Below are 114,454 nucleotides of genomic sequence, written 5' to 3'. Positions count from 1 at the left end.
TCCAATGTCTATCAAACTGTTGTCATATGACCCATGTCTATTTTATCAATTTCTATGTGTTTCAACATTGCAATTGATTTTGTTAGAAGAGTTACTGCAGGCTTTAATGGTCAATGATACACCAATATCTGTCAGCTGTGTCACATGGAGTCCTGATGGAAGTTTTGTAGGTGTGTACCTTTTGATAGATTACTATCATTTTAGTGTGCATATGTTTGTGCTTATTGCCTTTCTTGCTGCAGGGGTTGCATTTTCCAAACACCTACTTCATTTGTATACTTATCCTGGATCAAATGATCTAGTCCAGCACTTGGAGGTTAAGTCATTTTTTATACTTCTCCAGCTAAAAGGATTCATAACTAGCGTCTGACCTTTTCTTATTAACAGATTGATGCCCATATTGGTGGTGTAAATGACTTAGCCTTTGCTCATCCAAACAAACAGCTGTGCATTGTTACATGTGGAGATGACAAGCTTATAAAGGTAGGAGGTATTAAGTTTTTTAGAGGTATTGATTATACTGGATGTTTCTTGTTATCTTAATGAAAGAAATGGAGCAGGTATGGGATTCGATGACTGGACAAAAACTGTTTAATTTTGAAGGTCATGATGCACCAGTTTATTCCATCTGCCCACATCATAAAGAGAACATTCAGGTAAAATAAAATGTCATAGTTGTTAATTACATATACTTTTCAGTCTGTCCGCCTGAAGTCACCGTCACAATTAACTTGTTCAAAGCATGAAATTTAATTTAGTAATCTGCTCTCTCCTTCTGCAATTTATGATTCCACATTCAGTTAATCCACCACAGGGCTGCCTGATTTAGCAAAACCATTTCCATTCTCCTAGTTAGAACTTTCCCCTCGGTGCTATACTGCTCCACTATATTTGATTCAATCTAATATTTTAGGCCAGTGTCTTATGGACATATAGTTTTTGTCGGTTCAGTTAAAATGCTTTTTTTGGCTTAGAATTGAATGTTTACTTTGCTGTATGGATGCCAATTTATACTCTCATGTGGTCATCATCTACGTTATTGCAGTTTATATTTTCAACTGCTGTGAATGGGAAAATTAAGGCCTGGCTGTATGATAATATGGGTTCAAGAGTTGACTATGATGCCCCAGGTCACTGGTGTACTACAATGCTTTACAGTGCTGATGGAAGTAGGTATGATCATGAATCTTAAGATATAATTTCTTACCGTTAAGAATTTTGAGTTTATTGCAAAAATGAAAAATGCTCTTAACACCTTTAATTGAGCTTTTGGTGTCAAATTTTATATGTAATTCATTTCATTCTAGTTTTGAACTTTTTCTGATTTTGTTTCAGATTGTTCTCTTGCGGAACTAGTAAAGATGGAGAATCTTTTCTGGTTGAGTGGAATGAAAGTGAAGGAGCAATAAAGAGGACTTATGTGGGGTTCAGAAAGAAATCAGCAGGCGTGGTTTCATTTGACACAACACAAAATCATTTTCTAGCTGCAGGAGAAGATAGCCAAATAAAGTTTTGGGACATGGATAATATTAATCTTCTCACTTCCACCGATTCTGAGGGTGGGCTCCCTGTAAGTTAAATGTTCAAATCTCATAGCTGTTTTGCGAAACATGTTACATATATGCTACTAGGTTGAGTGTCTAACATATCACATTTTTTTTGATAGAAGGTCTAACATATCACATTAATTGCTTCAGAGTCTTCCCCGTGTGAAATTCAACAAGGAAGGAAATCTCCTGGCTGTGACAACAGCTGACAATGGATTCAAAATACTTGCAAATGCTGTGGGTATCAGATCTTTAAGAGCAACTGAAACATCAACTTTCGATCCATTGAGAACACCCATTCTTTCTACTGGAATTAAGGTAATGATTGTTTAGATTTGCTTAATGTTTCCTTAAGAATATTGATGTCTCAATACCGGGATGTTTTTATGTTTTCTCTCTGTTGGTTAGGCTTCTGGCTCTTCAGCAGTTGGCAATGTCAGTCCTGTTAGTTGTAAAGCGGAAAGGAGTTCTCCTGTCAGGCCGTCTCCTATACTTGTATGTTAGCTGGATATACCTTGAGTTACCTTTTAAACTTTTTTTTTTCTGAATACAATAGTTAATCATATGGTTCATCCTTTGGAAAGGAACTTTTTGTTCTTGCTCTTGGTTACTGCAACAAGCACATTAGGAGTTAGATTTAAGGTCCAGCATCCTTTTTTAGCTTATGGGCGCTCCCCTTCAGTTCTCTTTTCATTCAATAAGGAACATTTTGTATTTCCACTGAGCTTTTTATAATACAAATAGACCTAGTTTTTTTTCAAGTGTTTTTCATGCTTTTGATGTTCTTCCAATTGCCTTTGTTGTTTTGGATTTGTGTTTCCCCCAAGAATGGCGTTGATCCATTGGGAAGAAGTGTCAAAAAGCCAAGAGTAATGGATGATGCAATAGACAAGGCTAAAGCCTGGCAGTTAGCTGAAATCATGGATTCTGCTCAATATCGGTTAGTTACCTTGCCTGAAAGCACGGAAGCCTCCAGCAAGGTCTGTTGAACTTCTTCTAACCTCAGTTTCGTATCATTGTTTTTCTACCATGGCACTGAACCGTTGCATCTCTTTAAAGGTTGTTCGGCTTCTATATACAAATGCTGCTGTTGGTATTTTGGCACTTGGGTCAAACGGTGTTCAGAAGCTATGGAAGTGGTCCCGCAGTGAACAGAATCTATCTGGGAAGGTACAATACTTTATCTCAAATAAGAATATTTTTCTCTCAACGTTTTCTTTCTAAATTCCTTCCTTTCTTTGACGAGAAACCTAAAGTCTTTTAAACTTTAAAGGCCACAACCAATGTAGCTCCACAGCGTTGGCTACCGAACAGTGGTCTTCTTATGACTAATGATATCACAGGTGTGAACCTGGAAGAAGCAGTACCATGCATAGCACTCTCGAAGAATGATTCATATGTGATGTCAGCCACTGGTGGAAAAGTTTCTTTGTTTAACATGATGACTTTCAAGGTATGCCTTCATTTGCTCATGTATTGAATGTATTCTATGTCTCGCGTGCTAATAAACACATGATTTGCAGGCAATGACGACATTTATGTCTTCTCCTCCAGCTTCAACCTTCCTGGCATTACATCCCAAGGATAATAATATCATAGCAATTGGAATGGAGGATTCAACTATCCATATTTACAATGTTCGAGTAGATGAGGTGAGTCCTCCTAACAGTTTTTGAAGCGTTTGTATTTATTCTTCCCCTTGTATTTAATTATCATGCTCTCTGAAGAGGTTATGATGCAATCTGTTTTTAACTTTTTTAGGTGAAAACAAAATTGAAAGGTCACCAAAAACGGATAACTGGTTTGGCTTTCTCAACCAACCTCGGTATCTTGGTTTCATCAGGTGCTGATGCTCATGTAAGTAGTATCCTGGCTTGTAATATTTATTTTGATTATATCTCCTCTTTGGGTTTTGAAAGCAATAAAACTTCTGGTACTCATAAAAAAATAGAAAATATACAATTTATTTTCAGTTAGTTTTTCGAGTTAATTTCCTTGGTATTTTTCAGGTTCCAGCATCTCATTAACTGTTTTCAGGTTTAGTTTTTTAGAGTTATACTATTACTTCTAACATCTTGCTTTTCTCTGCAGTTGTGTGTGTGGAGCATTGATACATGGGAGAAAAGGAAATCGGTTGAAATCCAAATCCCAGCTGGAAAGGCACCTACAGGAGACACAAGGGTTCAATTTCACTCGGATCAGATTCACATGCTGTTATTCCATGAAACACAGATAGCAATATATGATGCCTCCAAGATGGAGCGCATTCGACAGGTAGGAAACTCGAGAAGTAGCATGGAGTTTGATGATTTGTTATTGCTTTTACACAGAGGGAACACATTTTAATGCCATTTCATTTGCTGCAGTGGATTCCACAAGATGTACTACCTGCGCCCATATCTTGTGCAACATATTCCTGTAACAGCCAATCTGTTTATGCTACCTTTTGTGACGGCAATATCGGGGTGTTCGATGCTGATAGCCTGAAACTTAGATGCCGTATTGCCTCATCAGTTTACTTGTCACCGGCAATCTTAAAAGTGTAAGTTATCTGTGTGGTATTATTCCCTGTAAGACATTTCATCTGGACTATCTATAACCGGACTGTTGATCTGCCCCGTTCTTCAGAAACCAAACTGTATACCCACTTGTTGTGGCTGCACACCCTATGGAGCCAAACCAATTCGCAATCGGTTTGAGCGACGGAACCGTGAAAGTGATGGAACCATCTGAATCTGAAGGGAAATGGGGAGTGAGTCCGCCAGTGGATAACGGTGTGTCGAATGGCAGGACAACATCATCTACCACAAGCAATCAATCACCTGATCACCTACAAAGATGAGGTACCTTTTTTCTTACAGTATGAAAAGTGTCTTTATTGTATCAAATGTGGATTAATTAGGTTCTCTTCCATTTGTACCCCATTGTAACCCTAAATTATCATGAATGAATCCCCAATTCTTGTATAATCCTCCTCATCTCTTGGTTGATAGCTGTTCTAGTTTTATTTGTACATAACCCCTTGAGATTTTGGAAACTTTTATCATTTTACCTAATAAACTCAGTTTTAATTTTGTATTATATTCAAATCATTATACCGATATAAGAAATATGCTTATAAAATAAATAATAAATTAAGACCCAAAATAAAAGCAAACACACAAAGGCCCATGCAATCGGTAGTGTTGGTTGTCACAACAAAGAAAGGACACACGGTGTAATAATAAGTTGTTATACTGATAAGAATGCTCCGTGGTACGTTGGTTGAACCTAAAATAGTTTAGGGTAAACTATACGTTAGGACCTAAATTATCACTTTTGGTTTATTTTAGTACTTAAACTTTTAATTCTTTCAAAATCATGTCTAAAGTTTAGTTTTTATTTCATTTTAGTATACCGCTGTTAAAAACTTTAGTTTTTATTTTATTTTAGTATCCCGTTCAAAATTTAACATTAAGTTTTGAAAAGATTGAAAATTTAGGTACTAAAACGGACTAAAATTGATAGTTTAGTTACTATATGCGTTAAGTTTTTTAACGGTGGCTGTTAAAATGAAATGAAAACTAAACGTTAGGTATGATTTTGAAAAAATTAAAAGTTTAGATACTAAAACGGATTAAAATAATAGTTTAGGTACTAAATGTGTAGTTTACCCAATAATTTATTACCTTAATTGGCTAATTGGATAATGTGTAAACGTCTCTTAATCAATGAGCTTTGCAAGCAAGAGGGTTTACTCAACCTAGACGTGTGGACCACCCTATCCCATCCTAATAAGAGACAAAATTGGATGTCCCATGAGATATGTCTAATAATCATTTTTAATTTAAATTAAATTTCAGGGTAAACTATAATGATGGTCTGTTATGCTTTTAGTTTGTTCGATTTTGGTCACCTATTTAAAAAATATCAATTTTGGTCCCTTATGTTATTAATTTAATACATTGATCCCTTGATCATTAAGTCATGTTAACTCAATAATGAAAATCCGGCTTGATATTCAAAAAATAAAATAAAAACCACTTAAGTTCACCTTCTTTTAGAATAAATGACTTTTAAGTAGAGCTGGGTATACCCGCCCGTTTAGCCCGCGGATTTTGACGGTGCGGGCTTAAACGGTCGGGCTAAAAAGCCCACAATCATAAACGGTCTTTAATTTTAAGACCCGCAGCCGTCATTTAACCCGCGGGCTAAACGGGCTTACCCGCGGCCCGTTAAATAATAATAATTTTAAATGTTTTAAATGCAATAAAAAATAATATTCTAACTTACTACACCTTTAAAAATGATCCAGTAACTTGAAAAGGAAGGTAGCACCGTCAAAAAATAAATAATATTTAAATTTTATTTTAAATAGTCATAAATGATTATAAAATATTTTTTTTTTTTTTTTCATTAATATATATATATAACGATATAATTACTTAAACTCAAATTAAAAAAAAACAATATTCACTTATATAACCAAATTGAAAAACAAATAAAACAATAACCGCACTATATTTTCATAAAACATAATTATTCAATGCTATAATATGAAGACACAGAAGTGTCTGCAAACAGAAAAATTCAACAAAGTATGTTTTCAATTTTTTCTTTTACTTTTCTTTCTTATTTTTAATCCAAATATTACGTGTCATGTGATATATTATTAAAATATCACGTGACTTTTTATAATTAAAGAACGAAATGGATAACATACTTAATGAAAAATATAAAGGTCAAAATTAAATAAAAAAATCTTTAAATACCAAAGTGATAATGATGTAAATTTTATAAGACTAAAATACTATATAAATCTTTTAATTTTTATTTTTTAAAATGAAGAATAATTTGATATTGTAAATGAAAAAAATATTAAGCAGCAGTAGAATTATGACAAATGTCCTAATAAATTTAAGAACTACAATGGTTATAAGTAACATCATATTTATAGGTAATTTATTTTCTTTTTCTATAAAATTCTTTAAGTTTATTTTCCCTAAAATTTTATAAATTTTAAATTAAGCGGGCTTTTGCGGGCTTCGCGGGCTACCCGCGGTTATACCCATTAAACCCGCGGGTTTAATGGTCCGGGCTAAAAAGCCCGCAATTTAAACGGACTTCAATTTTTGGTGTCCAAAACCCGCACGGGTTATGGGTTAAACGGGTAGCCCGCGGGCCCTAACCCATACACCCACCTCTACTTTTAAGGATGTTGAGTGATCTTTTGTTTTATTTTTTAAATGTTAAGTTAGACTCTTGTTATCAGGTTAACGGGAGTTAATAGTCGAATGAACTTTTGTTTTATTTTGGTATTTCATTCAAGATCCAAATAATGTAAGGACGATCAATGGCAGATATACTTTCAGCCTAAGTTGAAGTTCAATTTTTTTAAATAGTTATCTATTTTATTAATTGTGCTCACCATAAAATTTTATTTGTACCCATCCCATAAAATATTGTATTATTAAGATATGTGTACCCACCCTAAAAATATTTTTAGATCTATCGCTAGAGACAATGTAATTAAATTACAAAGATTTTTAAAACAATTTTTTTTTAAAAAATTAACTAAACCTACAACTTATGTGTAGTACATGGATTAATAACAAAATTTGAACCTTGAAAAGCATATAAATGTTAAATTTAAAACCTACGTAAGTATAGGGACTAATAACAAAATTTAACCGAGAAAAAATCTTGTATCATTTTGTAAATAAAATTAAAAGCTTGGGCTGGAGACTACTAGTGCAGATTCCAAACGGGCTTCAGAATGAAAGCCCTATTTAAAAGGAAAAAAACCCTAAATCGCATCCTGTTTATCAAAGATCTCTGCTGTTGCTGCTCCACACTGCTCGCCGTCGACACTTTTCATGTGAGTCTATCGAATTTTTAATCTCATGTTTATTTTTTTTAGAATTTTCGTCTATACTGTTTTTACATATATTTCGTTCGAGTTTTTGTTTATTCATTTTATTATTGCAAATTTTCGATGAAAAGTAATAAAAGAAAGAAATCTGTGGCCGACTTAAGTAATTTAGGTTTCCTGATCTGCTTTAGTAGATTTAAGGCAAAAATTCATCAATATTGAATTACATTTTTATGAATCAGTATTTTTTTTGGTTTTTTTCCTTGCGAACTTATAGTCGGCTTTGATTTCGGTCTTTTCTTGAAGATATTCAGGGTTTTAGCTTTTCGATTAATTATATTTTTGATTGATGGAAAAGCCTGCGTTTGTTCCAGGCGATTGCAGGCAGTGTTAAGAGTTTTATAACAAAACATGGCGAATTTTGCCAAACCAGAGAATGCTTTGAAGCGTGCAGAAGGTTAGAAATAAAGAAATTTACTTTATTAAGCTTGGTTTTGTTTGTTGCTTTTTGTTAATTGCTTTTCTGCATTAAAATTATTGCCTTGAGCTTTGATTTTTTTTTAAAATAGATGTGTTTGCACCTACTTTGTGATTTGTTTGATGCAGAGTTGATTAATGTTGGGCAGAAGCAAGATGCTTTGCAGGCGCTTCACAATCTAATAACTTCGAAAAGATACAGAGCTTGGCAAAAGCCTCTCGAAAGGATAATGTTCAAATATGTAGAGTTGTGTGTTGACATGCGCAAAGGTCGGTTCGCCAAGGATGGCCTGATTCAATACCGTATTGTATGTCAGCAAGTTAATGTTAGTTCCTTGGAGGAGGTGATCAAGCACTTCATGCATCTTTCTACTGAGAAAGCTGAGAAGGCTCGTAGCGAGGCACAAGCCCTAGAAGAAGCTCTTGATGTCGATGACCTTGAAGCTGATAAAAGGCCAGAAGATTTAATGCTAAGTTATGTCAGTGGTGAGAAAGGAAAGGATAGGTCCGATCGTGAACTTGTTACTCCTTGGTTCAAGTTTCTTTGGGAAACCTACAGAACAGTGCTTGAAATATTGCGGAACAATTCCAAGTTAGAGGCACTCTATGCGGTATTTCCTGCCTTAATGACTTCTTATAAATATTGTGTATTTGTTACAACCATACGGATAATTTTCAAGTTCTGACTAAAATATGAAATTTGACAAAATTTGTATTTGGCATTAAGATAACTGGTTCACTAGTTTCATGCTTACTCTCTTTTTGTAATTCAGTACGAAGCCCTTTACTGCTTTGCATTAAGGACCATTAGTGGTTTATCTGAATTTTTCAAGAAGTCTTTCTCTGGCTGATGAGCTGAACTGTTAATTGATTAAGTATTTAGAACTGGTGGTTTGTTAGTTTTTCATTTGGATATATAAGCATGTAAGGTTAAGTTCTAAGGAATATAAGACTTAAGTTATCAGATGAATTGCAAAGATTCACTAGGTTGCTGGACAAAGAGAATATTACAAAAAAATATTTTGGTATTGGCCTGCTGCCCTCACAGTGGACATATAGGCTTTATGTGGTAGCACCATCTGGTGCTAGTCTGATGTGGTCGTATCCAAACTGGCATTGTTCAGGAAGAGGGGTCAGCACTGTTGAGGCCATTTAGGGCTGTGCTGGCCTTACTAACATTAGATGGTGTTGGGTGCATTAGGTGAATTGTGCTGCACGCTTCTCTCTTTTTCGAATGTTTCCCATGAAATCGTTTTTCCTCTTTTGCCATTTTTTATAGGGTAGAGACAAAAAGACCATTGTACTTGCCTACTCGTGCATCTTGTAAACTTTATGGATCATACTTCAATTACTATTGTTTTCTGAACGTTTTAATTGAGTTTTTGAAGGTATATATTCATACAACATGTTTAGTTAAAATTTCATTAAATAAATAAAAATTACAGACATATAACAAGTAGTATCTTGTTTGGTATTGATTGAAATGACGATATTTCCATTTTGAAAATCTTGTAGATGACAGCACATCGGGCCTTCCAATTTTGCAAGCAGTATAAACGAACAACAGAGTTCCGAAGGTTGTGCGAAATCATAAGAAACCATTTAGCTAATCTAAATAAATATAAAGACCAAAGGGACAGACCTGACTTGTCAGCACCAGAGAGCTTGCAACTTTATCTTGATACAAGATTTGAGCAGCTAAAAATTGCTACTGAACTTGGACTCTGGCAGGTCAGTTTATTTCGTTGATTTTCTACTCTGTTTAATGATGAGTTTTATATCTTGCATATTCATGCTTATGATCATTATTTAACATGTTTCCTTGCAGGAAGCCTTTCGTTCTGTTGAAGATATTTATGGATTGATGTCCATTGTCAAGAAAACCCCCAAGGCTTCCTTGATGGTGGTTTATTATGCCAAGTTAACAGAAATATTTTGGATTTCAGGAAGCCATCTTTATAATGCTTATGCATGGTTGAAGCTATTTACACTACAAAAAAGCTTCAATAAAAACCTGAGCCAGAAAGATTTGCAGTTGATAGCATCATCAGTTATTTTGGCTGCACTGTCAGTGCTCCCTTATGATCAGACACATGGTGCGTCACATTTGGAACTTGAAAATGAGAAAGAGCGCAACATTCGAATGGCAAATCTTATAGGATTTAATCTTGAAACTAAACTTGAGAACAGAGAAGTGGTATGATGTATTTAATTCAACTTTATTTTACTCTGTTTTCTTGTTGTTAATCAGTTCTGACATTCTGCCTTTTTGCAGTTTTCAAGATCATCACTTCTCACAGAATTGGTATGTGCAAATTTTACGAACACTTTTGTTTATTTTGTCATCTCATTGTTGCTTTGACTGATCTGATAGCTTTTTCTCATGATAATCTTAGTCACGGGAGCATTGGCTCTATATTTATTTAATGATAAACTTTTGATGGTGTTATCTTACTGACTGAACTTTATGTTCTTATTACTCTTCTGTTAGGTCTCCAAAGGTGTACTTAGCTGTGCGACTCAAGAAGTGAAAGACCTTTACCATCTTTTAGAACATGATTTTCTCCCTCTGGATGCTGCGTCGAAGATACAACTTCTGTTTCTGAAAATATCAAAACTCGGTGGGAAGTTAGGTTCAGCTTCATCTGTACCAGAAGTTCAACTCTCTAAATATGTTCCTGCTCTTGAAAAGCTTTCTACCTTAAGGTTGCTTAAGCAGGTTTGTTCTTGTGTTTATTTTTCTTTTCAGTTTCATCGTTCTTTCTATTTGCATTATGCCCTCTTGGGTTACTTATTCCCGATTTTCTCAATGTTCTCCACCCCGTGCTTCATCAGGTGTCCCATGTTTACCAGTCGATGAAAATTGAGAGTATGTCTCAGATAATTCCCTTTTTTGATTTTTCTATGGTGGAAAAGATTTCTGTTGATGCTGTGAAACACAAGTTCATAGTCATGAAAGTTGACCACATGAAGGGTGTTGTGGTGTTTGGTGATATGGTAAGTTAGTATTTTGGGTTGTGTATTCTTATTTCTTTCTGGATGTTTCTAGGAATTAATTTGCTTCATATTTCTTATAATGTGTCTGCATATTAGTTTCTTTTACTTATTTTTGCATTTTCAGGGTCTTGAATCTGACAAGCTTCGTGATCACCTGACTCTTCTTGCTGAATCTTTGAATAAAGCAAGAGCCATGATATATCCCTCTACCGATAAAGCATCAAAACTGAGTGAGGTTTTACCTGGTTTAGGAGAGATTGTAGATAAGGAGCACAAAAGGCTTCTTGCTCGGAAATCAATAATCGAGAAAAGAAAGGAAGAACAAGAACGTCAACTGTTGGAAATGGTATTTCTGTTTAAATGACTAGTGTTGTGGACCACATTAAGTTTCATCTTAGAAATAGCTGAATGGATTTGTGTACTCATGCCTCTGCATTTATTGTGTTTCGATCAATTAGGAACGTGAGGAGGAGTCAAAGAGGCTGATGCTGCAGAAGAAAACTGAAGAAGCTGAAAAAAAGAGGCTTGTTGCTGTCTTTGAGCATCAGCGTGCTGAAAGAATTCGTAAGGAAATAGAGGAGCGGGAACTTGAAGAGGCACAGGCTCTGCTACAGGAAACTGAAAAGCATTTGAAAAAAGGGAAAAAGAAACCAATTTTAGATGGGGTGGGTAGCCATTTTTTCCATTATATTCTAACTCAAATTTAAGCTAATTTATTTTTCCCTATCCCGTTTCTTCCAGGAGAAATTGACAAAGCAAACCTTGCTTGAGCGTGCAATGAATGAGCAGCTAAAGGAAAGACAGGAACAGGAGAAGAGACTACAAAAAGTGGCCAAAACAATGGACCACCTTGAAAGAGCAAAGAGAGAGGAAGCAACGCCCTTGATTGAAGCTGCTTTTCAACGACGGTTGGTAGAGGAGAAGGTGCTTCATGAACGTGAGCAACAGGTGAAACTTCAATTCCCTGTTTTGCAATTGAAATGATTTCATAACACGACCTTTTTATGCTCATAAGTGCATATACTATAATGTATTATTCCTAGTATCCCTCAACAGGTACTCTTTTCTTCTTTTGCACATCCCTATCTTGATTGGATGTATAGTCTTTACATTTTTCCTTAAGAGGTATTTTCCCCCTCATTTTCAACCTTCTGATAATATCTTCTTTAATTTTGTTTGCGTCTTGTAGTTGGAAGTTGAGTTGAGCAGACAGCGCCATGATGGGGACTTAAGAGAGAAGAATAGATTGATACGTATGCTAGAAAACAAGGTCAGTACCATGTCCATTGTTGGATGAGGCTTCGTGCTCATGAGAGATTTTCCCTTGCTAGTTTCTTTGCAGCTTCCTTCTTCCATAGCATTTGGCCATTTAACATAAATTTGATTTCTGCATTTTACAGATGATATTCCAGGAAAGAGTAATAAGTCGTCGGCAAGCTGAGTTTGACCAACGGAAAGTAGAGAGGGAAGAAAGAATCAAACAAATAATTCAAGCCCAGAAGCAAGAAAGAGATCTTAAGAGAAAGAAAATATTCTATGTGAGGTCCGAGGAGGAGAGAATAAGAAAGCAACTTGAAGAAGAAGAAACTCGCAAACATGAAGGTATGCGGTTTTGTACGTTCATTTGATTCTTCTTAATTTACTTGACCTTGAAGTCGGATAAAGCCCTTAGTCTTCTTTCTTTAGAAACATTACAGTTTACTCGACCTATTTTCGATACATTTCCTTTAAAAATGTTCAGAGGATATATTATCAAGTTTTTTTCAATAGTGATTATGATAGAAATTTATGCTTTCATCTACTTTATTTATCGGCACTTCGGATTTACAGAGGCTGAGAGACGAAGGAAAGAAGAAGCTGAATACAAAGCGAAAATGGATGAGATAGCTGAAAAGCAGAGGCAGAGAGAACGAGAATTGGAAGAGAAGGAGAAGCAGAGACGAGAAGCTCTCTTGGGAAGGCCCACAGAGGGTGTTGCTAGGCCTTCTGAGCTACTGTCTGGGTCCCGGATAACTGTGCCTGGAAATACTGTTCCAGCTGCTGCTGCTGCTCCAGCTTCTGGAAAATATGTTCCTAGGTTCCGTCGAGAAAGACCTGATAGCTCTGGTCCACCACCTCCTTCGGAACCTGATAGATGGGCTGCTGGGAGCAGGCTCCCTCCACCACAATCTGATCGCTGGACTAGTGGCGGTAGGGCTCCACTGCAGGATCCCGATCGATTAGGCGGTGGTGGTAGCAGGGCCCCACCTCCAAGTTCTGATCGTCCAGGTGTTGCTGGGGGCAGCAACAAGCCAGAACCCTGGCGACCTTCCAGAGCTCGAAACGCATAACGTGGTTAATCCGACTTTCTGATGGTGATTGGTATTCTCAATTTTTTGTACCAAACTACTTAAGGTCGTTTGTGACACAGGACAAGTTGGTCCCTTATTTGTTTCGGTTATTGCATTATGGGTTTCTATTTGAGATTGTCGATTACTGCCAGACTGAGGAAATATTAAATTAAACCTTTCATACTTATTAAGGGTGAATTTTGTTTATTTGCTAAGGGTTTGTTTTTACTTCCGTATTTACTTATTTTAGTATTGGTTTCTAATGAAGTTCCTAATGTTGCTGATATTGAACTATGAAACTTGAACACCAACAAAGAGTATTCTTTGTCAAATGCCCGAGAGTACTTGGTGATTATACTATTTTACCTTAGCTTAATCAAAAATAAAATCTAACGCAGAAAGGAATATGAGATACATATATTGCTTGCAATCGTCACTTTTAATTACAAATTCAAGCGGTTAGCAATTCAAACTATGATCAAGAAATCTATCAGACATCATCTTCTTCCCGAGTTGATCGGCGAAACGGCCTAGCACGGATGTAAACTCCTGAAAACAACAATGGCAAAACACCTAACTCTGAATCTGCAACACGCATCTCCAATGCATTCACCAGGTAATGGGAAACGAAGCATGTTCACTCTGCCAGGGCAAAAAAACATCTATATTTACTTGGTAACTGACTATGATGTTACATGATCACCGTGGGTGTGCTAGTCGTTTTTCCTTCCATGGCGTCTTTCTTTTTCCGACAGTTTGCGCAGAGAAAGGGTCCTTCCCAGGGCTTTGAAGCGGGTGAAAAAATGGTCCAGAGTTCAGGGTTAAACCCTCTGCTGGAGGTTGATCGACTTGACAGACCGCACATTTGAAGATCCCGGAATTTGTGTTCATGGGAAAATCCTTACCCAACCTGCACATTTTTATTATGAAAATCGGTGCGGATTAGAGACTGATATATTTCGTTTGCTGGTCAGATATAAAACCTGGAAAACCTTGCTTGCAGCATGGTAATAAAAATATTCAAACAACTCAAAGTGCCAACTTCCAAACAATCACTGGTTCTTTTGCCTGATAAACAACCAACTAGGCGCAAATTCGATATCAAAAACAATCGAGTGATTGGTTGCAAGAAGTGCGTCAAACATAGAATTTACTTGTGAGAATATACATGACCTGCATTGCATTAGTAACTTCAGCAAGCATTAGCAACTTCAGCCAATTTATTCAGAGGCACTAATATGCTACCACAAGATGCATATAATATGAAAAAGGCAAAATTAAAATATAAATTAGGACCGAGTAAAGTTGCAACATACGAACCTTTCAGCAAGCACTGCAGAGCCCTCCTCAAATAGTTCTTCAACAACTCCAACAGCAGAGAGTTTACTTGTAGATTTGTTTATAGAATTTAGAGACCTCTTCCCAAAAAGCAAAGAACTGAGCACATTCTGCTTTTTCAAAGGTGCTGAAGGTAGGACGGGCACGTCAGAAGGAATAATATCAACAACCAGGCACGTTGTATCATCTTTCGGGCCCCTTGACCTTAAAGCTTCCTAAAAAGGGTATTAAAAGCAAAAATTAATATGAAGGTTTATTGAGTGGATAGTAAAATGAAAAGGCACCGGTCTGGATTTCACCTTTACAACCAGTTTTGCAGCAAGCTCTGCCGTTAATCCCCGACAAGACTTGGCAGCCATGTCTGAAGACAAAGCATCCAACATTTGACAACTAATATAAAACCGAAAAGAAGATTCAGGGTTTCAATGCTCAGAAGAAATTAATAAATCAGCAACAATGACATGGAGATTTAACCTTCACTTGCTTAACATGCGGAATTGGGACAATGAACTCCACAACATCTGTGTCACCAATTGACCTAGAGAGGCATAATCACCAGGCCAGCAACAGAGGGGACCAACCTACAGAGATTCAATCCATAAATGTAACGACTATTAATAACTTTCACAAACAACCCCATTCCGCCACCTCTAATTCCTCCAAATGAAAAAAGAAGACAAAAGAATGAAAACTTCAAATATTGTAAGAGTGAAATACTTCATTTCACCGAAAACATTAAGTCACCCAACTACACCCCCACTGGCAGTGACACGCTCCCTTTCTTCTACATTCTCTTCTAGCCTGTGATCAACGGTCAGGAGAGAAACTACACCCCCTTGGGTGTCCAATATACATCGAGAATCACCAACAGATGCAACAGTGACAGTGCATCCATCAATCACAACAAATGTAACTGTTGTCCCAGAAGTTTCCCCTGCAATCAATATAAACGACTACAAAGTTAAGCACGCAACAGAATTTGACTGAGAGAAGAAGTGCGATGCAATAGAAATGAATACATGCCTTTCTGCTGAAACTCAATGTCTGTTTTCACAAAACCTGTAACCAGAGCCCGAGGAAGTGCTTGAAGCCAATCCTCCCTATTGGCACTTTGTGGAATTGCACTCAAGACATTATTCAATAAGTGCTCCTTCACGAAAATGGCAGCTGATATACCATTATGCCCATAAAAAATCTGTGAATAAAACCGATATTAGGAAATCTCCACAAGCATCAAAAGTAATGATACATTTATCGTGCTCAAGTTTATTAGTACGAGAGAAAAGCTGAACCATAAGACTATGGCACTGTTTGTTATGCATACAAATCAAACAAGAACATACATTCTCGTACTCAGCAAGTCCTCTTTTTCCCACATTATATGATTCAAATTATCTTTTTTTCATTCTTCATTACCTCAAAACCAAACAAGAGGAGTCGACCGTGTTCTATTTAAGCTGATAAGCCAACATCCTTCATGTTTGAGAGAGAGAAGGAAAGGGGTGGGCAGGAGGAGGAGAAAGAAAGTACCGCAAACACTGTAAAAGATGTAGCTGGATTCCCGGGAATCCCCTCACAATCAGGTTTAATCAGAAAGTAATCTTCTCCTTTTTTTGGCCAAAGCAGCCTTCCAAACTTCACAAAAGGCTTCTCGACTTTCTCATTCTTCAGTTCACGACCGATTAAGGTCGCGAGTGGAACAAGAGGCGGCTTCATCCTTGATACTTCAGCTTGGCTCATGCTAGTTAAGGCATCAACATTCCCAAAACTCCACTGCTTAAGTTTTAGAAAACCAAATGAAACAACTTAGCAGCCCCAGGTTCAAAGGCCACAAATTCCTGCAATGACACATACATAAATTCTTCAAAAAATTAGTTTAGTTTGACAAAGCATAGAACACAATTTTACCAAGAAATCCAAAAGGATCAAACCTAAATACCCACACATTATAATCTCAAGCTTTAAACTATACTTTCCATGTTCCAAAAGGATCAAATTCAATAACATCGGAAAAAATACCCAGAAACTGATCTGAACATACACATCCTCACAACCAATGAGGCTCATAGAGAAATAGTGAATCAAACAAATACAATGTACAAATTCAATAACCAAAGCTTAGGATTATTTATCAATTAAGAGGTTAACTTCAAAAACTGTCATTTTTAACGCATCAATCCACCAAATAAGAACAACCCATTTTCGACCGGTCGCTTGCAAGCTCAAGGTTCAGTTCAAGATCCAAAATTCAAGAAATCAAGCTGAAAACTGACGCTGGAAACTCCAAACAAGTGAGAATTGAGAAAATCCCAAATAGGAAACACTCACAGTTGAAGATCCAAAAAGGAGAATTACCCGCCTAGCGTTGGAGCAGGCTACTACCGTACCTTCCCTTACCCCCATTATATATAGGAATAGGGTCAGCTAATTTTTTCACAGTTGAAGATGAAGAGAGAAAGCAACCTCAGATCGAGCAGATGTAACCATACAATGGGTATCATTTAGTTTATCTAAATGTACAAAAAAAAATCTCCTTTTTTGAGTTTTTTTTTTCTGGGTTCCATTAATCAAAGCCCAAACGAGAGAGAGAGATTTGGTTGGGAGAGAAATCTAGAGCGAGAGGAACGCGGGTTTCAATTAGCTGCTGATTTGGGGGCAAAAATCTCCCTCGTAAATAACAGGGATAAAATAAATTTAAGTCCCTGCATTTGGTTACAATTTTCATATTAGTGCTTAAATTATTTTTCGTAAGCATTAATCACTGAAATTAGATTTTTGATTATTTTAATGATGTGCCACTTTAAGAATATGACACGTAACACAATCCTAAAGTATCATATCATCAAAATGACTAAAATAAAAAAAGTTATTGAATTAAGGAATAACATGGGAAAAAAATTAGTGACCAGGTTGAAAATTTTGTCAAATTTAGAGACTAAGAGTCTATTTATCCCTAAAACAATATTGAAATTAAAAATTATAAAACGAAATATATTCGAAATGGCAACACAGCACTTAAAGATTTTAGAGTAAAGTACACTAGAAGCCCCTAAAATATGCTCATATGATCGATTTGGTCATTGAACTTTTAAAATTTACATAATAATTTTTAAATTTATCAAACTATTATAAAATGTATTAAATTTTATCAAATTATTATAAAATGATTATTAAATTTATCAAAATTTTACCCTTATAAGAACATTGTAATGGTCATTTTATTTAATTTCTTAAATTTCTTCATTATTATATGGATATAGCCCCTGATTTTTTATTAATATGGGAAAAGTACTAGACAATATATATTTTAAAATAATACTCAACAATTTGACATTAAACGCCTACACCCCTGACATTCCTAATGCTCGAACTCAGGACCTCAAGGAATAACAATAATTTTTTTATCACCGAAATCGTTTAGTTCGTGGTCCAAATATGTTTTAAAAAATGAAATTAATTATTATTTTTCTCTAGAACAAAACTATGTTGTTATGCAAAGGACTGCCTTTTTTTCTTTTAAATAATTTATAAATTAGTCACAAAAACCAAAATACCCTTTCTTTAATTATTCCTACCCTTTTTGACAACTAATAATTATTATGTAAAATTATTATAAGAAAGAGTAATAGGTATAATAAAAGGAGAAAGTGGGGTTTGACCTTTTCTTCTTTATTTATTTATTATTATTTTTCATATATTAATATTAAGGTAAACTACGTATTTAGTATCTAAATTATCAATTTTGATCTGTTTAGCACCTAAACTTCCATTTTTTTCAAAATCATACCTAATATTTAATTTTTGTTTCATTTTAGTTGTTTCATTTTAGTACTACACCTTTAAAAACTAATGCATTTAGTACCTAAACTATCAATTTTGGTTTGTTTTAGTACCTAAACTTTCAATTTTTTTCAAAACTTAACGTTAAATTTTCAATATGGTACTAAAACGGATCAAAACTAATGATTTAGGTACTAAACGCACAATTTACCCTTAATATTATTACAAATAATAATCCATCTGGCTATACTATGAAAGAAATATCTGCAAAAAATTTCAAGGTTTAAAGGGAATTGAGTTGACTTCTGTGCTCATTCATCCACAAAGAATTTGTTTGTCATATGAGAAGAAAAAAATAGAAATTTGCTGTGTTTTGGTTGGCAGAAACATTGGTGGTGGGGGTAAAATTTCTGGTTTTAGAAGGAAAAAAATAAGGCATTTGCTGACGTGGCCATGTGTTTTTGGACCTACAATAAGGAATGTGTCATGCATCAACATTCAAGTACATGATTATTTTGCTTCAATTGTAGCTAAAATCACTCCAGCTGCCTCTTGGTGTATATGTAGGTCATCCATAGTTGTTGACAGCATCATTCTGAGTGTAGGATCCTTCGAGTTTAAATTGTTATATTAGTTCGAGTTTCTGTTATTTTGAATTTAAATAGTTACATTGACGAATGACCGAATCATGAAAGTACAGAAATATTAGTACTGAAAATAAAACTCACTTTTCATATGGCAAAAGTTAAGCCAAAGATGGCAAGGGAAATGATGTACATATGGTGAGCATCTCCTTTTCACTGCAACCAAGTGATACTCAAGAGGAGCAAGAAAAGGGATACAAATTTCACAAGGAAAAAGGGAAGAAGATGATGATGAAGAAGAAGAAAATGAGGAAAACCAGTTCTGTTAACACTGTTGTTTAATCACTTTGCATATCCGGTTTTCTGCTTTGACTTTTTCGCATTCTGGTTCGATGATGAAGGAATCGGTGATGGAACTGCACTCCTGGTTGCAAACAAAGAGAAATGAAGATCGAAAATCGAACATTGAAGTAAAAGAAAAATGCAGAATTGATGGCAATAAATGTGTAGCCTGGGAAGAGAATGTGCACATCTAAATATTGTTCAGTTGATAACAGAAGGCAGCTTACTTGGATTCTGTGTTCTTGGTTGTTGCTGGATTGGGTGGTCTGTGTTCTTGTTGTTTCTTCGGTTTAAGTGCCAATCCATTTGGACCATTGTTGATTTTAGGAATACTGGATTGCCAAACTGAGTCAGTCTTTGAACAATCACTGGTTGCAGTATCAATATCAGAACCATCGGTGGAGGCAACTTCAGACCAAACTCGTTGCTGATCATTCTCTTGGTTTCCCTTCTTGTTTGCAGTCAGTTTATTCAAGTTCTGTTCTGGATATACCTTGGTAGGATTCCATCGACCGTTGCCTACCGCTGCCTTTCGATCCTTCTGGCTTTGCTTGTTGAACTTGAGTTTAACATTTTGTTTTGCACTTCGAACTGGCCTGGAAGCTGTAAGAGGTGGCCAAAGAGATGGATCCGCTAACATCTCTTGGATTTCCGGACTTTTATTAGATGAGGTTGGAGACTCATTCCGAGATGGGGTTGAAGACTCAGTCAGAGATGGGGTTGAAGACTTGATCGGAGATGTGGTTGAAGTCTCGGTTGGAGATGCAGTTGAAGACTCGATCGGAGATGGGGTTGAAGTCTCAGCTGGAGATGGGGTTGAAGTCTCAGTCGGTGATGGGGTTGAAGACTCAGTCCAAGATGGGGTTGAAGACTCATTCCTAGATGCGGTTGAAGAGTCCTGAATCATCATCCAAAGTATACCATGTCATGCAAATTTCTTTTCACTGGTTAAAACAGTGGAGATGCACAAACAGAAGATTAACATTTTTCCATCTCCAAAAGATGATTTTTTTTCTATCTTACTCAATAAAATCAGTTTCAAGTCCTTGTTAGTTTAGAATCGTCGATGGTTGCATTTGCCATAATCTTTATAACACATCAATAACCAACATCCTATAAGTTATAGTAAATCAGTGTTGAAAAAATTCCTACCAAATTCGGCTGTTAAAGTATACCTCAGCGTTAGTGACACTTCTAGACTGATCACTGGGACTTTGGCATTGTGGAAGAGAAGGGGATGTTTCAAGACTCGGTGTTTTTGTTCCTGGGCTAGTTGGTACGGATTGACTCTCTTGCACTTGCTCGGGCTCTCCTTCCTTTTTCGCTGCAGCTGAGGCTGCTTTAAGACTAGCTATCTGGAAACGGTTGAAAAGAGATATACGAGCGAAAGTATGTTTGTACAAAATAAATGAGCAAATATAAGCAAGCTTTAAGTTAAAAATGTAGGACAATGAAGAAACCTGGTCTTTAGGTTCTTTCATTTCCACACTGCTGGATTGATCACTGGGACTTTGGCATTGTGGAAGAGAAGAGGATGTTTCAAATCTCGGTGTTTTCATTCCTGGGCAAGTTGGTATGGATTGACTCTCTTGCACTTGCTCGGGTTCTCCTTCCTTTTCCACTGTGGCAGAGGCTGCTTTAAGACTAGCTATCTGGAAACGGTTGAAAAGTGATATACAAGCGAAACGGTGTTTGTACAAAATAAATGATCAACTATAAGCAAGCTTTAAGTAAAAAATGTAGGACAATGAACCTGGTCTTTAGGCTCTTTAATTTCTACACTATCTTTGTTCACTTTAGCTGCACCAAGCTCAACTGTAGCTAACCTTTCTGCAAATTTAAGTGTACTAAGTGTTTCTCCATGAACTTCGTACTCGGGAGCAATATGAACAAACATGAGTGTTTTGGCTTGTCCTCCTGACAGAAGAGACCAATAAGATGATCAGCAGGCAATAATGCATTGGATGATGAAAAGAAACAGTACTTGTCGACGAGGATTTCAACATAACCTTACCAAGTGATTCTTGGAGCAACTGAGTAATTTTGCTGTTTCTATAGGGAACATGTGAACTTTTCGAAGCAAGAGAAGCAATCACATCGCCTAAAGCAGAAAGGGATTTTTCACTGTGTTGTGCCTCTTTTAACTGATCCTCCGTCACCTCAGATTTATCGACTCTTTCACTTCCTGCCAGGTCAACCAGATGCATACAGCCGCGAAGAATGTTTCCTGAAGTGAGGTCTTTTCCTAGAACGTGAACAGTCAAACAGCTGTTGAAGGACACCACATGAGAAACAAATCAATTCAGTCTCATGAAATTAAAACCAGATGTTGATATAAAGGACCTGTGAGATCGACAACTCCGGTCATTCATGGCCTTGGAGAGAACTATTCGATTTTTTTGTCCAAGGTTCATCAAGTTTATGACATCAGGTGTTGATGATACACATACAAGGTTTGCATCGGGCATGTTAATCCCATTTTGAGACTGTTATGAATGTCTAGTGTATGTAGGAGTTAGAGAACTCAAAAGGGTCCGTGAATCACAATAAAGAACATATAACATTCCAGATAAACATGTCAGATATAAAGGATATCTCTTAGTTTGGCAATCAGCTGCAAGGAGATCCCTGACTTGCTCATTATAAATTTCAAGCATTTGCACCGAAATTTCATAGGAAATGGTTTCTTTTCTCTGGTTTGAGAGTTCAAATAGATCTCCCAGAGCCCTGTAGTTTACACCTAAGCCTTCCTCTGTGAGCTCATTAGGCCCAGACTGGATTCACAAATGAGATGAATTCGAGTTACTTATTTGACTGACTATAGTGTTAGTGAAGAACAAGTTTTTGTTAATCAACTCAATAGCAAATATCACTGCAGTGACATAATGCTGCATTTCTTACCATGGTATAAGTTTTCCCTGATCCTGTTTGACCATATGCAAATATACAAACATTATAACCATCAAGAACAGATCGAATCAAAGGTTGGATACCAGAGAAAACCTCCGCTGCACGGAATGAGAATTCATGCTCAGAAGGCTGGCAAACCAAAAAGAAAACAACACGAAGTGAAACATAGATAGAACAAGTTGTTTTGGAATTGCTAACCTTGGGTTGCTGAAGGACTGAATATCTTGTTAAAAGTAAATGACTTTCGGCCCTCTTTCCCATTTTCTGTAGGGGCGAGGACTGTGATAGTTCTGTCATCTATGTGATCAACACAACTCAAACTGTTCGATTGCCCATTTAATTGTGGCCTTACTCTGCAGTATACTCTTATATTCCCTAAAACAAGTTATCAACATGTACAATTGAGATTTGATTTGCATGTAAATCAAACTTTTGAACTTCCAGAGAATGCTACCTTTCAGGTCCTGCACTTGATTGTATAACTTGCGGTTTTCTTCGAGAACTCTCTGATATTCCGAAGCTAGACTATGCAAGTGTTTACCTATTAAGAGAAGCTAGAATGAGAAATGTTGCATCTTCAATTTAAGAACAAGTTGAAAGGAATCATGGATTAACTCAAGTTAGTACCTAGATTGCTAAACTCTTCCTGGTACATCATCTGCAAACGGTCCATACCCTCTTTTGTTGCATGAAGACTATGCTTCAGTTCCTACAGGTGCAAAGACATGCACTACTTTTCTGCATCCCCATGGATGATAATACGGAATTTATAAATAGAACCAGTGATTACTGCAAATTACCAGAATATATTGTTGTTGTTGTTCAACTATTGTTTTCTGTTTTAAAAATTGTCTTGTTGATTCCTCATCGGTATTGCACTTCTCATTGGGAAGTTCCTTCTTTGACTCGGATGATGCTTCATCTACAACTGTTTCCTCTGCTTCTGGTGCCTCTACTTTTACCTCAACCTTCATCATTATATTATTTAAAGGATATTAAAGTATTCTATTGGTAATTGTATGAACGAAAAGCTACTCGGAAACATTTGTCCCACCTTTTGACAATCACATGAGGCTGTTCGAGAAAGAAAATTATCAGGGACAGATTCTTCCATATCCTTTGAACTAGTTTTACTCTGTCAGATAACCCGAAATAAGTTTTTCCTTTAAAAACAAAACCTACGAAGAGAATTTAGGACCCATCTATATATAAACATTTACTGAGCTCATAAGACAGATTATATCATCAAACATGTTGCATTACAGCCCTTAGCTCTAATAATACTTACAAAAGAGAAAGTCTGAGCAAATTTATCTAACCGGCAATCATTGAAATTTTGAGTATAAAGAAATGACAATTCTGAAGAACTAAAGATGCTCACCAATTCACTGTGGCTTGCCAAGACCCGCTCGTACTCCTCTGAAACTTTAGTTATCATAGATTCCACAATCTGTTGTAGAACCAGAAGAGTTGTTATTATGTTTTTCCCTCATTAAACTATTGAACTGATAGACTGAAGAAACTTAAATTGGAAAATCAATGTTTACTGCACCACACCTTTCCATATGAGATTTAACCATTTCTTGATTCAATAACTCATTCTAATACTAAATAGGAAGAGGATTTTCATATTTAACACCGAAAAAACTTCTTGCAATACTTGATCATTCTCCAGAGCTCATATTACATCCTAAATAAAGTAATTAATCGAGATGATATTCCTAGAGAACGAACTTACCGTTGGAATCTCTTCTTGCCTCTTATGTAAAACAGCTGCTCGAATCAGCGTCCGCAAAGAACGCAGGGAAGCCTGAAATGAGCTTAGAAGTTTTTCCTTTCAATCCCCAAAAGCAAGGACATGGAAGAGAAACAGCAAGAAAAGGCACACTAACCGCGCCGCTGAGGTCTGACTGCTCATTATTCAAGCTGTCTACGAATTTTTCACCCAATGACGATGTCCTCGAAAGGGAACGATTCATGAATGGTTCGCTATTTGTTCGTGGGAACATTTTCACCGATCTGAAACTTATGGGGGTGTTGACACTTTCTATATATTTCCATCTACCAATTGCACCACTCTTTTTCCATTCACCGTAAGACTTCAATGCAAGAACACACTGCACAATCCTTGAAGAATTCCCACCCTGGAAAAACAAATCGAAAATCTAGAAACATCCATTTCATGAAAAATTCTATAAATGGTTTCATTCTTACAAAATCTAAAACTTCAGAAACACTAACCTGTTCCAAATCTGTGGCTTCAAAAGGAGGAATCCCTAGTTCCTCTACAACTTTAAGGAAGTTTATCACATTCTCAAAGAACGGGTATTCTGATAAAGCATCCCCATCAGGAATTATAACTGAATCACTAGGTCCATCTACTATCTACAATTGACATAATATATATATTGAATCAGACATTTTATCAAACATGTAGAATACTATTAAAAAATAGTTGTTGAATCATATATACATTTGGCACAGATCCAGGTTGAATCTTATTAAGAGCAGTACATAATATCTTTCCACTTCTCAACCCGAGCCTGAATTCATCTTCAGAAGGCATAGCAGGCAAATCCTTACCCAAAACTACACCAACTGTTTTTCTCAACCACCCAGTAGCTTCATTTCTTTTCAAAGCTACAAGAATACAACAAATCTTCAGCATTTCCATAAAATCATAAAATTTAAAAGCTTAAACATGATTAATACTACTGATGATCATACAAGAAACCCCAGAATTGTATTCAAACAATGCTCGAGATTGATCGAAATTGAGATATATTACAAAGGAAAACAATGGTCATTCTATAGAATCCAACAGGTTAAAAGCACTGTAAGCACAGCAGAACAAGCAAAAGTTGGATCATTACAAGCTTCATCTGTATTTCCCGAACTAGTAATACCAATATCTTCAATTCGAGTTCCATGTTCCTGAAGAACTTCTTCCAAAACTGCTATTACAGGAACTTGTGGAATCACCGAATCTGATGCCATCTTACCAAAACTACAATTCTTTTCAGATTCAATTCAAAATTTTCAGTTCATTTAGTGTAATTCTGTAAATTCAATAACATAGAATAAGTAAGTTTCAAATACTTTCTTTTGTTCTTACGGAAAGCTATCTACAGGAAACAGAGGAGATTGAAAACAGAGGCCAATGGTTTTTCTTTGTGTTCCTATTTTTCTATTTTTTTTAAATGGGTATTGATATTTCTACAAATATATTACATAGAGAGAAAATATGGAGGGTTTAGCAGAATTTTCCCTCGGTTTCTCTCATTTTCTCAGCTTTTTTTTCTCTGTTTTCAGGCTCTCTATCTCTCTGTTTTGTTCAAGGCTTCTGTTCTAAAATTAAAGAGAAAAACTATAAACCAAACCTGACTCCGAACCTCAAGGCTACGTACGTGAGAGCTTCATGGTTTATATTTCTCCCGGTGAGAAAATGATGGACTGATTTTAAAACTTTTATTTTATTTTATTTTTATATTTTGCTAAATCCAATATAAATCAAATAATAATGGGTAAACTACACAATCAGTACCTCAAGTATTAATTTTAGTAACTAAACTTTCAATTTTTTAAAAATCATACCTAACGTTTAGTTTTTGTTTTATTTTAGTACCCGCTATTAAAAACTTAACGTGTTTCGTACCTAAACTATCATTTTTGGTCCGTTTTAGTAACTAAACTTTAAAAAAAAATCAAAACTTAACGTTAAATTTTGATTAGGGTACTAAAATGAAACAAAAACTAAACTTTAGGTATGTTTTTAAAATTTTGAAAATTTAAGTACTAAACAAACCAAAACTGATAGTGTTTAAGTACTAAACATGTAATTTACCTAATTAATGAGAGAATTGTCGCCCGATATAAAGCAAGAATAAAAAATAAAGAGAAAAGTACAAAAATGCTCTTCTCACTATATAGTCATCCTTTATTGAATCCATCAACTGTTAAAAGTTATGAAATAATCTCTTAATTATAGGTTATTACTTTGTTAAGTCTCTCAACTTTTAAAAGTTATAAATGATCATGTGACTATTGATACGTTCTAAACTCATCCTTTTTTGTTAAAAAAAATTGACAATACTCTGAGCTAGACGTTTAACATACTGACTATGATATGATAAAATTTGATCCCAAAATCTCAAACGACTATCATATCTCAGTCAACGTTAACGTCCAACTCAGACTGTCATCAATTTTTTTAACAAAAAATGATGAGTTTAGAACATATCAATAGTCATGTGATCATTTATAGCTTTTAAAAGTTGTGAGACTTAACAAAGAAATGTCATATAGTTATGGATCATTTTATAACTTTTAATAATCATGAGACTCGATAAAACAATATTTTATAATCGAAAGATCATTCAAGTATTTTACCCAAAAATAAATCTAGACTACCATATCTCGAGTCTCTCATCTTATAATATTTTTTCATCATCCTATATCTCAAGTCAAAAATAAATTTTAAATAATAAAAAAAGGTATGAAACAAAAAAAAATACTCCTAAAATACTTCTTTTAAGACCTAAATTTTTAATAAAAATATAACTTTAAATCTCTCCATTATATTTTTATAGTCAAAATAAATAATTTTTTGTTTATATATGTATTGTTAATAATTAAAATATTATAAACAAATATTATCTTATAATCGCTTAAATTATTAAAAAAATCATTTAAGAGACTCAAAGTGCATGCAACCTATTTAAACCAGCGCTTGCTAGTTTAAACATTAATCATAATTATTTTAAATATATAAATAGTTAAATTTTATAAAAATATATATTTAAAAACCAATTGATTAGAGATTTTTAAAATATATTATTAGATTTTTATTCAACAAAAAATTTTAAATAATATGAATCAAAATTAAAAAAATTAAAAAAAATCAATAATTAATAGTTTTAATAAGACAGATGGAATATATCATATCATAACTTAGGAGTGATTTCAATTACTATAGAGTGGCATATTTCCTACATAACTCGGATTTGAAAAATATTATTGATAAAGTATGTATAAATTTATTCAAACAATAAAAAAACACACATGACAATGGAATCACAATAAAAAATCTTGAAATAAAGACGTAACCTTAATTTGAGTAAGTATATTTGATCGTTGATTAAGTTGATCATTTTTATTCGTTTATATTTCTTTACGTCATGAGCTTTAGATTCACTAGGAACACTTCACTTTTTTCACTACAATATATTTTTCCCACTTTTTAAAGATTATGGGTACGAATTAACTTACCTCAGTTGTTAAAAGAATCTTTATTATTCCTAGAGGTCACGGATTCGAGCACCGGTAGCTGCAGCAGGATGATTGAACGTTCATTGTCAAATAATTAAGAATATTTAGAACAAATAATATTTTATAATCACCTTAGTTTAATAAAAAATAAAATAAAATTACGGTTAGGGACGGGCATGGGACTCGAACCCGACGGGTTCCGACCCTACCTGGCCCGATTGGGTCGAGTTAGGTTTTTTTAAAGGTGATGTTCAGGTCAGGTCGGATTCGGTTTAGGGTGAAAAATACTCGACCCGACCCAAAAAAATATAATTTTACCTTATATATTTAGGAATAATTACAAATAGCCTTCTATATATTATTTTTTAAAATTAAATCACTTTTTTATTGAATACAAATAATATTTTTTATTATTTCGGGTCAGGTAGGATCGGGTTTGGATTTTATCTCAAAAATGCGGGTCGGGTGGAGGGTATATATTTTTCGGGTTGGGTCGGGTTGGTCCAAACCCGACCCATACCCATACCCATCCCTAATTACGGTTAAATTTAAAATTTGTAAAAAATAATGTAACCTTTATTTTTAACTCGCTACAAAATAAAAGTGAAGTATTTCTTAATACATTTGAGAGACTGGTTGTCTTAATTGTGTCTTTTGTTAGACTTTAGTTCGATTATATGTTGTATGAAAAAAAAAATTAAATTTGCATCTTACAGATAATATTATTAAATAAATAATTATATATTATAAATATGAACGATAAAACTGTTATGAATTATCAAATAAAAATACATTACCTTCCCCCTCCTAACATGGCCTAATTCAGCCATAACAGTAATTCAGGTACGAGCATTAACGACTATAATAAGATATTTTAATATTTATTTTTAAATAATAAAAAAATATAATAAATACTACTCTTGTAGTTATCTTAAATTAATAAAAAAATTAAGTAAGAATATTATTATGCTCTTAAAATGGAAAAATCTATGTCACCACTTACTACACATAGTTCCCACTATTCATCCATATCTACAACTACAAGACATACATTTTCCCACTAACCACATATCAAAATTCCTTTTTATATTTTTATTATCAAATTGTATATACTTATAAGATAATATTTGAGTAACGTTACGTATAATTTTAACAAAAATATTTGAGTGATTAAATAAAACAAAAGTGATAGTTGAAATATTAAATTTATAATTTACCTTAAATATTTTTTTTGCTAATTTGGAGTAAGCATAAGACAATATATGTTCAAAGACAACTCTTAACCGTTTGACATTGAACTCTCACAACTTCTAGCATTCTTGGGGATCGAACAAGGGACCTCAGAGAATAACAATAATTTCTTTACTACTGAAGTCACTAAGTTCGTGACTAAATAAAATTTGATGTGACTAAAAATATTTTTAATTTTTTGAAGTATTTAAATAAAATTATTTAATTTTTTAAACTATTTGAATCAATCTACATTCTAAATTTAAATAATTAAATTTACAAAATTCCAATAAAAAATTAAGATGGGAAATTGCTACGTAATCACGTGCTAATCTACGAGCAGTAAATTATAAAACAATAGGGGAGATATACGCCAAATCCCGCGGCAGGCGGTGCTGATATACCCACCGATTTATTATTATTAAATAAAAATATATGCGTCTTATTACGAACCGTACACGTGTCTATCATCTTTTCATCATCTATATGCCACCCACACGCTATCGTTATTCTTGCCAATTGGAAGGTTAGTCTAGTAATTTCTCACTTTGTTTGTCGCCCCATTGGCCGATTTCAGACGAGATTAAAAAAGGTCAAATTATGATTTACCACTTAATCCTTCACCGTTTACCAACATACAATTTTAGTTGGATAATAACTTCATGGGTAAATTAAGTGTTTAGTACTTAAACTATCAGTTTTGATCTGTTTAAGTATCTAAAATTTCAATTTTTTCAAAATTATATTTAACGTTTAGTTTTTTTTCATTTTAATATTCGTCATTAAAAACTTAACGGACGATTCATTGGCCGATGAAGCCTAAACTTTCTACCCCGCACATTTTTGATCCCCAAAACATGATTTTGATCTTTGTTTCATAGAAAAATGCCTCAATCTCCCAAAATCAATGATAAACTCTTTGACTTTTTCATCCTCCAATCTATGTTGTCAACCGTCCGATTGACCTGAAACTGGACTATGTTGGTCGACTTGTCATTCTCATGGTCCACCATTCGAATTAGTTGTTCGTCCACTGGAGCTATGCCCCATCATCCCGTCTGTTAAGTTTTTAACGGCGTGGGAACTAAAATGAAACAAAAACTAAAATTTAAGAACGGTTTTAAAAAAATAAAAGTTTAGATACTAAAACAAGTCAAAATAGATAGTTTAGGTACTAAACCAATAATTATTTCTTATTTATACAAACCAAATTTCTAAATTAAATATGATAAATAGATGAAAATCATTAAAAAAATCAAACATAGATAAAAACCATACATTAGCTTGTTTTATATATAATATATTTAATAAAATTATTTGCACAGATGAATAAAGGGTATTGAGACGTATTCATGTTTTTGAAATTTTTGTTTAGTTTAAAAAATTTCGTTGCATTTTTTATGGTCAAATTTAATATTCTTTAAAATTTTATATTTTAATACCCTTAAATTTATTATATTTTTATGGTCAAATTTAATATTATTTAATATTTTATAATTTAATCCCCTAAATTTATTATATAATTTTTTAAATTTGTATCTGTCATAAAATCTTACATCCGTCACTAATTATTGAAAATAGCATTAGACCTAATTTTTTGGGCATTTTTATCAAAAAAAATACCATAATATTAAAATATTACATATCTAACATCCGTTGACCAAAAATACCCGAACTAACACCCAAATATTAAAAACCCACCTAAGGTGTGTCTTACGTGGCTCGCCTCCCCTGCACCCCACAAAGGTGCGTCCTACGTGGTGCGCCTCCCCCTAGTTCCCGCCTGATTGTTTCCCTCCCTTAAATCCCCTATATAAACCAACCATTCACTTCATACAAACCACACCCAAAATTATATCTTATTCCCATCAAGTTTTAGCCAATAAGGTATATTGTTATCTTTTTATTTAATAAATTTATTATTATTTTATTACATAATTTTGTATTTTTTATTAATTAATTGTAAACTTATTTAATTTATATTTATTATATGCAGTTAAAAGAAATGGAAGGTGGAATGTTGTGATTAAATATGGTCAGAATATGAAACTATATTCTTTTTTAAATTTTTAAATATTAGAAAATCGATCATATATTATTTAAATTGTTAGAATTTATTTATTAGAATTTATTTAAATATTTTTTAAATTATTTGTTCAAATTTTAATGGTTAGAATTTATTTATTAGGAAACTATCGAATATTAGAACTTTTTATCTTTAACAACAAGATGAATACACCGAGGTATATCTGACATTATTTATTTATGGTTGAATTTGGTTACTTAGCAAAAATTGAAGAAGGTTGTAAACTTGAACCCACCCTTATTTCTGCACTAATTGAGAGGCGGAGGCCAGAGATACACACGTTCCATCTGCCATGTGGGGAGTTCACAATTACCCTGGAGGATGTTTCAATGCACTTGAGGCTCCTAGTAGATGGAACTTCCATTTGTGGTGTGACAGATGATGATTGGGAGAATCTGTGCAAAGAGTATTTTGGTGATGCCCCGACGACTTTCAACGGTGGCCGAATAACGTTATCACGGTTATAAAGAAATTTTAAAGAGTTGCACGAAAATTGTTCCGAGGACGAGACAAAAGCATTTGCCCGAGCATACATATTAAAAATTATTTGAGGGATATTGATGCCCGACAAGTCTCGGAACCAGGTCCATTGTATGTGGTTACGACATCTCATCTATTTGCAAGTAGTCGACACGTTGAGTTGGGGCTCTGCAGTGTTGGCGTTATTGTTTAGAGAAATGAGTCTGGCCACGAAATATAGTAATATTGCTATTGGTGCATGTCTCATGCTTTCGTGGGCATGATATCACATGTCTTTTTTGTGTCCAATCGTGAATGAGCCACTTGTCTTTCCTTTACTATCAAGGTAATTTAAATGATAAATTTATTTTTAAATAATGTTTTTGATTATTATATAATGACATATATATATATATATATTAAATAGGTGGTCATCAAATAGAAAAGATTATCGTAATATCCCACAAGAATTAGAAGACATTTGATTACTCATTGACCAGAAAACTGATGTAAAGGTATATTTTTTAATTTTAATTTTTTTCATTTAATGATCTTTATATAATTTGAATCATTTAAATTTTGATAAAAATATATTTTTCTTTTAGTTCAAATGGTTACCCTATTTGAACGACGAAATGAGGGCTTGCATCCCACCTGACTTGAGTGGGCAATTGAATGTATGGTTGGCGGTTGTGCCTCTTATTTGTTATGATATTGTTGAGTGGCATCCAACTGTCTGTGTACTTCGTCAATTTGGTTGCACACAATATATTCCTGAAGCACTAATAAATCTCGACAATATGTATAATATCAATAGACGGGGCAAAAAAGAGGTTAATTGGTTGGTGAAGCATAAAGATTGGTTAGCGATACGAGATAACCAACATCAACACTTTCCCCCTCGAGATTATATATTATAAACTGATATCTTGGTTTCAAATGACTATATTAAATGATTTAATGCAAATGAGAAGCCATTCTTACTTTCAGAGGGAGAACGAGGGGGAAATTCATCGTCATCGAGAAAAATGTTCACCGTCACAACATCATCACCCTCTCACTCGTAGATCAAGAGCAGGCGCATCCTGGTCGTCCTCAACTATGCCACTGGAACCATCACAGCAGTAACCATTGACACCTGTTTACATCCATAGCTCGCCGGTTCAGATGGCACCACCCCACTTTCAGATGCCACCATCTCATTTTTCAAACACCGCCATAGTCGGTTCAGATTTCATATCCGTTGGTTTAGATGCCTCTACCGCATGGCTACGTACAGAGCCCACTGGGTTGTATGACGCCCCCTGGCGGATATTATACGACTATGCATATGGATACAATATTTACTTCACAGTATGGATCACATACATCCATTTCTGGTATTTCACAGTTTTTGTAGTTCTCAACAAGTGGTAGAATGTTAGTCATACTCCTTCAGGGTCCTTATTCTACAGAGGTAGTGGTGATGATGATGACGATGATGATCAAGACGATGACGATCAAATGACGATGATAATGAGAGTGAAGAGGAAGAGCAACCTCTTAGAAGAAACCCTCATCGAAGTAGAACACCACCACCATGTGAAACACATTCAAGGAAGCATCGATAGATAATTTTGATGATATTTTCATTTATTATAATATTTTAATTTATTGTAATATTTTCATTTATTTTTTCTTTATATTAAGTAAGTTTTTTATTATGTGTATTGTTTACATTAAAGGTCATCTTCTGGTATAAATAAGCTCAAATCACATTAATTGGTACTGAAAGAAAATGGAATAATATAATTTGAAACATTAGAAAATAGAAGTACATTAGTAGTGGTCATCGATTACGTGATGATAAAAGAGAGGGACAATTTTTCCTATTATGGAATAGGTTTATGCAATGCCCACATCTTTAGTGTTCTTTTGATGTCTCTCGAATATCCATATCAAAATAAATTCGAGTGGATTTTGGACGACCTGTATCCCTTAATAAGTTTGGATCTGGTATAATTGGAAGGCAAGTCTAAACCTCGTTTGGGTCTTTTTCATTACCTATGAGGGGAAACTCATATTCATATACCTTGAATACTTCCAAAAGTTGGTATACGAGATTCACATAACGCTTATAGTCTTGACGAGAATGTGAGCAAATTGCTATGACATGGGAGCATGAATACTGCAAAGCTTGAAAAATTCACAGTCATACCACCTCTCTCGTAGATTAACTCTGAAAGAGTTAGATTCAATCCCTTGAAAAGGTCGTGGCAATTCTGTGACACGAAATAATTCCTGGGTACAAGAAAAATTTATCACTGATATTTTGTTTGATGCTGCAACCTTTTGCTGTAGATCTTTTACTAATCTTGGGTGATATACATGACCATTTTGCATCCATGTAAGAACTGGCCCCTGAGCTTCTCCAAAAAGTTGACCCAAACGAAAATATGTCGTTTTAGCCAACAGTTACTGGTAAATGACGCGCCCCTTTTAAGGTTAAATTGATAGCCTTGGCTAAGTTAGTTGTCATATATCCATATCGATATCTACCATCGTATGCATTTATCCACTTTTCTTTATTGATTTCACTGATGTTATTATATCCATACTCATTTTTTTCCATGTAATTCTTAAAGCATATCCTCAAACCTTTGAGGTAAGAGTTTGGAACCTAAGCCATCGTATGTACTAGTTAGTGTGATATAGAAATAGATTACATGAAAATTATTGAGAAACAAAATTGGAAAAAGTAACATATCTATGCAGATAATTAATTGGCGTTCATCATTCTTCTTGTATTTTTCGTGGTACTTTGCAATAATATATCGAATACGGAGACGATGTTAAACATGTGGGGGTTTTCACATTAGATCCAAAGAGTCCATTGCTGCTTTGATCCCAACTCCTCGGTCTGAAATAACACAAATACGTTTCCATGTGACAACATGTAATTGTAGATTTCTCAGAAAAAACCCAAGACTCTGTATCTTATATTTCAAAAAGGGAAAATACAATGGAAAGAATGTTACAATTACCATCTTGGACTACTGCCAATAATAAATCTTGTTTGTATTTTCCATACAAAAATGTACCATCAATTTGGACTACAAGTTTGTAGTATTTCACTGCATTAATGCATCGTTGGTAATTCCAAAAAACAAGGTAGAATTGGCATCGATCTAGAATTACCTGATCATTCTCGTAGACATGGTGAGTTTTGAACTCAACTACTGTCCCAGGACTCGGTCTTCGCAGCAAGTTAAACCAGCTGGGTAGTTCATTGTAATATACATCCCACTCGCCGTGTAGTTTTATAATGTCATTCTGTTTTGCCTTCCATGTTTTTTGTAGGTGACGGTATACCCATATTGAGATTGTATTGCATAAATCAACACTACAATAGCTATATGAGAGCTTACTTTGACAATGAGTATGATGGCTTGACAAATCACATTGAAGTCCAAGTTTCGATGGTCCTGGTTGATCCCTCGTGCACAACATGTATGAGGACAGATGTATTTTGTTAGTTCCCATATGTCATTCTTTCTCTTCCTCTTTGAAACACGAACCATCCAGTTATAATCATTATCATGTTTAACACAATAACATACATACTTTTTGGTGGTAGATCAATTGACTCTGTAGTGAACCGAATTGTAAATATTGTAATTCTTTATTGCGATCATTGCTTCGCTTTTGATGTAAACTCTATTCCACGATATAAATCACTATTTTTTACTGGTAAATGCCTCTTATATTCTCCAACCTTAAGCATATCCGAAAATTTTTTACTCGTACATTGCGTTATAGTCAGCTTCATACATGTGTGTTGGAGGTTTGTATTAAAACATATTTATGGGAACTTCATCCGCATCATCGTAAGAGTCCATGTTAAATTGTGGTGATTCAAGTTCAACGAATAATCCAGTTTCAGACCATCCGCTCCTAGCTCACAAAGAGGTTCTTCTGGTGGAGATGAGGATTTCTCTGTGATTCCGATGTTTAGGTTTCTGTTGTAATTCGCAGATGTATACCTTACTATAGAACTTGAAGAGATGTCGCCATATGGGTTATGAACTGAGTGTTGTGTCGAAGACATCTTTATATTGAGGTCGAAGAAGTTGGAAAATGAATGTCTCCCCTTGGAACTGGAAGACATATCCATATTAAGGTCAAAGAAGTTGGCAAACGAATTTCTCTCCCTGGAACTATAAGGCATATCCATATTGACGTCAAAGAAGTTACCAGATGAATGCCCCCTATTGAACTTGATGGAATAGTACCAGGAGATGGATTTTCCATTAATGATGTGAAATTATTACAGATTGTTTGAGTTGGACTGTCAACTTGATGAACTGGTTGAGGCAACCCATAGTGGGAGAATAATAACATCACACAAACGGCATGAACTTCAACAAATGTGACATACATTTATATAATAGAGTCTGAATTTTGATTGGAAGTATCAACCATAATATCAACATCTTCATCGCTGGAGAGGTCGAATGTTGTATATGTTAAAGAAAAATTTTCAATCGAAAATTTGTACTAAAGTTTAGACAGTCTTCTAGTATTTGCAACGCAAGCCTTCCTTGAGATTTTTGTTACTAATTCCTCAATAATGATGTTTATCTTGAAGGTAATGAGGATATAATGGTCTGATTGGAAAACAACCTTAAATTTCCCCATCACCTCGAATTTCTCCATCATAATAAACAACAACTGAAATAAGAGCCATTTTGAGAATTTAAGAGTTTGAAAGTTTCAGAGTTTAATAGTTTCAGAGTTAGAGAGTTTGAGAATTTAAGAGAGTTTGAGAGTTTGAGAATTTAAGAGAGTTTGAGAGCTCAGGCAATTATTTTCATTAATTATGTTTGATGGGATGAGACATTATGACATGGCAGAGACTCTCTGAAAAAAGGGAAATCGCTTTCCTTTGAACGAACCTATTAGAAAATTATGTAAATTGAGATTTTATATGTCGGCAGTCGGGGAACTGTTCCCATAAACGCTATATATTTTATGGGATGAGACACTATGACATAGCAAATATTCTTTAGAAAAGAGGGAAAGTGCTTCCCCTGTAACGAGACATTTTGATTTTTTCATTCAATTAATTGAGGTAAGGGTGGTAGTGGATGGAGGTGGGTGGGACACAGTGGCGGTGCATGAGGGGAAATGATGGGAGTCGCGGTGCACCAAAAGCGCCTTACCTTAATGCGCAGTGCACCCGACGCGCGTTAGGTGGGTTTTTAATATTTGGATGCTAGTTCAGGTATTTTTGGTCAACGAGTGTTAGATAGGTAATATTTTAATATTATGGTGTTTTTTTATAAAAATACCAATTTTTTTGGTAAAGTACACAAATAATCCCTATAATATAGGGTATTATTTTGTTGAGTCTCCCAACTATTAGAAGTTATAAAATGATCACCCGACAATTCATATGTTTCAAATTCATTCTTTTCCACTAAAAAATTACGACCGTTTAAGTTGGAAGTTAACTTATTGATTGGAATATGATAAAATCTTATCCCAAAATCTCAAACGACTATCATATCTCAGTTAGCATATGAATGTCTAGCTCGTACGACTACCAAAGTTTTAACGAAAAATAATGAGTTTAGAACATATGAATATTCAGATGATCATTTTGTAACTTTTAATAAGCAAGATACTCAACAATGCAATACATATAGTCATAAGACGATTTTGTAACTTTTAATAGTCGAGAAACTCAACAAACCAATACTCATAATATGGGGACCATTTTATACTTTACCCGAACTGTTATTTCTCTTTTTTTAGGTCAAGTTGACTAAGTTAAAATCATTCATGTTTTTGTCATAATTTTTATTGTGTTTTCCTCTATCCCATATTCTTTTTATTTTTCATCTCTTTATTTTTATTTATATTTAAGTTCTTGTATTATTTTGTTTAATAATTATTTTATTTTCTAACGAAAATAGTGAATATTCTATTTATGTATAATGATAAAAAAATTCACAACTTTTGACTAAATAGTTAATTTGATTATATTTTTTAGATAGTATTTTAGTTCTAACGTTTCATTCATGTTTTTGTTTAATTTCATCGATTTTAAAAAATTTTCGTGAAGAACCAATCCTTATAAAAGAAAAATGAGTGAAATGTGAACGTTATGATATCAATTTTGTCATGAAAGACGATTAGTGACAGGCGACAATTCATTACTAGCGATGATCGAAAAAATGCAGTGTCAAAAAGTAAACTATTTAAAAGTTAAGTAAAAAAATCGAAACATTTCTAAATTTTGGTGTCTAAAATGACGTCGTTTAACTTTCAATAGACATACCAAAATGATGTTTTGTCCATCTCATCACATCATTTTGATTTTAACCAGTGGTACGAAATTAAAATTTAGTGTTATAATTATAACAATTAAAAAATTAATGATATAAACAATACATTGTCTAAAGTTCAATGATATCTGGTATAGGTCATCCTAAAAATTATTCTGAAGATAACATGAAATGTATATCATGATTTAGTATGAATTACTATTACATTGACTTTATATAACATTTAAACGATTCAAATTAATTTGACGAGATATTTTTAAATATTATTAACTAAATATATATGAAAAATAAAATATCCAATTATGAACTTAATTTAGAGACGATGATTTTAGTGTAATGAAAGTTATTTATGTTGAAATCTGAAGAGGTTGATAATATTTTTTGATGTTATTTTTTAAAGAAATTGATAATATTAATTCTACATTGTTGAATTATGTTTCGATATAACAAATTTAAGGCAAAATGTTTTTGGACTTGAATTGAATTTATTCAAAGTTTTAAAAAGTTTCAAAAATAATTCAAAGTCCATTAAATTCGGATTTGAGCAAAAATGCTAAAGGATGTCAAAGTGTGTCCATACACCCATGCACCTGCCACTAGTGCATCGATGCACCCATTTCGAATGCAATTAGTGCATCGATGCACCCTGCTGTTGTCTATCTTTCAATCTTCTTACTCCCTAAACATAAAACCGTTCCGACCCTTCTTTACAAACCGTTCCTGTTGTCGATTCAAGCTTCCGAAAATCTCAACATACATCGAAATAGAAAATGAAGATATCAAAGTTTAAAAATGATGGTGTTATGTATCTTATCATTCTAAAATGTAAAGAGGGCGAAAATATTAACCTGAGATAGAGTTTCAATTATATATTAACAATTTTTAATTTTATCAAAATCAAAACCTAAAAACTAAGGAAAATTACAAAAATAAGATAATAAATTAAAAAGAATAAGAAAATAATTGGTAGTGTCGATTTAGCAGGGGTGAGAAAAACTCGATTCGACTTAAATTGACTTCGAGTTGTAATATCATAAACCCGTCTCGAAAATTTTTCAAGTTCAAGTCGAGTTATAAAATACAATTCGAATAACTTGAAATTTTTAATAATTAGTGGATTGATTTTCAAGTTCAAGTTAAATTCATCGACTCAGTATAATATATTATATAATATATGAATATATATATATATATTGAATAAAATTGTAAAAAATCATTTAAATTAAAATATAATAATATCATAATATTGTAAACATTTATAACTAAATTTATACAAAAACTCAAAAATTTGATTTAACTCGATCTAACGATTTTGGTGTATGAATCAGAGCCCAAGTCAAAATGACAGTTAAACTGCTCCACAGAGGCAAGGGCATTTCCGTACTTTCATATCAACACCCCCCAAGTTGCGTAGCCCATAATTAATTAATTAATTATTTATCATCGTTATTATCAAAAACGTTTTCATATATTTTCCATTTTATTTTTATTTTTCAAAACAGCACAAATGTATATATTTTTCAAAAAAAATTAGCAACGTAAAAACAGAAAAAAAGGAACCAAGCTACGGCCGAAAAAGCAAAATCCTAGACATTGCAAGCAAAAAAAAGATCACATTTTTTTTTTGTTTTTTCGGCTGTCTTCCTCCTCCAAGGTAAGAATTTGCTCTCTCTTGCTTTATTTTTTCATCTGTGTTTGATCTCTTTCCCTTTGTTGGTTTGATTTTGATGGAAAATTAGATATTTATGGGTGCCTTCAATTTATTTTTGAAATATTTGTTGGATTTTCTTTGATTTTATGCTCAAAGAATCCTGATTTGAATGGCTGGAAATATTGTCCGTTTTCTTTCTAATGAGGAAAAAAAATTAAAGCTTTAAGAAAAGGTAACGGTTAATTTTGTTTGGTCTGGTTTTTGGTGAAGTCTGATAATGTTTTTTTTGGTTTGGTTCAATGTATGTTTTACTATGTTCCTTTTTATGATCTAGGTTTTCTTTATTTTCTAATGTTTTCTATGGTAATACAGATCCGTTGGTGATTTTCCCCTTTAAAGATTCATATTTGATTTGGAAGAAACTATGGAGCTGCAGAATTTCTGAATTCGTGATTTTGGTGTTTAATTGTGTGAATCGAAGAAGTTCGGTATTTATTCGGTCGATTAGGGATTGTTTGTTGGGTGTTTTGTTTTTTTTTTGTTTTGGGGGGGTGTAAGGATAGATGGTGAAGGGAGGGAAGGTTGGTCGTAGGAACAACTTTAGGAAAAGGGATAGATCGAAGGATGAGGATTCAGACGGCTCCGATGAAGATTATGTAGTTTCGGAGGAGGGGAATGAATCTGAGGATGATGCGGAAGAGTATTGTTCTTCCTTGGATGAATGTGCAGCGGAAGAGGGTTTTGGAGGTTTTCTTGATGAGGAGGAAGAGAAAGTGGTGAGGAAGGCTGTTAGGTCGAAAGCTAAAAAGATGCCTCCGGTAAGGAAGAGGAAGATTGTGGAGAGAAAAGCACGAAAGCGGAAAAGTGTATCGGATGAAGAAGAAGACAAAGATTATGAGATTGATGAGGAAGAAGATGAAGAATATGAGGTGGAGGAGGTGGAGAAGGAAGAAGAAGAGTATGAGGTGGTGGAGGAGGAGAAGGAAGAAGAAGAGTATGAGGTGGTGGAGGAGGAAAAGGAAGTATAAGAGTATGAGGTGGAGGAGGAGAAGGAAGAAGAAGAGTATGAGCCGGAGGAGGAGGAGGAATACGAAGACGACGACGACGAATTCACTCTGGACAAAGAAGATTGTTTTGACGAGGAAGAGGAATTGATTGTGGAAAAGAAGAAAAACAATATGAAAGTTCATAAGAAAGGGTTGCGAAAAAAAGATCCTTCAAAGCAAAGGAAAAAGAGGAAGAGATCTGCTGTTTCTAAGAAGCCTTCCAGAAAAGGGGGAAGGAAGAAATGTCGGTTGAAAAGGAAGAATAGGGTCGAGGAAGAAGATGACGATGATTGTGATTTTATAGAAAACATTCCAATTGTGAGAAAAAAGAGCAGAACAAATGGAAGACGCAAAAACAAGGCTTATGTTGTACCATATGGTTCAGATTTTCTCTCATCCGGGTCATCTGATAATGAGTATACCATCTCCGAGGAAGAGAGAGAACAAGTGCAAGAAGCCGACCGATTGTGTGGAAGCTTGAAAACTAGTTTGAGGAATTCATCATCCTCGAAGATAATGGAGGAGGTTGAAGAGCTAGGCCAGCATAAGAAACCCACAGGAAGAAAGGGTAAGGAGAAGGTAGAAGAAAAGAAGGCTGAAGTAATAAAGCGAATTTGTGGCATTTGTCTCTCTGAGGAAGATAAGCGAAGACTTAGGGGCACATTGAGCTGCTGCAGTCATTATTTTTGTTTCACCTGTATTATGGCATGGTCAAAAGTGGAATCTCGTTGTCTATTGTGCAAACAAAGGTTTGAAACAATCAGTAAGCCTACTAGGGCAACAACAGGAGTTGATTCGAGAGAGGTGGTGATCCAAGTCCCGAAGCGTGATCAGGTATGTTATATTTCTCCTCATAATAGTTCTCATTTTCTTTCTTTTATTTATTATTCACATGGTTAGAAGGGACATGCTTGTTGTATGTAGGTCTATTAACCGTCCGAGGAAGAACTTAGAAGCTATATGGACCCGTATGAGAACCTTTTTTGTTCTGAATGCCACCAAGGTGGGGATGATGAACTGATGTTACTCTGTGATATTTGTGATTCATCAGCACACACCTATTGTGTTGGTTTGGGGCGGGAAGTACCTGAAGATAATTGGTACTGTGATGGTTGCAGGCCTATAGCTCTCGGATCCTCTAGTTCCCAAGTTCAAGATTCTTTGCCTGACCAAAGGACAAACAATCTGTACAATAGATTCTCACCCGTTGTAAATGTAGGAGAAAATATAGACTCTAATGTAGTGCTTTCACCTCGAATGCCTTTAACTCCCAGTTTTGTGGGTCTTTCGTCTCCTAGATTTCCTAGTGTAGATATTGCCGCTGGTTCTCCAGTTTCTGGATTGGGAGCTCCAACTCTGACTGGTAGGCGGTGGTTACACCGCCAGATACAAAATATCCGTTCAATCAATAGGACGAATCTTATGGCTTGTAGGGCTGATGGAATATCATCTAGGACGAATCTTATGGCTGGTAGGGCCGATGGAATATCATCTGCTAATAAGGACGATGATTTTGTAAATTCTCACATTGAACAGAGTAGGGAATCTGCAGTTCAACAACCTAGGACACAAGATGTGGGAGCTCAATCCCAAATCATGTTTGAGGGGAGGTTACAGGATTATCCCTCTTCTTCACTGCAAAGTAGGGACTTCTTTTCTTCAAGGTTGGGTCACTTGAGATGGCAAGCTGTTCAAGATTCAACAACCACTTCATTCAGTACACCTGTGAACTTGACTTTGTGGCCCGAACTTGCTTGTATGAGTTCAAATGAGCAACTCCGTCATTGCAGCAATGGATCAAACATTAGGCCTGATGGTTGTGATTTGCCTTTTTCTGTTAGAGATGATGATAATATTTTGACGGCTAAGGAACAATTGCATGCAATGGTTAGAAGCCATTTGAAAGCCTTTTCCAACGGTATTGATTTAGGCAAGTGAAGCTCCCATCTTTAAACTGCTTTTTGTGAATGATATTTACTAGTGAGTGATTGAGTTATATCTTGTGTTTTGGAGACTTTTCAAAGCCTTCTATATGTATATGCAGACAACGGTACACTCAAGGACATAGCAACTAGTTCCATGCATACGTTACTGGCGGCTTGTGGGCTTGAGCATAGGAGGAGCGAGGTTCAAATCATGCCTCCATCATCAAATTGCGTGCACATCGAAAGAGTGGAAGCTGGTCAGGCGAGCTTAATGAAAGGTTGTTGCTTAACTTGTTTTGATTCTTTTGTAAAAGATGTAGTGAAGAGGATCATGGATACAAGACCCCGACGGTGGTTAAGCTTAGGTCTTTAGATCTTCGATGTAGTAAATGTATCTTTGTGCGTACTTTCTTTTGTTTTCCCTTTTCAGGTAGGATTTAGAACCAAATTAGAAAGAAAACATCAACATTTTTTCAGTTGATTTATACTTACAATTCACTGACATTGACCCCCCAAAAGTGCTCTATTCTCATTTGATCACCATAATAGATTGTTTAGATGGACAAAGTCAATTTTCAGTACTGCATGCTACTTGCATTTAGTGCTCAAGTTCTTGCTTTGATAACCAGGTCAGCCATTTATGCACACTGATTTAAGTTCGAAGCCATGGGAAAGGTATTACTTCGATAGGCTACTTCGTATACGGGTTACAACTGTTATTCGAAACATAAAATGATATACATGCTAGAGGAAACACACAGATGTAATGGTATTTGATTACCCAATTATAGGCAAAATGAGGGGAGCTTGATTATCGGACAACTGTCCTGCTCTTCAAAATAACCATTTGGTACATTATGGTTATGTACTAATAGCTTGACAACTGAAAATCATATAACATGCATGAGTTCCACCACATGTTCATGTTGTTGTTGTACTGAATAAGAACGAAAACAACAGATCATTCCAGAATTTAAATGTATTTATCTTATTTTAAATATTATCATGACACGAAATGGAGAAGTCCACACATGCCAACATATATTACACACATTCCTACACCTTGCTCAACATTTATGCTTAATACATCAACATATTCACTACAAACAGCATAACAAACCCATAGGCCTCTTCTTCGCTGTATAGCCGAATGTTGCACCGTATGGGATTCGGGTCCACAATTGCAGCAACATCCTTACGGAATTATAAAACATCATCGAGAATCGTGGATAAGAGCATCCCTTGAACAAATTCACATCTTTTTGCCTTCTCTTCCTGATCCTTGACTGAAAGAGGCGTTGACTGCACGTTTCTGTTATCAAAGCCAAAATCAGAATGAGAAAGCCGATAAATGCTATAGAAGTTGATCGCAGGAGGGAAAATCCAATAGTAAATCATCACATCGGTCTCATTGGAATAAGGTTGCAGTAATGATGCAGGTTGAGAACTCTGGATAAACACTAAAAAAACTGAGACACTCAGCCTAACGACTAATTCTTATACCATACATATTTGTGCATATGGTAAGGCAGATGGGTAATTTGATACTAGCAAAGAGTTAAAATATAGCCTGCTCTAACCATTCTGTTTAAAAACCGGCAAATACGCGGAACTTTTCAAGAGAAAAATACGTATGGACCAGCAGGTAGGGATCAAGACCAAGTGACCAACAGCCTTGATGTCATTCTGCTTGGTTTTGCTTTAACGAGTAAAATTTTAGGGGTTGAGTCACTCAAATGCATGACATGGAGCTGAACATCTTGTTCTAATTCCTGGGTAGCACAACAAGGATTCACGTTTTAATAAAATAAAATAAAACCACTGATCTTGTCAAAGGATATCTTGCTGATACAACGTTTGCATGCCCTTATGACAAGATCCATTAAATCGTCTACAATTTCAAGTATATAACCAGATAAATCATAAAAGACCACGTAAATTAAAAAGATCTGCATCACACAAACCGGGAGATAGAAAGAACAATCAAATTTTAAACACACTACAACTTACCTCTCGGACTTATTCACGTCTGAACTTTTCTTGGCTGTGCTTGGTTCGCTAGCACACTGAGGCTGAGCATTAACGCAATCATCAACCATAGGCAAAATAAAAGAGGACAACAGCGGATCAGGCGCGGAGTTGGATGAGGGAACTATACAAGAAGAACCCCCAAAGAGGGATTGCAGGTTTCCTTCTCGCAACTCTTTCCTCAGAACCGAAAGCATTGAATGAGATCCACTTCTACGTGACTTCCGTTTGTGCTGCATGTAACCACTCGTTAAGGAAACGAAAGATATATGAATCAAGTCCTAAGAATGGCCCAACTGTTGTACAGAAAAGGTAGCAGTGCTACTACTGCTCCACTATTGGGGGGGTAGGGGGTAGAATAGTTCACTTGCATACTGATTCAAATGGTTTTAAAACGATCCAAGCAATCAGTCAAAGGTGATAAAAATTTCTAGTAAGAAATAGACCCAATGGTCAAATTCTACAAATTTAGCAGACTCCGATATGATTTCATGGTAGATGTCACACAAAAGGCAAGTACTTTAAACAACTTAACAATGAATTCCAAATATAATTCGTTATAAACAATAGTAACTTACCTTGAATATATTTCCATGTTGTAAGGTTATATGCGCAACCATATCTACTCCCACCCTCACCGCACAGACGGGACATACCTGCAAACCGAAACAACCTATCATAAACAGAGTTCATATTCAATAAACACCTTTCCAATCAGAACAACCGAGCCAATTTGTCCAGTTAGCTGAACTGGAGCTCATAGTTCGAAACCAGTTCATCCAAAATTTCCGATATCATAGCAAACGGCATATTATAACCATTACAAGAGCTATTTAAGTAACATAGCAACTTCTGAAGCAAAAGCTCAACTTGAGTCCATAACAAACAAGTCCCTTTCCAATTTCTTTTTGCCGACAGATAACAATTCAAAGCTTAACTCAGTTAAGTAAACTTTGAACAATTCTCAATAAGAATACAAAATACACTTGCTTATAAGTTATAACAAATAAAAGAAAAGGAAAAGATAGAGGAATTGAGAAATACCCCATTTTTAGCCTCCACAGGGTGCTGATCATCAATGTGACAGCACAAGCCGACGATATCGAAATACACTGAACAAAAAGGGCATGGGAATTCCTCTCTTATATCATCTTCTCCGTCCATTTCTTCGAACCCCATTAACATATCTGCAGTTTCAATCCATTTCCAAACATTAAACCAACTTTTTTAGAAGGCAAGCAAAGAATCTACTAGAAAAACCAATCTTTTCTTAAAAGATTTCTAAGTTTTTCCCCTTAAAAAATGGATTTTTAAGGCCTACCAGATCGTGATTGAAGAGAGGATTGATGATATCTCCTAAAGCTTGAAGAAAGACAAGTAGTCCATGAATCAGCATCCATTTCTAAATCACCCCTTTGTTACTTTTCAACCCAAAGATTGAAAAAAAGAAATAATTTTTTTAATTTCTAGGGTTAGAACTCAAATCCTTCTAACCTGATCTCGAATTTGTGAAGTTCAACTAACAAAAATCCCAGAAACTAAAACGGGGGCAAGCTAGGTCTTTGGAGCTTGATGAATGAGAATGAAAAACAGCTACTTTTTACCCTCTTTGGAAGTGAGATTCGTGGAGATGGAACTAGCAAGTGTGACGTATTTATATAAATCTTAATTTTTTTTAGGTTTTATTCTATTTTTTTTATAAATTCGAGCGGTAGTATTTGTTTAATTTTTTTTTTTAATTTTTTAATATTTTTTATAATTTCGAGTGATAGTATTTTTTTATAAAGACATCTTATCGGTTTATAATTTTGAGACTTTTAAAAAGAATAATAAATCATTTAGCCATTAAAATTGTTTGACTCGTATAAATTTAAACTGTTAAAATATATATAAATTTAATCAATTGTATTTTATTAATAATAAATTTAAGGTTAAACTACACATTTAATACCTTAACCATCACTTTTGTTCGATTATGGTCATCTAACTATTTTTTAAACCATACTTAATGTTTGGTTTTAGTTTCATATTGATCATCTATCGTTAAAAATTAACAAAATCATTAACGTGCTATTCTTTTTATTTTTTGAATGATGACATGACATTACCTTATGATGAAATAGTCGTATCACCATTAATTTTTTAACAACGAGTGACAAAAATAAAACCAAAAACTAAATGTTAGGTATAATTTTAAAAAATAACTATGCGATCAAAACGGAACAAAAGTTATAGTTGGTACTAAATGTGTAATTATCCTATTTAATAATGGTTTAAAATGTTATTCAATTTTTGATTAACTATTGATATTAATTAATTAATTAATTAATTACTGAATCAAATATTATAAGGTTCATTATGAGAACGATGTTTTTAACTTAATTTATTTTACTCTCAACGTCAGAATTTAAATCATTAATTCCATTCAAGAAATATAATATCTCTCACCTTAATATACTAATAGCATTTATAGAAGCAAATAACTTAATTAAGGGTGATCGGAATCTGAATCGACTAACAAATTTAAATTTGATTCGATCTTGAAAATTTTGAATAAACTTGATTCGACTTAAATAACTTAAAATTTTTAATAATTTTTGGATTTATTTTTGAGTTTGTGATGAGTCCCTCAACTCTAATATGATATATATATATATATATATAGTTATAGAAAATTATTTAAATTGAAATTAAATAATAACATAATATTATAAAATTTAAACAAAATTCGAACAACTCGACTCGAAAAAGAATCAAATGAAGTTTGAATTATAAAATAAGACTCATCAACTAAACTAACTCGATTTTTTTTTACTGAACTCAACTGGATACTCACCCTAACCTTAATTATGTAAAAGCAAAATTTAAATCTCACCATAATAGAAGAACTACAACTAGAATTAGACCAAATTAGGTGATTCATGATTCATGAGCTTATATGGATCGGATCATTTCTCGGTTTATTTTCTCAATACCCCAAACCGGTTAATTATTTAGGGTATTGAGTCAACATGAACTTTATTTTGGAAACTACGACATTCTCTACAGTGGACATCGAAGATATTATTTTTAAATTGTCTCCGTGAAATGGGTACTACGTGGGTCATTATTTTATTATCATTAAATGACTCGTCATCTCGATGTGACGAGTCCGTTTAATTTTTTGAAATTATAAAAATAAAATAAAATAAAAAGTATAAATGAATCGTCACCTCGGTGCAACATATATTCTCGAGTTGCTATTTTTTGAGATTTTGACAGGATGTATTTTTTGTATTTTTTTGGATTTAGGGTTTGGTGAGAAACCAAAACCTTAAACCCTTATTTATAGCCTTACATCCAACGCTATAAACGACTAGTTGGGAAAAATTCCCGGCCAAACTCGTCACCTCGAGGTGATGAGTTCCAAGTTACCGTTGGCCATGACCGATGCCCATATAGCCGTCGACCAACAACTACTTTTTTAAATTTGAAGGAACTCGTCATCTCGACTTGACGAGTTTCACTTAATTTGTTAATTTATATTTTTTATTTTATTTTTTAATTAAAAAAAATATTTTTAAACGACGTGACGAGTCATTTTAATGATAATAAAATAATGAGTCATGTAGAGCCCACTTCACAGAGACAATTTAAAAATAATATCTTCAGGAACTCGTCACCTCAAAGTGACGAGTTCAGTGTTCACTGTAGAGAATGTCGTAGTTTCGAAAAATAAAGTCCATTTTAGTCGAATACCCTAAATAATTAATCCGCTTGGGGTATTGGAAAAAAAAAACCATTTCTCACTGTAACTGGGCCCTAGCCCTACAACTAAACCCGACCCGATTGAAAATTAAACTAAAAATGTAGATTAATTTCACTAATAAAATAAAGGTCAACGGGAAACCGAGAGCCTAATACAAAAATCCAAAAAGGAAAAAACAAATTCCACGCGCACCGTATCATTTCTTCGCCGGCACGTGACTCGGCCGTTGTTTCAACTGCCTCCTTAACGGTCAATCGCCGGCCTCCGGTCGCGTGGCCGTTCACCTCATTATTGCTCCGCCATGAGAAAACGTTACGTTTAGATCTCTAAATTCTGAATCTGTATTTAAATTTATTTTGGATAATATCTAAACTTTGTTTTGGAGAGCAATGGCGACGAGGAACCGGTCGTGGTTATTCAATAAATACAGAGATGCGTTGAAGGGTGTTAGAGCTCCGACGATCTCGTCGTCGGAATCGAAGGCGAAGTTGAGGGCGAACTCCGGCGGAGCGTCTGCCATTGAGATGGCCAGTACTGCGTTGCTCCATTCAAAGCGGTCTTATACTGCTCTAAGTACCGTGGATCCTGGAAACTCGAGGTAACATTGCATTCCGAACTGTTATTATTGATCATATTCGTTTTTTTCTTCTTCTGTTAATTTGTTAAAATAAGACGAAGAATTAATTCAAGATCAAGATCAATATTTTTCTTCTTTTAATTATGCATGCACTTGTTCAGATATAATTTAACTTAATTTTGGCGGGTGTTTTCTGCTTTTCTATTTTTTTCTAAATTGAATTATGAAGTTAGGAAAAGTAAAAATTTTAATGGAGTGCTAGATTTTTATAAAACATTCAATACTTTTCGAGGAATTGGCGTTGAAGAGACTGGTACGGATAATGTGGTTGAATTTGTTTGTTGATCAGTGAATAATTCTCATGAGAAGCATTTAGGTGTGATTCCTGAGATATTTTAAATTATTTTGAAATTGCTACACATCAGGAGCTTATGGGGAAGTTTATGCAGTACAAATACAATGAAAGATCAGAGCTTTGCAAATAGGGAAAGTAGATATAGGATTGCGGTTTCTTCTGAAGTTCATCTTCTCTTTCATTTTTTTTTGTGAATTTATCTGTTACTATGTTTAAGTGGTCATACATTATTAGGACATAAAGGATTGTCTATGTTTTGCAGTAAGGGTGCGGTTACCATTGGTTTACCACCAGCTTGGGTAGATTTTTCTGAAGAAATAGCTGCTAATGTGCAATGTGCACGGACTAAAATGGCCGAGTTAGGCAAGGCTCACGCAAAGGCTTTAATGCCTTCATTTGGTGATGGTAAAGAAGATCAACGCAATATCGAGAATCTTACTAATGAGATAACTAATCTGTTGAAGAGATCAGAGAAGAGATTACAGAAACTCTCTGCTACTGGACCTTCCGAGGATTCAAATGTCAGGAAAAATGTTCAGGTAAGACGTAGTGCCTATCAAATTCACTTTTGAAGCTTTATGTTCAGGCCAAGAAATATAAATCATTTAGGCAAGTGGTCGTAGGTCACTTATTCATTTACTATGGTGATTTTTCTATCGCCTATTGGCCAAAACTTTACGAGTAGCAGGTTTTGGGGAGGATGGTATTAACATGATGCGGTGTCAAGTGCTCCCTCTCTCTATCACCTTTGTTGTCTAGGCTACAGGAGTCCTCATAATTTATGTATTCCATGCTTCCTTTCCTTCTTCCTTTTTTTGGCTGGAGAGATAAAATGTCATCTTTAATTTTTCTAACCTACACACCTGTGTTGTTGAAAAGCGGAAGATGGTGATGTTTGACATCTGGTGTTATTCTTTAGAATGTTCGATTCAGGATTGTACTTTTGTTTTTATTTCTTTCTTTTCATGCTTTTCTTCTTTTTGGCAGCGTCAACTCGCCACTGACCTTCAGAACCTTTCAATGGAGCTCCGTAAGAAACAATCAACTTATTTGAAGCGCCTCAGGCAGCAAATGGAGGTAATGAAAGGAACTTTCTTATCGGCAATGCAACATGTTATAATTATTTTATTGCATTCTGAATGCTAACCGGTCAAATAATTCAGACTTCTTGCTTGGTGTTTTCAGTGTAATTAAATTATTGGTTTCTTGTATATGATCAGGAAGGAGCTGATATGGAGATGAATCTAAATGGGAATAGGCCTAAAGAAGAAGATGACGACTTGGATGATCTGGTATTTCCTTAAACCATCATCTCCTGTTCATTTCCATTATATTATCTATTCAAAGTCATTTCAGTAAAGATGAGTTTTAGGGTGCTAAACACAAATATCATGTTTGGATTCTGGAGCTCAATTTTATTTTGGATATCAAAATAATGAGATATTAGGTCTTATGTTTCGATTCCAGTTAGGCATTAGATTCTAATCTTTCACAGTTATGCTACTTAGATGTTTAATGAGCATCAGATGGCAAAGCTAAAACAAAGTGAGGCGTACACTGTTGAGAGGGAGAGGGAGATCCAACAGGCAAGTAGTGCATTACTCAATACTCACAGAACCTTTCTTATCCAAGATGCTTTCATAGCTATCCCGTGCTTATTATTTATATATACTTGTTCTTTCTTGTAGGTTGTGGAGTCAGTAAACGAGCTTGCTCAGATTATGAAGGATCTGTCGATTCTCGTGATTGATCAGGTAGGAATCCATCAGCCCTTGGTAACAGGTTCCGAACTTTTTCGGTATCACTAAATGCATTTCTCTCTTCATCAGGGCACCAATATTGATCGGATAGACTACAACATTCAGAATGTTGCAACTACGGTTGAAGAAGGCCTCAAACAGCTACAGAAGGTTTTTCTTTCTCTTCGTCCAAATATCGATCTGAATTCAGCTGTTTCTCGCGACTCTTTATCGTTCTTGCATGGATTGGACTTTGCAGGCAGAGAGAACACAGAAACAAGGAGGAATGGTGATGTGTGCTTCGGTGCTCGTTATTATGTGCTTTGTCATGCTAGTCCTCCTAATCCTCAAGGAGATATTCTTTTGATACGCAAGCATGGTATTTGCATGACAAGGCACGTCCAGGGTCGACAATTTCCTTGTCAACGAGAGCAATTAATTTTTTTCAGCCATTGGACAATACCTTTTTTCTGGTATCTTTCTCGATGTTTTGCAGCATGTAATGCAACATGTTTCTTATTTGATGCTTTAATCGTCTCCCAACAAAGCAGATGGTTTTAGTTCAGGCCTTGAAGAGCGCTGCCATGAACTCGAAAACATCGAGCACTTTACTCGGACTCTTCTCTTGCACAACCTTCGGGTCAGGTTCACGGCACGACCATGCTTTCATCTCTATCCATTAGCCACCGCAGTGGCTGTCTGCATCGCAATAGTGCCGGACCATGGTGATCAAAGATCAGTGATTCACCGCGGTGGCTATGAGTAAATATTTACAGGAACAACAAGAGAGGGAGGAACATGGAAACAACAATTACAGTCAGTCAGTAACAACTTTATTTCCACTAAATAATGTAGTCATGAAACCACAAGTTTTCAATCTTCTGTCGACCCCCTGCATCATCGATCATTTGTTCATACGAATTCGCTCCTCTTTAAAACAAACTGCAGCTAATAAGACATAAGCCTAAAAAATCCTAATTTTCTTTCATTGGTGTACCACTCATTTTTTTTAGTCTTTTTTTTCCACAACCACATCAATTTTAATATTGGTTGTTGATCGTCAGTATTATTTATCGTCTCTCTTTTCTTTATATCGTATCTTTATTTTCTTTTATTTTTTAATTTTCAATAAAATTACTGGTATGTCACGTTTTTATTTGTCTTTATGATACGTTTTCTTATGTTTTTTGGAATGTTTTTCGGTTATTTAGACTTTTTTTCATTTATATTTTTCTAAGGGTTGATTTGATATCGTCACATCTGATAAGGATAACGCTTATTTGATATCTTGTTGATCTTTCATGCTTTGAACCTTTAGATTAGATATAGATACCCGATTTGTATTTGTGGATAATTTTTCATATTGCTCGAGTCTAATTTACGGTTTGTTGTTAATCTTTCAATAGCTTAATTCCCTTTTGTAGTTCGTTTGCTGATGCGATCAAATCTATTTGTATCTTTTCGAGTATCTTGGTTAAATTTTTAATCTTTCATTGTTTGATCTTTATGAGATCTTAAGTTGCTGGTTTTGTTTCAATGATTATAACAAATTTTCCTAATTATATTTAATTTTCGATTGTGATCGTAAGTCTATTGTACTCGGAGATAATCCCTATCTTGAATAAAATTAGTTGTTTCTACTGCAACTATTCTTCGATTTAGGACAGATATAAAGTTACAAACATCATACGACAGCTCGATGCAACCTTAACTTACAAGCAACCTGAAAGAAGCGACATGTCCAGATGAGTTAGCTAAGCCCGTGACACACTGAACTCTTTAACGACATTGATATAGCTTAAACGAAGATGATGACCGGGATGAAATCAATGAGAAAGTGTCCTCAGTATTTATCTCTGCCCGTCTGATGAAGAAAGAACCCGCATCCTATGGGCATACAACAACGATAGCACACTTCCTATAGATGTTTCCCACTCCAAAAACAATCCTAGTCTTCTTCACGTGTCTTCTTATATTTAAAAGAAAAAAAGATAAAGACACGTAGTAAGTAATCTTGATGATAAAATATTATTATTATTTTTCATAACAATAACTTTATAAATTTTGAATTTAAGTATTAGGAATATCAAAAATATAATATTTGATTAATATAAAAAATATAAATATTTAATATCAAATGATTAAAGATTATATTTAAATAATATAAAATATAAATATTTAATATCAAATGACTAAAGATTTTATTTAAATATTATCTCATACTTATTATAAATTAATTAAAAATCAATATCATGAATAATATAAGATCAAATGTACAATACATTTTCCCTTAATCGTTTTTAGTCTATTTAGATGAATATAAAGAAAACCAAATTGAATGTAAGGGATGACGAAGAGGACGACCTTTAAAAATTTAAAGTTATTTTTTATTTTAAATTTTTGCCTATTTATTTTCAACACAAACTTTTATCTATTTATTTTTTATGAAGATTTATTTTTAATCTTAAAATTTTACAAATTTAAATTTGATTCCCTAAAATTTAAAAAATTTAACCCAACATAAAAAATTCTATATCTGTCCTAATGCACGATTTATTTTTAATCTTAAAATTTTACAAATTTAAATTTGATTCCCTAAAATTTAAAAAATTTAACCCAACATAAAAAATTCTATATCTGTCCTAACGTGCATTGAAAACATTATTCTACTATACCACAATCTTAATATACGGTTAAAAAAATCTTACTAAAAATGTTAATATTGTAACCCCCTCAGACCGATGCGGGTAACTCGATCCAATCTGGGTTGTTACATTAGGGCCACCGGAGCGACCCACTGTAAAAATAGCGAAAAATTTAAATCTTTTATTAAAACATGTAACTTATAAAATAATTTATCAGTATGCAGAAATAAAATAGATTTTCAAACTCGTATATAAAACAAAATACAATTACATGCCCCCTAATCACATGTATCATAATTTGCAAATAACGCCGTAAGAACTCCCTTACTGAAGTCGATAACTGCACTGGTACAATTCCTTTAACCTGAAAAGGTGAGTAACAGAGTGAGCTTTGGAAAGCTCAGTAATATAGGACTACCAGATGATGCTGAAGAACGTGCAGATACAGATAAACATATATTTCCTTATTGGTTCTGAACATCTATAGATTTTTATGCTGTGCGGAGATCCTACTGATATTTTAGGTGGTAACGGACAATGAGCTTTCAGTTCAGAGAAATATTTCGGATGACTAAGTTCAAGAGATCATAATATGTTATCTAGTGTGTTCCCGCCAAACCAGTGAAAAGATACAGATCTTTTCTTTTTTAAAATAGTAGCAGTTTAAAACATATTTTTATTCAAAAACCATATTAATCCCTCCAACCAAACACTCCAAAATGTGTAGATTTCCCAGAACCATACACCCACCTACACACCAAGTAAGGACTTACCCTGAGCACAAAGCAGAGGAGCCTGCAGTAACGGTAACGGTAACTTCCTCCAACAACACCCTCCCATAAAAGATTTATCAAAAATCATAGTATTCTCTCCAACCAAACACTCCATAATGTGTAGGTTTCCCAGAACCATACACCCACCTGCACTCCTTGTAAATTTCATAATTCCATAAATCATATTTTCCAGTGAAACAGAAAATCAGATAACACATTTCAGGTAAGCATACTTCATAAACCAGTAAATTCCATGATTTCATAAAACATGTACAATTCATATTTTTCGATAAAAACCGTAATCGGAGATCACATACCATGTTGCCATGGTTCATAAACCAGTAAATCAATAATTTCTTTAAAACTCATTTCAAACATATAAAACCGTCAATAAACGGAGATATCAGAAAACAAAACAAAATTCAGATCATATATCATAACCGAATCCAGGTCAGGAATCAGAATAGATTTCAGATCAGATGTCAGAACAGAATTCAAATCGGAAATCAGATAAAATATTCATGTAAGTAGGGAACACACTAGTGTTTACAGATATTATTCAGAGATATTGGATAATCTTATCCAACAAAGAAACACGAATCTTCAGTGTACCGATAGAATGTCGGAAGTTAGAAATACTATTGAAAAAGTTCATTAACTGACAGAATCTTCAGTTATGCATAATGTGATTTGAGCTGATAAGGAATAAACGAATATTTAATCTATGTCGATTGATCGGATTATCGAACAACTTCCAGAACTTATGCTTGTCGATTGGTCAATTCATTGTCCTTCCAGTGTATTTACTCTTTAATACCAAAAATTCTTGTCCATAGATCATCTTCGGAATCATCGCTGAATAGATTTTCCAATGTCTTTATTTCATTTCCACGCTTCCACAATATTATGAAATATCGACGTGCTTGATTTATTGTTCATGACCCATAAGAACATTACATCATGTATGTTCATTAATGATTCTAGACTCATCCAAATCACTTATTTAATCCTCAGTCATTGAAGTTACTTATTTCATTTAATAGTCAAGTCTATCTCGGTTACTTCAGAGTTTTCTAGAGTAAATCATACTTTTTCTGAATTTCGGATACGTATTGTACTTCCGTTCAGTTCAATTTGGTATTCGTGGTTGATTTGTTTAACGATTATCCACTTCTTAGTACCGAATGCAATCTAGAGTTGAGCTGAGCTGAGCTGAGTACTTCCAAAATTATCATCGAGCCCAACTTGAGAAGATGAACGCACATTCAACTGATATCTATGTCGTTCAGGTACTAACATATCATTATGATTGACCGTCTCACTTAAGTTGTGTTTCATAACTTTTATGGGTAGCACAACACCCATGTTTGTTTGGATTCCTTAATTAATCCAAGACATTTACTTAGTATAGGTCATAAGGGCATTTTGGTCATTCTGATGCTCAGTTTTATTTCATTAATTTCAGAGTTCGAGGATATCCAATCATTCCTGAGCTTGGTGCTATTCTTGGTCATTTGCATTCTAAGGGTATTATGGTCATTTTACAGATCCAGTGAATTACAATCATTTCCTTCCGTCCGATCTTATTATCGAATTCAAACTTATCATTTATTTCAGTCATTTCGAACAATTCTGTCAAAAGTATACCCTCGATAAATTGTTCTTCAGGTATTTACTCATAACTCGGATATTTTTGGAACAAGTGCCTTCTCAGATTTTACAAACGGAATATCAGGAATTTTCTGCACTAAGTCAAGATTTTAATAATCAAATCCGTACTTAATCGAGTTAAGTACAAATCCTCAAAGTACTTTCTCATTCAGGGTCAACTCGGACTATTTTACCTCACAAGGGCATTTTCGTAATTTCTTAACCAGATAATTTCAGTATTATCTCATAACAAAAATAATATAATTTGGAGATCCTATGATTAATTGCTTTCTTGAACATTCTCTGATCTTGAAATGATTCCCTTAACAGTCTTCCAGTATCTTGCACAAACCCTCTTGGGGTAAAAAATTGATTATCCACATTTTCTAAGTAAACTAGCATTTCTTATACACATCTATAGTTTTATCAGATTAATAAGTCTTTTCAGAGTTATTAATCAACTTTCAGGGACAATTCTTATCATTTTACAACATAGTGGTATTTTCGTAATTTTTACCTAATCGAAATATTCTCATAATTTATCATCCAAGTACCTTTAATGAGATAAATTATAATCTACATATCCATGGTTGATTCATTTATCACTTAATTTCAGAACTTGAAATTTAATTCCAATTGTCCTTCAATTCTTATAATAGTCATCTGAGCCATATTCAGTTACCTACTTTTTACCGCATTCATATCGAGTGTAGAACTTCATTAATTACACATATGAGACCAAACATTTTCATTCATGCATTTACCAATATCAACATGTTCTATAAAGCATAAAGAGGTAGTAATATATTACCTCGATTTCCGTGCCATACTGATCAACCATTAAATTCCATTCGAACGCCCTCGATCTTGAAATCATCTTTCAATAACTCCTCAGACATATAACAATATAAATTCCATCAAAATCAGAGCTTAATTCCGAAAAATGAATCGAATCGGGTGATTAATCAGTGAAAACCAACTTATCAGGTTCAAATTTGGCGAAACGGACCCCAAAAATGAATTCAGGATATCGAAAAACGTCAGAATAGGTATATCCGATCAAAGTCAACGGTCATTCAAAGTCCAATCAACGCCGGTCAAAGTTCTGGTCAACATTGGTCAACGCCGGTCAACAGTCAACGGAGGTCAACGGTCAACAGTCAACCGTTTTACACAAATATCACCCTAACCGAAATTAATTACAAAATTACCCACATTCTAAAAATATTTACAAAACTAACACCCGAGTTTTACACAAATATCACCCTAACAGAAATTAATTACAAAATTAGCACCCCCTACGCGCAGTGGCGGTGCGTGCGGTGCGTGAACAGTGATACGGTGTCGGAAAAATTCCCAAAAAATTATTTTAAGGCATTTTGAGACACTTACCAAGCTCGGTTCACAATTTTGAACGGCGGAGAGCTCGATTCCGAAACATTGAAAACTTTGACTTTCTCACCCCTCCACGCGCCGGCGACGACGGAGAAACGGAGGACACTGGTGGACGCGGAACGATGCAAGGAACACGATGGTGCGGGAGGTGTCGAAAACGGATGGCCGGATCGACGTGAATCGATGGAAAACCAACGGAAATTGAGCTAAAACCGACGATACTTCCGACTGAAATTAACGACGAACGACGACGATTCACAACAAAAGGTTTGAGGGTTTTTGTTCATTGGTCGACAACGAACACGATGGTCATTTCGGTTCGTCGAACGAAGGTCGAACGGCAAGTAGATCAGAATTTAAAGGAGGGTTGATGGAGGGGGAAAACTGGAAAATAATCTGGAAACAGCGCACTGGGAAGGGTTTATATTTTCTCCTAAAGAAAAATGGTCAAATCATGAGTTTAGCTACTGAGTTTCCTGTACTTCTTAAAACGGTCTACCAACTTTGAAATTTTACAATTTAATCCACCGTTTCTTTCAAAATACCAATTAATTTCATCATTTTATAAATTCTTAAATTTAGCCCCTAAATTGGGGTGTTACAAATATTTTTTAACATTTCCAGTAAAACACTACTTAAAACATTTTTTTACCGAAAATGTTAATTTCGTTATTTAATTTCCGATAGAAAAAATAAAATTTTAAATAACGGTCAATATTAACATTTTCGATAAAAAATAATATTTTAAGTAACGATTTAAACATTTTAAGTAACACCTAATATTAACATTTATGGTAAAAAAATAATGTTTTAAGTAACATTATACCGAAAATGTTAAAAAATATTAACATTTCCGATAACGTCTTTCCTTAATCGTATATTAAGACTGTAATTATAGATTTTTTTTTGTAAATCTAAAATAGTTTAAAGATAAATTTTTAATTTAACATTCGTAGAATTTTTATTATTTAACGACAGAAGAAAAATATTTTTGGAGAATTTTTTTTTTGAAGGGCATTTTAGTTCAAAACGCCGGTAATCTAACAATACCTAAGAGAAGGGAGATAATCACATTCCTGGTAATATACTCAAAAAAATCCACTGTTGGTAATAAAATATTACCGAGAATGAAATTACCGACCAACCAAACGGGGGAATGAGGATTTCATTCCCCTAGTAATACAACATTCCTTGAACCAAACGGGTACTAAGATAAAATATCTTTGGCGGGTGAAATTTGAGGAAGGAGAGAAGATATAAAGCAAAAGAAACTTCCAGAGATTTTGGGCTGATAAATGTAAAAAAAAATCATAAAAGTCGAGCTAGATATTTTGTTGGCTAGTGCTTTAAATGCCACTGGATTCTGTATCTAATTACGACCTTTGCCATGGGATACTCTTCTTTCCCTACGGCCGCTTATACCGTTATACGTATCTCTGAGTTCGGTTCGGTTGAATCGGTTTTGGATATATATTGTCATGTTTTTGCATACCCCATATAATAGATGTTTATCATGTCACTCTCTCTTTATATAAATTTATGGGTAAGTTATACGTTTAATATTTAAATTATTAATTTTGGTCTATTTTAACATCTAAATTTTTAATTTTTTTGGAATCATAATAAAATTTAGTTTTTGTTTCATTACCTACTATTAAAAACTTTATTTTTTTTTTCATTTTTATTACCTCCATTTAAAAATTAATGTTGTATTTTAAAAAAAATAAAAGTTTAAGTACTAAAACAGACCAAAATTAATAATTTAGGTACTAAACGAGTTAAGTTTTTTCGACAGAGTAATAAAATGAAATAAAAACTAAACGTTAAAAGTTTAGATACTAAAACAGACTAAAATTGATAGTTTAGATACTAAATATATAATTTAACCTAAATTTATTTGCATATGGATAGAAGAATATTGATATATGAATTGTATAAAAATTTTAAATTCTCGTATAATTTTAATATATATTTTTATTGATAATTTATTTTTATTCCGTATCCTGACCTAAAACCTTTTTGGTTTAATTAATTTTAAGTCATTGATATTTTAAATATTAAAAAAAATCAGATATTTTAACTCTAAATTGTTTAGTTTAAAGGGATATTTTTCCAATATTCTCTTTCTATATACACTTTCAACTTTTAGAACAGAATACTTTTCCTTGTATGAGTCGGTTTTTCTCTTTCAATAGACTTCTAAATTAAGTTAAAAATTAAATGAAGTTTATTGCCTATATTAACCCATATCATGCAAAACCCTAGCTACAATAGCAGCCCTTGCGTTTTCTTCTGTTTTCTTTATTTCTAAAAGATCGATCATGAATCTTCCTAAGAATCCTAGTGTTGATAATGGTAATGGAAGAGGTTTTAAATATCTCGTTGATGATTTAGTTACTGAAATACTAAGGCGGCTCCCCGCCGAGCACCTGTGGCGGAGGTGTCGACTGGTATGCCGGAGATGGAATGCTCTCATCTCATCTCCTTCCTTCGCTTATGCACATCTCCAACAATCTCCTTCTACTGTCTTTGGTTTTTACCAACTGGTAAATAAGTGGTACGGGAAAGTGGATTTCTTTCTTCCTCATGATGATGATGATGCATCATTGTTTATGAAAAGGGCTTTTAATGGAGCTTTAGTTGAACGTTGGAAACATCAAACTGCGGTTCGTGCTGTTGTTCCCATTGCTTCCTGCAATGGGTTGGTTTTGTTTAAATCTTGCATGTTTTCTCGTTCTTCATCTGAATTCTACGTCGGAAATCCGATCACCGGAGAATTGATAACTCTGATCCATCCGTATAGGGTCGGCTGTTTCTGTGGATTCTTTTATCACTCACCATCACAGGAGTATAGGTTGCTCCATTGTCGTAGGATCACTTTTGAATGTGAATATGCCATACTCACCTTAGGCTCTACCAAATGGAGAACCCTCTGCACCCTTCCTTACTGTTTCCGTCAAGGGTCATCGCCGGTGATACTCGGTAACGCCCTTTACTGGATGACCGGCGATCCGTACACTAATGCTCCTCACTCCACATGTGAAATTTCAATCATGAAGTTCTCCATGGAAACCGAAGAGTTTCATACATTGTCTCATCCCAGTTACCGATGCGAAACGGAACGATGCGACCGAAGATCAAAGCTGCTAGAGATGGATGGGCGGCTAACATGTTGGTGTTTGTTGGGACAAGTGGTTCATGTATGGCTTTTCAATCATACCGAATGGCATTGGACTCGAATCTACGATCTCGATTTTAATCGAAATTTTAAAAACTATATCTTCCCATGTGATCTCCCTCAAGATAATCACAAAGTTCAACTGGTGAGAATCCGGAATAAGAAACTGATACTATTCTGGCCTGGAATAGGGGTGTTTTGTTACAGTTTATTAACAGATAATGTGGAAATGATTGAATTGGAGGGGATTGAGCGGTTTCACTATGACAAAGGGCAGCTTCTGCTTACCGGTTACACCAAAAGTGTGATCTCTGTAAACAACTTTTATCCCGGTTTATCCAAAATATATGTGGAATAGATGTGTGTTGAATATTGTTAGTTGTATCTGCAGATTTTGGTAGATTAAATTCTGGATATCATTTGCCGAAACTTGATTAAAGATATTGCTTTATTTTGGACAGTAATTATCAATGTTTTCCCTGCCTTTGTGGTTAATGATTTGTTCCTGCATGTAATCATATTCGAAATTGGGGTTGCATCTCTTGTGATTGTAATGTCATGAAAACCCCCATTTTCCTTCAACTCAGACTTTTTTTGTTTTTGTTTTTGCTAAGATGAACTTGTTGAGTTAATCGATCGACGGAATCGGCCAAGAGGGGGTGAATTGGCAATTAAAATTTTGGTGGAAGCTTTTGCAGAAAATTGAAAGAAATTGCGCAGCGATTTACAATGGTTCGACTTTCTCAAACAAAGTCTACGTCCACTACCTTAGCTATCCACACTAAGGATTTTCCAACAAATTCACTAATTTGTTCTTTCTTTTGAGGCCAAAGAGATAACCTTACAATCCCTCAAGAATATATCCCAATTCTTGAGAACACTCTTTTTCCCAAAGAGAAGATTACAAATTTGCAAACTTACAAGAAAACCTCACAAGGTAAGATGTTTGCATAATTCTAGAACAAAGAGAGAACACTCAAGAATAAATACAATTGAGCACAATAAGTGTTCTTGAAAGCAAAATGAATATTGAATGAAAATAGGCTTGAAATGCTCAAACTTGAGGTTTGATGTTTTCTCTTTGATTCTCTCTTGATTCTTGTTTCTTGTTATTTCTTCTTGTTGATCAATGGCTTCTAAACTTGTTTAAATACTCCTTGAATCAATTCTGAACGTTGGTGATAGTTAGTGGAGATAATAGAGCCGTTAGTGTGTGAAAACAATTAATTTTCTAGGTGGAGCGTCTCATGCATCGATGCATGATCATAGATGCATCGGTGCATCAGTGTAAAATTCAAATATTTTAACCGTTGGAACACATAGTGCATCAGTGCACCAAGTGTGCATCGATGCATAAAATGCATTCGATGTTTGAAAAATAGTCTGGTGCATCGATGCATGGCTGGTGCATCGATGCATCAAATGCATTCGATGTTTTGAAAATATCCAGAGTGCATCGATGCATGGAGAGTGCATCGGTGCATGAAATGCGTTCGATGTTCAATATATTCATAGGTGGATCGATGCATGGTTTGATGCATCGGTGCATCACCTTGAATAATTGATTTAAGGCTTGATTTTGGTTCAAAATACTTTGTGAAAATTGTTTCAAAAATAGTTTAAGTACAAATCACAATTTTACACATTTAGTAAGGATTAAAATTGATCTTGAAAAACTTGGAGTAATAATTTGATATTCGATTAATTGAATCGAATATAAATTGTAAAATCATTTGTAAAATCTTAAAATTCATTTAACTTAATTTGTTATATCGAAATATCAAAAATGTTTTCAACAGAACTTTTATTAATAAATGAAAAGGTTACAACACCAGCATAATGTCAGTAGGAAAATAAGGGAAGCAATAATTAATGAAAATAAAAGTTATTATGGTTGTATTACCCGAAGATCCATGGATTACAATGTTACACGAGACTATTGAAATAGTGACAAAAAATTTTCTTTTAAAACTGCTTGTAAATCTCTGAACTTTAAACATTCATAATGTAATATAAAAATATAATAATAAATTAGGTTTACAAATAATAGGGAGCTTCCAAAATACATCTGCCAAATAATACAAAATACGAAGTTTCAAAAAAGTTACGACTGAATACATAACAAGGTCCATAACAGTACATGCTCTCTAAAGATGACTCAAGACGTACTCTGAGAGGTCTCTGGAAATCTGCTATATTGCACTAGAATATCTGATGACGATAGCTCCCCACAATTTGCCCCTATGAACCTGCGCACGGAAATACATTCCGAACGCTGAGCTTACGAGCTCAGTACCTCCCTAAAAACTGTACTATACATATGCATTCACTACATGAAATGGCAACTGGCACAGATCTGAGTATACGACTACTGGACTGCTAATCTGTGGCTCGCATCATGGTACGACTAAGGGATTCTACATCTCGGAGCTCACGCAACCCTCTAGCACTGCTGAAGCACCATTGAGTACTCCTGGGTGAAATCCGAAATTCTGCATCAGAATGTACACCCACCGACTTACTTCGTCGAGTCTTGAGGCATCTGCGCCCAATCGGTTGATATAGTGTCGTGGCACTGACTTGGATCCACTGACAATAATATTTCTACTAAAAGGAATTCAAGTGTCATGATTGTTTCCCGAGCGTCAACTAAGGTTAGTTTTATGTAAACCTAACTATTTTTTCTATTGTTCTGATATTAATTATTGTTCTTGCTTGAAGTTTTATTTAAGGATATACTAAAGTGTTGTGGTACCTCGAGTCTAATTCCCTTAAAAATGGGTTTTTTGTCCAAAACAGACCAAAAGTATCGATACTATCCTAAGAGTATCGATACTCATGCAAAATTTTGATACTTTATATAAGTACCGATGCTTTTAAACATTCTGTTCTGCCTAGTTTTGAAACTTTCTGGGAGTTTCGAAACTATGACCCAAAGTATCGATACTCTTGAAAGAGTATCGATACTCTTGCCCAGAAACTCACGGGTTTGCCCGAGAAGACGAACAATTTTCGATACTATCCCTCAAGTATCGAAACTCAACCTGCAGAGAGCATAAAATAGGTGCAAAAACTCCTTTTCTACTATCCCAAACATTATTAATGTTTTATGGAGATACAAAGGAGAATAAATAGGGCTTTAAACATGTTTATAACCCTAAAATATGAAATCTACCTTGGAGATGCTTTAAGCTTATGCAACCTACTACATTTCATCTAAATGACTTACATATGGTATAGTTGAGTCAAGAGTGAGTTACCTTTGATGTTATACTGCTGGAAACGTCAAAAGCTCAGCCCAAAGTAAGCTTTTCCTTCCCCTTAGCTTTGGAGCCTTCTCCAACCTCTTGCACTAAACAAAACCAAATGCAAAGGTTACTAACTATTGCTAGGGATTAAGGAGGGTTTTAAAAACACTTTCTAAGACTAGAAATATCTAAAAAAAAGGGGTTGGAACGATCTAGTTTTCTTAAACCTTTCTAAAACATGTTTTGAAAACTATGGTGACATGGGTGGTTTGAGAGCTTGAACCAAAGCTTGAAATGCAAGGGTTATGATTCTTACCTTTAGAGCACAAGTTAGAGACTGGAAAATGATAAAGTTAACACCTTTACTTTGCAAAGGAGGAGAAAAACGGGAAGAAGAAGATATGAAGAAGACAAGGAAGTGAAGAAAAATATGAAGCTTTCATCAGACAATGATATCACCCAATCTTAATGAAGCTTTACAAACGCGACACGACATGTGTGAGATAAAGAATTTTTTTAACGATAATGATATATTAGGCACTTACAACGATAATGTTGATAACGTTAACATTTATAATGACCAAAAAAAATTAGACAACTAAATAAAACAATACATTTTGAGAATTCTTTTATATTAAGCATTTTTTAAAAAAAGAATTACAATTTTAATACGATAAATAATTATTTAAAACATTGTCTACACATATTAAATTCTTTTTTTAAGTTAGAATTATTTAAGTGAGTGAATTTAAATGAAATAATTTATTAAAAATATAATTTTTGGAATTGTAATTTGATAATAAAATTTGCTTAAGTTAAAAGTTTGTCACTCATATAAAATGTAAAACTTAACTTTTAAACTCTATTTTTTGTTTAATTAATTTTAAATTATTAATATTTTAAATATTACGAAAATTGAATCTACAGAAGATTGATTATGAATCTGAAGTATCATAGGGTTGATAATGGTAACGTCAGAGAATTTAAATATCTCGTTGATGATTTAGTTATTGAAATACTAAGGCGGCTCCCGCCGAGCACCTGTGGCGGAGGTGTCGACTGATTTTCCGGGGATGGAATGCTCTCCTCTCCTCTCCTTCTTTTGCCCATGCACATCTCCAACAATCTCCTACTGTCTTTGCTTTTTACCAATGGTACGGGAAAGTGGATTTCTTTCTTCCTCACGATGATGACGGCGACGATGATGATGATGAGGAGGCATCATTGTTTATCGAAAGGGCTTTTGATGTTCAAGCTGTTGTTCCCATTGCTTCTTGCAATGGGTTGGTTTTGTTTAAATCTTGCAGGTATTCTCGTTCTTCAACTGAATTCTACGTCGGAAATCCGATCACCGGAGAATTGATAACTCTGATCCATCCGTATAAGATAGGCTGTTTCTGTGGATTCTTTTATGACTCTCGAACACAAGAGTATAGGTTGCTCCATTGTCGTAGGACGGGTAGCAGCAGCACAGACATTATTCTTGAATATGAATATGCCACACTCACCTTAGGCTCTACCAAATGGAGAACCCTCTGCACCCTTCCTTACGGTGTTCGACTCGGATCATCGCCGGTGATACTCAATAACACTCTTTATTGGATGACCGGGGAATATCCGCACTCTAATGCTACTCACTCCACATGTGAAAATTCAATCATGATGTTCTCCATGGAAACTGAAGAGTTTCATACAATGTCTCTCCGAGTTACCGATGCGAAAGGAGACGATGCGACCGGCGGTTGAAGCTGCTAGAGATGAATGGCCGGCTAACATGATTTTGTTTCCTGGGACAAGTGGTTCATGTATGGGTTTTCAATCATACCGAAGGGCATTATACTCGAGTCTATGATCTCGATTTTAATCAAAGTTTTAAAAACTATATCTTCCCATGTGATCTCCCTCAAGATAATCACAAAGTTCAACTTGTATGCTAATTATTGGCTTCCTGCTGCTGTGGTGGGTGTAAACTAGTTTAATATCATATACATGTATGCTAAATTTGATGGGAGCCATGGATACTATGTTTATATCTACATATTTTAAAGTCAATTATTAAAGGAACAGAATTTTATGCAGTAAACCATGTTATTTGTGCAATAATCACCAATGGTACCTGTTATATCCTTTCAAATCTCCTTCGTTCCGCACATCAAGACTTTCGAATTTCTCCCGAGGGGCAGAACTTGGGGTGAAGTTGTTTGTTCCGCACATCAAGACTTCCGAATAACTTCTTGTATAATTTGGAGTGAACTTATCGTGATCTAGAGCTTGCAAAACATGCTGTCAAATATTTATAAATAGGATCAGCGGCTTACCGGATGATGTTCTCGGCCACATTCTGTCCTTTTCGGAACCAAGGGAGGCTTTCAGAACCATTATGTTATCGAAATGATGGGAGAAAGGTTTAGACTTTGAATCATAACATTAACTTGAATAATCAATCATGTATGAGGAAGTTAAACAAGATGCCTACTACCTTGTTTTAATGCCGAAACCTGGTAACTCTAAACTTAGATTGCATTTACTCGAAGAAATATACATGGATCTTGAACAATCAGAACCCGATTTTAGCGAAGATCGGAAGTTTTTTTTTTGTTGCTTTAATTTTATTGAAGATTCTAAGATGGAAATGGAAAGTTTGTTCTATCAGGTTTGGTAGTTTTTATGTCGTTGAAGCACCAAAGCTTGAATGAATATCTTCAACGTTTGCAATAATCATCCTATGAAACTGATATTCATAGTTTTGGAATATTATCAATGAGTTATTTCTAATTTTGATGTTGTTCATCTATTTAGGATATAGCAGGTAGCTCTCGGTTAACCGGCTTCCTAGGTATGGTGGCTACCATCTTCATTGGATCTGTTGATGCAAAAGGATCCGGTGGCATTGTAAGAACATCCAAGTCACCTTCTAACATCTGAACCACCTCTTTCATCGAAGGCCGGTCGACGGGATACCATTGAATGCACCAAAGGCCAACAATGGTGACCTTCTCTGCTACCCCTGTTTGTTCTTCATCTTCAATTCTGATCCTCAGCTCCTCATCTTTACAAACACTTATAGGCCCATTCCGGGAAGTACACTTGACTTGTATTCTCCATCGTAATGTCTATGTTCCTTCTCCCTCCGACCATTTCAAGCACTAACATTCCGAAACTAAAAACATCAGATTTATACGAGTCGGTGCCGAAGTTGCGAGACAGTACCTTGGGTGCAATGTATCCCATTGTTCCTCTTGCAGTTGTCATTGAAATAACATTTTGTTCCTTGGAGCACAAGTTATCAAAGGCCAAAATCAGGCATCTTAGGGTTGAAGTTGTGATCCAATAGAATGGAAATAGCAAGTGTCTGCTTATACCAATAGCAATGTTTTGTCATGTCTTCATGGAAATAGCAAGTGTCTGCTTATACCAATAGCAATGTTTTGTCATGTCTTCATGGAAATAGCTCTCTGGTCAGCTTCCCGGAAGTTTCCTTTTCCGTTGTAAAACCGGTGACAAGACAGTCAACAAAGACTTTAAAGTCAACCTTGTCAATTACTACTTTCCTTGCACTGAGGGGCCGTGAAGGGACCCGTCGGCCGTCCAGTCGCAGTCTGATAGTAAATGCTCAAGTCCAATGACCGACTTATATTGAACTTTTTTCCAACTTTTGCTTTATTAGTTGGCTGACTTTTCAAAGGAAGATGTTGCTTTCAGTTACAGCCACAGAATAAATGATTGGCAGTGAAGATTAAAGAGAACATCCCATTGTTTATTTCCTCATCGGAGTTCCACCGGAACTTCATGATGCTAAGCCCCAAACATCTCTTGTTTAGCTTCTTGGCCCTTACTTTATATCTATCTGCGGATGTTTCCGATGCTAGACCAGGCAAAAGCAACCAGTGCGGCCCTTCTTTGTGTGGAAACGTTGAAATCAGATGGCCTTTTCGACTGAAAGGTCAGCCTCACAAGTGCGGTGACAAAAGGTTTGAACTTGAGTGCAAGGGAAACCGCACGGTCAGTTTTCCCATGAAATATGGGAAATTTTATGTCCTAGACATCTCTTACGTTAACCAAAGGCTTCGACTTGTGGATGCGAGTCTGGTGGATGGTAACTGCTCGATTCCTCGCAGTTCTATACCTTTTTACAACAACTATTATGAAGATATAATAGACCCAGCTTCCACCATGTATGTGGTAAATTGCACGACAAAGATGAACTCTTCGGTTTATGTTGATGCTTCTCGTTGCCAAACCATTAGCTCTTCCTCTCCATGGACCTACAGCTACTTCTTCATTCCGGGGTATTATTTAAACATGTCCGATTTCCATCTCTCCTGCAGATTTGTAGCGCAGTTCCCGTTCATGCTTTCCAATATTAGTGGCTTATCCACTTCTGATATTTACGAAAACCTCTTGAAAGGCGTTGACGTGCTCTGGTATGTACCAGGCAGTCTTTGGTCTTCAAACCTGATTCTCAAAGTACTTCTTACTTTCCCAACTATTTCTCTGGCAATATCAGGTACTTCTTACTTTCCCAACTATTTATGATATTATTATGTATGCACGTCTTGTCCCCCTAATAACTATAGGTAGATAGGTTATAAAAAAATTTAGGCATTTAATCTTATTATATCACTTGGGTGGTAAATCGTAAATGGAAGGGTGACATTACAATCACGTGTGTTTACATGCATTACTAATCACGTCATTTTGAAATAATTCAAAATTCAAACACAAATGATAAGGTTAGTAAATAATTGGATAATTACTTGCAAACTTAATGAGTGCTGATATATAATCTTGCGTGTGTGCTTCTTTTTGGGAAACAGGCATAATATTAGCAAGAACTTGTTGGGGATATGTTGTTTGATTGCACTTGTTACACACAAGTTAAGGAGAAGACACTTATCAATGGATGATAGCATTGAAAATTTCCTTCAAAGTCAAAACAATTTCATGCCTATCCGGTACTCTTACTCTGAAATCAAAAGAATGACAGAAGGTTTCAAAGTTAAACTAGGACAGGGAGGGTTTGGTTCCGTGTTCAAAGGAAAGCTCCGTAGCGGTCGGTTGGTGGCGGTCAAAGTGTTGAGCAAATCCAAAGCAAACGGAGAAGATTTCATCAGCGAAGTTGCTACCATCGGAAGGATTCATCACGTTAACGTGGTGCAACTTATCGGATTCTGCGTCGAGAGATCGAGACAAGCTCTTGTGTATAATTTCATGGCGAATGGATCGTTGGACAAGATCATATTCTCAAAAGAGACCTGCACTTTAAGCTGGCCAAACCTGTTGGAGATTGCACTCGGTGTGGCTCGAGGGATCGAGTACTTGCACAAGGGGTGTCAAATGCAGATTCTACATTTCGACATAAAGCCGCACAACATTCTCCTGGATGAAAACTTTGTCCCTAAAGTTTCTGATTTCGGACTTGCAAAACTATACTCAGTCGATGACAGTATCATCTCTCTCACGGCCGCTCGTGGAACAATGGGGTACATTGCTCCTGAATTGTTTTACAAAAATATTGGAAGCATCTCATACAAAGCTGATGTTTACAGTTTCGGGATGTTGTTAATGGAAATGGTGGGAAGAAGAAAGAATTTGAATGCATCAGTGGAACATTCGAGTCAGATTTATTTCCCGTCATGGATATATGATCGGTTCGATCGAGGGGAGAGCATGGAGTTGGAAGACGTGACAGAAGTTGACGAAAAGATTGCGAGGAAACTGATAATGGTTGCGTTCTGGTGCATACAAATGAACCCCACTAATCGTCCTTCGATGAGAAATGTGTTGGAAATGCTTGAAAATGAAGTTGAGCCCCTTGAACTGCCTCCTAAACCTTTACTGTTTTCTCTCGATACGTCGAGTGAAGATCGTAGTAAGAAGGATGCCATGGACAAGGCAACTGCATCGAAAAGTTCTTTCGACCTGTAACTGTAATGTTTGATTGTACTAGGAATATGTGTATGTATAGCTATAGTTGAAATCAGTTGATAAAGGGAAGTATACTAAAGGTTGGTTGTCAAGTTAATTTACTTATCATATATAAGGCTAAACATAGCTTTTGCAGTAAGCTTAGTGAGTCAATTTATGCAGTCCCCAATGGAAGAACATGAAGAAGCAGTGTTTTGAATTCTGAGAAACTTGAAGTGTTTGGCATTATTGTGTAAAAATGTGGTTAAAAATTGAAATATAAAAAGTAGATGTACGAAATAGTAAACATTTTCATTCCAAATGCCAATTTTCAAAAGTCCAAATGTGATGGAAATACCAAAATCATTACAATTAAGTTGTTGTCTCTCCCAAAATTTATTGGTTTAATCATATTTTTGAACCCTTTTAAGTTTTAAAATGAAACTGTCTTGTATATTTTTGGTTTAATAACTCTTTAAGGCCCTTCAGTTTTAAAATTAGTGAAATTAAACCAGAATTCCTTTAAATTTCATGGTCTATTCAATTTTAAAGACCCTATTTATTTTAAACCATAATTAACCCCCTATTAATTCAATCTTAACTCAAACACTGTCTGAAACCCTGTATAGGTCGCCAACATTAAACCATGCATATATACATATAATGAATGCATATAATTATTTATTCCAACATTAGTTTGGAAGAAGATATAGTTGTCGCCAAGATAAAAGAGATGTGGAATTGGGACAGCATCCCTTTTCATTGTAATGCCATGATGAACACTCCATTTTCCTTCAACTCGGACTTCTTTTAAGCTTAACTTTTATTAATAAACGAAAAGGTTACAACACCACCATAAAGCTAGTAGGAAAATAACAAAAGCAAGGATTATCAATGATTAATAAGTTGTTGTGTTGTAGTGGTCGTCACGTCGGTCTTATACACTGAAGGCCCTCAGTTGAAACCTAAGCAGCAACATTATTGTTTTTAGATGATAGTATGCTGAATGCTGAACACAGCTATGCAGCCTATGCTGATCATTCAATGATGTTTTACTGCCTGTGATTATTTTTTTCATATGTGGTTTCCTGCAGATGCTTAATGAAGAGGATGATAATTTACCAGAGTTCTGCAATTTGAACCATTAGAGAATAGTCAGTTGTAAAGAGGTGTCTTCCATTCTTCAACATTCACCTCATTTGAAGCATCTGATCTTTGTTGGCGTATGTTCATTTTGAGGATTTCATTCACTTTGAATGATGATATTGGAGTATTCTAGAGATTGGTAGCTGTTGTAAGAGTAGTTAGCTGGCAAAACCTAATCTGTTAGAGTGATTAGGTGCGCTTACTCCTTTATACTCTTGTATGTATATTGTCAATGATAATGAGAGTATTATCCACTGAATATTAAAGAATATCTTTCCCATTTCTATTCTCTAGTTGCTTTCTTAATATGGTATCTTTCGCCTTCTGATCTTGGAGCCATCTTCTTTTTCTCCGCTGCTCACTTAAGGTTTTCTTGGTTCTTTCTCTAGTTGTCTTCTTCCTTCTGGCTGTTCGTGCTCAAGGAGTCTTCTCTTCCTATTTTCTTTGTTGATCGAGATGAACACTGCGTCGGCGCTAGATCTTGGAGAATCATTGCGTCATGTCCGGATGTTCACGAATAAGCGAATCAACATTGTCTTGGATGAGATGAATTTTTTACTGTGGAAGCGGCAAGTGCTTGTAACAGTTCGGAGCCACCGATTGAAACGATTGCTCAATGGTGCTAGATTCGGAAGGTAACCTTGTCCTTAATGATGATTATGAAACCTTTGTTGCACAAGAAAGTGCACTGGCGTCTTGGTTGATCTCCACTATCAGTGATCAGATATTGCCTCAGTGTGTGGGAGCTAAATCAGTAGCTGATGTTTGGGCAACGGTGCTGAAGTATTTTGCAAATCGGTCGACAATGAGTATGATGAGCCTGCATTCCAAGATCAGATCTATCAAGAAAGGTGAGGACAGTATGCAATCGTATCTTACTAAAATCAATGGGATTTGTGATGCTCTTGCAGCATGTGGGAGTACTATATCTGATCTTGATCAGAGTGTTACTATTATAAACGGCTTACCATTTGAGTATCAACTGTTTGTGGCAGTAATAACTGCTAGCAAAGATGCTATAATCTTCCCCTCATTCATCCCTTGTGTTAGCGTAACAGTTGGGGACGAGTATAGGACTCGAACTCGACGGATTTCGATCTAACCCGATTCGAGTTTTAATTTTTAAAAAAGAATCGGGCTTGGGTCGGGTTGAGTCGGGTTTTTAAAGGTTGTGTCCGAGTTGAATCGGGTCGAGTTCAAGTTTAGGGTAAAAAATATCCAATCCCACCTGATCAGGAAAAAATATAATTTTATCTTATATATTTAGAAATAATTACAATAATATGAGGTTCATATTTTATCTCAAAAAATCAAATTAAATTTGAATAGAGTAAAATGTATATTTTTTTTATCGAATCGGATTGGACGAAGTATGTGAAACTTTTAAGTCAGATCAAGTTAACCAAAACCTGAACCAGACCTGTGCCCATCCAGTTAGATTCGATTCATAATATACCTACATGGTCGTTACAAAATATTAAGCGAAACAGGCCACTTTTAGCAGATCCATTCATTCCATAATTTGAACGGCCCAGATTTCGTCCTTTGTGGCCAACTACCCCCGATCCATAGCACTTTGATGGGTACAAACTCGGATCAACTCAGTGACTCACCAACTCACCCTCTATTTTATACCCCCATCCATCAAACAAGCAATTTGATTGTTAATATTGAAGATTCAAAAATTACTTCTACTGGAGGAATTAAATCATGTTTATCTTCGATTGGTTCTATGGGATCCTTGCTTCCCTGGGGTTATGGCAAAAGGAGGCCAAGATCTTGTTTTTAGGGCTTGATAATGCCGGCAAAACCACGCTGCTTCATATGCTCAAAGATGAGGTATTTTTCATAAACCATATCAATACACCGTTTTAGGGGACTAGATTTGTGTTGATATTATTGGGTTTTCTTTTATAGTTCTATATGTCTGATCTAATTTGATTCAGAATAATTAATGATATGCATCTTGTTCTCTCTTTTACTGTTGATGGAATTTGGTTGAGATTAGTCCTTTTAGCTGGAAGGGTTTTAAATTGTTATTTATTCGGGAAAAATAGAGTAAAAATAGTTACGGATTGGTTGATTGTTTTCTTCATTAATAAGATGATTGAAATCTGGTGTTTAATGGATGTTGGTAATGGGATTTTGCAGAGATTAGTTCAGCATCAGCCGACACAGCATCCAACGTCCGAGGAATTGAGTATTGGGAAAATCAAGTTTAAGGCTTTTGATTTGGGTGGCCATCAGATTGCTCGAAGAGTTTGGAAAGATTACTACGCCAAGGTACATTTCTTTTATGTTGTTCAGATTCGAAGTACCCGTGTCCGATGCTCGTGCCTGAATCCTGTGTCGGACGCTTACGAGCATACGAGGATATGAATATGATCTCTGGACATCCTCTAAATATAAATTTAACAACAATTGTGTTGGATACTAGTCCAGCACTCGCACTCGAAGCCGAGTAACATAGCATTTCTTTTAGCTGAAAATCCATGTGATAATGTTCAGTGTTTAGACAAACTATGCCTTTCTCATCCAATGTTTAGTTGCTATTTTGCTCCTTTTTTTAAAGTATTTATTCAGGTTGTAGAGAATAGATTCCATTAGTATATGACTGGCATCTTTTATGATTTGAACATTAGGTGATAAGTCGTAAACGCATTAATCCGTTGTTCAACTATGATTGAATATGGTCAATAATTTAGTTGTAGTATTCGTCTAGTATGCTACCTTTTTTATATTCAACTTCAGGATCTGAATGATTGCCGGAGCTTCTTGTTCTTGTCATAGTCTTTTTTCCGAATGTGCCTCTATAATCCCAGATAATAGTTCTTGTGATTATCTGATTCATGAGGGGCAAAGAATAAGAATGCGGAGTTCGCTGATAGAGTCTTTAATTTCGGAAAAGGGTGCTTTGATGATAGTACCTCACCGCACACCATATATTTTCGCTCTGTCAAGATTACAACCGGAAAACGAAACTGGATTTTTCTCTTTTTTATTTCAGTCTTCAGTTATACATACACTGATTCTTTTGCTCTAAAAAGGCCTTGCAAATTTTCAGAGGCTCAGCTATAACCAGTGCCATGTTATGAAGGAGAGCATGATTGCCAAAACATTTACTATTTTCTTTTTAATGCAGAGCATAACGAAAGTGATACGAAATTTGTTTGTAGGTGGATGCGGTTGTGTACCTGGTGGATGCTTATGACAAGGAAAGGTTTGCCGAGTCGAAAAGGGAGTTGGACGCTCTTCTCTCAGATGAATCTTTAGCTAACGTTCCGTTCCTCATCTTGGGCAACAAGATCGATATACCATACGCTGCCTCTGAAGATGAGCTGCGCTATCACCTTGGCCTGACCAATTTCACTACAGGCAAGGGTAAGATCAATTTGGGAGACTCGAACGTCCGCCCCCTCGAGGTATTCATGTGTAGCATTGTTCGTAAAATGGGTTACGGAGATGGTTTCAAGTGGATTTCTCAGTACATTAAGTAGGTAGCTACACAGGAAATATAGACATGCTTTCGTTCTTAATGTTTATTTTTATACTGAATCGAATCGAACGCTTTCAGAAATCGTTGTTGCAGGTGTTTCAAACCTTACTTTCTCCCCTTCTCTGGTCCCATTTGTTTTCTTTCCTTACATTTTTGTTCTAACTGGTAAACTTCGTTCTTTACCATACAGCGAGACATAGAAGTAATTGATGATTTGGGACCTAACTTGTGCTATCTGCTTATTCTTAATGGCTTTATTTGAGACTGAAACAATAATGTTTCAAATAGCATTTTGGGCTTTAAAAATGTTCAGGGACGAATACCATAATATTACCTAAAATTTCAAAAAGGTGAGATGGTAGGACTTCCTTAAGCCACTGCATATCCTTTTTTTTTGGGACTTTCTGATTTCATGCATGTGGATTGAATATATAAACCACGCCCACCACAATTACATGTTTTATACTCCCAATTTTCGAACATGGTTTAATGGCACTAATGCCCCTGTACTTTGATAAAATTATCAATCTAGAATTCACACATTTCACCCCTCAACAATCTCACCTTATCACATTTCCTCCTTTAGAAGCAACACAAAAACAAAGGGAAAAAAAACATCAAATATATTAGGGTAAACAACATTGGTGGTCTTTTATGCCTTCAGTTTGTTCTATTTTTAGAAAGTGTACTTTTGATCCTTTATGTTATTAATTTAATACAATTTGATCCCTCGATTGTTAATGTTGGTAAAGATATTGTAAAATCAAATTGTTAGTAATGATTGGATAATAATAAACAAAAATAAAACGTAAGAAATAATCGTGGTATGAAACTATTGTTGTAGAAAAGATTTTGCCTCGATAGGTGTAATTGTTGCAGTAGACTTTGGTCCTCGAAATTAACACGTTAACTCCGAATAATCATATACTCGAAGATGTAGAGATGATGTAACCGTTCTTCTCTTAGCATCATAAAGAAGAAGCTTATAAAAGCTTTTAAGAAGAAAAGAGGATTTCAAATCGAGAGAAGTAGAAAATATTTTTGGATGATTTGAAAAACCGAAAATGGTCTTCTATTTATAGACTTTAATCGAGGTTAAAATCGTCAATTTAAAATATAATATAAATTCTGATTTTAATTTCCGTTATTAATAGCTGATAATTTGCAGAATTAAATCAGTTGTCGCTGGTTGAATCTTAAACCATTCAGGTTCCTAATTGCACTGAGCGCCTCCAATCTGCTCTCAATCCTTAGAAAGCCGAATCTTCTTCCACCTTTGCTTTTTCTGTTTGCGATTAATGCGTTTAGCACGACGCCAAATCTTCCGAACAACCGCCAAAGTCCTTTCCAATGGAGTTTCATTGGAAGGTTATCCACAAACAAGGTCGCTGTTCGTTGAGTTGAACGGAAAAAATCGAGTGATCATGGCATTACAAGCAAAAGGGATGCATGCAACCCCAATTTCACATCTTTTTTATGTTGGCGACAACTGTATCTTCTTCCGAGCTAATGTCGAAGAGTGCAACAAGACCAAGCCATCAAGGAATAAGAACTTTACATGCATTCATTATATGAATGCATGCATGGTTTAATGACGGCGACCTTTGCCTTAGAATACATACATTCATTCTCGGTACATTCATCCATTCAAGATCGAATGCTTCAAAGACTGGAACATTACAAGTCCAGGGGGGGAAAATAAACTGCAGGACAAACAAAATGACAATGTTGCTGCCCAGGATTGAGCTGAGGACCTTCAGTGTGTAAGATTGATATATCTCCCTTATTACTGGTATTAAGTCTAGGGTTGTAGGTTGACAGGATGAGTGGACATAGCTGTCATATAGTAGATTTAATTAGTGATGGAATTGACGACGGTCAGATCAAGGACTGCAACATTTCGAATAAGACATAGAACACTAGAAGTTCCCACAATTCCGACATCCTATAGACGCCCTTGGAAGTTCCCACAATTCCCTAAAAAGGAATTCCGAGGTAAAAATGTAGTGATACCAATCTTTTCCAATACCCTTCCCCTGAACAAAAGATATGAAATCATGTAAATTACATACCTTCTTTCCTCGAGACCAACTGGTTCAACGATTTCTATCGTTTCAAGGTGCGATATCAAACACGTCGGTGACGACTCTAGAGGTCTCCAGGTTAACTGTCGGCATAAGAAGTAACCCTGAGAAGGATTGGAACATTACATGTCTAGGGAAAAAGAAGTAGCAACACATCATTCAAAGTGAATGAAATCCTCAAACAAAATTAACTCACCTCATCAAAGATCAAATGCTTCAAATGAGGAAATGCTGAAGAAAGGAAGAGACCCAAAATGCATATCTTTACAACTACCTAATTCTCAAATGGTTCAAATTGCAAGCTACATATGAAAACAGTGAATAACAGCAAATATCATCTTTAAACAAATTGTTACTGCCCAGGATCAAACTGGGGACCTTCGGTGCGTAAGACTAACGTGATAACCACTACACTACAGTAACTTGTTGAACAATATTAATCTTTGCTTCTCCTATCTTTTTTTCTACTAGTCTTATGCCGGTGTTGTAACCTTTTTGTTTATTAATGAAAGTTAGGCTTAACAACAATAAGAGAAGTCCGAATTGAAGGAAAATGAAGTGTTCATGGCATTACCATTACCATAGTCACATGGATCGCGGTACGGGAACGTGGAACGGGTTCACAATTCGCTAGGTCCCTAAAATTCGGTACGAGGGGGTAGACTTATTTCGGATCGCTTCAGTACGATGTACCATATAAATTGGTACGATGTACCAGTTTCTTAGGTTGCTATTTTTCTACATCAAATTTTATAAGTAACTATAAATAGTAGGAATAAAATAAAAGAAATTAAAACTTCCTTAATAACTGAAATAACACATAAAAACAGGGATTTAAACAGATATTTACCCTTAACCAGAAACAAATATAAAAATTGAAGGTAAAATTAGAAATAAATCAGTGACCTAAGTACAAAATGTGCATAAGTTACAGGGTCCTATATACAATTTATCAAATTCGATTTAATCTAAAATAATATGTAAAATAACATAAATGGTACCTAAGCATTTAAAACAAAATCAGAAAATTGGGACGAATTAGGGACCGTTTTATAAATATTCACTAAATTACGAGGCCTAAACATAATTTACCCTAAGAATACGGTGACTAAATCCTAATTTAACCGAAAACCTAACTAAAGGTATTAAAATACCCAAACTACTCTCCCTCTTTTTTTTATAGGAACCCGACTCTCCTATCTTCTTCATCCTCCTATCTTCTTCTTCGACTGCATCATCGACAGCCGCCACGCCAAGGTTAGTTTCGCCTCGTTCATTATCTTCTTCAGCCTTAAACCGACCCCTGTCGTTCCCCCATTTCCTCTCCCTCAAGCTCCTCTTTAACACTCGACGAAACCCAAAGCCTTCATGCCATCCGCCGTCCTACGCTCCGATGAGGAGCTAGGACTCCATCTAAACCCAAATCTCGTACCGAATCTCGATTTTTGAAACGACTGGAACGCGATTTTGAAACGACTAGAACGCGTTTGTACCGCATTTCGGATCGCTTCGTACGGTACGCAGATCGTGGGCTGTTGAGCGATTTATGTGACTCTGGGCATTACAATGAAAAGGGATGCTGCCCCGATTCCACATCTCTTTTATGTTGGAGACAACTCTATCTTCTTCCAAGCTAATGTTGAAGAGTGCAGAAAGATCAAGGAATAATAAATTATTTGCATTCATTATATGTATACATGCATGGTTTGATGTTGGCGACCACAAAACTTAGAATACATACATGCATGGTTTGATGCAGCCATACAAACTTTTGGAAAGAACAATCTGGCATCCAACAGACGCCCTTGGAACTTCCCACAATTCTCTAAAGGAATTTCGAGGTAAAAATGTAGTGATACCAATCTTTTTCAATACCCTTCCCCTAAACAAAAGATATCAATTACATACTTCCTTTCCTCGAGACCAACTGGTTCATCGATTTCTATTGTTTCAAGGTGCGATATCAAACGCATCGATGACGACTCCGGAGGTCTCCATGATTACAATCGACATAAGTAGCCCTGGGGAAGATTGGAACATTACAAGTCTAGGAGAAAGAAGAAAAGTAGCAACACATGATTCAAAGTGAATGGAATCCTCAAAATGAACTTACCTCATCAAAGATCAAATGCTTCAAATGAGGTGAAAGCTCAAGAATGGAAGACACAAAATCCATATCTATACAACTACCTATTCTCAAATGGTTCAAATTGCAGAACATTATCAACCTCTTCCTTGACCATCTGCAGTAAATTAACCAAATATGAAAACAGTAATTACAGCAGTAAAACATCTTTGAATGATCAGCATAGCTATGTTCATCAAGGGAGAAAAGTTAAAAGAACTTACATATAGAGGGAGAGCGGATAGTTCAAGCTTTTGAGCATTGCAGATGCCTATGAAAAGCTCCTTGAGTGATAAGTAATCATAGCATTTATCTGAACGAAGATGTAAAACAACAGAAACTAAAAAGGGAACAGCACTCATGCTAAAACCCGACAGACAATGGTCAGAAACATCGAGATGTTCGAGTTTTGGTGCTTCAATGACATAAAAATTACCAACCCAGGGAGAAAGAGCTCTACATCTCCATCTTAGAATCTTCAAAGAAGGTGAAATAATGAAAATCTTCCGGTTTTCTCTAGAATCTGGTTCTGGTTGATCAAGAACTGGACAGCCTGATAAAAGATTCTTCAACGAGTTTTCATCTTCCAATATGACACTAGCAGGATGGATACTCTTTAAGACTTGAAAAACAGACTGTTTTTGGAACATCGAAGCAGATAACGGCTCTCCAAATGCGAACTAGCTTTAGGGTTACCAGGTTTTGGCATTGAAACAAGGTAGGAGACAACTTTATAGCTGGAAACATACAATCGATTCGAAAATCGATATTCTCAAGATTGTTTGTACTTACAGAATCAATCCATGTAGTAAGGTATGAAATACTTTCATGATCATTAATCAAATCTGCAACACCAAAATAGTATAAAAGGGAGAAGCTTTTAACAGACATTATTCTGTTATGGCCTGTTAAAAGTCCATTGACGAAGTTAATGAAGCTAGCTCTCCTTCTCATCTCTTCACGCCCAGACATACTTTTGTTGAATTTCCTCACACATGATTGATTATTCAAGTTGATATTGTGAGTCAAAATCCAAACCTTTTCCCATCTTTTTGATAACAGACTTGTTCTAAAAGCATCCCTTAGCTCCAAAAACGACAGAATGTGACTGAGAACATCGTCCGGTGAAAGTGTAGTGATACCAATCTTTTTCAATACCCTTCCCCTAAACAAAATATATGAAATCATGTCAATTGTATAATTTCTTCCCTCAAGGCCAACTGGTTCAATGATTTCTATCGTTTCAAGGTGCGACACTAAACATGTCGCCGATGACTCCGTACGTCTTGAGGTTGACGGTCGACAAAAGAAGTAACCAGAGGAAGAGTGGAACATTGCAAGTCCAGGGGGAAAAAACTAGCAACACATCATTCAAAGTGAATGAAATCCTCAAACAAAATGAACTTACCTCAACAAAGATCAAATGAGGCGAATGTTGAAGAATGGAAGACACAAAATGCACATCTCTTTACAACTACCTATTCTCAAATGGTTCAAATTGCAGAACTCTGGTAAATTATCAACCTCTTCCTTAAGCATCTGCATGAAACCTCGTATGAAAACAGTAATTACAGCAGTAAAAATCATTGATTGATCAGGCATAGCTATGTTCATCGAGGGGAAAAGTTGAAGTATTTAAAATCACAATATTATTGCTACCCAAGAATGAACTGGGGACCTTCAGTGTGTAAGACAGACGTGATTACCGCTACACCACAGCAACATATTTATTATTACTATTCCTTGCTTTTGTTGTTTTTCTACTAGCTTTATGCTGGTGTTGTAACCTTTTCGTTTATTAATAAACGCTTGGCTTAAAAGAAGTCCGAGTTGAAGGAAAATGGAGTGTTCATGGCATTACAATGAATAAGAAATTACATGCATGTTTTTCTACAAAATGAACTACATTTTTACACAATAATGCCAAACACTTCAAGTATCACAGAATCCAAAACACTGCTTCTTCATGTTCTTCCACTGGGGAGTGCATAAATTGACTCACTAAGCTTACAGCAAATGCTATGTCTAGCCTTATATATGATAAGTAAATTAACTTAACAACTAACCTTTAGTATACTTCCCTTTATCAACTGATTTCAACTATAGCTATGCATATACATATTGCTAGTACAATCGAACATTACAGCTACAGGTCGATAGAACTTTTCAACGCAGTTGCCTTGTCCATGGCATCCTTCGTACTACGATCTTCACTCGACGTATCGAGAGAAAACAGTAAAGGTTTAGGAGGCAGTTAGAGGGGCTCAACTTCATTTTCAAGCATTTCCAACGTTTTGCTCATCGAAGGATGATTAGTGGGGTTCATTTGTATGCACCAGAATGCAACCATTATCAGTTTCCTCGCAATCTTTTCGTCAGCTTCTGTCACGTCTTCAAACTCCATGCTCTCCCCTCGATCGAACAGATCATATATCCATGACGGGAAATAAATCTGACTCGAATGCTCAACTGATGCATTCAAATTCTTTCTTCTTCCCACCATTTCCATTAACAACATCCCGAAACTATAAACATCAGTTTTGTATGAGATGATTCCAATATTTTTGTAAAACAATTCAGGAGCAATGTACCCCAATGTTCCACGAGCCACCGTGAGAGAGATGTTACTGTCATCGACTGGGTATAGTTTTGCAAGTCCGAAATCAGAAACTTTAGGGACAAAGTTTTCATCCAGGAGAATGTTGCGCGGCTTTATGTCGAAATGAAGAATCTGCATTTGACACCCCTTGTGCAAGTACTCGATCCCTTGAGCCACACCGAGTGCAATCTCCAACAGGTTTGGCCAGCTTAAAGTGCAGGTCTCTTTTGAGAATATGATCTTGTCCAACGATCCATTCGCCATGAAATTATACGACACAAGAGCTTGTCTCGATCTCTCGACGCAGAATCCGTGATGAATCCTTCCGATAGTAGCCACTTCGCTGATGAAATCTTCTCCGTTTGTTTTGGATTTGCTCAACACTTTGACCGCCACCAACCGACCGCTACGGAGCTTTCCTTTAAACACGGAACCGAACCCTCCCTGTCCTAATTTAACTTTGAAACCTTCTGTCATTCTTTTGATTTTAGAGTAAGAGTACCGAACAGGCATGAAATTGTCTATCATCCATTGATAAGTGTCTTCTCCTTAACTTGTGTGTAACAAGTGCAATCAAACAACATATCCCCAACAGAGTTCTTGCTAATATTATGCCTGTTCCCCCCCCCCCAACAAAAAAAGCACATACAGAATAATATATCAACATCCATTAAGTTTCCTAACAATTATCAAGTAGGATACATTATAAATTCATCGTTCTACTTTCTTCTTACTCTTATTTGAGTCAAATCACATTTATAAAATTATAACTCGAAGTCAATTCAAATTGAATTGAGTCAAAAAAATTAATTTTTCGAATCAAGTCGAGTTTAGTTCATCTCTAAGTGAGTTTTTCCATTTCTTGAGTGGTCATAGAAGACTCCATAGCATAATAATTACAGCACCGGCATGACACACGAATAAAATTATTAAACTTTCATCTTTTAATGAAAAAATATTTAAAAATAAATAAAATAGCATGAATAATACATGAATTTTATGTCAATACGCATAAACATATGTGATTAACAAGTCATCTTTCTATTTATAATTTAATATTCAAATGACGATAAATTATTAGATGGTCTCAGCTCACCACATCATCCGTGGTCTTAACTAATAATATTTTTCCATATCATTTTTTTCAAGGTGAATCTTCAACTCTTTTCTACATGTTATAAAAAGCGGATTATTATTTGGAAGTTAATTTAAAATTTGTGGCTATCATTCATTAGGACCATAAATTACATGGTGAGCTGTAGAGGTGCACAAAAAATCCGAATATCCGATTTTGTGCAAAAAAATATCTGAAACCGGATTTGGGAAAAACCGTTTTTTTTTAAACTGGATCGGATATTTTAAAACCGGATAGTATAACCGGTTTGGGAAAAAATTGGACGACCGGATTTTTACCGGATTAAAAACCGGTTTGAAAAAAACTGGATAAAAAATTGGTTTTTTATCCAGGAAAAAAAATCCGGTCTGGGGTTTAAAAATCCGGTATGGGGTTTAAAAAATTGGATGACCGGATTTTTTACCAGATTAAAAAAAACCAGTTTTTTTCAAACCGAAACCGGTTACATCATCCGGCCCTCCAAACCGGTTATGATCCGAACCGATTTTTTTATAAACCGATTTTTTGGCTTAGTGAAAAAAATAGATCGGTTTTTATCTGATCCGGATCAGATTTAAATCCGGCTATATGCATCTCTAGTGAGCCGGACCCATGAAATAATTTCTACGAAATGACACTTTTATTTATGATTTAACACTGGATTAAACAAAATAAGATTTAATATCTAGAAAATAAATTTTGATAAACCATCTACCGATAGTAATATGATAAACAGTTGGGAAAGTAAGAAGTACCTGAGATTGCCAGACAAATATGGTCGGTTGCTGTAAAAACTCCAATTGAACAACAGTAACAAGCTTGGATGCAAAGGCGAATCCAATAAATTAAATACATTATGAAATCTGGAAGAGTAACCTTTTCCAAATGGATAATCATAATATATCATCATCATAATTTTAAAACTCTTGATTAGATCCCTCCAAACTATATTGTCAATGTCCATCACTGATTGAATCTTAAATTTAATTTGAAAAATATAAGAGTAAAATTAGGGATGGCAACGGGCCGGGTTCGGGCCGGGTATTGGTCCCGTCTCCGTCCCGTTTAAAAAACACATACCCGTCTCCGCTTAAAAAATCGCGGGATTTAAACGGGGATCCCCATCGGGTAATCGAGGAAAACCGCGGGGAAACGGGTATCCCCGTTTAGCATAAACGGGTATCGGGTCGGGTATATATATATTTAAATTAAATATATAAATATTATATATATTTATTAATTTAATTTAAATTTATTAATATTATATATATATATATATAATAATTATGTTTAATATTTATCATGACGGGTATCGGGCCGGGTAATCGGGGCGGGAATTACCAAACTCGTCCCCATCCCCGTTTAGCATAAACGATTTTTTCCGGTCTTCGTCCCCATTTAACATAAACGATTTTTTCCCATCCCCATTTAATTCGGATTTCGATTTTCCCCGTCGGGTTTAGGTTTTTTTGCCATCCCTAAGTAAAATCCATAAAATGTACTATAATAGAGAGCCACCACCATTGTCTTCTAACAGTACTAGAATTCAAAATTGAGAGCCAATGAGTTGCTCTGTTGGTGTTATCTCTCGGGAAAGATGGTCGAGTTAATGATGATGACGATAATGAGGTGATGGCAAAATGCATGGGACTAGTTGAGGCACTATAATAGAACCCACCACCATGCCATAACCATTGATGGATCCGGGTTTTAGATCGGGCGCCCGTCTTATACCGAGCGCCCGGCTAGGGTTTGAAGGACACTTACATAGGATGTGGAGCAAGTGGTGTCATGGTCTTCATGGGGATCAAAGGTTTGGCCATTTTGGGGTCATTTTCTAGTTGTATTTCTAAGCTTGAGATTCACAAAATTCAAAGACTTAGTGGGGGAAGGTTATTGTGAGATAAAGAGATGAGAAAGGTTTTGAGTTTGGGATTTGTTCATCAATGTTGTTGTTCACGTGGGTGGGGAAAAGTGATTCATAAATTGTCAAGATACTACATTATTAAATCCATCGATTATTAAAAGTTATAAAATGATCCTCTAACCATAGATTATTGTTTTATTAAATCCTTCGACTATTAAAAGTTACAAAATGGTCATCCAACTATTTATTATGTATTCTCCTTAAAGGATATAATGTTATTACAGTTACGTTTGTAGTGTGCGATAAAAACAAATTAAAAATTTAATAATTGTAATACAAGTTCTAAAGGTTCAATAAGCGCCGATGTAGTTCACCCTAACAAGAAGTTCTAAAGGATGCACTTTTGACCATGGATGTATCTTCTTTTTGAACAAAGATGACAATTAGAAGATCCAAATTCCACTAGCTGAATAACCAGACAGGCTCGGATTTTGATAAAATACCTATTTCCAACTTTTTTAACCTTCAATTAGTAGGTTGTTCGCAGAATTACTAATCTCGGAGCAGCCTTAAAATGATAAATCAGAAACTAATTCATCGACTAATGAAGTTAATATATTCTTATGAATTTCTACACCCTCTTCCAATGCTTCCATGTCAAAATCCAGCCATCTCCCATGCTTTGTGCTCATGTCCATGTCTACAACATCATCCACCATTGTGTCCCCCATGCTTTTCCAACCCGAAATCTCTTTGCTCACCTCGTCGGCCAACCGATCCGGTTTTTGTATCGTTCTTTCCCAGCTAACACGTCCTTTGCAGCTTCCGACCAGAACCTGTCGGTACCTCACCTCCAACCATTCACTCACGTAATCGAGCAAAAGCTTTTGTGCGAGCTTGTAATCTTCTCCGTTTCTCTCTGTTCCATTCGGATGCTCTAGCTGATTTAAGGCCTTCAGGGTCATTACCTTTTCGGTCCGACCCGATGCATACTCTTTAAACAATAGCTCAGAATCTTTTAGCACCATTTTCACAAAATCGGTTTCCCATTCGATTGACAGTTTATAGTCTGTGGAATTTGATGCCATAGTTGAAAGCATTCTGCCCGTTTCTCCCTCAGGTTTGGAAGATGCTGAGTCGGATAACTCCGTACAGAATTCTGTCCGAGACTCGCTTCCGGAGGCCCCATTTAACACTTCTTGATCTTGATCCGGCATCGATGTTGGAGCGCCTGCAAGCGTAGAGTGTATGTGTTAGTTAGAGCATCAGTGATGATATAAAAATACAAGCGTCATGTGAAATTCATAAACTAATACAAATCGTTCTAAATTTATGAGTTTTTCACAAATAGCATTGCACCGACTCTCGGACTTCGTCTGAAGATTGAATCACAATAACATTACTAGTAGCTTCGTAGCATTTTCAACTCAAACACGACACACACGAATAAGGGTTCAAGTGCCAGAAATGTGGAACTACAAAGAGGGAAATAAGAATAAGGGTGCAGCTTACCATTTCTGCTACCTGAGCAGCCAGTGCTCGCGACAGAAGGTTCAAGAGCTGAAAGCAGGACAGGATGTCGGGTACCGACTTCTATGCCAGTCTCGCTGCTGCTGCAGCCAGCATTTTGCTCTTCGATTTCTTCGGACTGCTGGCATCATTCAAATAAATTTGAAGTAATATGTCATCATTATGTAAGATCGAAAACCAAGAATACAGTTTTATCTCTTGAAACTAGAGATGTAATAGACAATAAACTGGAAAGAAAATCAATTTAGATATGTCTTCGAAAACTTCTCTTATGTATAAATCGTAGCAGTGAGTGAGTACCTGCCACTTCCTTCTCCAATCATGCGCCAGGTTGTCAGAAGATTGATCGAAGTCACCTGAGCTATATGAGATATCATTATCTTGATACACGGGAAGCCTTTGGTTATGTGCGGCTGATGTTGTGGTTGCCGGCACTGAATTTTGCAAACTGGATGTAGGGCTAGTAGAAGTCCCCTCTATGATGATATTGCAGTTGGATGACTCGATTCTACTTGTCAATTCCTTGAGCTTTTTTTCCAAAATAGCACTCGGAGCATCCCCGCCAATTATATTGAATCTGGGAGAACAGAATGCCGAGCTTTTCGAAAATAGCAAGTCACCGTCACCAGAAGGGTCGATATAAAAGCTGCTGCTGCAGCTGTTTTCTGCAACTTTACTAGTGGAATATATGTCAGGCATGGATCTTGATATAGGGGATGTAAATGTAAACGAAACAACATCCGTGCTCGTTTTCTTTACATCTGCATCCCGATTCAAGTGCCCACCAGTTGTAACATTACATTTTACGGACCTTTCACACCCATTTGTAGATGAAATATCAGGAACAAATTGTCCAGAAGGAAGATCCTCATTTACAGGGCATTTCTTTCTAAGCAAATTTTTTCTTCTAGACATCGGGACCTCCTTTGCAGTATTGGTTGCCACTGAGACCGTCTTCCTGGAGTTTATGGTCCTATTAGACCCTGATGTACCGTTTATGCAACTCGCGTTTCTACCTTGCTGGTCTGAGGTTGAAATCTTAGACGTTGAATTATCTCTATTAGATACGCAATTCTGCTTCTGATTATTCTGCCTCAGCACACCGTTAGTCCTGTTTGCCGAGGCTCTTTTCTCCACAGTCCTTCGTATATCCGACTGGTTTGGAGAGAGCTGTTTTCTTTTAGCATCGTTCCTCTCCTTCTGGTTCACAAAACTCCCATTAACACTCGACGATGACCCTTCTTTCCTCTGAACATTAACCCTTGCTTGTTCTGCAAGTGAGACTGATTTTCCCTTATTACTCGGACTGTTAGAAACGCCTTTTTCCGAGTCCTTAGTTATCCTGAATGTTGATGTATAATCCGATTTACCGCGGCTCTTGTCCTTGTGCTGTACTTTCAAAGGCTTCACCATACTCTCGCTAGGCTCATCAGCTCTTTGAGGCCTTGATACTTTATGTGCAGCTTCAATTTTCTCTCTCAAGTTCCGCACTTTCAAAGGAACGGAAGAGGACCCGAATGATGGAACTTTGCCTTTGGAAGTTGCCCGAGGACTAGCCTCGATAATCTTCGCAGCCGCCTCGATTATATAAGCAGCATTCTTGGTCGGGATGAATGCTGGACTCCTGATGGGAGACAAAAGCTTATGGTGAGTGATTGGAATTGGCTTTGCTGATTTTGGAGGCAATATTTCAGTCTGAAATCTCTCGATTGGCCGGTTCTGCACCTTAAGAAACCTCGACTCAATGGGAATTGAAGACGACCTGCCAAGCTTGTTAGAGATGTCAGCGTAGTCCGTGGGATGGAAGACCCTGAGAGAGCAAGATCCCGAGAACGGGATGGAAGAAGACTCGGAGATGTTCTGTGTAGGCAATGAGTCCAACCCCATTAGCCTAGCAACAACTCCGGGCGCTCTAGATCCATATCGTTCATCACTAGTCACCGATGAAGAAGAATTAAAATCACCACTTCGCTATGATTCGATGCGGCAGTGACTGCAGTGTACTCATCCCTCTCCGTCTGCTAACACAAGTGAACAACACAATCAGAAACTAATATGCTACCAGGACAACAGAAGAGCAAACCGAAGGTCGAAGGGGGAAAGGGAAGAAATTTCCCACCGTAAGAGGCGGCGCGGTTCCACGACATTTTCCTCGGGTTTTACTCCTTTGATTCATCTATAGTCAAAATGCAAACAAATGGTGCATGAATTACAAACATGTAGATATAGCAAAGGAAAAAAAGGAGACTTAAAACACAACAGTACATGCATATTCATATAGATGAACAACATGAATCATGAATACATAGTATTAAATTACGGTCACAACACAACCGCATCGCAATGTTTGCAACATCCGCAATTTCGACACCGCAGCCGAAATTTAGTGCCAAGCAAGAATGTACCTGGTAACTCGGAATTGTTGGGGAACAGCTTCTTCCTGGATTTACCATTCCAATCAAACAATTGCAGAAATCCTCCCTTGGCACGTTTCCTCTCAACCTCCATCATCTTATCTATAAAAAAATCAACATTACTCAAAGATTCAAACCCAGAAAACAACCAAACAAAACAAGACCCTAAAAATCAATCAAAAACAAGTATTACACTTGTGTTTAACGGCACAGAAAGAGGAACAAAATTTGAACTTTAAATTCAAAACCATACCTGGTTTTGCTCACATTGCTCATCAGCTTAACAGATAATGAGAGCCTATGAATATCAGATTCAAGCAAGTGATTTGATGAGAGAGAAATCAAGCATTTTCATGTGTAAAATACCCCCAAAATATGTAAATCAGATCTCCGTGATCCAAGTACCAAGCTCCTTCATTTTCACAATGGGGTTGCATAAAAACAGCTAAACCTAACTGGGAATTCTTTAAACTGAACAAAAAGCTTCAATATTTTCAACCATTAGCAGAGATAAAGACACAGATTTGGTTGATACCGGATATTTAGAAGTAGAAAGTCATTTTTTTTTAAATAAAACAACCATGGGAGGGTTTAACAGTGGAAGAAATGTCTGGTTTTGAACATTAAATTTTGAAGAAGAAGTGATTTAAAGACCCAAGGCTGTTGTCTTGTGAAATGAATCAATTTAAAAAGGGGGAAAAGAAGAAGAAAAAAAAATGGTGTCTTGGTCATCTAACTTTTGTCACCAATGCCATGCATGCCCACATGGGGGAGTTTCACCATTGGCTTAGGACCCTTCATTATTTGGTTGGAGGACTCCATTTGCACCCCCACTTCCACTATTTATTTTTGGCTTATTATATAAATTGATACTTGAAGTTGGTAAATTTTCTCAAGTTAGTCACTCCAACAACCATTTAAATTTGATGACATGATTTTGATGTACAACATTCCATAACCTAATAGGTTGTTGAAGGACCACATAAGAATCAATTATCAATTTGGAAAAACAAACTTAATTGAAAAATAAGAACAAAAATTATGATTTAAGATGCTTGACATTAACTACTAAAAAACCACTACTCATCTGTATTTTTATTTTATTTATAAAAATAAAATTATTAATTTTTAAAAAGTTTTAGAAATCTATAAACGATTACAAATCTCTAAATCCTTAAAGCTCAAATCTCTGACTCTTATGTGATCATCGAATCTATCATTATTAGTCATCGTTTTATCGTCAGACTCTATTAGTGAGTCTTCTCTCTTGTTGTTGCACATCATCGTCTGAAACAAAATAATTATAATATTTAGTCTTTAATCATACGGCACGAGATTATTTTTCACCCAATCATCGCTTGTTCATTGTCAACGATTAGACTACACCATTGTCTATACCAAAATTGAGCCACTCAAACCTTCAGTCGCTACCTAATATCTTACCATTTAAGAAAAATTAGAAGATTTAAATATTATTTTTTTTATAAAAAAATTAACGAAATAAAATTTTAGACACCTTAAATGATAACATAGTAAATGTTAGGCATCTATTTTGATTAAAAAAAATACTTTAGGAGTCTAATGGAAACTTATTTTCAATTAGGGAAAAAATCAAATTTAGACACTAATTCGAGACAACAAAGTTCAGCTATCAATTCAAAAAAGTTGCCAACTTTTAGGGACCAACCTATATAATAAACCTTTATTTTTTTACATTCTAAAAAAAACACTTTTAACTGAATTAAGTAACTTAAAACGAATAAAGTGTCATGTACCGAAAAAAAGTTTATAAATAGTCATTAAATGTTATTTTGGTAATTCAACTTTTAAAAAAAATTATAAAATGAATATTAAATTTTAGATTTCGTTAAAAAGAAGCGTTAACAATTAACTATCGTTAAGGGTAATGTGGTATATTAAATTAACAAAAAATATCTTATTTGCTCCATCAATTGTGACTAAAATTTTATTTTTTATTTTTTAAATATTTTAAAGTAATAATATCTAAAAAAATTATATATGTTTCAAAATTTATTTTTAAAATTCTATTTAAAACTATTAAACAAATATTAAAGAATTGAATCACATCGTTTAATAAAAAAACAATTTTATTTTTTATAACCGAAAATGTTGGATCTCAAAATTATAAATTTCCAAATATAATCAAAGTTAAATAAAAAATCGACGCACAAGAGATCATTTCTTCATCAAAAATCGACGCGTATTCCTGCTAAATCAACCAAACACCAAATACAACATTCACGGTAATCTTATTCCCTGATAATCTTTTATTTCCGCTGGTATCTTACATTTCGTGAACCAAATGCATAAGAGATCATTTCTTCATCAAAAATCGAAAAGAAGTACTCGATCGATATTCGCCTTTGTTGTCCCCCGGTCTTTATCATCGTGCCCTCGTTACATCTTAGCTGCGACGTACACTGACATTCATGCCTATGGTGATTAGGATGACCCGAGGCAATTATCACACGGGTTTGAACCATTTTTACAAGCTTTTCTGTCAAAAGGCTCTCCAAAGTGTTCGAGTAGGATTTTTCTCCGGCATTCATCCTAGAAAAGATGACTTCCGGCGTAAGAAACAAGTTATAGCGTCGGTAATAAAAGAAACGAGAAAGGGTCGCCGACCAAACCTTAAGTTCACAGTACTCTCGCATTTTCTGAGCTCGAGCCATGGCTGTTTTAAAGCTTTGGCTCTTGCAACCTTGCCCGTTTCGTAACATGCACACGACTCGACTGAAATCCTTCTTCTGGTATAAAGCAATGCATACGGCACTGCCGTTATCTCTTCCAGCCCTCCCAGACTCTTGATAATAACTTTCAATCGATTTGGACATCGTACTGTGGACGACAAATCGCTGTAAAGAGTTTGCATGAGAAAAAGAATAAATACTGATTAAAATAATGGAACGAAAAGAAATATTTTAATATCAATCACCATAAATTAGGTTCAGCTATACAGAGTACAATGATGTATACATTCAATCAGCTAGCGAAAACAGTATTTAGGAAACGTTATTATTTCTACCGATTTTGTTATTATTAGTCGTATTATCGGATTTGGTAAAGTGCTACCGGTTTTGTTATTTTTTCTATCAGTTTTGTTATTATTAGACATTTTATCGGAAATGTTGAGAACATTAATATTTTAGATAGAAATAATAATGTTTCCGGTAATTTTTATCGGTTTTGTTAAAAAAAATAATAACAAAACCAATAACACCTTTAATTTCTACCAGTTTTGTTATTTTTTCTACCAGCTTTAATCGTATATTAAAGTTACCGTACTGTAAAACTCTCCACTCAAAACTTATTGCACATCATGGGCTAAATGAGACATTAATATTTGACTTTTTTATATTTTCAATTGGATTTTTTTTATTTTTTTTTATTTTATAGATTTATATTTTCTTAAAATTTTATAAAATCGTCCATTGTTATATCATGCATCCATCTCTAATTACAAGTATTGTACATGTAGCATAGTGTATCTATGGACCTGTAATGGAAAATACTAACGAGACAAGGTCTACGATTTGATAATGGTGACATTTATAAATGGCTTAAGAGTCATATATGTCCCTGTAACAGACTCAATTTATCATTTTCGTCCATGTATTTTCGCATCAATTTAGTCCTTTAATTACATCATTCTATACCTTAACTTAACTTAAAACCCTAAATTTTAAACCCTAAACTCCAAACTATAACACAATCTCAAATCCATAAACTCTAAACCCTAAACTTTAACTTAAAACCTTAGAAAATAGTACATATTTTAAACATTGATGCATTTAGCAACTTCGAGGGCTAAATTGATGCGAAAATACGATATGGTAAAAATGATAAAACGGGTCAACTACAGGGGCAAAAGTTACCCTTTTGCCTTCATAAATCTATAGATCGATTGTATGAAGAATGGTTAAAATGAATATTGTTCTCTCTAGATGTTTTGAGTTCAAACTATTACTCTTGTAGGGTGTGTATACATTATCACTAATTAAGAAAGAATATGAACAAATACTAATGAAGAAATTATAATTTACTAAAACGATGCTTTCACAAACTTAAAAATATGTAAAGATGGAAGGCTTAATATGAAATGTGGAAAACTTTATGATTATGATAATGAAGGTATATACTTTGATTTTCATAAAGAAAGAAAAGATAAACCCTGCATCAATATTGATTTGAAGTCTGAAAATTTTGATGTGATTCACCATATAAATCTGGGTTTTGGTTTCCAGGATCAGTTACAAAAGAATATTCAGGCAAAAACCTTTCTGGACCATTGGTTGGGAATAAGAACCTAATTTCCCATCTTATTATCGTCATATTCGAATGCCAAACCGAATATCTGTCTGTAGTCGTCGACGAAATGAACATCGAGACCTTCTCTTGCATTTTCAGCAAGCTCGTCGAAATCACGTCTGTTAGCAGACGGGAACACGATCGTCTTCACTTCACTCCTCTTTGTTGCTATTGTTTTCTCCTTCACCTATTGAAAAAGTAGTTCTCTTAAGTTTACGCTGTGATATATGACCCGGAAAAGTGAATAAATGAAGGGTCTGTTTAGCTTACCCCTCCGATTGGAAGAATCTTCCCGGTCAGTGACGTCTCCGGTCATTGCTAGATCCTTCCTAACAGGCTTCTTCATGGCAAGGGATACCAATGAAGTGACCATGGTGCAACTGGCACTCGGTCCATCCTTTGGGGTGGCTCCACCGGGTACATGGAGATGAAGCTTGGAATTGGCAAAGAAGGGGTTATCTGGTTCTTTCTCCACCAAAATGGCTCTAGCAAGTGTGTAAGCAATCTGTGCGCTTTCTTTCATGACGTCTCCGAGTTGACAGGTGAGATGAAGGGGCCCTTTCCCCTCTCCTTGCTCAACCAGTGTTGTTTCAATGTACAAGGTGGAACCACCCATGGAAGTCCAAGCTAGACCCATCACGACACCAACAGGAGTCTGATCGTAGAGGCACTCTGCATGGAAAACAGGTTTCCCGACATAATTGGCTAGGTTTGAGGTATCCACCAACACCTTCTCAACTGCCTCGGATGCTTCAGTTTCATGATGTTCTTTACTGTCTGTTGCATCCTGCAGGAAAAGTATTTTGAATGAGCAACTAAAGGAATAAGTAACCAGATTACGCAACTAAAGCAAGTTTTCCCGAATTCCCAAACCACCTTTTAGAAATGAATAACTTTTAAAATACCTTTGAATCCTTGGGCTGGTCATTTGTCTGAACTGTGTCAACCTGAACTGAGGTTTCAGATTCATGACTTGTATTCCCTACTGATTCATCATCGACATTAGTCTTGTTTGCAGCTGCGTGATGATCAGATTCATTGTCAACTTCTGCTTTGGAATCAGCAGGTTCGACCGCCTTTTCACTAATATCAGGCTCATTTGATGATCCTTCTCTGACAAGTCGAAGAGAAATCTACCATACACCATGGTTCTAATCAATATCCAGATTTCACAGAATTCCTAGAGATATATGACTGGAGATAAAGAGTGCAGTGCAAGTTCATGTGAACCCATATGACTGTTCACTGTAATGCTTTATGACTGAAACCTAGTAACCATCGCAAAATTTAAGTTATTTTCTTTGTGCAAACCTTACTATAGATCTTTTCTATGTGCTTTTGAAGGTTCCGAACCCCTGCTTCTCGACAGTAGTTTTCTATTAGGCCAAGAAGAGCTGCATCAGTCATCCTGGAAGAAACAGCTTGATGAGAAGTCAAAAATACCGCCGTGATAAAATTGAAATAAAGATAACATGTATGAGGTAATTTGCTATTTAGCTGATATCAGCATTACCGGCACAAACTATAGTAACTTAGTTCAGGATTTATCACAGACAAGGGATTCAAAGCCACCGATCGTGCTTTTTATTACATGCATGAAAAAAGAGAGATTTTTATACCAACTCAAGTTGGATTCCATGTTTGTTCAAACTTAGAGATTGGAAGCGACTTAATCCAAACAGCGATTCTCCATTTTGGATCGCCATGCTTGTATGTTACACAACTGCTCATGGATGCGCAGACACGGATGTTGAGGGAAAGGGTGGACAAAAAAAGAGCAGGTATAGAGAGGAAAAACCTGTTCAGGTTTGACACCGCATTCTTCTCGTGCAGTTTTCTCCAGATAATCTCTAGCGATGTGCATTTTCTCATCGGTGATGTAACCAGCAATAGCAATGACCTCCATTCGGTCCAAGAGAGGATTTGGTATGTTGTCCACAACATTTGCTGTGCAAACAAATAGAACCTGCAACCATATGCTTAAGGCATGTGAGGCATCGGTTCACCTCTTAAATCTTACACAAATGCTTGAAAATGATTGAAAGGCAAGCTAGCGTGATCCTCTAAATCATAAACCAACATACCTTCGATAAATCAATTGGGACGTCAAGATAGTGGTCCAAAAAGTTAGCATTTTGCTCAGGATCAAGGAACTCTAGCAAAGCACTTGCGGGATCGCCAGCATGTCCTCTTCCCAGCTGCCATTGTTTTAGAATTGAACTGGGTCAACTGATTAATTTCAAGAAGATAAATGGTAGAAAGCCAATATTCAAGGAAGTGAAGAGCGGAACACTGTAGTACCCTAAAACACACCATCCATGCAAAGTTTTTGAACATTAGGTTTTAAGATACCTTGTCTATCTCATCAATTAGAACAAGAGGGTTTGCAGTCCCAACATTTTTCAGGCACTGCACCATCTTTCCTGGCATAGCACCAATATACATCCGCCGATGCCCCTGGTCATTAATTTGGATTTAAGCAAGGAATCAAGTCAATGAGGATATCAGACATTTACTGATAACAATCAGATAACAAGGCGTGCAACTACCTTGATTTCAGTAACATCAGACAGACCTCCAACAGAGAACCAATAGAAATTGCGGTTCAAAGCACGGGCAATGGAACGGCCAATACTAGTTTTTCCCACACCGGGAGGGCCTGAGAGACAGATAATTTTACCTGCAACCCATCAAAAAGATCATGAATGAGCCTTTGCTGTTATTAAACAGATAGTCAGTTTTGTACACCTTCAACTGTATGCATTAATGTTGAAGCCTAATGATGATTTGACTCAACAAGATCAAACTCAAACTGGTAGGAGCTCACTATATCAACCCTATTCCTTAAAACCTTACAAGAGCATAGCCAAGGCTACTATATTAAAGAAAATAGGACAAAAGAGGTTGGTTTCTCGAGATTTTTATTCATTCGACAGAAGCCTAAAACCACCTCAATTCTTACTGGGACAGAGGTATATTAAATTCAACTGAAATTTTTGAAACATTTGATCATCCATAACGAATAAGTTAATTATCGCATGCAATAATTTACACAACAGAGCTGCCAAATATATTTACTAGCTTTAGTTCGTGTGAGATTTACTCTCACTGCAATCTGTTGTTTAGAATATTTAGGCACAAAGTGGAGATTGGTCAACGCCACTTCACCAACATGGAACACAAGTGGAAAAGGTGAATTGTGGCCCACAGAAAGAATATAAAACATTCCTTTCACCTAAACATCAAAACAAATCTATAAAAGAAAATGAACTTGACCAACCTTGTGAAGTTCCTCTGAGTTTTCCGACAGCTATAAATTCCAATATTCTTTCCTTAACATCAGTTAATCCATAATGGTCTTCATCAAGAATTGTTTGCGCCTGGATAACATCAAAGTTCTCATCACTGCATAGAGAAACAAATAACATTAGACTTATATATACACATGGAACTATTAAAATTTTCCCAGTTGTTCCTTAGTTATTCTGCCTCACTATCAAGCATCCCTATTGAACTATTTGTGCCACAGTGAACAAAACCTGATTATCAAATCGTAACATCACAATCATTTGTGTGCGCAAATCAGGAAACATTTAAGAAATATATTTATATGACATCAATGTCAAATCATATTCAGATCAGAATTCGTGTAAGTCCTAACATTTATCGCAGCAAACCAAACCAGTAATTCCCCCAAGGCAGTACTGTTAACCAATCCAGATAGTTACGAGTTGCATTAAATTCACTTGAACTGGCCTCTAACAGCTGTAGTTTTGTTAGCTCCTCTTCCATAACTTGCAGGACATGAGGTGGGCATTTCTCTCTATTTGGTTCAAGTCTTTCCCTAAATTTTGCTGCAAGAAAGGAACAGAAAAAGTATACTAAATGTGACAATAATAGTTTCCATTTCAAATCTAAAATTAAAAAGATTAAACTAGTTCTTCATCCATACGAAAAATGACTTCAACAACAAATTACGTCCAAGGAGAGCATCCATCCATGCGATAATTATTTCGTAAAAGTGGGGAGAAAAAGAAAGGAAAAGCAAGCAGGTAAATACTATATTGTAATTCGGCCAAATAAGACATGAAACAAATCCGTTTCCAACCCGAGTTCCTGAACCAGAACACATGAAATTCATTCAAATTTCTATAGAGGATAAAACGTTGGAAAAAAGAATAGAGACAAGTTTACAGAAAATGAAATGATCACATGGGGGCAAATTTGACTGTATTTTAGAAAGATAAATTGGTAAAAGAAATAGTACTACCTAAGAGAAACATCATTAATAATTTATCAGAATAAAATACCTTCTTTATCGCCTTAAGCTGCTCGTTCATCAAGTACCGGCATTGTTCACCACTTATCTTTTCCTCAATTGCTTTCGCAATTGATTCCTAAAAATAAGCATGAATGATTTAGACCTACCGAAGATAACAAAGAAAAAGATTTAAATAATGTACAGGTGCAAGGAGATTCAATGGCATCAAATACCTGAATCTTGCTGATTTCCATTTCCTTCTTTACCAACTCCAGTGTAAGTTGTAATCGCTTATGCACCTAATGGAAACAGTGGAACGATTTCAAGAGAAGGAAATAACTACTTAAATCTCCAAATATATACAACACAAACAAATAGGTGCCAGAGCCTATTCCATAATAATTCACATAAAAGATGTTTGTGACCTGTGATATCCCCAAATACAAAACCAACTAAACCAGAAATAGATCTCAAAGATAAGTAATCAACATCACAGTGTATTGAAGCCACTTACATCCAACTCTTCAAGAACTTGATGGCATTGCAGTTTGTTTGCACCAGATATTGCAGCTCCAAAATCTGCTAACCTTGGAAAATTGAAATCACCTATATGCTGCAAAACATTATAAGGAAAAAGAAAAAGGATTTCACAATTAACTCGAGAAAGTTAAGTGAACAAAACAGATAATAGATTTCGATAGAAATTTGATGAACATATAACAATTTCTGGTGCAGGCAATTGACGTGAAGAAATACCAACTCAATGGAGGCTCCACCTCCTTTGAGGGAATATTTGGAGGAAAGTACAAATACACAGAGAAGAACTTAGGAACTCTAGAAAATACAAAGAGAGATATAAAGAAATATAAAGAAAATATTAAAATTTGGAAGAAGGAAAGACCTGACTATATGTTTGAACATGATCCCTCCTAAGGGAACTAGTTTTCAGAACATCTCTTAGGGTTGATATAACCTCAAAGGAAGTTGCCCTTATGACGTCATCATCCTTGTCATAAGGTTTTTCCTGCAGGATAAAGACAACCGGTGAATCAATAGATTAATAAACTATTCACCGTGTTTGAATTTTCAACATAAAATTCTCGAAGTGATAACATATAGACAAGTCGACAACATACCTTGAGATGATCCACTTTGACTGTAAGGGGATCTTCACTGACCAGTATAGAAACCATGATGTTTTTAAGTTCAGAAGGTGTTGCATCAACAAACATTCCAATTATTTATGATGAATATGCTTTTACACCAACACCAGATTATCATAGGCTAAAACGATATATTTAGGATCGCTCTCACCCACCATCTCTGTTATTCGAAGCCGCCTGTGACCAATAAGGATAACCTGATCTCCTTGGATACTTGAAATCTGAAAATATCATATCATAGATGCATGTATTAGTGAACACACTATATTGTTGCATATTTATCAAACTGAAACTCATATTATTGTATTTAACACTAATCAAGATACATCAATACCTTTCAACTAAAAGAATAGCAACAAAAATAGATACCTGAGCAAGGGTGCCAACTTCATGAAGACGATTAAACAACTCCTTTCCTTTAATATCATATACACTTTTCTCTGAATCAGAACCAGGACTGGACTCAGTCCCTGGTTCATCTTTAAGAAGGAAAGCACCGGCGTATGGAGCTTGCCTTTTCCGGCTTTCTTGTAAAGCTGCTAGCAACTTAGGATCCTGCTCACAAAGCATGTTGGTAAGAGAATCCATTGACCTCATCATGCCTAGATAATATTGCAAGCCACAAACAAAACATGATATTTTCACCACTGTTAAATAGTATAAATCACAGCATAGAGTGGACTTCTCTAGAGCTACAAAACCACAGATTTGTGGTAAAAATTCAAATCTATAAAATGGTGCCACTTGAAGGGTCGAGATATGACCTACAATCGAATTGATAAAAAATTGCTCCAAATTTATAATTCATCAACGTCAACTATAAATCATAACTCTACAAGAGTTCAACAATGTAGTCCATAAATATTACTAGTCACTACCCTAAGGAAAAAAGCAAGGGGAGAATTTCATACTCCATGACAATAGATAGCAGGATCTACCTTAACATAAATAGGCATGTAAAATCCTGGGAAAAGAGGTCTATGTGGCAAAGGTAAAGCCAAAACCTGCAAACAAAAAAGAAAAAGAATGTGTTTAACCAAATCTAGGAGAGAACAAATACAGAGCTTTCTTCGAAAATACAGTTCATGATTTCGACAAATGTGATCAAGTAGAATTCTTCACAGTTTGTTGTTACACAATGATCAAGAAAAATATTCAATAAAAAAACAATTTACGGATTCACAAATGTACTCTCATTTTATCAACTCCAATCATGCCACCTCATTACACATGATCTGTTAATGTCAAAAACAAAGAAAATTCACGAGAAAGATTATGAAAGGGCCAACTTTACATAAGTAAAATTCAACAGCATTTTCCAGTCATCCATTTCCCTTCAAAGATTCATTATTTCCGAAACTAACCGTCAAGTAATCCTCTGGCCTGGGGTAAGCCGGCACGATAGCTGACGATGCTTTCGAGTCAGACCCATCGGACTCGGACTCAACTCCCTTTTCCTCGACCTCAACCACCGGTTGGGTCTCGGAACCTGATCCGGAACCATCACTGGAATCAGAACAGAAGAAAGCCCTGAAGAGCGAATTCGTAGGGCTCCGCCGAGTCAATCCGGTGAATCGACCCACTGCATCTAAGAGCGAATTTGAGTCATGCTTAACTCGGAGGCTAGGAGTTACCGTGGTGATGCAGTGTACACGATTGGAGGAGGATAAAAGGAGTTTCAGCATCGGAGGGGCAGAAATGGAATCCTGTTTGACAAAAATGGTTAAAATGGCAATGGGAAAAGCACCATTGGCGAAGAAGCTTGAAGGAGGAAAATTGGGTTTTAGCGGAGGTCGAAGATGAAGCTTACTAATAGGTAAAACCTTTCCTAAACCCTTGGATTTTTTACGTGAGTTACAGTTTTGCCCTTTTGGAGTATAGACCCAATCGAAAGAGAACTACAACATTCTCATCTTCTTCCTTCATGATCCTTAATTCTTCTTCAATTCCTCCCTTAATTCTTCTTCAATTCCTCCCTTAATTTATTCGTGCACATATCAATTTCATATCTTCTATAATTAATCTCTACCAGATGTATCCAAGGCCCAACCTTTTCCGTGGAAAATTTAGAGTGGGGAACATTTTCCCGGGAAACAAACACTCCCTAAGGCCATTCTCTTCAGACAACACTCCATTACCAATCGTAACCGAACTCATATCAAAACAACACTGGGGAAGCCTCAAAACCCATCTCCAAAACGAAAACCCCACCACACTTCTGCAACAGCTGCTTGATTCTGGGATTGACCCGTGCCTCACACTAAGGTACTACTCTAAAGAACCCAGCTTGAAGTGTACCCAATTTTTTCTTTCTTTCTTTTCCTTTGTGTTTATTCGATTTTTCTTCATATCTTGTAGGTACTATAAATGGTCAGAGAAAGAATTCAATCTCTCCCATTCATTAGATCATAGTTGTATGCTGTTACATTATCTTGCAAATTCTAAAGAGTATCCGAAAATGAGATCTTTCTTACATGGCTTTTTGAAGAATGAGAACCCCATTTCAGTTTCTTCTATTTTTCATGCCATTTCAATATCTGGTGATAGTTTTTGTGCTGGTTCAATAATTGCTGATATGTTGATATTGACTTATGTGAATCATATGAAAATTGATTTAGGATTTGAGGCTTTTAAGAGAACTGGTGACTATGGTTTTAAGTTATCGGTCTCGTCGTGTAATCCTCTGTTGAGTGCTTTGGTGAGGGAGGAGAAGATTGGATATATGGAATATGTCCATAAAGAGATGATTAGGAGGAATTGAGGTTAATTTGATAAGTTTTAATACTGTGATCAATGGACTGTGTAAAGTTGGGAAATTGAATAAGGCTGGTGATGTTGTTCAGGACATGAAGGCATGGGGGATCATGCCAGATGTAATTACCTATAATACTCTTATTGGTGGTTATTGTAAGAAAGGTCGGATCGGGAAAATGCACAAAGCGGATGCTATTTTGAAGGAAATGATTGCCAATGAAGTTAGACCTAATGAGATTACTTTCAATATATTGATTGATGGGTTTTGTAAGGATGAGAATTTATCAGCAGCTATGAAGGTGTTTGGGGAAATGCAGACACAGGGTATGAAACCTACTGTGGTTACATATAATTCTTTGATTAATACACTCTGTTTGGAAGGGAAGCTTGATGATGCTTTTTGTATGCTGGATGAAATTGTAGGATCGGGTTTGAAGCCGAATGTTGTTACTTACAATGCACTTATAAATGGGTACTGTAAGAAGGGTAAGATGAAGGAAGCCACTGACTTGTTCGATGATGTTGTAAGACGAGGAATTGCTCCTACTGTTATAACATATAATACCCTGATAGATGCCTATTGTAAGGATGGGAGGATGGAAGATGCATTCGCTCTGCGTGAATCTATGGTGGATAGAGGTGTTTTCCCTAATGTTTCAACATATAACTGCTTAATTGCTGGTTTATGTAGAGAAGGAAACATTGCGGTCGTCAGAAAGCTCATTGATGAAATGCAAAATAAAGGTGTGAAAGTTGATTTGTTACATATAATATACTGGTAGGTGCTTTGTGCAAGGATGGAGAGTCGAGAAAGGCTGCAAGAGTCTTAGATGAGATGATTAACATAGGCTTGAGGCCGAATCATGTGACGTATAATACTTTGATGGATGGCTATTGCAGGGAGGAAAACCTCAGGGCAGCATTGAACGTTAAAACACGAATGGAGAAAGAAGGGATGCGGGCTAATGTTGTGACATACAATGTGCTAATAAAGGGTTTATGCAAGAAGGGAAAATTAGAAGAGGCAAACGGACTTCTTAATGAGATGTTAGAGAAAGGTTTGGTCCCGAACCGAACAACATATGAGATAGTTAAAGAGGAAATGGTGGACAAAGGCTTTGTTCCTGACATTGAAGGGCATCTGTATGACATCTCCGGCAGCCGATACCTTTAAAAAAAACTGATTTGTATTACCATGACCAATTATTTTATTGGCATCGTTGATCATTTGGTTTTATCATGTTTATAAGATAGCTCCGATTTGTCTTGTTCCCATTTCTGCAGCATCTATTTATATGTTTTTTCTTGCAAGGGATACTTTAATATCCTCCTCGATTCCTCAGAACATGCTACTTATTTCAGATTCAGGTCCTCTTTCTAACTTTGGTTTAAACTTTCATTCAATTGTTTAGGTGTTTTATCTCTGTTTAAAGTTACTTTATTTTAACCTTCGTAGAAATCGGCTTTATGCTTTGTAAGAGAGTTGACAGTTGTTCTTCAAAGTTTGCTATTTACTTCCCCAGATTTCTTTGATTTGGGCTCTCATTCTGTAGCTTGTGCATTGAAGGAGGATGTGAAGCTTTATTTTTACAACATTAGAGCTGCTCATGTCGATGGAGCTACGAATCTTGCAAGTGCTTAGGGTACACAGTGTTGCAAGGCGTGTCCGCTGAAGATACACAAGCGACAATATCTAGAGAGGCTACGGCTCGATGGGTCGAGTCACCTGTCTCATTTCCTTAACCAATAACCACTTGGACAGATATTCACATACATTTGATCATAAAATGACTAACTTTGATCTCCATCCTATGCCGTGCTTAAAACTAGCTCTTTCAACATTGAAGAGCAAAATGCACACAAGGATCAGTAATGTTTGGGAATGTGAGCCCTCAAATTATCAGTTTCATTCGAACCTAAGTGTTACAATCTAGTCAGTTTCTAAAGCTTTACAACATAAACAACTATGACACCCTGCGCCTTGTTTAACACCGAGCTGCTTTAAGGAAGTTGTCGAACGGGCTAGCGGGAGGCAACCTCATAGACAAGCATGGGTCGATCTGTGAGACAGCTCTGGTTAAAGCACTTTCATTTGATATCTGTGATAGAGACCAGCAAATGAAAATGACAAAGCGGATCATGATCGAGATGTAGCCATATTTGTTTTCAGTAATCACTGCTGCTGCTTGAACCATAATCATTTTGAGTAAAAAATGTCATGAAAAGTGAGTAATGTGTTCTTTTTACCTTCTGAAGCATCATCGCGTGTCTATCAGCAGCAACTGTTGGTATAATTTTATCAGCAGCTCCGTTTTCATGGGCCAACCAGTTGGATAGCTTCTTCCTTGTACCGGTGCCAAATGCTTCGCATTGGCTAGCCATGGTATCGTATGGGAGAGGTGATGTAGAGACGGAATTCGCTGCAACTTGACCAGCCGCCTCAAGTGCCTACAAAACACAGTAATATTAACGAATATAAGATCGTACAAAATCCCATACGGAAGTTCTATGGTTTTCGGAGGTTCACAGGAAAATGAGAGATTACCGATTGCAAGAGCTGCCCAATGTCGGTAACACGAGACACAGAAGGGGACGCAGCCACTTTCGGAATGAAGTGGGACAGGTTGACGACAGATGCTTCACTTCTTGCATCATCCTCAAGTAATGAGCTTGTTTGAATATCCTGTCACAGAAGCACCGAAACACGGAGATAGATTACATGCAAAAAGCTTTTTAAGTTATACGTTGGTTCCACACGAAAAGATGCTAATATACAGGCATACCTCATCAAAAGAAAGTGATTGTTTCGAATAGGGAATCATTTGATTGTGGTCCAAGTCAAATATAGATCGAGGGCCGAACATGAATGCATCATCGGGTGTGAATGGCTCGGACAACTGCGTTGTAAGATCATCTACTTCCATCTTTAACAAGAGCAAAAAATAAGCTTTAGAAACTTTATAGAGACAGAAAGAGAGCATCTCTTAATAATATGTCCCACCTCAGTGATGGTCGATAAATTTCGAACCAAGATATCAATCAAGACATCGTCAGATTGATATATTTTATCCCGCAAATCCAATAGCAAAGAAGAGGCCAACCGATTATCAGTAACAAGTCCATAATTTTTTTACATCTGCTTGAGGTCTTACGAATACTTGAAAGTCTTTGCTGATGCCGAGATAAGGGTCAGCCTGAAAATAGATAAGCATGGTTATAGATATAATGGGTTATATACCACAAATACTGCAAACTTTGTCGCGATACACGACTTAAAACGATTCAAGGAAAGAGTAACTTACGTCGAACGGAACTACAGGCTTGACGAGATCAATCAGATCAGGTATTTGGCATATCTTAGCTGCAAACATCAGCATTCCCATCGACAGCATGAGAATCGATCGCTGGAATGCCGGAGTTAACATCCCTGAGAACATCAACAAGAAACAATGTAAGTTAACAACTTAAACATCCTATCCTAAGATATGAAAGCTTGCCTATTAATAGCACATACCATTGCTAGGGTCCAATGCGATATTCTTTAGGGACAACGGAAGTTGGAAGAAGCGAACAACGAGGTTGTCATTGATGTTCTGCAACATCACAATTTAGAAGATTATTAGCAAACGGACAATGTAAAAAAGACCATGTAGCGATTCGATTTACCTTCAGTTGTAAAGAAATTAATGTCAGTGCAAAAGAATGTGATATAGCTTCTATGTTTGACGGCATATTATCGGAAAGGGTGGCCTGTATCCAGAAGCCGGACAATAACTGCATTATCTGATCCTCTGTCAACTTCATGATATATGGTTCCTGAGAAAAAAAATAATACAGGAGATTGATCATATTAAAAGAACGGGTGGTAAACTAGATAATTGCACATAGACCATGATCATGAAACTGAGAAACTGCTTACTGCCTCAACCATGTTTGATGCAGCTGTTTTGTCAATAATGGATGTTATATTATAGATATTATGGGAACTCTTCATGACGAGGCCTTGCTTCCGGTCCTCTTCGATATTGTCCTTTCCTTTAAAATCTTCATGAATACTATAACCATTCTTTTCCATTTCGATGCCATCCTTTTCCCTTTGGAGCTTTTCAAGTAACGCTGATATGGATTCAAATGCAGAAGCATTGTTGGAATGCCATCTTCTCGTTTCATAGACACAACCAGAATGCAGAGATGCAACTTCATGTCGAGGACGATTAGAACTTGGAATAAGAAGAGCTGAAAATATTTGGTGTGCTCCTACACGGACCTCGATGTTGGGATGCAACATTGCTTTCATCAGTTGAACAAGAAGAGCTACGGGAAAAACCTATTTGACGAAAATACCGAATCTCAGTTTCAGCAAACCTGAACCTACAGAGTAGGGAGAGGCAAAGAATGCATAGAATATAAAAATAATCAGGGCAGCAAAAGCACACGAAATGGATCGTACCAGTTGTGATCGAGAGGATTAATGCTAATGAAATCATATGAGCAACTATCATCAACGATCCAATCGTTGCACGAGCAACAACTCCAGAAGAAGGCAACTTCTCCAGCGATATCGCCATCATGTTGAACAGAGGTAGTGCATTATCAATCTAGTAAAAGACCAATGGGAACTCGAGTAAACTAAAAGCACTGGATAAAATACACCAGAATGTACCAAAAAGAACACTTCAAATTTACCCCTTTTGCTATTTCCAGCAAGCACTCTTCAATGGAATTTCGAAGCAAGATATTTAAGTTCGACTCCTGCTGTCCTACTGATTCGAGAGTGGCTTGGAAACTTTTTCTCAGATGCCTGCATAGGTCACTAACAAAACCAGTTTCAGCAAGCGCCCCTCTGGATCTAACTTGAGTAGCTAAAGCGGCCGCAACTTGTACGATATACGATTTTAGTTGAGGATCATGAGCCATATTTTTGTGATCTAGATGACGGACTACAGCTGCTAATATCAGTTGGTGATTCCCTGAAAACCAAAAAAACAGCAAGAAAATCGTAAAATCACTGAATATTGATCATATTTGGTGGATCCTTTAAAAGAAATGAAAAACGAATGTACCCGAAGCATCCCCGTAGGACATGTCAGACAAGACCACCATTGCCAATCCCTGTTGTGGAATCCAATGCTGCCGAGAATCGAAGTAGACAAATACCGGATCAAGTACTTGGCGCAACGTTGTAGTCTCCTTTGCCAGCTCAACCATTCTCTGTATACAAATTTGAGCCCAAACTTTAGGTGTTTCAGTCTCTTCCCTGTAAAAAACCAAACAAACTACAATTTAGGAAACCAGATGGGACTTGAAAAGGATCGAAAACCATTCTATCATTCTATGTTTCATAATATTTTTTTTTATAAGAATGCTAAGCCTCGTTAAAAACCCCCTTCTTGATTAATGGATCTTATAGGGAAGCTCCTTAATCAGCGGAAGGGGGAAAAGAGTGCTATATATTATTCATCATAATAAATTACAACGAAAACAACAATAGTAATCCCCTTACGAAACACAGAAAATCAAGAAACAACCCTAAACAGCCATCAAAACCTTTACTAACTCAGCCTATGCCTTCTTTAGCTAAGGCATCAACCTATGTTTCATAATATAGTTTGTTACATCATATAAATGTTCTCCTTTACAGCTCGGTAATTATGCTACCTCGTCAAAAGAGAGGGATCCTTTTTCTCTGATTGGGGCCTGATAATCATGTTGCTAGGACTGGCATCACCGGCAACAATCGCACCTCTACCCTCACAGCGAACCACTTCATCTACCCAAGTATGATGGGGCTCTCTCTCATTATTGTCATCAACTCGAGTATCTAGCTCATAGTTATCCAAAATGGCATATACCATCTGCAGTTCGGTACATCAACATTTTAAGCACACATTGGAGACGGAAGGTTATTCGTTATTCCCCCGCCAATTAGTAATGCGATGCTACACGTTAAGGGAGAGAGTCGGCACTAACCTCATCGAGAGCAGGAAAAATATAGGAATATTGTGCCATGAACCAAACCTATGAAGCAAAAGTAAAACACAAAGGCATATTCTAAGAGATTCGAGATCAATGGAAAAAGTAGGAAACTGAGAAAGTTACTTCATTACATGATCATCCTTGTGAACTCAGAAATGGAAAAGGAAATGAACTTTTTAAACTACCACGGCAGAAAGGCACTGCAAGCTAGACGCTCTCAAGCGGCGTCTCTGATGTTCGTTCACATCCTCACGTGCCAGCTTACACACTTTATGAACAAATTTCTCGATGCTGTGTGTGTAAGTTCCATCCGCCTATTAGTGAAACGGATCAAAGCATGAGTAATATCTAATAGTAATTCGATTACGTATGGAAAGGAAAAACAAATTTCAAATGCATCACGATTCATAAAAACACTTGCAGCAGTAAATGAGAAAGCTAGTTGAGTTATTTGTATTCTAACATCGGTGACACGAGAAAGCCTCCCATATCATTCACATAGCAAACCTATTGCATTCCGAAGAACATTTTCGACATGCATCAAGCGGTAAGTTATAACCGTCAAAAATTATCTTAAACTTACCTATGTATAAAGGTGCTATCAGTTTTGTACTTTTCGTTTTCAGAAGGAAAAAGGAAAAAAAGGAAAGCAGACATTAACCTGATTATTGATAAACCTAGTCAAGGTTTCGCATCCAAGGATCCGCGTAGCATCTTGCTTAGAGTTATCGAGCAGTTCACTAACAACATTCAGCAAGCTAACAGCAAAACATGCCCTACGAGGTAAAAAAAGCAAGTTTATCATACAAGAACATTCCATTCCACACAACACAAGCAACACAATGAACAATAAAACAAATAAACTGGAAACGGTTACCGACATCTGTTCCTTGCACATGCAAAGTAACTTGTTGTAAGCTTCCGTGACAATATTGACGAATTTGATGTGCTCGTAACGCAATTCTTTGTAGCATCTTTCTTCAAGATACTTGGCAATCTATTAAAAAGAAAAGGAGCCTCGCCGACATCAGTAATCAGCGTAATATATCAAAGGTTGGACTAATGTAAACTTGAGCAACAAAGAAACATAGTCGTTACTACCTTGGGAATTCGGAAAGGGTTTTTGGCAGCATATTCACATAATTTGGCAATTTTCCTTTCATTGGGAGGAGCATCCTGCAACATACGGCGAGGCTTTAACTTTGTAATTACAGCTTATCAAAAATTAAGTACATTGCAAAGGGAAGAACTCTTCAGCTAAAATGCTAATTATCTGCATCTAAGAACTTGACTATGTGTCTTTCGGAGCCTAGGTCATTCCAAGCTACAATCGATCGATCATGAAAATATGTTATCCGGAATAACTCTAGCAGCCTTGACTGGCATATTGCAAGATCAAAGATTCTATACTGCAAACCCCGGCCTTAAAACTAAATTGCGTGCAACCGGATAAGCTTAAACGGCCGCACCAAGAACTCAAATACATATATAGTAAGTTTCATCATCAAACAATAGGGTACTGAATCTACTGGCAATCAACACATTACCAAAATTCATGAGCCAAAAGAACATAAAAGGTGAATACTTTACTCACAGTGGACTTGGGGAATATTTCGGACAACAATTTCTTGTATCGCTTAACAGGTTGTCTAGATCTTGACCTCAAAGCAGGACAACACACACACATGCTTCCACAAGCAGGGAAGATCTTCCTGGAGATGAACCCCATTTCTGTACATGAAAAAGGAAGAAGGAGAAACCTAGAAAAAGATCATCTTTAATACTCTAAAGCATGAGAAATTGCAATTTAAACATTATCTTTAATGGTAATAGGAAAATATTTCAGCTTTATAAGCATCAAAGAACAAATCACAAACAGCTAAAGGGTAAATCTTCAGCTAAGATAAAGAACAAAGGTGAATGAATCACCTGTACCTAAAAACACCAATTAACGCCTCTGGTTTTTAGGCCAGAATCCCACCAACGCAGAGAAGATAAACAAACCGAAGAGCTCTCCAATCAGATTTACAACACAAAAAGCGAAGACCCTTCTTTGAAAATTTATGGGATACAGCAAAAGAATGAACTTTTGGCCGGCAGTGACTGGCAGATCTGCAACTGCACAAGCCTGGACCAAAGGGATCAAAGAGAAAAGGGCGCGTGGAGTATAATAAGAAGAAGATTCAAAGCAACAATCACGTGATGGGTGTCAGGTTTTCCAATTCCAACTTATGTTTAGTTGGTGGGAAAAACTAAAACGTGAAATCTTTTGCCTTTGCAGTGTACAAGAACACCTAGAAAATGAGAAATTGTTCATCAAACAAAGGATTCATTTGGTTTTTATTGCTTTGGGCAGGGGACAATCCTTTCATTGTACACAAAAGTATCATACTTTATTTTGAATTTGGGACCTTGGGGAAGATGGACCGTGAAGAGTTGTACTATGTCATTGTATAGGACTTTGTTAGGGATGGGAATATTCACTTTAATCAAGGTTAGGGATGGAGTTGGTCAACAAATTTATCTTGGCTGCGTGCCACTGGACACATGCTCACAATCTTCCATCCCTGAAAATCAGTTTACTATAATAAATTGGGGAGCTTTCATAGATGGTTACATGCCTAACATGTAGTTATTTGATCGATGTTTTTCGTCATTTGACTGTTACAGTGCTAACGTAGTCGTTCACGATGTTGACATGACGGTTCACGATGTTGACATGACGGTCCACGATACTGACGTAACAGTTTATCTATCATATGATTTACCAATTTAATTCATCTGCTATGTTATTCATTACGTTATCAACCACCGGGAACTGTCACGTCAACATTGTAGATTGCTTTGTCAATACCATAACAGTCAACGACGAAAAATGTTGGTCAAATGACCACGTTTAGCTTATTTTCTGAGTTGAAATGTCACATTAAAAAAAATAATACGAACATCACATTAATTTTTTTAAAAGTACAAAGACATCTAATATCTTTTTACCAAAAATGAAGAAAAATTAATTAGAATCAAAGTAAATGTTAATATCATTCAATTATTATTTTTTCCTTGCTAGCAGCCGTCTAGTCCCGTGGCATTATGCAATGCCCATTCTTTTTCTCGTTGTCTACGTCAATGGTTAGTCAATCAAGAATCTTAATTATATTTAAATCAATCTAAATTAAATTTTTATCACTCGATCCTACATATATTATTGAGGTATCATAATGATCCTAAGATATAGATGTTCATTAAGGGAAACTTGAGTAGTTATACCATACATCAGTCTAATATAAGATTAAGGAAAGACACAATTGAAAATGTTAATATTTTTTAACATTTTCGGTAGAATGTTACCTAAAATGTTAATTTTGTTACCTAATATGTTAACATTTTAACGTTTCTGGTTGTAATCGAAAATGTTACTTTCTCCATAACATTTCCGGTTGCAACCAGAAACGTTAAAAATATTAATATTTTAGATAACGAAATTAATATTTTAGGTAGCGTTTCACAGGAAATGTTAAAACAAAATTAACATTTTTTTGTTGCGCCTTTACTTGACCTTATATTAGGCTGTCTTTCCTTATAAATTCCGGGAAAATGTTGAACAATTTTTGGGTCATTTTAAATTAGTTCTAAGTTTAAGAACCAATTTTAAAGTCAGTTTGCTTGACAATGAATTTCCAAGAACACGAGATCCATAATTACGAATCTCATTTTAAATTTGTTCTTAAACTTTAAAATATTATCTATTAGTCCTCAAATCATGGCCCATTCTAGATTGGTCATGAAACTTTAAAACATTTTATATTGATCCTCAAATTATCAGTATCATTCCATTTGGATCCTTCAAAGATAGGTTATATTTTTTAACTAGTAGAGTTAACATGTTAATAAAATTATCAAAGTATAATGATGTTGATAGTTTGAGTATTTATATGAAATATTTTAAAGTTTAACGATCAATTTAGAATAGGGTTAGTTTAATGATTGATATAGAATGTTTTAAAATGTAAGGATTAATTTAAAATAAAACCATACTTTCAAAACTTCATACACAATTATCTTTTAAAAATAATTTAGGGACTAATTTAAAATGAAATCATAGTTTGTGCATAATTATCTCTTAAAGAAGAGAAGAGAGGGAAAAAAACAAGAAAATAATAATAATTTCCCACTTCCCATCATTGGGAAAAACAAACAACGAAAATAAAATGATTACAATGTGAATGGACCTAGATTTCCACATCGCAATATTATATTTCAGGATAAATTATGCATTTAGTGCTTAAACTATTAGTTTTGATCTGTTTTAGTACATATACTTTCATTCTTTTTCAAAATCATACCTAAAGTTTAGTTTTTGTTTCATTTTAGTATCCGCCGTTAAAAACTTTAGTTTTCGTTTCATTTTAATATCCTCATTTCAAATTTATCGTTAAGTTTTAAAAAAAATTGAAAATTTAGGTACTAAAACTGATAGTTTACGTACTAAACACGTTAAGTTTTTAATGGCGGGATACTAAAATGAAATGAAAACTAAACGTTAGATATAATTTTGAAAAAAATTGAAAGTTTAAGTATTAAAATATATCAAAATTAATAGTTTAGGTACTAAATGCATATTTTACCATATATTTTAAAATATAACATTATTAATAGTGTAATATCAATCAAAAATTCATCCTGTCTAGTTGTCATCCTTACAGATAAATATTTATAACTAAAAAAATGTTATTTTATTTATAATTAATCTATTTTTTGAATTTATCCTAATTACTCTTTCATAGATTTTCATATTTTATATTAATGTATTTGATATAGAAATAAATATATGTAGATTTCTTAGATGGAAATATCAATTATAATTAATGAAATTATATTAACACGCACAAACCGTTGATACTTCAGTGGTTAAAAGAATCATTGTTATTATTAGAGATCACAGGTTTAAATACCAACAGTTACCGCGGGTGATTGAGCGTTTATTATCAAATTATTGAGAATATTTGGAATAAATACTATGAATAAATATATAAATACGACTTCCAAAAATGCAAAGACTAAAAAATTAATTTAAATTTTTTTAAAAAAAAAATTATCAATAAAAATATATATTTAAATTATATAAAAATATTTAAAAGATAATTGTGGTCGTAAACCATCTTCGATCCATCCCTGAATATAATGATACATGTCATTGGTCATGCCACAACCTAGAGATAGCAAATGGGTACAATTTTGTGGACTTCGCACCGTACCTGCTCCAATTGGGGTGGAGATGGGTATAACTTTAGTGGGTAGTGGACGGGTGTGAATTTAGAAAGTGGTATCCGTCGCGGGTAGTGGGCGGGGGATGGGTTTGGGACCTTATCCGCCCTGCATCCGCCCGCCCCACATCCACCCGCCCACTAAATACTCATTAAATTTTGGACCATTATGAATTTAGGTATAATTTTAGAGACTAATTTATAAATCTTAATATTGTATAAAATATAAATTATAATTTAACCAAATATTAGGTATGAATTTAGAGACTAATATTATGCTTCTTAATGGACATGTTTGTTTTATGTTTGTTGCTTATGTATAACTTAAGGTTGCTGTCAGGCGGGTCTAGCCGAGTACGTCTCCAGTTGGGTAGTTGGTGTGGGGATGAATTTGAGAATGTACCCGCGTGGACGGGTATGAATTTGAAAAATTTTACCCATCATAGGTGGTGGACGGATGGTAGATTTAATCATATTAGATGGGTACGAGGATAGGAGAGAGAATATACGAACTCAACCCGCCCGTTTACCATCCCTACGACGCAACCATTCAAACAAAAGCTTTGTTAAATTCTCAATTTCCATGACGACTTTTTATTTATTTATTTTTTGGTCATTTTCATTCTTTTTATTATTTTTTTTTGTAAATATATTTTTGTTTTTTCTAAATAATAAGAAAATTCATATTCAACAAAAATGGATACAAATATCACAACACTATCATTATCATGATCATACATTAGTATACAGAGCAATATTCAAGTCCTTGTTAATTGTTACCTTTATCTCCTACACTCCCTATATCGGTATTGTATCATAAGTATACCATCCATCCACAGACTTAGGTACACAACTGATACGATCGTAGTTCGCTGCCTGATCATACCGCCGAGTTCCGTTCGCTAAAACGCGGTAAGCGTTTCGTGCATAGCCTTGTAGCATTGAAGGCTGCAGAGGGGAAGCTTCGATTTCGAATCTCGGTACTTGTATGGATTTGTACAAGATGGAATGGCACATTTCTCTCGAGGAGGAGGGTAACCGCAAGGCTTGGGATCGAATATACTCGGTAAGCCTACCTCGTTTGGGAATGTTACGATTGTTCCCGAAGGGCTCATTAGCCATCTAACAGAGTCTGATGCAACTACTATGGAGTTTGTAGCTTTTTCCTGCAGGAAAGAAGGATCAAGATGCAGAGATGGAAGATAAGATTTGAATAGAAAGAAGGTATTGTGCATGATCTTTACTTGTGCCATTTCTTCTTGCCTTTTCTTTATCTTCTCTTCTCGTTTCTTCCTGCTCGAATCTTGGCAGAGAATTTTTCTTATAGCTTCGGCCTGCAAAAATCGAGGGCAGTTAATCTCGACATCTTAAGAGTTAACATCAACATTAATAATATGCATTTTTCCTAACTTCTAGACATTCCCGAGGGAGTCATCGGACAAACCATATTCTCAAATCATCCCAGCCCTTTCGAAAATATGGAAAATCGAAGAGGGAAAAATGGTGCATACCTCAGATTCCCTAGCTGCCTTTTCGACCTGCACCCTGCGTCGCTGAGCCGCCTCTGCTTTCTTCAGTTGCAGCTCTACTTCGGAGAGTTCCTCTTTTTGCTCTGTGATCAGATTATGTTGGATGATAGCATGAATGGAAAAGGCAACAAAAGCAACAATAGTACTAATACGATACAAACTTCTGGGTGGAGCAGGGGGCAATCCATTCGGGAACTCGACCGGACTAACGGCAGCACTAGAAGAGACATCTTTGCCTGATTGCAGTGCACGCTGCCGTGTAGTGACAGTCAGTTCCTTCTTGTTGTCCCCCAGGAAATCTACAACTTCCTTTCTGGTTTTCTTTCTCCTATTTTCTAGCTCAACATCTGAAATCGATTCTTCATCCCCTTCCACATAATCAGTATCTTCGGAGGTTCTTCCCGATCTTGACTTCTTAGACTCCTTGCTTATTCTTGACGAACCATAATCTCCGACATCCAAGCCATAAAGACCGTCAACGTTCCTAGTCACTACCTTGGCTATCCTCCGATGTTTTCTTCCTCCATCTTCTCCATGTTCTACGCCATAATCAGCAGTTACTCTAGCTGTTTTGACCTTCTCAAGGTATCGAATCTCATCATCATCTTCCGCATCATCAAGCACTCCTTCTAATGAGCGTTTCTTGGGAACTCGCTTACTCTTACGGACTGGTTCATGCTTGTCTATACCCTTTGTTGAGATATTCTCGGCAGGTACCCTACCTGTTGAATGACGTACCTGGTTTACACCTAAATCGCCTCTTGGGAAATCCTTCCACCGAACCCCTCGCAAAGAACCATCCTTCTCGGAAGTAAAGTGGCCATCAGAGTTGCCCTGCACAACACAAAATTACATATCAGACAAAAGGAATCTCAATAAGAACTCTGTCCATTTATCAGTTCATGCCACAAAATATTAAGGCCATCGCTTCCAGGGTCAGAACTTTCGACAATATATTTCAAGGTGCTCTATAAATATTCTTACAATTTTGAACTTTCCGTGGACACCAGAGATTCGGAACTTACAAACGCAGAAAAGATTCATTTACGAGGACTCAAACTATACATAGTGAGCTCAAAGATGCATATGGTATGTTACAGTTGCATGATAAGAGTATTGAAAGCTACAGTCAGGAAAGTATAGTGACTTGGGAATTCTGCATAATAGCAGGGTAGCAACCTTAATACTTGATCTCTGAAGTGATCGAGGGGCGTCTGAAAAGCGAGAAGATTTCGAATAAGTCGACCCAGCGCCAAATGCACTATCACCTACAGATTTGGCATCGATGGTACGCGTAACACCACCAACCTTAAGTTTAACTTTCTTGACTTTCTTCTCATTTTTTAGACCATCTGAAACACTTCCGAAACTCCCTCCGGCGCTCACAATTTTCCAGTTGCTAGGGGCAAA

General features: G+C 35.7%; 9 protein-coding genes, 2 non-coding genes and 6 pseudogenes across 15 annotated transcripts; 8 read left to right on the top strand and 9 right to left on the bottom strand.

Annotated features, from left to right (window-relative positions):
* Positions 1 to 78: 78 nt before the first annotated feature.
* On the top strand, positions 79 to 4,517 carry LOC120202364 (topless-related protein 3-like). The gene is made up of 16 exons (XM_039202800.1): positions 79 to 170; positions 243 to 316; positions 388 to 483; positions 561 to 656; positions 1,046 to 1,173; positions 1,336 to 1,570; positions 1,698 to 1,865; positions 1,956 to 2,042; positions 2,375 to 2,527; positions 2,607 to 2,717; positions 2,821 to 3,000; positions 3,071 to 3,199; positions 3,309 to 3,404; positions 3,639 to 3,821; positions 3,914 to 4,089; positions 4,176 to 4,517. The coding sequence occupies exons 1-16, from the start codon at positions 107 to 109 to the stop codon at positions 4,387 to 4,389; spliced, it is 2,190 nt and encodes a 729-aa protein (XP_039058731.1). The 5' UTR covers positions 79 to 106; the 3' UTR covers positions 4,390 to 4,517.
* Positions 4,518 to 7,352: 2,835 nt separating this feature from the next.
* On the top strand, positions 7,353 to 13,301 carry LOC120202363 (eukaryotic translation initiation factor 3 subunit A-like). Of its 2 annotated transcripts, XM_039202797.1 has the most exons (14): positions 7,353 to 7,404; positions 7,773 to 7,855; positions 8,005 to 8,486; positions 9,391 to 9,606; positions 9,704 to 10,072; positions 10,151 to 10,180; positions 10,367 to 10,594; positions 10,711 to 10,872; positions 10,997 to 11,218; positions 11,331 to 11,537; positions 11,614 to 11,820; positions 12,062 to 12,142; positions 12,273 to 12,474; positions 12,703 to 13,301. In XM_039202797.1, exons 2-14 carry the CDS (start codon positions 7,810 to 7,812, stop codon positions 13,200 to 13,202), a joined length of 2,952 nt encoding a protein of 983 aa, XP_039058728.1. In that variant the 5' UTR covers positions 7,353 to 7,404; positions 7,773 to 7,809; the 3' UTR covers positions 13,203 to 13,301. The 2 variants fall into 2 exon arrangements, with proteins under 2 accessions (XP_039058728.1, XP_039058729.1); XM_039202798.1 differs by lacking the exon at positions 7,353 to 7,404 and having other exon boundaries at positions 7,760 to 7,855.
* A 320-nt stretch (positions 13,302 to 13,621) lies between these two features.
* LOC120202362 lies at positions 13,622 to 17,156 on the bottom strand (annotated as a pseudogene).
* A 1,947-nt stretch (positions 17,157 to 19,103) lies between these two features.
* Positions 19,104 to 25,153, bottom strand: LOC120202361 (annotated as a pseudogene).
* A 13,860-nt stretch (positions 25,154 to 39,013) lies between these two features.
* On the top strand, positions 39,014 to 42,668 carry LOC120202359 (annotated as a pseudogene).
* A 496-nt stretch (positions 42,669 to 43,164) lies between these two features.
* Positions 43,165 to 45,775, bottom strand: LOC120202360 (protein DEHYDRATION-INDUCED 19 homolog 3-like). 2 transcript variants are annotated; one of them, XM_039202796.1, is made up of 6 exons: positions 45,673 to 45,727; positions 45,500 to 45,642; positions 45,223 to 45,365; positions 44,757 to 44,834; positions 44,161 to 44,411; positions 43,165 to 43,462 (listed from the first exon to the last, which is right to left on the bottom strand). In XM_039202796.1, exons 2-6 carry the CDS (start codon positions 45,576 to 45,578, stop codon positions 43,354 to 43,356), a joined length of 660 nt encoding a protein of 219 aa, XP_039058727.1. In that variant the 5' UTR covers positions 45,579 to 45,642; positions 45,673 to 45,727; the 3' UTR covers positions 43,165 to 43,353. The 2 variants fall into 2 exon arrangements, with proteins under 2 accessions (XP_039058727.1, XP_039058726.1); XM_039202795.1 differs by having other exon boundaries at positions 45,500 to 45,775.
* Positions 45,776 to 48,315: 2,540 nt separating this feature from the next.
* On the top strand, positions 48,316 to 50,989 carry LOC120202349 (syntaxin-41-like). The gene is made up of 8 exons (XM_039202786.1): positions 48,316 to 48,524; positions 49,121 to 49,397; positions 49,846 to 49,935; positions 50,079 to 50,150; positions 50,367 to 50,444; positions 50,547 to 50,612; positions 50,688 to 50,768; positions 50,857 to 50,989. The coding sequence occupies exons 1-8, from the start codon at positions 48,316 to 48,318 to the stop codon at positions 50,962 to 50,964; spliced, it is 981 nt and encodes a 326-aa protein (XP_039058717.1). The 3' UTR covers positions 50,965 to 50,989.
* A 16,918-nt stretch (positions 50,990 to 67,907) lies between these two features.
* Positions 67,908 to 69,468, top strand: LOC120202357 (rust resistance kinase Lr10-like). The gene is made up of 2 exons (XM_039202792.1): positions 67,908 to 67,993; positions 68,304 to 69,468. Exon 2 carries the CDS (start codon positions 68,386 to 68,388, stop codon positions 69,412 to 69,414), a length of 1,029 nt encoding a protein of 342 aa, XP_039058723.1. The 5' UTR covers positions 67,908 to 67,993; positions 68,304 to 68,385; the 3' UTR covers positions 69,415 to 69,468.
* Positions 69,469 to 72,163: 2,695 nt separating this feature from the next.
* LOC120202358 (GTP-binding protein SAR1A-like) lies at positions 72,164 to 74,153 on the top strand. Its single transcript, XM_039202794.1, has 3 exons — positions 72,164 to 72,378; positions 72,691 to 72,822; positions 73,716 to 74,153. Exons 1-3 carry the CDS (start codon positions 72,250 to 72,252, stop codon positions 74,034 to 74,036), a joined length of 582 nt encoding a protein of 193 aa, XP_039058725.1. The 5' UTR covers positions 72,164 to 72,249; the 3' UTR covers positions 74,037 to 74,153.
* On the top strand, positions 73,355 to 73,480 carry LOC120202365. Its single transcript, XR_005523728.1, has one exon. It is a non-coding gene; the product is annotated as a small nucleolar RNA snoR83 (small nucleolar RNA).
* A 2,316-nt stretch (positions 74,154 to 76,469) lies between the features above and the next one.
* On the bottom strand, positions 76,470 to 76,542 carry TRNAV-UAC. Its single transcript has one exon. It is a non-coding gene; the product is annotated as a tRNA-Val (tRNA).
* Positions 76,543 to 80,498: 3,956 nt separating this feature from the next.
* On the bottom strand, positions 80,499 to 82,738 carry LOC120202350 (annotated as a pseudogene).
* Positions 82,739 to 84,307: 1,569 nt separating this feature from the next.
* Positions 84,308 to 87,271, bottom strand: LOC120202355. 3 transcript variants are annotated; one of them, XM_039202790.1, is made up of 3 exons: positions 85,655 to 87,271; positions 85,337 to 85,472; positions 84,308 to 85,055 (listed from the first exon to the last, which is right to left on the bottom strand). In XM_039202790.1, exons 1-3 carry the CDS (start codon positions 87,239 to 87,241, stop codon positions 84,394 to 84,396), a joined length of 2,385 nt encoding a protein of 794 aa, XP_039058721.1. In that variant the 5' UTR covers positions 87,242 to 87,271; the 3' UTR covers positions 84,308 to 84,393. The 3 variants fall into 3 exon arrangements, with proteins under 3 accessions (XP_039058721.1, XP_039058722.1, XP_039058720.1); XM_039202791.1 differs by having other exon boundaries at positions 85,349 to 85,475; positions 85,655 to 87,270; XM_039202789.1 differs by having other exon boundaries at positions 84,310 to 85,055; positions 85,337 to 85,475; positions 85,655 to 87,267.
* A 4,824-nt stretch (positions 87,272 to 92,095) lies between these two features.
* Positions 92,096 to 99,221, bottom strand: LOC120202354 (annotated as a pseudogene).
* Positions 99,222 to 99,371: 150 nt separating this feature from the next.
* On the top strand, positions 99,372 to 101,484 carry LOC120202352 (annotated as a pseudogene).
* A 608-nt stretch (positions 101,485 to 102,092) lies between these two features.
* Positions 102,093 to 108,286, bottom strand: LOC120202353 (protein SEMI-ROLLED LEAF 2-like). Its single transcript, XM_039202788.1, is given in 21 exon segments — positions 102,093 to 102,374; positions 102,523 to 102,723; positions 102,821 to 102,958; positions 103,059 to 103,199; positions 103,277 to 103,405; positions 103,407 to 103,469; positions 103,578 to 103,702; positions 103,790 to 103,868; positions 103,942 to 104,091; positions 104,195 to 104,602; positions 104,712 to 104,873; positions 104,962 to 105,245; positions 105,339 to 105,532; positions 105,934 to 106,130; positions 106,246 to 106,293; positions 106,437 to 106,565; positions 106,913 to 107,027; positions 107,133 to 107,248; positions 107,353 to 107,427; positions 107,846 to 107,982; positions 108,187 to 108,286. Coding segments are annotated over 20 exon segments (3,003 nt in total). The 5' UTR covers positions 107,981 to 107,982; positions 108,187 to 108,286; the 3' UTR covers positions 102,093 to 102,260.
* Positions 108,287 to 112,277: 3,991 nt separating this feature from the next.
* On the bottom strand, positions 112,278 to 114,448 carry LOC120202351 (the record flags this gene model as incomplete). The annotated part of the gene is made up of 4 exons (XM_039202787.1): positions 112,278 to 112,681; positions 112,760 to 112,849; positions 113,027 to 113,878; positions 114,224 to 114,448. Coding segments are annotated over 4 exons (1,431 nt in total), but the record flags the coding sequence as incomplete, so codon positions are not given.
* Positions 114,449 to 114,454: the final 6 nt, after the last annotated feature.

Source organism: Hibiscus syriacus, unplaced genomic scaffold (genome assembly GCF_006381635.1).
Source record: "Hibiscus syriacus cultivar Baekdansim isolate YM2019G1 unplaced genomic scaffold, ASM638163v2 tig00008667_pilon, whole genome shotgun sequence".
NCBI lineage: Eukaryota > Viridiplantae > Streptophyta > Magnoliopsida > Malvales > Malvaceae > Hibiscus > Hibiscus syriacus.
The sequence above is the reverse complement of the archived record's forward strand: the minus strand, read 5'-3'. Positions and strand labels throughout refer to the sequence as shown.

Coding starts and splice junctions, on each gene's coding strand:
- LOC120202358 (XM_039202794.1), top strand. CDS start 72,250: ATGTTTATCTTCGATTGGTTCTATGGGATCCTTGCTTCCCTGGGGTTA. Junction 72,379..72,690: donor TTCATATGCTCAAAGATGAG/GTATTTTTCATA, acceptor GGGATTTTGCAG/AGATTAGTTCAGCATCAGCC. Junction 72,823..73,715: donor GGAAAGATTACTACGCCAAG/GTACATTTCTTT, acceptor ATTTGTTTGTAG/GTGGATGCGGTTGTGTACCT.
- LOC120202364 (XM_039202800.1), top strand. CDS start 107: ATGGTCAATGATACACCAATATCTGTCAGCTGTGTCACATGGAGTCCT. Junction 1,571..1,697: donor ATTCTGAGGGTGGGCTCCCT/GTAAGTTAAATG, acceptor TAATTGCTTCAG/AGTCTTCCCCGTGTGAAATT. Junction 3,001..3,070: donor TTAACATGATGACTTTCAAG/GTATGCCTTCAT, acceptor CATGATTTGCAG/GCAATGACGACATTTATGTC.
- LOC120202360 (XM_039202795.1), bottom strand. CDS start 45,578: ATGGATGCTGATTCATGGACTACTTGTCTTTCTTCAAGCTTTAGGAGA. Junction 44,835..45,222: donor CTGTGGAGGCTAAAAATGGG/GTATTTCTCAAT, acceptor TTCGGTTTGCAG/GTATGTCCCGTCTGTGCGGT. Junction 43,463..44,160: donor GACGTGAATAAGTCCGAGAG/GTAAGTTGTAGT, acceptor CTTTGATAACAG/AAACGTGCAGTCAACGCCTC.
- LOC120202357 (XM_039202792.1), top strand. CDS start 68,386: ATGGATGATAGCATTGAAAATTTCCTTCAAAGTCAAAACAATTTCATG.
- LOC120202355 (XM_039202789.1), bottom strand. CDS start 87,241: ATGGGGTTGGACTCATTGCCTACACAGAACATCTCCGAGTCTTCTTCC. Junction 85,476..85,654: donor ATTGGAGAAGGAAGTGGCAG/GTACTCACTCAC, acceptor GAATGATGCCAG/CAGTCCGAAGAAATCGAAGA. Junction 85,056..85,336: donor CTGCTCAGGTAGCAGAAATG/GTAAGCTGCACC, acceptor CTACGCTTGCAG/GCGCTCCAACATCGATGCCG.
- LOC120202349 (XM_039202786.1), top strand. CDS start 48,316: ATGGCGACGAGGAACCGGTCGTGGTTATTCAATAAATACAGAGATGCG. Junction 50,151..50,366: donor ATGACGACTTGGATGATCTG/GTATTTCCTTAA, acceptor TATGCTACTTAG/ATGTTTAATGAGCATCAGAT. Junction 50,445..50,546: donor GGGAGAGGGAGATCCAACAG/GCAAGTAGTGCA, acceptor TCTTTCTTGTAG/GTTGTGGAGTCAGTAAACGA.
- LOC120202363 (XM_039202797.1), top strand. CDS start 7,810: ATGGCGAATTTTGCCAAACCAGAGAATGCTTTGAAGCGTGCAGAAG. Junction 7,856..8,004: donor TGCTTTGAAGCGTGCAGAAG/GTTAGAAATAAA, acceptor TGTTTGATGCAG/AGTTGATTAATGTTGGGCAG. Junction 11,219..11,330: donor AACGTCAACTGTTGGAAATG/GTATTTCTGTTT, acceptor TCGATCAATTAG/GAACGTGAGGAGGAGTCAAA.